The sequence below is a fragment of the Triturus cristatus genome, chromosome 5_2 (assembly GCF_964204655.1).
Source record: "Triturus cristatus chromosome 5_2, aTriCri1.1, whole genome shotgun sequence".
In the NCBI taxonomy this organism is placed as follows: Eukaryota; Metazoa; Chordata; class Amphibia; order Caudata; family Salamandridae; genus Triturus; species Triturus cristatus.
Genome location: NC_140588.1, coordinates 954,223,899 through 954,368,077, shown reverse-complemented (window position 1 = coordinate 954,368,077; position 144,179 = coordinate 954,223,899).

Genomic DNA, 144,179 nt, shown 5'->3' with positions numbered 1-144,179 from the left:
CTTACGGCATCTCCTGACCCACTTATTTACATGTTTCCATGTAGGGAACTCTGGCTATCCCAACATGCCATGGCTGAAGATGCCTCTCCGCAACCCAAGATCAGCTGCAGATCACCGGTACAACAATGCACACGGGCAGACCAGGCGAGTGATTGAGAGGACGTTTGGCCTCCTGAAGAGCCGATTCTGGTGCCTTCACAAGACAGGCGGGTCCCTCCCATATGGACCGGCGAAGGTCTGCAAAATCTTCCTCGTGTGCTGCATGATGCACAACATGGCAGTGGAGAAGGCAGTGCCACTCATCCTGGAGCAGGATGAGCAGGAACATCCACCCGTGGAGTATGAAGGGCTTGGTCACGAGGCAAGTGAGGAGGAGGAGGAGGATATCCGGAGTCAGCTCATACGTAACTTCTTCTCATAATGGTGAGTCACTGGGTCTGAATGTGCACGCTTGTAGTCTTGGGTGGCATGTGTTGCAATGTGTGTGTCCAGCTGACTGTATGCTAAGTGACTTAGATGTGTGTTCTGATGTGTCACTCGAGTGATGATGTCATTCCACACATTTTAGCTGAGACACTTTCTCTTAAATTAGCATGGGGACAACATTGTTCCTGTTTAGTAAATGACCATGTATGCGGAGAAAAATATTTTAGCTGACTTATTGTGTGTCTGTCATTCCCAGGTTCTTGCGCATGTTGTCTGCTCGTGTCATCGTTGTCCTCCTACTATTCCTCATGAGTTCATGTGCTGAATCAGCGTTCCATGCAGGGACATGGGGAAATGTCATTTTGGGTAAGGATTGCTGCAAGGCATTTTGGGGGTGGTATGTGTTTGGAATGTGTGGGGACTGTTTCTGTGCATGTTGTGTTACCATGCATACATGTCGACTCACCATGGGGCACATAACATGTAGCATGACTCCCATGAATTGATAGTCACCCTTAGTGACAGTCATCTGTAATGGTTTTTGGATTCTGATGAAGGCATCAGTGTGTGTGAAACTTCCCTCTGAAACATACAGGATGCTACGGGTGGACATAGTGTGGGACATCCCCATGACAGGCTCAATGGGGAATTGCAGCCTCTCCGTGTGCAGCAGGAGGTGTATGGCTCATCCCCTTAACTTGTGTGCCAGTTCATTTGGATTTACAACATCCGTGTTGTGAAGGGGGTGTCCAGCGTAGGTCCCACATGTTCAGTCAAATGATCTGTGAGTCTGTTCATATTGATGCATTTCCCTTAGTGTGAGCTTGAGTAATAAAGGTGTTCCTCACCCTCCAAAGTCCCTCATCTCTGTCAATGCAGGTCTCTTGCCACTTTGCATGTGTCGTCTCTGGCATAGTTGTCAAAGATTGTGCATAAGAGTGTTTGTGTAGTTCGGCAACATGCATGCAGTTGTTCATGGCTAATAATCTCTATTGTGCATGAAGTCCATGATTGTGTATGTATTTGGGCAGGTTGCTCCCCCCAACGGGCCGTCAACGCCTGCTGAGGGTGTGTCTCCTGTGCGCAGCTCAGCCTTCTGTTTCCTGATCCTGTGTCAGTCATCTTTGGTGATTGCTCATCCATTTTCTCTGGGTGAGCCATGAGTAACCTGACACTCCTTCCTTTACATACGCCTGTTGCAGTTGTCCTTTCTGACATCCTTGTCTTTGTGTGCTACTTATGGCCTAGTTTCCAGTACATGCCGCCTGCTGCTGCGGCCCCTGCAGCAAGGGCCCACCAAGTTCCAGGATGCTGCAACCCACACGCCTCCAAGATGCTCCTCCCTTCCTCCCTCCACCCATTCATTAGGCTGTCATCAGCTTCTCTGTGCCACTGTTGTGGCCACACAGTGCCAAAGGCAGGACCGTCAGCGCATGCAACGTGCACATTGCACGACCCTCATGTCCTTGCATGACCCACATCACACAACAGTCTCATGTTGCAGCCACCCTCCAAGCAATGTCCAACCGAAAATCAACCGCCTGCTCTCAGGCATACCCTAAGCGCACACACGACACCTTCGCATGCTGAGTGTGCAACTCCAACTGCCTACACAGCGCTGCCCCGCCTTCCAGGTCCTGTCACACCAACCAGGTCATGTCCCTCCTACTCCACACCGGCTCCGTCCACCAGCACGCCATTGGACTCTGTTACCTCCTCAACACAACAGGCCCACACATCACCTTCATGACAGTGACCTGGATGAAAGCATCCTCAGCACACAACTTCTTCATTGCCATCTCAGACGGATACAAGAGCACCCGCAGGGACGGCACTAACAATCCCAGAGGATGAATTGATATCTATTTCCAAGTACGCACTCAGGGACACATCGGTTTGGCTCAAACCCCCTGCAAACCCTCAGAGTAACACTGATCTACAGATCTCCAGGCCTACAACCACAATTGCGCAAAGCCATCAACACGTCCATCGTCACGCATGCCCTCACATCCACAGGATACATGTGGCTGTGGGTCAGGAACTTCTGGCTGGATAAGAACCACACCAGCATCCATCATTGGTCCATCCACATTAGCATCCATGTCTCCGACTGGTAACACACTGCCACACACCCCGCTACCAATCCCCCAAAGATTCTTGATGTAAGTCAACACAGACATGCTGTGTGGGACACTGGAACCAACACCACCGCCACACCCTGCAACCTCACACACTGGATCAGCAACTGATCCAACAATCTAGCCACGTTGACGGAATTTCCTGTGACGCACATCAACAATTAAGCCACCTGGGACAAGGCAGACCTACTGGACTCATACACATCTAGCAGTACTCTTGTGCACAGTTTGCAACACAAATAACCATCAGTGGCCTTACAACCCTGGAAAACGGCACACACAGCCATCACCATATCATCAGCAATAACAATTGGAGATCCTTCAGATGGGGCCGAGGCCAAAAAAACGCACGACATCAAGGAGCTCATCAGCATTGTGAGTGCACTGACATCAGCTCTCCATCCAAAAGACACCCCACCCTTGCAAGGCTGAGCCAATCCCTTGCAACTTTCTGCCACTGCAAGTTCATGGACATACACGCAAGCCTTGGCACACAGAGGCAGAATGCACTATTATACGCGGGACCAACCACCCTCAGGTTTTGGATTTCCATCATCAGCAGATACAACACCCGGCTCATGTGCAACATCCCCTGGGGATCTCCATCAGGATCTTTCTCACACAACATCTCAACCACATCATTCCCCATCCTTGTAGCCCACATCCAGCACGTCATGTATGTATCATTGGAGTTAGCCACATTCCATGGTAGATAGAGGCATGCAGTGACCCAGGCCCTTCTTAGACAATGGACAGCAGGAACGCTGGCTCTCAAGGAACCTCAACGTGCTTCCCTAGCCAGCAAATGTCATCAGGAAGACAGTCATCGAGCAACTGACAAACTTCCTCCACGCAAAGAGCTCCAGGCAACCTGCCCAAGACCGTCTTCCACAGTAATCACCCTACTGCAACCATCATCATTGCCACCAACACCGACAACTTTGCCCTGCTCAACAATGGTGAGGCCACCCCCCTTGACCTCTCCACAGCATTATGCACGATGTACTCACACACTGTCAGCTCACACATCTCCAACACTGGTATCCAGGGGATGGACCAGGATGAAATCACCAAGTAGCTCACCAGCAAGGCCATGGGAGTGGGACTCAAGCCTTCAGCATGTAGTACAGTGGCGTCATCTGGCACATGGCCCAGGGCTCATCTCTCAGCGTGTCAATCTTCAATGTGTCCATGACCCCCCTATCCACCATCACATACGCACACAACCTCATCATCATCTCATATGCCATTGACAGCCAGCTGCTCCTCACCCTCACCAAAGACACAGCCATTGCCAGTTCCAACCTTCAAGAAGGCATGAGGTCTGTTGATGAATGGCTGAACATCAGCCGCCTGAGGCTGGACTTGTACAGGACTGAGGTAATCATCTGAGGATTGTCCCCTTACAGCTGGGTCAACTCCTTGTGTCCCACCTGCCAGGGCACTGCACCAGCACCCAGTGGCCACGCACACAAGATGGTGTGCATCATGGACTCGTCGCTCACAATTGCCATGCAACTCACCAGCATCTGTACCTCATGCTGCAACACCCTCCGCATGATGCACATTATTCACAGATAGATCCACTCCAAGGCAAGACAGACCGTCTCCCAGGTCCACGACACCAGCCGTGTCAACTACAGCCCCGCCCTCTACAAAGCAAGTACAGCCAAACTCCAGGAAAACTTGTCCACATCCAGGGTGCATCTACACACCTCAACTTCCACATCCCGCGCCCCAGCCACATCACCGTCCACCTGAGATAGCTGCAATTGATCACTGTCTGCTGCAGGATGACCTTCAAACTCCTCACCCACACTCAGGAGGCAGTCCACAACCCCAGACCCCAAACCAACCTTGGACGTTTGTCACCCAAGACCCCGTTGGACCAACTTCGTGCATCCAACCTTGCCCCGGCGAACATTCTTCACATCCACCGAACTCCAGCATGCAGGACATAGTTCTCCCACCTGGCCAAAGATACCTGGGACTCCCTCCCCGGGAACCTCCACATGAGCCATGACCTCTACTCCTTAATGATACTCTTCCAAATTGGTCTGTCCGCACAGTATTGCAAGCCCCCCCTCAGCAGCTTGAGGCCATCACAGGTGAGTATTGTGCTCCATGTCTGTATTGGATGATACATTGTGACCCATGTGTGTCCTGTACCGGACTCAGATCCCAGGGTATGGATGGCTGGAGTTAGTTCAACACTCAGGCATAGTTTGACATTTCCCCACACGTATTTTGTGGACTCATGCAAAATGACTGCAACATCTAATTAAAGAAATTTAGTTTTATTCTTGGTGGGGGGCGTGTTTTGTGGGAAAAACATAGGTGCTATACAGTGTGCCTAGAATCCAAAGTTCACAGGGGGAGATGGGATCCTTGGCATTTGAAGTCATCAGAGTCCAGACCACAGTGTTTGTCATCATTGGTCAGACTGTGACCAGTAAGTCCATGTGGCAGAGAGTGTCAGTGTATGAGGTGATGCTGTTGCGCATGAAGGCCAGGTGCCAGGCCAGGTGACCTGGGAGATGTTGATGGTCCGCTGCCTCTCACGGTCTTTTCCGTGGACGACCCACCTTCCTCGCGGGACCCTCAGATGCAGGCCTTGACGATGTTTGGGACGCTCCGTCGGACGAATTCTCCTCCTCCTCCCTCTCTGTGGCTGGTGGTGGTCTTCGCCTGGTGGCACAGGGAGGGTTGGCCATGTTGTCGGCGATCCGACAGAGTGAACGGCTTATGTCCGTTTGCACCGCCAGGAGCTCAGCCAGTCTTGCCTCCAGCCGTCCTTGGTGTTGTTGTTGACTGGCGTGTTGCTCGGCCTGCTGGTTCTTAATCTCTGTGAGGGTCTCCACTACCTGGCTGATGGCCCAGGTGTCACGTCGGTATGCGTCCATGATGTTGCGTATGTGTGACATACCGGTCCCTTCAGCTGGCTGGTCAGGTTCTCGCCTCCGCCTGCCTCCACTCCCACCACCCCTGCCCACACGAGCCTGGCCTGCCGTTGTGGGCACATCAGGTCTACGGGACTCCTTAGGGATGGCAGTTGCGGGGTTGTCTGCCTCCTCCTGGGTGCCCGGCGAACCTTGTCCCTCCAGGTCAGACTGGCTCAGTTGTTCAGTGCGGGCAGGGCTCCTGGGTGTCTCCTGGGATGTGGCAGGAATGGGGGTGGTGCTTGGCACAGATGTACCTGAAGCAGGTGCTGCAGGGGCTTGGACACCAGAGGGTCCAGGTGGGTTGGGGTCATCCGCGGAGTGTTGAGAGGCGTCGCTGCTGGTGGGATCATGTTCCTCCCGAGCCTGGGACTGTGATTCTTACCCCCCATTGTTGGGGGGAGATCCATGACGTTGCCCTGTGTGTGAGAGAGAGACAATGTTAATGCTGTTTCATGCGACATCCATGTTTCATACATATTCAAGTTGGCACAGCTCCTCCAGGAAGTTGTATGTGCCTAGCATTCCCCTCAATGTTCACTTGTGGATGGGTATGTTGCGGGGGACAGATTGATATGTTCTCCTGAGTGTTTGACATGTAGATTTTTGGCTTGGATGCTTCTTTGGCTATGGATTGATCTTGTTGTGTCACATGTCCATTGTGAGAGTGGGTAAATCCATTGCCTGCCCCGGGGGTGTGTGCTTGTGTAAGGGGTGTGTGTGACAGGGCCTGCTGGTGGGTGTAGTGTGATTTGGCAGTGGGTCTCCCAGGTGATGTATCTGTCCCCTCATGGTGCATGCTGCCATGGCAGTGAGTGTGAGTTCCTGTCCTAGATATCTGAGCTTGTGGTGTTGGTGTTTGAGTTTACAATGGTCACAGGGGAGCCTTGTGCTGCCTACAGCAGGCCCAAGTGTCAGCTACCTTGTCAGTACTTTGCCAGTTCCTGTGCATTGAGCATGGTGCATGTGTATGTACCTGGGCCATATGGGCTGAGGGCAATGGTGTCTGATTCTGAGCTGAACAATGTGTTTTGTGAGCCCCACCCTCCCAGCATCCCGGACATCCAGTCTTGGGTTTGTGCTTCGTGTAGCCTGGGACATGGCATGGCCTTGCTTTGTGGATGGGGCATACACATGTTAGTGGCATGAGCGTTGTTTTTGAGTGTGGTTGTGTCCGGTGAGGGCTTGGGGGTAGTTGTGTGCATTTGGTGTAGTTGGGGTGTGGATGCCATTACCCCCATGTTACGTAAGTTGTTTGTGTACTCACCAGGCTCTGCAACTCCTTTGACTCCGTGTACTCCCACCGGCGGAAGCAGGGCCATCACCTTCTCCTCCCAGGGATGCTAATGTACCGGTCTGCGGGGCAGCCCACCTCCAGTGATGTTGCTCTGGGCGTAGTCCTCGTTCATTTTCCGCTTGACTGCCCTCCGCAGATCGTACCACCTGGCTTGGCATTCATTCCTGGTCCTTCTGATGGGCGCAACAACATTCACCCTATCGACGATCCTCTGCCACAGGCGTGATTTTTCGGCTATGCTGGTCTGTCTGACCAATGTTCCAAAGAGCTGTGGCTCGACTCTGATGACTTCGTTGACAAGGATGTCCAGCTCCTCCCTTGTGAACTTTGGATTCTTGTCTGTGGGCATGGTGTGGGGTGAGGGTGTGGATGGTTGTGGGTGTGAATGTGAAGGTGTGTGTGGGAATGTGAAGGGGGTATGTGTGAAGGAGTGTGTGTGAAGGTGTATATGTTAAGGTGTATGGGTGCAGTTGTTGGGGTGTGCTCTGTAGCTGCTGTGAGTCTGTTGCAAAGGCTCATGGTTTGTGTGTGTGGGCCCTTTTTATTGGTCCATTTGTGGGTGTGCATGAGTTTGACATTTTGGTGGGTGTGTTATAAGAGGTGGTTGTGAGTTTGGGCCTCTGTTTACCTGTTTGGATGTGCCAGGTCAGTCATTTTGATGTTTTTTCTACTGTAGACGTGTTTTGTGGTGTTGTGCGAGTTGAATTGACCCTCCTTGTGCTGTTTTACAGTGTCCTGGTTCAGTACGAGTTGTTTTTGTGTATGTAAGGTGCGTCCATACGCGATGTTGTTGTACCGTGCTCGCATACGCAATGTTGTTGTAAGGTCCGATGCTGGGGGACGGTGCTGGGGTACGGTGCGTCCAAGTACGGGGCTGGGGTACGGTGCTGGGGTACGGTGCGTACAAGTACGGGGCTGGGGTACGGTGCTGGGGTACGGTGCGTACAAGTACGGGGCTGGGGTACGGTGCGTACAAGTATGGGGCTGGGGTACGGTGTTGGGGTACGGTGTGTACAAGTACGGGGCTGGGATGCGGTGCTGGGGTACGGTGCGTACAAGTACGGTGGTGGGGTACGGTGCTGGGGTACGGTGCATCCAAGTACGGGGCTGGGGTACGGTGCGTCCAAGTACGGGGCTGGGGTACGGTGCTGGGGTACGGTGCATACAAGTACGGGGCTGGGGTATGGCACTGGGGTACGGTGCGTACAAGTACGGGGCTGGGGTACGGTGCGTCCAAGTACGGGGCTAGGGTACGGTGCTGGGGTACGGTGCGTACAAGTACGGGGCTGGGGTACGGTGCTGGGGTACGGTGGGTACAAGTACGGGGCTGGGGTACGGTGCTGGGGTACGGTGCGTACAAGTATGGGGCTGGGGTACAGTGCGGACATGGGGGGTATGGTGCTGACATACGGGGGTACGGTGCTGACATACGGGGGGACGTGCGAACATACGCAGGCGAGGGAGGGGCTGTACGACTCGTATCCCGGGCACAAGTTTACCCGGGATACGAGTGGTACAGAGTTCGCTCCGTACGGGACGTTTTACATACGCTTGCGTATTCGGAAGGGCGGTACGGATCGTACTTGTGCGCTCGGACTTCAGTTTTACAATTTGTACATAAAACTGTCCGGGTACGTCTCGTAGACCTTTTCCCGAAGCAATTCGTATGTATTTTTCACGTATGAATCGTACTTCACCGGTGGGACGGGACATGTACGATTCGTACGAAAAAATATACGGATACGAGTCGTACGGAATTTTTTTTTACCGGATCGGAATCGGCAACTTAATGCTTCCATCCTTCCAGACTCATCATCACAACTACAAACCCTATTAAAAACAACACCCAAAGTATCCGCAATATATGACTTTTTACGCAGCATTGAAAAGATCCGACAGAAATCTAAAACTGAAGAGGCTTGGGAACGAGATCTCGACACCACTTGGCCAGTATTTATATGGAATAAAATATGGTCCAAGATTCGTAAGACCTCTAGAGCTGCAAGCACAACGCAAACATTGTTTTTTGTTTATAACAGACTCTTGTTATCTCCCCTTGGTTTGAGTAGGAATTATACTGCTGTTGCTGATATTTGTTGGTCATGTTCTTCTCCAAAAGTGGATTTATTTCATATGTTATTTTCTTGTCCTATTGTGTCTAACTTTTGGAAACAAGTTTGGTCTCAAATCAATTTGATTTTTCACACTACATTCTCTTTCTCTTACACTCATATTTTTCTTGGAAGTCTCTCCTACTGCTGGGAGAATGTTATGATCAATGTTAAAATTGTTGATTTATTACTAGCAGTCGCATTTCAGCAACTCACAGCAAATTGGAAAGATTTCTCAAAAATTTCTTTTAAGGCATGGTGGTATGCAGTTTGCCATAATCATAGGTTAGATACCTACTTTGTATATCCTATTCACATGGCATCGAAAAGGTTGGATTTGTGATCTCCTGTCACAATTTACTTAGATGTTTGTGCTGCTCGTTCTTTTTCATTGCATCCAATTCAACAAGAAGTCTCTAAGCTCCCATGAAATGCCCTAACTGTTCCTATAATATTTTCCTTTCTTTAGAATTATACATGACTTAGGTGCCGATTCCGATCCGTTAAAACAAATTACCGTACGACTCGTATCCGTATTTTTTTACGTACGAATCGTACAAGTCCCGTACAAACGGCGAAGTACGATTCGTACGTGAAAAATACATACGAATCGCTTCGGGAAAAGTCTACGAGACGTCCCGGACAGCTTTACATACAAATCGTAAAACTGAAGTCCGAGCGCGCAAGTACGATCCGTACCGTCCGTCCGAAAACACAAGCGCATGGAAAAGGCCCCGTACGCTGCAAACTTTGTATGACCCGTACCCCGAGTACACTTGTGCCCGGGGTACGAGTCGTATGGCCCCCCCAGCCTCCCACCCCTCCCGCGTATGTCCGCACCGTACCCTCCCACCCCCTGTATATACGGACCGTACCCGCCACCCCCCCATATGTACGGACCGTACCCCCCACCCCCCGTATGTACAGACCGTACCCCCCACCCCCCGTTTGTACGGTCCGTACATATGCGAGGATTGGGGTATGCCTGGGGTACGGTGCGGACATACGCGGGTGGGGGGTATGGTCCCTACATATGGGGGTGGGGGGTACGGTCCGTACAAACAGGGGGAGTGGGGGGTACGGTCCATACAAACGGGGGAGTGGGGGTACGGTCTGTACATATGCAATGTTGGGGTACGCACCGTACATGATGACACGTATGATGTGGGTGATGGCGTGTACATCGCGTACCGGGCCCCCTTTTCGTCATGCATCGCAGCGTACTTAGCTTTTCCGGCACTTTTTGGCTCCCGTAAAAATATAGCCGTGCGGAGTGCTGTAAGTACGAATCGTACTTGCTGGTCCGTAAAACGCTGCCTGACTCTGTGCGGACGTCACATACGCGCTGTCCAGGATCAGAATTGTATGTATTTTTTAGCCGTACGGTGTTTTTTACGATTCGTACGGAAATGGTATTTCTGTACGAATCATACTTGCTGGTTTGTAAGGTGGAATTCCCGGGTACGAGTCGTACGGAGAAAACGCTCCGTACAACCATTCGTACCCGGGTTTTACAGGATCGGAATCAGCACCTATGTGTGCATTTTACAATTTTTAATTTTACCCTCAAGCCCGATCTGTTAACTATAATGTAATTCTCTTCTCTGTATGACATGTATTCAATATGTTGAACTATGTTGTGACACCTTATATTTTTTCTTTCAATAAAATCTTTTTGAACTTAGAATGTACTTGGTAATAACATGTGAAGGAAAAATTATAGAATTATTACGTGCCATGTAAAGAAATAAACATGGCAGTTGTGTTTTGAATAATGTAACCTATAACTTTAGTCTGCAATTGATTAACAAAGCTGCTCATTTATAATGTAATGCATAGCTCTAAACATGCACCATATTAAAGTTGCACATCGGTGTGTTTAGTTGACCTTTATAATGTAAGATTTCATAGGCTGATCATAATGATTTGTGTATTGATGTGTTTATGTAACATGATCATTTGGAAATGCTAATATATAAAATTTAATTTATGTGTAATTCGTAGGGCCTATGTACTTTATTCTTATGTTGGCCGATTTCTGTAGACCTGAAATGTATTCTCCCTGACTTCCCTCGTAATGAGGAAGGGCTAAATTTCATGCTCTCGTTGGATTTTTTTAAAGTCGTCTTTGTTACTCAGAATAACGCTGTTTGTTTGAGGAGTTAGGCTTGGGGAGGAGAGGATACTTTTATGTAAAGAATGCTGATAATTGGGAGTCGGCGTTCTTTCTCAGTGAAGGAGGCCTGAGAATCAAGGTCATCGAGACAGGAGCTGGGAGTATCGAAACTAAATGGAAAATCACCTATGAGAAGTTCCCAGCAGGATGAGGTGATCCAGATGCAAGCAGTGGGCGTGTTCTGTGTATTTGCGTTTTGAAATAGGGACAGTGACCCCGGGGTTGAGTCAGGAGAAGGGGTGAGGAGATCGATGGAGAGGGAAGGAGCATCTTAAAACAAGCTCTGTAGCTTTGGCTACTTGACCCATACAACATGAGTGCACTTCTTAGGAAGTCTTCACGCGCTGACACCTTTTGCTGATCTTGCCTGAGGAATGCCAAGTAGGGATGTCACGGTAGTAGTAGTAGTGTAGGGACAGACTAATACTTTTCACTTATCAACCCCAAATCAAGATGGATCTTGATGTGGGGGCAATCATTGTGTAATATCCTGATTGTATTTACGTATGCTTCCCAGCCTAGCTGTCTCCTAGTTGCTCAGTCAGAGTGAGCTGGTATTGGAATGTTGGTGTGACTTTGATGAATGGAATGCTGTGTGCCTGTGTGGATGAGTGGTGACAGTTGGAGATGGGCTGAGCAGCAGGCAGGGTGCTCCTGGTGGTGCTGGCGTAGGAGCTGAAGAGGCTGGTGTGACAGGATAACCAGGATAAAGACTGATGTACATATTTACCATCCTGTAACTAAGAAGTTAATAAAGTTATTCATAAAACTCAACTTGGCTACGTCTGGTAAGGCACAACATATTTTGGTGACGACCTGGACTCAAGCGTGCTGCAACATTTCAAGAAGCTGTCTATGGTTTGGACATGAAGACCCCAAAGGAACTTTAAGTAACTAAGAGGAAAGCATCATGAATGGAGATCCAGGCAAGCCAGCCACACCAGTGTCCTTGTAAACGGACGGCACCAGCCACCAGTGTCCCAGCCTGGACATGCTGCAATGGTCCTTTTTGAAATAACCTAGATCCATGTGGGTAGTTGGTGTGTGCCTAACTACTTCCATATATTGTTTGTGGTACTTTCTACTTTAATATTGTTGCGGTGCACATTAACATTCTCATTTAATTTGGAACTTTCTGACAAGCTGTACCATTCTACAGTAAACTTACAAACACTTTTTCAGTACTTTCTACATATGGATGTATCCACTGGTGTGGTGCTTTTCTAAATTTCCAAGGGATTTTTAAGAATGTACTAATGGTTGTGCTGGAGTATTTCCACAACATAGGACGCAGTGCACACAGCATTTTCTTGGACATTGGTTGTTAGTGGCAAGCTCCACCATTATGCAGTGCAGCTCTCAAGAACATGCTAGTGCCTGTTAACCGGTTGTTTCTACACACTGCAATACAGGATCAAGGTGGTACAATGCTTTAATATGAGGCACACAGCTTTTGGCCTGCACGTGGAGAAACACTTTGTTTTAAAGTCCTCCGGCTTACGGATTACTAGCCTGTTTTGTTTTGAGTGTAATTATGCTTTTTCCATGTTTGGAGCTGTTTTAGACGGTGAGCAGTCAAAATATCGAAAATTAAATATCGACCTACACTAATATCGAGTTGACAATAACGAAGGGACAGAATATCGATGTTAAGAATATCGATGGACAGAATATCGACCCTAAGATAAGTAATATCGAATTTTTTTATATCAATGTTAGTAATATCGAAGTTAGTAATATCGATATCAAATATATCTATGTTACTAATATCGATGTTACTAATATCGATATTTATATTATTGTTATGTATTTTATTATGTATTTAATATGTATGTGTTATATGTTTTTTGATAAGTGTTCTACTGGTTTTAAAATATATGTATACAATTTTTATATGTTAATAATGGTTTTGCAAGTCAATTTTGTGTTTTAGTACCGTAGCGGGTTGTGGGTTTATAGGGGAATAGGGTGGGAAGTAATTTAATTATACAACATTAATTATACATTTTTAGGAATTATAAATTAATTTTAATTCATTTTTGCGTTTAAGTTCTGTAGCGGGTTGTGGGTTTATAGGGGAATAGGGTGGGAAGTAATTTAATTGTAATTAAGTAATGATTTATTTTCATTTATTAGTATTGTATTGATAATTATATTATTGGTAATTAATAATTAATTGGTAATTAATTTTTATTAATTGGTAATTAGTTTTTATTAATTGATTGATTGATTAATTGATAATTATGTTAAGTGTATTATTTTATTATTGGAGTGTGTCGTGCGTTTATAGGGGAATAGTGTTGGAAGTAATTGAAATCTAATTAAGTAATTATTACATTTGTTGTTGGGTATTGATAATTAATTTATTGGATATTAATTATTAATTGGTAAATATTTTAAATTATAATATTTTGGTTATGAAAAATAATTTATTGTTGATTAACCATTAATTGGTAATTAAATATTATTAAATAATATTTATTGAAATTGTAATTGATATATTAATAAGTAATCATGTTTAATAATTATTATTTTTGGTATAAAAAATATTTAATTGTCCAATATTTTTCAATTGGTAATTAATGTTTAATAATAATTATTTTTGGGTATACAAAATATTTAATTCTTAAATATTTTTTAATTGGTAATTACTTTGTAATAATAAATATGTTTTTTGTTATGAAAAATATTTTATTGTTCAATATTTATTATTTGGTATTTCATATTTATTAATTATTATTTATTGGTATTTATTATTAATTTATTGTTAATTACTTATTCATTGGTAGTTATGTTTTTAATAATTATTTATTGGTATTTGTAAATAATTTAGAGTTATTTATTCATTAAATCACAAATTATTTTAAATAAATATTTTATTTACAAGTATGTTATTTTTAACTTCTACGCTATCCAACACTTTCCCTACTGTTGCACTCTCTGGAGTTGGAATAGTAATGTTTACCCCTACGCTATCCAACACTTTCCCTACTGTTGCACTCTCTGGAGTTGGAATAGTAATTTTTACCCCTACGCTATCCAACACTTTCCCTACTGTTGCACTGTCTGGAGTGGGAATAGTAATTTTTACCCCTACGCTATCCAACACTTTCTCTACTGTTGCACTCTCTGGAGTCGGAATAGTAATTTCTACCCCTACGCTCTCCAACACTTTCCTTACTGTTGCACTGTCTGGAGTGGGAATAGTAATTTTTACCCCTAGGCTATCCAACACTTTCCCTACTGTTGCACTCTCTGGAGTGGGAATAGTAATTTTTACCCCTACGCTATCCAACACTTTCCTTACTGTTGCACTCCCTGGAGTGGGAATAGTAATTTATACCTCTACGCTATCCAACAATTTCCCTACTTTTGCACTCCCTGGAGTGGGAATAGTAATTTATACCTCTACGCTATCCAACACTTTCCCTACTGTTGCACTCCCTGGAGTGGGAATAGTAATTTTTAGCCCTACGCTATCCAACATTTGGAATAGTAGTTTTATTCTCTCCGCTATTTAATATTTTTTGTATTATTTTAGCTAATGTAATATATGATTAATTTAAAAAATATTAAAAGTAAATGTATTTTTTTAAATTTGTTATACATAAATATTTAATTTGTATTCATGTTATTGTTTTATGTGTATAGATGTATTTGTAATTTATAATATTTTTTAATAATATATAAGCTATTAAAATAATTATTAAAACTGATTATTAATGAAGTATATATATTATACATTATGGTGCCGATTCCGATCCGTCAAAAAAAATTACCGTACGACTCGTATCCGTATTTTTTTACGTATGAATCGTACAAGTGCCCTCCCACCGGTGAAGTACGATTCGTATGTGAAAAACACATACGAATCGCTTCGGGAAAAGTCTACGAGACGTCCCTGGACAGTTTTACATCCAAATCGTAAAACTGAAGTCCGAGCGCGCAAGTACGATCCGTACCGCCCTTCCGAAAACACAAGCGCATGGAAAATGCCCCGTAAGGAGCGAACGCCGTACCACTCGTATCCTGGTAAACTAGTGCCCGGGATACGAGTCGTACAGCCCCTCCCTCTCCCACCCATATGTCAGCACCGTACCCCCCCATGTCCGCACTCTACCCCAGCCCCGTACGTGTACGCACCGTACCCCACCACCGTACCCCAGCCCCGTACATGTACGTACCATACCCCACCACCGTACCCCAGCCCCGTACTTGGACGCACCGTACCCCAGCACCGTACCCCATGCCCAGACTTGGACGCACTGTACCCCAGTGCCCTACCCCAGCCCCGTACCCCAGCGCCGTACCCCAGCCCCGTACATGTACGTACCGTACCCCACCACCGTACCCCAGCCCCGTACTTGGATGCACCGTACCCCAGCACCATACCCCATGCCCGGACTTGGAGGCACCGTACCCCACCACCGTACCCCAGCCCCATACTTGGACGCACCGTACCCCACCACCGTACCCCAGCATCGCGTATGTACGAACCGTACAACAACATTGCATATGTGAGCACTGTACAACAACATCGCGTATGTACGCACCTTACATACGCTAAAACGACTCGTACAGAACCAGGACACTGTGAAACAGCACAAGGAAGGTCAATTCGACTTGCACAACACCACGAAACACGTCTACAGTACAAAAAACATCTAAAAGACTGACCTGGCACATCCAAACAGGCAAACAGAGGCCCAAACTCACAACCACCTCTTACAACACACCCACCAAAATTTCAAACCCAGCCACACCCACAAATGGACCAATAAAAAGGTCCCACACTCACAAACCATGAGTCTTTGCAACTGACCACCTGCTGACAGACACCACACACAAACAACTGCACCCATACACCTTAACTTACACACCTTCACACAACCTCCTTCACACATACCCCTTCTACACATTCACACACACACCTACACATTCACACCCACACACCCACAAAAATCCACACCCACACCCCACACCATGCCCACAGACAAGAGTCCAAAGTTCACAAGGGAGGAGCTGGACATCCTTGTCAACGAAGTCATCATAGTCGAGCCACAGCTCTTTGGAACATTGGTCAGACAGACCAGCATAGCCGAAAAATCACACCTGTGGCAGAGGATCATCGATTGGGTGAATGCTGTTGTGCCCATCAGAAGGACCAGGAATGAATGCCAAGCCAGGTGGTACGATCTGCGGAGGGCAGTCAAGCGCAAAATGAACGAGGACTACGCCCAGAGTAACATCACTGGAGGTGGGCTGCCCCGCAGACCGATACATTGCCATCCCTGGGAGGAGAAGGTGATGGCCCTGCTTCCGCCGGTGGGAGTACACGGAGTGGAAGGAGTTGCCGAGCATGGTGAGTACACAAACAACTTACGTAACATGGGGGTAATGGCATCCACACCCCAACTACAACAAATGCACTCACCTACCCCAAGCCCTCACCGGACTCAACCACACTAAAAAACAACGCTCATGCCACTAACATGTGTATGCCCCATTCACAAAGCAAGGCCATGCCATGTCCCAGCCTACACAAACCACAAACCCAAGACTGGATGTCCGGGATGCTGGGAGGGTGGGGATCACTAAACATATTGTACAACTCAGAAACAGACACCATTGCCCTCAGCCCATATGGCCCAGGTACATACCCATGCACCATGCTCAGTGCACAGGGACTGGCAAAGTACTGACAATGTAGCTGACACTTGGCCCTGCTGGAGGCAGCACAAGGCCCTCCTGTGACCACTGCAAACTCTAACACAAACACAACAAGCTCAGATATCTAGGACAGGAACTCACACTCACTGACATGGCAGCATGCTCCATGGGGGGGACAGATACATCACCTGAGAGACCCACTGCCAAATCACACTACACCCACCAGCAGGCACCGTCAATCAATCAACAATCGATCAGGGTACTTGTAAGGCGTGCTACTTACCTGTGAGGGTCTCAAGGCGCTGAGGGGGGAATTCCACTACTGCTCGAAGGGCCAGGTCTTGAGGAGTCTCCTGAAGGCAAGTAGGTCTTGGATCAGTCGTAGGTGGGTTGGGAGGGTGTTTCAGGTCTTGGCGGCGAGGTAGGAGAAGGATCTGCCGCAGGCGGTCGTACGTTGGATGCGGGGGACAGCTGCGAGGGCGAGGCTGCCGGAGCGGAGCTGGCGGATGGGGGTGTAGAAGCTGAGTCAGATGTTCAGGTAGGCATGTCCGGTGTTGTGGAGTGCCTTGTGTGCATGGGTGAGGAGCTTGAAGGTGATCCTCTTGTCGATGTGGAGCCAGTGCAGGTCACTCAGGAGGGGGGTGATGTGGCTGTGGCGGGGGGCGTTGACGATCAGTCGTGCGGAGGCATTTTGGAAGCGTTGTAGCCGCCGTTGTTGTTTGGATGGGAGTCCTGCGTAGAGTGCGTTGCCATAGTCCAGTCTGCTGCTGACGAGGGCCTGTGTCACTGTTCTACTTGTTTCGGTCGGGATCCACCTGTAGATCCGGCGGAGCGTGCGTAGGGTGTCGTAGCAGGAGGAGACGGCGTTGACCTGCTTGGACATAGAGAGGGAGGATGCGAGGATCAATCCTAGGTTGCGTGCGTTGTCGGTGGGTGTCGGTGCTGTCCCCAGAGCGATCGGCCACCAGGAGTTGTCCCAGGCTGAGGGTGTGGGTCCGAGGATGAGAACCTCCATCTTGTCCGAGTTCAGTTTCAGATGGACACTCCTCATCCAGTCGGCGATGGCCCTCAGTCCCTCGTGGATGTTTGTTTTGGCGGTGTGAGGGTACTTGGTGAGGGAGAGGATGAGCTGGGTGTCGTCGGCGTAGGAGATGTTTTTGAGGTTGTGGTGGTGGGCCACTTGTGTGAGGGGGGCCATGTGGATGTTGAACAGCATCGGGCTGAGGGATGATCACTCACCCCTTACACAAGCACACACCCCCGGGGCAGCCAATGGAGTTACCCACTCTCACAATGGACATGTGACACAACAAGATCAAGCCATAGCCAAAGAAGCATCTAAGCCCAAATTTGATATGTCAAACACCCTGGAGAACATTTCAATCAGTCCACTGCAACATACCCATCCACAAGTGAACATTGATGTGAATGCTAGGCACATACAACTATCTGGAGGAACTGTGGCAACTAAAATATGTATGAAACATGGATGTCGACACCTCACAACACTCCGCGGATGACCCCAACCCACATGGCCCCTCTGGTGTCCAAGCCCCTGCAGCACCTGCTTCAGGTACATCTGTGCCAACCACCACCCCCATTACTGCCACATCCCAGGAGACACCCAGAAACCCTGCCCACACTGAACAACTGAGCCAGTCTGACCTGGAGGGACAAGGTTCGCCGGGCACCCAGGAGGAGGCAGCCAACACCGACACTGCCATCCCTCAGGGGTCCCATAGACCCGATGTGCCCACAATGGCAGGCCAGGCTTGTGTGGGCAGGGGTGGTGGGAGTGGAGGCAGGCGGAGGCGACAACCTGACCAGACAGCTGAAGGGACCGGTATGTCAAACGTACGCAACATCATGGAGGCATACCGGCGTGACACCAGGGCCATCAGTCAGGTAGTGGCGACCTTCACAGACATTAAGAATCAGCAGGCCGAGCAACACGCCAGTCAACAACAACACCAAGGACGGATGGAGGCAAGACTGGCTGAGCTCCTGGCGGTGCAAAGGGACATAAGCCATTCACTCCGTCGGATCTCAAACAACATGGGCAACCCTCCCTGTGACACCAGGCGCAGACCAGCACCAGCCACAGGAAGGGAGGAGGAGGAGGAGGAGGAGGAGGATTCGTCCGACGGAGCGTCCCAAGCATCGTCAAGGCCTGCATCTGAGGGTCCCCGGAGGAAGGTGGGTCATCCACGGAAAAGACCGTGAGAGGCAGCGGACCATCCACATCTCCCAGGTCACCTGGCCTGGCACCAGGCCTTCATGCGCAACAGCAGCACATCATTCACTGACATTCTCTGCCACATGGACTTGCTGGTCACAGTCTGACCAATGATGACCAACACTGTGGTCTGGACTCTGATGACTTCAAATGCCAAAGATCCCATCTACCCCTGTGAACTTTGGATTCTATGCACCCGGTAGAGCACCTTAATTTTTCTAGCAAAACACGCACCCCACCGAGAATAAAACTATTTATTTGTCATGAGATGTTGCAGTCATTTTGCATTAGTCCACAACATACGTGTGGGTAAATGTCAAACTATGCCTGAGTGTTGAACTAACTCCAGCCATCCATACCGTGGGATCTGAGTCCCGTACAGGACACACATGGGTCAAAATGTATCATCCGATACACCCTGGGAGCCCAATACTCACCCGTGATGGCCTCAAGCTTCAACATTCTGAAACACTCCTGAGGCGGAAAGCCGGGAGAACTCTGCTCGATAATTTTAAAACTGTAATTTTGTACTTTGTGTATTTTAAAAGCACTTTGCACTTACTTGAGCACCTTTCTGACCTGGTTGCAGCTGGGGAAGCACTAGCACAGCGGATTCTAACGCTGTTGCAGGTGGGGAACCGCGCTGCCGCCATCGCGCGCTCGACCCTCAAGCCACGCCCACTTTCGATGCCACGCCCACTTCGAGGCCACGCCCACTCCCCTGACCTATATAGTCGCGCTGACTCACTAGCGCGCCTAACATTCTGAAACACTCCTGAGGCGGAAAGCCGGGAGAACTCTGCTCGATAATTTTAAAACTGTAATTTTGTACTTTGTGTATTTTAAAAGCACTTTGCACTTACTTGAGCACCTTTCTGACCTGGTTGCAGCTGGGGAAGCACTAGCACAGCGGATTCTAGCGCTGTTGCAGGTGGGGAACCGCGCTGCCGCCATCGCGCGCTCGACCCTCAAGCCACGCCCACTTTCGAGGCCACGCCTTCCGCCCCTATATCAATGTGCCATTCCCGGACGCGCAGCCGAAGTCGCGCCTAAGTCAAGCCCGTCTGCGCCCGTCCGTGATCGTACGCGGTCCAGGGCCATACCCCATGCCCCTCGGGATGACCACATACGGTGGAGTAAGCAGGAATTACTTACCTTACGCCGCAATGTTGATGAGTCATGCAAGCATAATCTACGAGTAGAAGACAACATAGGCTGCGAACACTGTCACTTCTCCTATGACCTTGGTAGGAACACGAACAGTACGGACTACATTATGCACTGCGGACTGCTTAATGTACGATCATTAAGGAAACACAAGTTAGACCTATATGATCTACTCACTGAGAGAAAATGGGATCTTGTGTTTCTAACAGAAACGTGGTTAGATAATGATTCTACATCTGATGCCCTTGAGGCATTTCCAGTAGGATATACAATACACAGACAGGACAGACCCATAGGCAGAGGAGGGGGCATTGCAATTGTAATCCGGGAAAGCTTGCGATGCCAACTTGACAGCTCTCCTATCCTGGATAGTGAGGCAGGGAGCTTCACTATTAAAGTGAATAATAGCTACACGCTAAAGGGCATGCTAATCTACAGACCCCCAGGCCCTATAGCCAAGTTTGAGGAAAGTCTGGTTGAAGGCATTATGGAGACCACTTTATGCAAAGACAAATTTTTGGTACTTGGAGACCTTAATTTACATCTTAATAACCCCTTAGACAGCGTTAGTAAGAATTTCAGTCAGGCATTAGGAGCCCTCCAACTGAATCAAATTGTTAGCGGTCCAACTCATCAGTTGGGTCACCTGCTGGATCCCATATTTGTCAACTGGGGGGAAGTAGAAGCCACGACACCTATACCCATCCCCTGGTCGGATCACTATTTAGTCCCTTTCACTATTCGTATTCCTGGAAGTAGACCCCCGCAGCCAACAGTATTGTATCACCTCAGGCGGAAATGGGCTACTTTCTCCCAGCCTAAATTCTGCGAGGCACTGACTAAAGGGGGGAGCCCTGGGGGGGATGACGCTGACACGGCCAATACTAATCTTTGCAAACGCATCAATGAGGCACTGGATTGTACAGCTCCTCTTCTAAAAACCAAATCTGGGGGCAGTGTTCAAAAAACTGCTCCATGGTTCAACGATGAATTAAGAGCCTTGAAAACCGCACTGAAGAGAACCGAAAGAGAATGGCGCAGGACTTTCGCCAAAGAATCTAGAGTCACCTACTTGACCGAGAGGCGACTTTACCATGGCCTAATTAGAAAGTCCAAAACAGCATACTATGGTGCCGATTACGATCCGGTAGAAAAAATCCCCGTGCGACTCGTATCCGGTCTTTTTACCGTACGAATCGTACAAGTTCCGTACGAACTGGCAATCACGATTCGCATGGGAAAAAGTCCATACGAACCGCATTTGGAATCATTCCCCACACGTCCTCGGGTCGGAAAATGTGTCCGACACGTCCTCGGACGATTTACCGTACAAACGTGAAAAGTCAAGTCCGACCGAGGAATCACGATCCCACCCGTGCGTCCGAACTCACAACCGTATGGTAAAAACACCGTCCGCACCGAACTCCCATTGCAACCATGGAGATATGTGCCCGCATACGCGCCAAACACTCCCCCCAGCACCCATACGTTCGAGTCGTACTCCCCATTAATGTACACCCCCCCCCTGTATGTACACCCGTGTACGTGTCGAACCCCCACCCGTGTATGTACACCCCAGTACGTTCGAGTCGTACCCCCACCCCTGTACGTGTCATACCCCCGTGTACCTACACCCCAGTACGTTCGAGTCGTACCCCACCCCTGTACGTGTCATACCCCCATGTACCTACACCCCAGTACGTTCGAGTCGTACCCCCACCCCTGTACGTGTCGTACCACCGTGTACTCACACCCCAGTACGTTCGAGTCGTACCCCCACCCCTGTACGTGTCGTACCACCGTGTACCCACACCCCAGTACGTTCGAGTCGTACCCCCACCCCTGTACATGTCATACCCCCGTGTACCTATACCCCAGTATGTTAGAGTCGTACCCCCACCTCTGTACGTGTCGTACCACCGTCTAAGTACACCCCAGTACGTTCGAGTCGCACCCCCACCCCTGTACGTGTCGTACCACCGTGTACCCACACCCCAGTACGTTCGAGTCGTACCCCCACCCCTGTACGTGTCACACCCCCGTGTACCTACACCCCAGTACGTTCGAGTCGTACCCCCACCCCTGTACCTGTCGTACCACCGTCTAAGTACACCCCAGTACGTTCGATTCGTACCCCCACCCCTGTACGTGTCGTACCACCGTCTAAGTACACCCCAGTACGTTCGAGTCGTACCCCCACCCCTGTACGTGTTGTACCACCGTCTAAGTACACCCCAGTACGTTCGAGTCGTACCCCCACCCCTGTACGTGTCATACCCCCGTGTACCTACACCCCAGTACATTCGAGTCGTACCCCCACCCCTGTACGTGTCGTACCACCGTGTACCCACACCCCAGTACGTTCGAGTCGTACCTCCACCCCTGTACGTGTCGTACCACCGTGTACCCACACCCCAGTACGTTCGAGTCGTACCCCCACCCCTGTACGTGTCATACCCCCGTGTACCTACACCCCAGTACGTTCGAGTCGTACCCCCACCCCTGTACGTGTCATACCCCCGTGTACCTACACCCCAGTACGTTCGAGTCGTACCCCCACCCCTGTACGTGTCGTACCACCGTGTACCCACACCCCAGTACGTTCGAGTCGTACCCCCACCCCTGTACGTGTCGTACCACCGTGTACCCACACCCCAGTACGTTCGAGTCGCACCCCCACCCCTGTACGTGTCGTACCACCGTGTACCCACACCCCAGTACGTTCGAGTCGTACCCCCACCCCTGTACATGTCACACCCCCGTGTACCTACACCCCAGTACGTTCGAGTCGTACCCCCATCCCTGTACGTGTCGTACCACCGTCTAAGTACACCCCAGTACGTTCGAGTCACACCCCCACCCCTGTACGTGTCGTACCACCGTGTACCCACACCCCAGTACGTTCGAGTCGTACCTCCACCCCTGTACGTGTCGTACCCCCGTGTACCTACACCCCAGTACGTTCCAGTCGCACCCCCACCACAACCTCCTAAGTACGGAGCGCACCCCATGCCCCAACATCACAACCGCATGTACGAGTCGTGCCAAGCCACACACAAGGCCAGCACCGTACAACCAAATGGCCCATCTACACACCGTACACACGCTCAAAACGCACGTACACAACCAGGACAAAACAAAACCACACAAGAATACACTATTCGAATGGCACAAAGCCACTAAACATGGCCAACAAACACTCAAAAAACACACATTCACTGACCTGCAACTGCCAAAAACAAACAGAGGCCCTAAACACCACCACTCCTTATAACACACCCACCCAAAGTTCAAACACAGCCACACCCACCAATGGACCAATAAAAAGGGCCCACACACACAAACCATGAGCCTTTGCAACAGACTCACTGCTGCCAGACACCACAGACAACTTACAGCACCTTACTACAAGCTTCACCACACCTTACACTTGCACATCTCCACACAACCACCTTCACAAACACACCCTCATCACATTCACACACACACCTGCATAACCACACCCACACACCCACAACCATCCACACCCCCCCCACCATCCACACCCCCCCCATCCACACCCACACCCCTCACCATGCCCACTACCAAGAATCCAAAGTTCAGTAACCGAGAGTTGGAGGTTCTTGTCGATGAAATCCTCAGAGTCGAGCCACAGCTCTTTGGAACATTGGTCAGACAGACCAGCATTGCAGCAAAAACAGCCATGTGGCAGACCATCGTCGATGCTGTGAATGCTGTTGCGGACACCAGAAGGACCAGGCAGGAATGCCAGAACAGGTGGTACGATCTGCGGAGGAGGGTCCGAGCCAAGAGGCAGGAGGAACACAACCAGGCCAACGCCACAGGAGGAGGGCCCTCCCGCAGACCCGTACACTACCAGCCCTGGGAGGAGAGGGTGATGGCCATACTGCCGGTGGAGGCAGTCGAAGGATTAGAAGGACTCCGAGACCCGGGTGAGTACACAAACAACGCACCTCACATGGGGGGGAACGGCATCCACAACCAAAATCACTAACAGGCACACAACCACCCCAAGCCATCGCATGACTCAACCACACTCCATGAGCACGCACATGCCACTGCTGCCACCATGCCCCATGCACCCAGCTGGACAATGTCAAGTCACAGGCCACAGAAGACACCAACACATGACACGGTAACCCGGATGGCGGGAGGCTGGGCCCCAAAAATCACATAGTGTAACTCCGAAGCAGACAACAATGCCCTCTGCCCATATGGCCTAGGTCACAGCCAGACAAACAGTGTGTCCCAACACAGGAATGACTTGCCAGCAAATGGCGGACGCCTTGCATCAACACATGGGGGTGAAGGCACTGTTTTGCACATGACAGCAGCTAATGAACAGCCAACATTGTGAAAGAGTGGCAGCACACACCACCACAGCAGCAGCGCACAGACACACATCACACCCAATGGGTGCCTGGAGATCAGAAACAAACTCACATCAACAAGCCAAGGGCCACTCAAAGATCTGCTAACAGTGTGTGCCCAGGTAGCTGGGCTGAGGTGACAGAGGGTGACACACAGAGGGAGGGAGAGGGGGACCGAGAGGGAGGGAGACGGACAGAGGGAGGAGGCTGACACACGGAGGGAGGGAGAGGGGGACAGAGAGGGAGGGAGAGGGGGACAGAGAGGGAGGAAGACACAGGGACACGGACAGAGGGAGGAGGCTGACACACAGATGGAGGGAGAGGGGGACACAGAGGGAGGGAGACACAGGAAGACGGACAGAGGGAGGAGGCTGACACACGGAGGGAGGGAGAGGGGGACAGAGAGGGAGGGAGAGGGGGACAGAGAGGGAGGGAGAGGGGGACAGAGAGGGAGGGAGACGGACAGAGGGAGGAGGCTGACACACAGATGGAGGGAGAGGGGGACACAGAGGGAGGGAGACGGACAGAGGGAGGAGGCTGACACACGGAGGGGGGGAGAGGGGGACAGAGAGGGAGGGAGAGGGGGACAGAGAGGGAGGGAGACGGACAGAGGGAGGAGGCTGACACACAGATGGAGGGAGAGGGGGACAGAGAGGGAGGGAGACGGACAGAGGGAGGAGGCTGACACACAGATGGAGGGAGAGGGGGACACAGAGGGAGGGAGACACAGGGAGACGGACAGAGGGAGGAGGCTGACACACGGAGGGAGGGAGAGGGGGACACAGAGGGAGGGAGAGGGGGACATAGAGGGAGGGAGACACAGGGAGACGGACAGAGGCAGGAGGCTGACACACGGAGGGAGGGAGAGGGGGACAGAGAGGGAGCGAGACACAGGGAGAGCAAATCAGCCGTGTGGCATGTGCGAATGTCTGCTCGTCAGCAGGTAGACTGCGTGCATGTAGACAAGGGTGGCCAGTCCCAGAACCCCCCCTCTTCCCCATGGCAAAACACAGGGCCATGTCACAACCTGTTCCCGAGCACAACGACAGCTACCTGGATCATATAAGTGTGTGGATCCACTCTATGTGCACATGTACAGTGCTACACGGAAGGCGCCAATGCATGGCTCGCCACACCTGCCCACTCCACTGCTGACTGCAGTCACACTTGACGCAGCAAGTAAGACCGTGCCACACATAGTTAAAGGGGCCAAAGTGGTACCCAAGGGACACACCCATGCATAAGTGCACTGTGAGTGGAATGCAAGACAGATCCCAATTCCAAGAGGAAATGTCCCAACTTTGAAACTGATGAAACATGGATGTTGCATGGACCAAAATTAACATTGTCTCTCTCACACACAGGTCAACGTCGTAATTCACCCCCCAATACTGGGGGGGAAGACTCACAGGACCCGGATCTGCAGGAGCCCGATCCCACCGGCAGCGACCACTCTCACCACTCTGTGGACGACCCTGGACGACCCCGACCGACCTGGCCCCTCTGGTGTCCAACCACCTGCAGCACCTGTGTCAGGTACAACTGTGCCAACCACCACCCCCACTCCTGCCACATCCCAGGAGACACCCAGGATCCCTGCCCCAACACCACAATGCAGCCAGGCTGGCCAGGAGGGACACGGTGTCCCGGGCACCCAGGAGGAGGCAGGCGACAACGCCAATGCCACCCCTCAGGGGTCCCGGAGACCCGATGTGCCCACAAGGGCAGGCCAGGTGCAAGTGGGCAGGGGTGGTGGGAGTGGAGGACGGCGGAGGCGCGAGCCTGACCAGTTGGCTGGGGAACCGGTATTTTCCCATGTCCGTAACATCCTGGACACATACCGGCAGGACACCACGGGCCTGGCCCAGGTCGTGTCCGTCCTCGAGGGGATCAAGGCCCAGCAGGCCCAGCAACATGCGGAGCTACATGCCTGTCTACTGCAACACCAACGGAGGATGGAGGACAGACAGGCTGAGCAAGTGACGGCGTTCCAGGGGATTCACGATACACTCCGTCGGATGGCCGACAACATGGCCGACCCTCCCTGTGCCAGAAGGCGGAGAACATCACCACCCACAGGGAGGGATCAGGAGGAGGAGGAGGAAACATCCGATGGAGCATCCCAGACGTCGTCACGGCCTGCTTCTGAGGGTCCCCGCAGGAGGGCGGGTCGTCCACGGAAAAGACCGTGAGGGTCGGCGCAACATCACCATCTCCCAGGACACCTGGCCTGGCACCTGGCCCACTGGAGCAACAGCATCACAGCATCAAGAGACATTCTCTGCCACATGGCCCTGCTGGTCACTGTCTGACCAATGTTGACAAACACTGTGGCATGGACTATGAGGATTTCCAATGGCAAGGACACCAACTCCCCTACTGAACTTTGGATTCCAAACTCCCCGAAAGCCCCTCACTTTGTCCCCCCCCCCCAATAATAAATCACACTATGAAGAGAAGATGCCTGCTGGTTGCATTATTACCTAACATGTGTCTTGTAAAGTCTAAACATGCCTGAGTCATCTTTTGTCTTCAACCATCCACACCCTGGGGCCTGAGTCTGGCACAGGACACATGGGTCACAGTGTATTAGGCAAGACAGACATGGAGCACCATACACACCCGTGATGGGCCCAACCAGCTGAGGGGGTGGCCGCACAACCGTGCTGACAGACACATTGAGTACAGCAACAGACATGCGCAGAGGTCAGGGATCCTGTCCAGTGTCCTGGGGGGCACCCTGGTATGTGTAGACAGGTGGCAGAACCATGTCCTGCAAGCTTGAGTCCAGTGGATGCAGAGAATGGGGGCCTGGCCAACGTTGGATGCATGGGGATGGCACATGTCACAATACCCACACAGTCATGGACATCATGCCCACTACACAGTCTCAGCCCCCACACACAGCTTGCATCTTGCTACTCGACACATTGACACATAGCCACAATCAGGGAATACCATGCCAGACATGCTGGATGCACCGTGGCAACACACCAGCATTGAGTGAGAAGAGGCACCTTGGAGGCATAGGGACACCTTTATTAGTCATGTTTTCGGGAGTGCAGAGGCAACTTGAAGTACACATGAACACATCTTGTGGAGTAACATGTGGGTCCAACACTGGCACCCCCCTTCTGCAGCACAAATGCGTGTTAGCCATGGAACTGGCACACAAGCGTCGGCTAACAGCTAAACACCCACAGCTGCTCACGGAGAGCCTGCCATACACCATAGATCCGCTGATGTGGAAGTCCCACACCATGTCAAGCCAATGCTAACCGTATGTGTCCGAGGGCAGTGTCACACACATTGATGCCATCATCACAATCCACTATCCCATCACTGATGACTGTCAATCAGTCAGACCATCTATTCAGGTGTACCCAGCTGCATGTCGTGTCCCATGCTGATGCTGCATGGCTGCAGAGGAACCAAACATCGACAGGGGCAGTGTGCATACATCGTGAACAACTGCCACACCCAATACACCCCTGATGCATCCCTTACCCTATGGAGACTTCAAAACGTGTCCGTGCCTATAACGCTGAGTCAGCCCAGGATGACGTGTCCATGAGGAATAGCAGTGCCACAACAATGCAACCAGCAGACGGCATGCGCAAGTACCTGGGGAAGAGAGACACACAAGAAGTCAGCCACAAAAAGCACAGCCACTTGCATGTGCATGTACTCGACACATGTTAGGATGACAACATGCTAGGTCACAATTATGACTGGGGAAATACAACCATCACTGGCACCATCACTCCAGTGACACACCCACACACACCTCTGACTCACGTGCCATACATGCAGGTGGACACACACATCACAACACATGCCACACGGGGACAAATGCGTGCACACACAGACACTGGTACTCACCACTAAGCAAAGAAGTCGCGTATGAGCCGAGTCCGGATGTCCTCCTGTGGCTCCACATCCTCCACATCACTAGCCCCATTGCCAAGGCCTTCGTCCTCCACGGGTGGATGGTCCTCGTCATGTTGATCTAGGATGAGTGGCACAGCTTTCTCAACTGCCATGTTGTGCAGCATACAGCAGACCATGAAGATTTTTTTGCAGACCTTTGCAGGGGCATATGGGAGGGCGCCGCCGGTCTTGTGGAGGCACCGAAAGCGGCTCTTCAGCATGCCAAACGTCCTCTCTATTACTCGCCTTGTCCGGCCATGGGCGGTGTTGTAGCGGAGCTGGGCCGACGTGATGGGGTTGCGGAGAGGTGTGAGCAGCCATGGCATGTTGGGATAGCCAGCGTCCCCTACATGGGAAGCACATGGACATCGTTAGAACTGGTGAAGCGGTCGTGCTGGTAGGCTATGCAAAATACAGGACTGACAGACTGTACCCACCAACAACACATGCTCTTTCGTTGTGCAGCTGCATCATCATTTCAGGCATCCTGCTACACCTCATGATGTAGGCATCGTGAGCTGATCCTGGAAAACGAGCACAGACATGTGAAATCAACATGTTGGACTGACACACCACAAGGGCATTGATGGAGTGGTAGTGCTTCCGATTGCGGTACGCTACCTCCCGTGCGTGTGGTGGTACCAAAGCTACATGTGTCCCATCTATGGACCCAATGACATGGGGCATCCCTCCCAGGGCATAGAATCCACGCTTGACCGCAGTCAACTGTTCAGGGGTTGGGAACTTGATGAAGTCATCCAGGTGAATCAACATGGCCTCTAAGAAATCATGCAGCACACGGCAGAACATGCTCTGGGACATGCCACCAACCTGAGCTATGGTATATTGAAAGTTACCCGTGGCAAGAAAATGTAGGGCTGCCATTACCTTCAGCTGGGGTGTCAGTGCCGTAGGATACCTGTGCTGCGGTTGCAGGTGTGGTGCCAGTCTCGCCGTCAACTCCAGAATCAACCGTCGGGGGAAGCGGTAGCACCGGATCCGATCATTCTCCTGCATGTCAGCCAAGTCCAGCATTGCTCGGGGTAGAGGCGGCGCTCTGCAGTAATTTTGAAGTGACAAGGAAGAGTGAGTGCACCACAACAACAAATCATTTGTACTGAGCACATGTTAATCTGTCAATACACATATGCTACATAGGGAGTCAGGTATGTGCTACATGCCCAGGACACGTATGGCTGCCAGGTGACACTCCTACCAAGACCCAGCTACACACGGAGATTGAGAACCTCCCCATGCCATGCCATGGGAATAGCTGTGTCCCAGTGCAAGTGAACAGCCAGACGCAAGACAGGAGTGACATACGCCCACACATCAGCAGAAGTAGGATGCCGATTGCAGAGACTGGCAGCGGAACACTAGAGCCACAGGTCACATGACATTACACTAGGACAGCCCACACACCTTGCCATGAAGGTGCACATGTCATGACTCACCACACAATCATTGTGAGGATGCAGACATGTCCTTGTCACGCTACTCCGTGTCCCATGCATACATGTGCACCTCACATCCGATACCACATGTGGCATGGTGTGCGGAACAGTGTGCAATGTCAATCTACACACAGACACATGTTGGTTGCTGCAACAGCTGCTGCTTTTGAGGGTGCTCCAACATCAACCTGATGGGAAGCCCCCACACATACATGACATAGTCACATTGTGCACCGTGGGTAGTGACAAGGCAGGTGTGGTAACCCCTGTAACGGGCTTCAGGGGACACTTCCGTGTGTTGGTGTCCGTGCCATGCCATTGATGCTCACCCCAAGGGTGCAGTACGACATGCACACATGTCAAAGGAGTCAAGGGCATGCCTGGCACACATTGCACCGTCACACAGTACACCTGTACACATCTCATCATACATCTGGTGCATTCTCCACTCAGGAGTAATGTTCCACATCACAGCCTGTCACACCTGTGCCCCACACATGTAGTAATGCACAGACGATGGCTTGATGTCCATCCATGGACAGGTATGTCCGCCCAATTCGTACCTGTGTGCCGCCTATCACCACTGTGATGTGTAAAAACCGCCGTACTGCTGCTAAGAGGGCCTGTGTACGTTCCCAAATCACTATGGGAGTGCTGCCGTATGTGTACCCATCGTGATGGCGAGCGTACAGGCATTTGTACGGTCCGTACCACTACGAGTACGCATACGCGAGGACACCCATAGTGATAGTGAGCGTACATGCGTGCGTACGGCCCTATCACTATGGGTCTCCTCGCGTATGCGTACACATAGTGATAGTGAGCGCACATGCGTGTGTACGGCCCGTACCACAACGAGTACGCATATGCGAGGACACCCATAGTGATAGGGCCGTACGCACGCATGTACGCTCACTATCACTATGGATGTCCTCGCGTATGGGTACTCGTTGTGGTACGGGCCGTACACACGCATCTACGCTCACTATCACTATGGGTGTCCTCGCGTATGCGTACTCGTTGTGGTATGGGCCGTACACACGCATCTACGCTCACTATCACTATGGGTGTCCTCGCGTATGCGTACACATAGTGATAGTGAGCGCACATGCGTGTGTACCGCCCGTACCACAACGAGTACGCATATGCGAGGACACCCATAGTGATAGGGCCGTACGCACGCATGTACGCTCACTATCACTATGGATGTCCTCGCGTATGGGTACTCGTTGTGGTACGGGCCGTACACACGCATCTACGCTCACTATCACTATGGGTGTCCTCGCGTATGCGTACTCGTAGTGGTACGGGCCGTACACACGCATGTGCGCTCACTATCACTACGTGTACGCATACGCGAGGAGACCCATAGTGATAGTGAGCGTACATGCGTGTGTACGGCCCGTACCACTACGAGTACGCATACGCGAGGACACCCATAGTGATAGTGAGCGTAGATGCGTGTGTACGGGCCGTTGCAATGCATTTGGGGTGCCCTAGGGCCCCGAAACGCACCGTACCTGTGTGTGACGCTCCAAATTACATAGGAGACACATGAGGGACAAGTATTAAGGCCTACATGCATGCTGGTTGTCATGGAGACCAAGTTCAAATTTCGAAATTGTTCTGGAAGGTGCACAGCAGATGTCAGTTGGAATACTTCTACTTTGTTGCAATGTGTTTGTGGGGCTGACATCATGCAGGAGAATGAAACCGATAGAGAACCCACAGACTGCTAGGTTTGAAGGGATTGGAGGAAACATAGGATGCAAATGTGAGTGACCAATCACTCTGTACTCCTGTGCATGAGATGGGCCTGCAAGGCAGATATAAGGCAGCCAGGTCCCATGAGGGAGCACTTGCCTGCACATCTCTGTATTCCACGACCCAGCTGCTGCTACTGATTCCCTGGAACCATGTCAAGGGCTGTGGAGAGGTCACAGCCATTCACCCTGGAGGAGAACATGGCTTTGGTGGATGTGATCCTCCCACGGTACCCCATGCTGTATGGGCGACCAGGTTATCAGGTGAGTGCAGTGTCCACTGCCACAGACTGTGTCCCTTTTTTGTGACTGTGATTCCTGCCATTGTGTCCAGGTGTGACACACATGCCATGTACTGTAGGGGGGGTCCCAAGGGGGGGGAATGCCTGATGTCTCCCAGCAGTGCCCTGAGACAGGAGGGGTGGGGGCCTATCACTCCCAGCAGTGCCCTGAGACAGGAGGGGTGGGTGCAGAGTCCTCCCAGCAGTGCCCTGAGACAGGAGGGGTGGGTGCCTAGCACTCCCAGCAGTGCCCTGAGACAGGAGGGGTGGGGGCCTATCACTCCCAGCAGTGCCCTGAGACAGGAGGGGTGAGGGCCTATCACTCCCAGCAGTGCCCTGAGACAGGAGGGGTGGGTGCAGAGTCCTCCCAGCAGTGCCCTGAGACAGGAGGGGTGGGGGCCTAGCACTCCCAGCAGTGCCCTGAGACAGGAGGGGTGGGGGCCTATCACTCCCAGCAGTGCCCTGAGACAGGAGGGGTGGGTGCCTAGCACTCCCAGCAGTGCCCTGAGACAGGAGGGGTGGGTGCCTATCACTCCCAGCAGTGCCCTGAGACAGGAGGGGTGTGTGCAGAGTCCTCCCAGCAGTGCCCTGAGACAGGAGGGGTGGGTGCCTAGCACTCCCAGCAGTGCCCTGAGACAGGAGGGGTGGGTGCCTATCACTCCCAGCAGTGCCCTGAGACAGGAGGGGTGTGTGCAGAGTCCTCCCAGCAGTGCCCTGAGACAGGAGGGGTGGGTGTGATGCACAGTGTGAGCCTGGATCATTGATTGTGTAGTTGCCCTCATTCCACCTGTGTCCTTCCAATGGCACGTACTGCTTTTGGCCTTCCCCCACAGGATCATGTCCCTATGACAAAGTTGCAATGCGTTGGATGCATACTATGCCTTGTTGTAAACTGCAAATGTGTTCTAATCTGTGTCCCCGTGACATGTGCAAGGTGTATTGATGTAGTGTCACTTGTTCATCCTCACAGGTAGACGCCTCTGCCAAGGAGCAGATATGGCTGGACGCCGTCAGCACCGTGAGGAGTGCGGATGGTCGGAGGCGGCACCTGTCCCAGGTGAGGAAACGCTGGCAGAATATCCGGTGCTGGACGCGGAGGATCGCACGGCTCCTGCTGGGGGACTCACCTGAGAGCCACAAGAACCGCGGGCGCCGCCGTCTCTCCCACATCCAGAAATGTGTGCTGGCGGTGGTCTTTCCTGACTTGGACAGGCGTCTACAGGCCATGCAGCAGCCGGAAGGGGGTAGGTACATGTGTGTGTTTGTTGTGTTTCACCAGCATTTGTAAGTGCACTGTTCCATGGATACACTTCCAGGGTTTATGGTGCTGTGCAGATCCTGTTACCCACAGTGTTGCAGGCCTCACCTGCCTCCCTTCCCAACCTTGCAATGTGTTCCCTGGTCTCTGTGTAGTCACTCCATCACAAAGTAATGTAGCCTGACACCTTCTCCAAGTGTACAATGCCTGCAGCGTCATGTGTGGGGGTGGTGTGTAAGAGGTTTAGTGACCTTGCCTGTGCCCTGTCCAGTTCTGGACTTGTGGGTTCCATGTCAGTTGGCACTAATGCTGATTTCAGACATGGGAGTTGATCTCTTGAGTGCGAGGCCTTCCAGCAGGCATGTCCCATGTGGTGGCCTGTGACATGATGTGCATGAGTGTGCGTTACGCATAGTGCAGGGATGTTAGCGTGTGTTGCAGTCATTTCCATTCAGGAGCATGGAGTTGTGTGGCCACTACTGTCCCCAGGGGCATCTTTTCCTAGGTATCATGTGTGTAATCCGAGAATGTCGACAATCTCTGTGTCTACAGCATAGGTTGTGCTCTGTGCCATTGTCCCCTGGCACCATGTTTATTGACGTGAGATGTATTACAAGTGTCCACTGTCCAGCCTGACATGATTTTCCAAGTTCATACTCACGGTGGCCATTGCCTGTGTGTCTTGTAGCAATCATCTGATGATGGCCATTTGTACATGATTCTTTGGACAGCCGCACCTTGGGTATTTGGTGTGCAATCTTGAATTATTGCATCCCATGTGTATTTCACCCAGACTAAGAGATGTAAGTGCTTCCTGTGTCTCCACAGATGTGTCTCATGTAGGGGGTGGGTGGGGCGGCCATGGCCTACATGTCAAGACCTGTCATCTCCTTGCTCGGACTGGCCAGTGTGTGATGTTTGTCTTGACATACACTCAAGGTGCAGCGTGCCAGTCAGGGTGGGCATGTTCTCAGTATTACCTATGCTGCATGTGCCTCTAGTTCCTGGATTTGGTCCCTTCTCATCCCAATTTCCTGCCACGCTGTGTGGTGCAGATGCAGTGCTGTATTGTCCCCAGGGCCTTGCTCCTCAGTCAGAATGCCATGTCATCTCATTTGCTATTGTGTCATGCTCTCCATAGTGTTTCCATGCCATGGTGGGTCACACAACTGTGTCTTGCAGGGCCTACGTATGTACCTTGTTTTGTAGTTGTAACTCATCCTTTGTTTCAGGCTATGCACTGTAACCTACGTAGATTGTACTCATGTGACATATGTATACAGGTGTATGATTACTTTCTGTCTCTTCACCCTGCCCACAGCATCGTCGGGGGACACGGTGGGAGACATGGACACAGACGGCGCGGAGGGACCGAGCACCAGTGCCAGCGGTGACATCGGGGCTGGCACTTCGAGTGGGACAGAGGCGGTGGAGAGTGACCCCGGGGACCTGTCGACTGGCACAGCAGACTATGAAGCGGACGGGTCCGAGGATGATCACTCCGAGTGGGCGGTGGCTGCACCACCATCTGACAGCAGCCCTACATCTGGCACCGCCCCCTCCATTGGCATCAGCCGCCTCCCACATGCTTGTGTCCCTTCCCAACGTGCCCGGTCACCACATGTCTCCTTCCTGCCAGGCACCGCACCCCCTGCCCCTGTCTCCACTGCTGCCGCCAATGCTGAGTCTGTGGACATCCAGCGGCAGTTGCAGATTGGTCAGACTGCGATCCTTAATGTCCTCCATGCCCACAGCCAGGTCCTCAACAACATGGAGGCATACTTGGAGGGCATTCATTCATCGCAGGCTGACCAACGCAACTTGCTGAGGTCCATAGACTCCACACTGACTGCAGCAGTGGGTCTCCTGCAGCGCTACGTCCCACCCCCTAACCCTGCTCCTTCCACACTTCCCACTCCCATGCCTGTCCAACATACACCCAGACGTAAGCATGCAACCACCACAACAGACACAGGCACCACACCAGCAGGGAAGGTCCGCCGCACACCTCCTGACACGCACACACAGGGTGCAGTAGGCACACCCACTGGGTCGGGGGGCAAACGTGTGACACGCAGCCAGAGTGGGAGTCCGCATTCCACCCAATCCACTCCCTCCAAATCCCCTCCCCTCAGCTCTCCTGGCCACATCTCCCCCAAAGACTCCTTCATGGCCGCTCTGTCCCTGAGCCCCACAGTGACACCACCCCGCAAGCGGTCAAGGAGGTCCCCGGTCATGGTGCTTGATTCCCCCCCCCTGTCCACACCCTCCCTCAGTGGCGCTGCGACCCATCCCTCTGACCCCCCCCCCCTCCTTGGGGCCTGTGGTTCCTTCGGGTGCAGGGGAGTCCCTGGAGGACCTTGCTAAGGTGTGCAGCGAGATCCTGGCCTCCGCCTTTGGCCCTGCCCCACCCCCTGTGGTGGAGTCCTCCATCCCTGCACCCACGACACCTACCCTTCACCCTCCTGTCCCTGCGGTGCCTGTTTCTTCCCCCCCACATGATGCCCTGACCCCTGTGGAAGACGACGGATTGTAACTGTGCAGGCAAGCTAGGGGACACGCATCCCACTGTGTCCCCCATCCAGTTGGGACTCCTGGACTGCCCTATGGCCTTTGTTGAAATTGGACTCACGTCATACTAGTTTTTTTCTCATGCTGAATAAAGCTATTTATTTTTGCCCTTGGAACACTCATGCATTGCTGGCCTTGCTGTTGGTGGGGCTGCTACATGGTTGTGGGTGTTGGTCATGTGTTGGGTGTGTGGGAAATGTAGTAGTGTGCTGCTCATAGGGGGGACCCTGGGATCTGTGTGCCATCACACGGTGTTAGCTACCTTTCTCCATTCATGTATGCAGTTGCTGCATGTTGCAATTGTCCCAAGGTGTATTCCTTCCTCTGTGTACCCTGACTTCTTCCCTGCAGGGTGTCCCCTGACTTTGGCACAGAGCTGTGTGTCCATTAGCTGGGTGTGTGACGGAGTCCTTCACCTTTGAACATGCATGCTGAGCGATGTCTCCACCTGCGTCATTCGTGGCATCCTTGGTAGTCATTGTACTTGTGTATGTGGCCTATTGACATGACTTCATGTGTACATGTTTTCTTTTCTGCGCTATGCATGCGTATACTCCCAGCCTCGAACACATGTGGTACATGTACTGCAGGGTCTTTGTGCACCTGACTGACATTTGTGGGCATGGTATCTGTGACTACTCCACCCTTTGCGTTCCATGGGCACTGCTGGGAGTGATAGGCACCCACCCCTCCTGTCTCAGGGCACTGCTGGGAGGACTCTGCACCCACCCCTCCTGTCTCAGGGCACTGCTGGGAGTGATAGGAACCCACCCCTCCTGTCTCTGGGCACTGCTGGGAGGGCCCTGCACCCACCCCTCCTGTCTCAGGGCACTGCTGGGAGGACTCTGCACACACCCCTCCTGTCTCAGGGCACTGCTGGGAGTGATAGGCACCCACCCCTCCTGTCTCAGGGCACTGCTGGGAGGACTCTGCACACACCCCTCCTGTCTCAGGGCACTGCTGGGAGTGATAGGAACCTACCCCTCCTGTCTCTGGGCACTGCTGGGAGGGCCCTGCACCCACCCCTCCTGTGTCAGGGCACTGCTGGGAGGACTCTGCACACACCCCTCCTGTCTCAGGGCACTGCTGGGAGTGATAGGCACCCACCCCTCCTGTCTCAGGGCACTGCTGGGAGGACTCTGCACACACCCCTCCTGTCTCAGGGCACTGCTGGGAGTGATAGGCACCCACCCCTCCTGTCTCAGGGCACTGCTGGGAGGACTCTGCACCCACCCCTCCTGTGTCTGGGCACTGCTGGGAGGACTCTGCACACACCCCTCCTGTCTCAGGGCACTGCTGGGAGGACTTTGCACCCACCCCTCCTGTCTCAGGGCACAGCTGGGAGTGATAGGCACCCACCCCTCCTGTCTCAGGGCACTGCTGGGAGGACTCTGCACACACCCCTCCTGTCTCAGGGCACTGCTGGGAGGACTCTGCACACACCCCTCCTGTCTCAGAGCACTGCTGGGAGGACTCTGCACACACCCCTCCTGTCTCAGGGCACTGCTGGGAGGGCTCTGCACCCACCCCTCCTGTCTCAGGGCACTGCTGGGAGTGATAGGAACCCACCCCTCCTGTCTCAGGGCACTGCTGGGAGGACTCTGCACACACCCCTCCTGTCTCAGGGCACTGCTGGGAGGACTTTGCACACACCCCTCCTGTCTCAGGGCACTGCTGGGAGGACTCTGCACCCACCCCTCCTGTGTCTGGGCACTGCTGGGAGGACTCTGCACACACCCCTCCTGTCTCAGGGCACTGCTGGGAGGACTCTGCACACACCCCTCCTGTGTCTGGGCACTGCTGGGAGGACTCTGCACACACCCCTCCTGTCTCAGGGCACTGCTGGGAGGACTCTGCACACACCCCTCCTGTCTCAGGGCACTGCTGGGAGGACTCTGCACACACCCCTCCTGTCTCAGGGCACTGCTGGGAGGACTCTGCACACACCCCTCCTGTCTCAGGGCACTGCTGGGAGGACTCTGCACACACCCCTCCTGTCTCAGGGCACTGCTGGGAGGACTCTGCACACACCCCTCCTGTCTCAGGGCACTGCTGGGAGGGCTCTGCACCCACCCCTCCTGTCTCAGGGCACTGCTGGGAGGACTCTGCACCCACCTCTCCAATTTCACAATATGTACGCTCATGACATACATGGATGTGGGTAGGCTCCATGCATTCGAGGTGAGGGTACGTGTCTTACTTACACTGTTGGGGTGGGGCTACGCTCCATGCATTCGATGTGGGGGTACGTGTCGTACTTACACTGTTGGGGTGGGGGTACGCTCCATACGTACGCGGGTGTGGGTACGGGTCGTACTTACGCTGTTGGGGTGGGGGTACGCTCCATACGTACGCGGGTGGGTACGGGTTGTACTTACGCTGTTGGGGTGGGGGTACGCTCCATACGTACGCGGGTGTGGGTACGGGTCGTACTTACGCTGTTGGGGTGGGGGTACGCTCCATACGTACGCGGGTGTGGGTATGGGTCGTACTTACGCTGTTGGGGTGGGGGTACGCTCCATACGTACGCGGGTGTGGGTACGGGTCGTACTTACGCTGTTGGGGTGGGAGTACGCTCCATACGTACGCGGGTGGGTACGGGTCATACTTACACTGTTGGGGTGGGGGTACGCTCCATGCATACGGGTGGGGGTAGGGTCCGTACATATCCATCCCCACGCTATGTGATGCTTGTGCGGGCCGTACCCAGGCCTTTGCCACGTGGGTACGAGCCGTCCCGCCATTGTTGGAGTGACGTGGGTGTGGGCGTGGTTCGACTCGTACCCACGCTCTTCAGGCGTGGGTACGGGACGTACCTGTCTGGTTGTGTTGCCTGTTCGCGTCGTGACGGACTTCCGTTGTGGCGGTCGCTGGCTTATCTGGACACACCCCCACCCCCTCGTAGTGACCAGGGCATGGGAGTCAGGTATGTCCAGGGCATGTGTGCTGTGTGACTTTGGTGGGGGTTTGTGGCCTGCCCTGGTCCTGCCACCCCCACCCCACTTTCCCCCCTCCCTTAGTTGTTCTGACCTTCTGCGGCGTCTGCGTCGGAACCTGTAGAGGAGGTCGACTGCTATGAGGGCCGGGATGACTCGTAGGTTCGGGTCCATGTTTGTCCGTCGAGTACTGGTCCTCCTTGTTCGCGTCGTCCTGTCGCGTACTGGTCCTCCTTGTTCGCGTCGTCCTGTCTGTCCGTCGCGTGCTGGTACTCCTTGTTCGCGTCGTCCTGTCGCGTACTGGTCCTCCTTGTTCGCGTCGTCCTGTCTGTCCGTCGCGTACTGGTAGTCCTTGTTCGCGTCGTCCTGATTTCCCGGCAGTTTTTGGCTGCCGGAAAATATTCACCGTGCGGGATGACGTCGGTGCGAATCGTAATTCCTGGTTCGTGAATGGCAGGCTGCGTGCGTCCCGACGTCAGGTCGGCGCTTTCCCGGTTCGCATTTGTAGGTTTATTTTGTTCGGTCGGGGTTTTTTACGATTCGTACGGAAATGGTGTTCCCGTGCGAATCGTAATTCCATGTTTGTATTTTTGTACGACCGGGTACGCGTCGGACGGAGAATATGCTCCGTCCGACGGTTCGTACCCGGTTTTTACAGGATCGTAATCGGCACCTATACGTCTAGAATCAGTGAAGCTGGTAATTCAATGAAAGAGCTGTTTTCGCTCTACAAAACTCTTTCGAGCGGAAAATCAGCCACTGTCCCAGACGATTGTTCCCCCGAATCGTGCAATAAAATCGCAGACTTTTTTTCAGAGAAAATAGCCAAAATCTACTCGGCGTTCCCAACGCAGCCTATAACTGGGACAGAATTTGTCGAAAGCCCTAGGGAATGGGGAGATAGACACAGACTGACCCACTTTGTTATCCCGCCCCCAGAAGATCTCCTAAAAATTTGTAGATCCGTGAGGTCGGGTTCTCCAAGGGACCCTACCACACCTAAACGTCTGGCAGATAGTCTGGTGGTATTAGAACCTTACATCAGACATCTATTAGACGTGTCTTTTAGTACCATGACAGTACCTAAAGACTGGAAAAAGGCGGTGGTTCTACCTCTAAGGAAGAAACCAACCATCAGTTTTGAGAAACTAGAGAACCTGCGTCCAATCTCACTCCTACCATACCTGGCCAAAGTAGCCGAAAAAACGGTCAATCTGCAATTGATGGACTTCGTGGAAAAAGCTGCCTTATTACACGATACTCAATTCGGCTTCCGTCCCCGTCATTCTACAGAGTCTGCACTCCTAACAGCGGTGGAGACCCTACGTCAGGGGGCGGATGAGGGTAACACCATGGCCCTCATCCTATTGGACCTGAGTGCAGCATTCGACACTGTAGCTCACGCCAACTTGCTACAGTGTATGAATAACGGAGGAATATCTGAAGCTGCACTCCAATGGATCCAATCCTTCCTGACTGGGAGAAGCTTCCAAGTCCGCCAGGGTGATCACTACTCTAGAGACATAGGATTGGGACAGGGCGTTCCCCAGGGATCGTCCCTGAGCCCAACTTTGTTTAATCTTTATGTCTCTCCAGTGGCTTCGATTGCCGTGTGTCATGGATTGAACATCGTGTCATACGCCGATGACACGCAGTTGGTTATCTCCCTCTCACGTGCACCCGGACTTGCTACGGACAGTTTCAGGGCTTGCATGCAAGATCTTGCAACCTGGATGTCCACCAACTGCCTTAAATTAAACGGCAACAAGACCGAGGTGCTCGTGGTGGGGGGGAGTCCATCTGTTTGGTCGTCGGCATGGTGGCCTCCATGTCTAGGTGAGGAACCTATGCCCCGTCAGGAAGTCAAAAACCTTGGTGTATGGCTCGACGCTGACCTGTCTTTTGGACCCCAAATAGACCGAGTGGCGGGTGTCTGTTTCAGCGTTTTAAAAATCCTACGGAAGGTCCTTGCTCTCCTTCCTATGTCCGCCCGGAGAACGCTGGTACATGCCCTCGTGACATCGCGCCTAGACTATGGCAACCTATTGTACTTGGGAGCCACCTGCAAGGCAATAAACCGCCTCCAGGTATTGCAGAATGCGGCAGCCCGCCTCATCCTAAAAACCCCCAAAAAATCGGATTCTAAAGCTGCCCTTCAGACCTTCCACTGGTTGCCAGTGAGAAGCAGAGTGGAATTTAAAGCCCTCTGTACCTGTCACCATATTCTTGCTAGGAAAGCGCCTACACCACTTCAGAACCTAGTTACCAAGTATGCACCATCACGCGCTCTGCGCTCTTCACACGGTGGTCTACTTGTGGTCCCTAGGGTCAGAAGGGCCCGCATGGGTGGACGTTCTTTTCGCCATTTGGCAGCGAAGCGCTGGAACGCCCTGCCTCTTAATCTCCGCCTAGACCCATCGGAATCCAGCTTCCGGAAGAACTTAAAAACACACCTATTTTCAAGATAATCGGGCTCACTCCTCACTACTGCTCTGAGTTTTTCAGTTGTAGCGCGGGGACACGCTTCCTAGCGTAACCAAGCGCTTTATAAGCCTCCCTTAATAATAATAAAAAGCTGCTGAGGGGGGGCTTGAAATACTGTGCGGACACAACAATCAGGAAGAGGATGATGAAGGACTAGAGGTCATGGCTCATGTGGAGGTTCCCAGGGAGGGATTTCCAGGTATGTTTGTCCAGGCGTGAGAACCATCTCCTTCATGCTGGAGTGTTGTGGATGTGAAGAATGGTGGCCAGGCCAAGTTTGGATGCATAGAGTTGGGCCAACGGGGTCTTGGATGACAGACGTACAAGGTTGATTTTGGGGTCTGTGGTTGTTGACTGCCTCCTGAGTGTGTGTGAGAAGTGTGAAGGTCATCCTGCAGCACACAGTGATCCCTTGCAGCTATCTCAGGTGGACGGTGATGTGGATGGGGTGCGGGATGTTGAAGCTGAGTTGTGCAGATGCACCCTGGATGTGGACAAGTTTCCCGTGAGTTTGGATGTACTTGCTCCGTAGAGGGCGGGGCAGTAGTTGACACAGCTGGTGTCGTGGACCTGGGGGATGGTCTGTCTTTCCTTGGAATGGATCTATCTGAGGATCATGTGCATCATGCAGAGGGTGTTGCAGCATGAGGTACAGATGCTGGTGATTTGCATGGCAAATTTGAGTGACAAATCCATGATGCACACCATCTTGTGTGCGTGGCCACTGGGTGCTTGTGTAGGGCCCCTGCGGGTGGGACACAAGGAGTTGAGCCAGCTGTAAGGGGACAATCCTCAGATGCTTACCTCAGTCCTGTACAAGTCCAGCCTCAGGTGGCTGATGTTCAGCCATTCATCCACTGACCTCATGCCTTCTTGAATGTTGGAACTGGCAATGGCTGCGTCTTCGGTGAGGTTGAGGAGCACCTGGGTGTCAATGGCATACGACATGATGATGAGGTTGTGTGCGCATGTGATGGTGGAGAGGGGGGTACTGGACACATTGAAGATTGACACGCTGAGAGATGAACCCTGGGCCATGTGCCAGATGGCGCCACTATACCACATGCTGAAGGCTTGAGTCCCACTCCCATGGCCTTGCTGGTGGATGGAGCCGGTGTGGAGCAGGAGGGACATGATCTGGTTGGGGTGACAGAGCCTGGAAGGTGGGGCTGCGCTGTGTGGGCAGTTGGAGTTGCACACTCAGCATGCAAAGGTGTCGTGTGTGCGCTTAGGGAATGCCTGAGAGCAGGCGGTTGAATTTCGGATAGACATTGCTTGGAGGGTGGCTACAACATCAGACTGTTGTGTGATGTGGGTCATGCAAGGACATGAGGGTCGTGCAATGTGCACGTTGCATGTGCTGAAGGTCCTGCCTTTGGCACTGCGTGGCTGCAACAGTGGCACAGACAAGATGATGACAGCCAAATGAATGGGTGGAGGGAGGCAGGGAGGAGCATCTTTGAGGCGTGTGTGTTGCCGAATCCTGCTAGTTTGTGGGCCCTTGCTGCAGGGGCCGCAGCAGCAGGCGGCATGTCCTGGAAACTATGCCAAAAGTAGCACACAAAGACAAGGATGTCAGAAAGGACAACTGCAACAGGCGTATGTAAAGGAAGGAGTGTCGGTTTACCCATGGCACACCCAGAGAAAATGGATGCACAATCACCAAAGATGACTGACACAGGATCAGGAAACAGAAGGCCGAGCCGTGCACAGGACACACACCCTCAGCAGGCGTTGACGGCCCGTCGTGGGGACCAACATGCCCAAATACATACACAACCATAGACTTCATGCACAATCGAGATTCTAACCCATGAAGAACTGCATGCATGTAGCCAAATTACACATAGACTCATATGCACAATCTTTGACAACTATGCCAGAGATGCCGCATGCAAAGTGGCAAGAGACCTGCATTGACAGAGATGAGGCACCTTGGAGGGTGAGGAACCCCTTTATTACTCAGGCTCACACTAAGGGAAATGCATCAATATGAACAGACACACAGGTCATTTGGCTGAACATGTGGGACTTACACTGGACACCCCCTTCACAACACAGATGTAGTAAATCCAAATGGCCTGGCACACAAGTTAAGGGGGTGAGCCAAACACCCCCTGCTGCACACGGAGAGGCTGCAATTCCCCATTGAGCCTCTTATGGGGATATCCCACACCATGTCCACCCGTAGCATCCTGTATGTTTCTGAGGGAAGTTTTACACACATTGATGCCTTCATCAGAATCCACAAACCATTACAGATGACTGTCACGAAGGTTGACTGTCAATTCATGGGAGTCATGCTACATGTCATGTGCCCCATGGTGAGTCGATATGTAACCCAACATGCACAGGAGCAATCCCCACACATTCCAAACACGTAACACCCCCAAAATGCCTTGCTGCAATCCTCACCCAAAATGACTTTTCCCCATGTCCGTGCATGGAACGCTGATTCAGCACACGTTGCAATACTCATGAGGAATAGCAGGAGGCCAACGATGACACGACCAGACAACATTCGCAAGAACCTGTGGATGACAGACACACAAGAAGTCAGCTAAAAGATTGTTATCCACATACATGGTCATTTACTCTAAAGGAATAATGTTGTCACCATGCGATTTGAAAATTTAGTGTCTCAGCTAAAATGAGTGGAATGACATCATCACTCGAGTGACACATCAGAACACACATCTAAGTCACTTAGCATACAGTCAGCTGTACACACACATTGCAACACATGCCACACAAGGCTCCAAGCGTGCACACTCAGACCCAGTGACTCACCATTATGTGAAGAAGTTGCGTATGAGCTGACTCCGGATATCCTCCTCCTCCTCCTCCTCCTCCTCCTCCTCCTCCTCACTTGCCTCGTGACCAAGCCCTTCATCCTCCACGGGTGGATGTTCCTGGTCATGCTGCTCCAGGATGAGTGGCACTGCCTTCTCCACTGCCATGTTGTGCAGCATGCAGCACACGAGGAAGATTTTGCAGACCTTTGCCGGTTCATATGGGAGGGACTCGCCTGTCTTGTGAAGGCACCGGAATCGGCTCTTCAGGAGGCCAAACGTCCTCTCAATCACTCGCCTGGTCTGCCCGTGTGCATTGTTGTAACGGTGATCTGCAGCTGATCTTGGGTTGCGGAGAGGCGTCATCAGCCATGGCATGTTGGCATAGCCAGAGTCCCCTACATGGAAACATCATGTAAGTAAGTGGGTCAGGAGATGCTGTAAGATACAAAGATACCGCAAAACACAGGACAGAGTATACCCACCAACAAGACATGCTCGTTCGCTGTGCCGACGCAGCATCATTTGTGGCACCCTGCTACGCCTCATGATGTAGGCATCATGTGCTGACCCTGGAAAACGTGCACAGACATGGGAAATCAGCATGTTAGCAAGACACACCACAAGGGCATTTAAAGAATGGTAATGTTTACGGTTGCGATAGGTGACCTCCTGTGCCTGTGGTGGTACCAAAGCCACATGTGTCCCATCAATGGACCCAATGACATGGAGCATCCCTCCCAGGGCATAGAAATCACCCTTGACACCTGTCAACTCCTCAGGAGTCGGAAAATGGATGAATTCATCCAGGTGCTCCAACATGGCTGCCAAAAAATCATGCAGGACACGGCTGAACATCGTCTGTGACATGCCACCAACATCAGCTATGGTGAATTGAAACGTACCTGTGGCAAAAAAATGTAGGGCTGCCATCACCTTCATCTTGGGGGTCAGCTCAGTAGGATACCTGCGTCGTGGTTGGAGGTGTGGTGCCAGCTTGGCGGTCAAGTCCTCAATCAACTGTTGGGTGAATCTGTAACGGCGTATGCAGTCACGTTCCCTCATGTGGTGCCCTGCAGAAAATTGGAATGAATAACGAACAGTGAGAACATAACAACATCAATGTCAATGAATTGAGCACATGCTCAACTGCTAATACACATCAGCTAAATACAGAGTCTGGTCTGTGTAATACATCCAGGACACGTATGCCAGCCAGGTGATCCTCCTACGAAAAGCCAGCTACACACGTTGATTGTGAAGTCTACATGACATGCCCTGAAACGAGCTGTGGGCCAGTGTCAGTGAACAGCCAGAGACATCACGAGAGGGACATACATCCACATATCAGCATTTGAAGGATGTCATCTTGAGGAAAATAAAAATTATGAGGCCTATTGATGAATACAGGCCCCAGCTAGGCCCGCAGGACACAAGGGTTCGCTCTCCTGTAGTGGAATCTATAAGGAAGTTGGCACGGAAACTGCAAAGTACAAAGACAGCATTTATTAACCCTTAAGGGTGGTCCTACAATCCACACAACACTCTTCAGTATTGCATAGAGTAGCACAAAGAACATTCGTACATGGTCCCCTTTTATACACAGTAGAGGGGCTCATAAGTGGGTGGATACAACATGAAGACGAAGAACATTACCATTTATGGTCATTTTCGATACTGAATCAATATGTGGGCGGAGCTAACGCACTCCTTGAGCCCGCGAAGACATGGTCAAGCAAGGCTAACTGATAACAGATGTGGTCAAGTCTGGGCATGCGCCAGATGGACAAAGGAGCTATTTATAGACTGTTACTGGGCAGATTACAAGAGCAACTAACACAGAGGTTGGACTCTTCTCGTGGGGAACACGTGGAGGCAGGACAATACAAAATGGAGTCCAAGCTTCGGTCAACATAACAGAGAAAACACAATCTATAACAGAGGAACTAATGTCTTTAGTAAATGCTTAATCACATCGTTGTTTCAATTTACAACAGACGACCCTTTCAGCAAAAATGGCACCCTGCTACGCCTCATGATGTAGGCATCATGTGCTGACCCTGGAAAACGTGCACAGACATGGGAAATCAGCATGTTAGCAAGACACACCACAAGGGCATTTAAAGAATGGTAATGTTTACGGTTGCGATAGGTGACCTCCTGTGCCTGTGGTGGTACCAAAGCCACATGTGTCCCATCAATGGACCCAATGACATGGAGCATCCCTCCCAGGGCATAGAAATCACCCTTGACACCTGTCAACTCCTCAGGAGTCGGAAAATGGATGAATTCATCCAGGTGCTCCAACATGGCTGCCAAAAAATCATGCAGGACACGGCTGAACATCGTCTGTGACATGCCACCAACATCAGCTATGGTGAATTGAAACGTACCTGTGGCAAAAAAATGTAGGGCTGCCATCACCTTCATCTTGGGGGTCAGCTCAGTAGGATACCTGCGTCGTGGTTGGAGGTGTGGTGCCAGCTTGGCGGTCAAGTCCTCAATCAACTGTTGGGTGAATCTGTAACGGCGTATGCAGTCACGTTCCCTCATGTGGTGCCCTGCAGAAAATTGGAATGAATAACGAACAGTGAGAACATAACAACATCAATGTCAATGAATTGAGCACATGCTCAACTGCTAATACACATCAGCTAAATACAGAGTCTGGTCTGTGTAATACATCCAGGACACGTATGCCAGCCAGGTGATCCTCCTACGAAAAGCCAGCTACACACGTTGATTGTGAAGTCTACATGACATGCCCTGAAACGAGCTGTGGGCCAGTGTCAGTGAACAGCCAGAGACATCACGAGAGGGACATACATCCACATATCAGCATTTGAAGGATGTCATCTTGAGGAAAATAAAAATTATGAGGCCTATTGATGAATACAGGCCCCAGCTAGGCCCGCAGGACACAAGGGTTCGCTCTCCTGTAGTGGAATCTATAAGGAAGTTGGCACGGAAACTGCAAAGTACAAAGACAGCATTTATTAACCCTTAAGGGTGGTCCTACAATCCACACAACACTCTTCAGTATTGCATAGAGTAGCACAAAGAACATTCGTACATGGTCCCCTTTTATACACAGTAGAGGGGCTCATAAGTGGGTGGATACAACATGAAGACGAAGAACATTACCATTTATGGTCATTTTCGATACTGAATCAATATGTGGGCGGAGCTAACGCACTCCTTGAGCCCGCGAAGACATGGTCAAGCAAGGCTAACTGATAACAGATGTGGTCAAGTCTGGGCATGCGCCAGATGGACAAAGGAGCTATTTATAGACTGTTACTGGGCAGATTACAAGAGCAACTAACACAGAGGTTGGACTCTTCTCGTGGGGAACACGTGGAGGCAGGACAATACAAAATGGAGTCCAAGCTTCGGTCAACATAACAGAGAAAACACAATCTATAACAGAGGAACTAATGTCTTTAGTAAATGCTTAATCACATCGTTGTTTCAATTTACAACAGACGACCCTTTCAGCATTTACTGAAGACATCCGGCTTGTTAGGATAATCATCATATATATCAATTGTCATCATTTCTTCAACTTCTTTAGCTAAACGTTTTTGGTGGGCAACATCGGCAATAGCTTTCTTATCAGGGATACAGAATGATACACATAATGAGCAGAGTAAGGGACCACATTGAATACAAATACAGCATGAGAACAGAACCGCTACAATAATACAGAGACCAGTTAGAACCTTCCATCCCCAGGCAGTAATTAACGCCCAAAACCATCCAGAAAAAGACCAAGTGCCGTTTTCTGTATGGATCTCAGCTGCAATTTTATGCAGTTTATTGATGGCATTATAAACTGATGGCGTATGATCAGGGATAAACACACAACAGCTACTTCCAATAATTTTACATGCTCCTCCTCTGTCAGCTAGCATAACGTCTAATACCATACGATTCTGCAATGCAACAATTCTTGTGATCTGCAATTCCTCCGTAAGATTCCCAAGAGCAGCAGCAGTCTGATTTGTCACAGCTTCTACCACTCTTGTTAATCTTCGGATCTTCCTACTGTTCAGGGCAGCTCCAACAAAGAAAAACAGTCCTAAGTTAAAATCAATATACTGTTGCAGACTGGTGTCAGTCTGATCTACATCATCAATTGATAAAGTACGTTTATACCTATTTACAGTCACATTATTCAATAATTTCAAATCCTTATGATAAGATGCAGGAGCTAAGAATACAGGAGGTAATAGAAATGATACATAGCATACCCCAGACCACCCAGCCGGCAGACGGTAATAACCTTTATTTCCACACACAAAGTACGTATTATGGGAGGCTAAAAAGGTACTGTTGTTCAACCCATCAATATTCAAAACAGTAATGCAATCACTGACACCAACAGGGATGAAACACACACTCTGGACACACAGGTCCGCTTGAGCTTGTGCTACTTGAATTACAAATTTATCTTTTCCCACAGTGTCTCTTGTGTTCGTAAAGATGTAGGGAATGGATTCATTGTCTGGTCGGTACTCTTCCCACTCCCAAATTGTCCCATTCGCTTGTGGATACCCATTCTTGTCTTGATGGCATTCTTTATTGAGTCTAAAAAGCAATCGTCCCACTGTCGGTTTCCGAGTGGCAAAAAGCAAAGTATACCATGCTCTACAAGAGCCATTATGAGAGAAAGGAAGTGGTATAAATGGCGTTCCTCTTTTCTTCTGATGAGCTGGCATCATCCCACATATCCAACAGTTCGTAGCATTCGTAGCAACGTGGGTATGATGCAGCATCTGGATGAAAGTGTTATTCAAGTAGGATTGTCGATGCTTCAACTCTTGATACGGTAATGTATAAAAATAGTGCTCCTCAGGCACCGGAGTTGTCAACACAAGAATCTTCCGAGCGGGAGTTACATCCTCCACGAACCATGTGGTTATCCCAACAATGGCTACTGTTAACATGAACCCTAATGCACAAAGGATTTTCTTTTTCTCCATATCAAAGTAAAAAAAAAAAAAAAACCCAATATCTTCCTGAAACTAAAAGTCTGTCAGAACTCTTCCCCTTGGGCAGCGGTTGATTTCTTCACCAGCGGGCCAAGACGGGTGTCGCTACACTAATGCAGGGCTGATCCCCCCCCTTGCCTCATCGGCTCTCCGTTTCACTAACCCAAGGGCCGTTCTGACAGTATGTCCCGGTACTGGAAAACTCACTTCCGTGGTCGAAGATGATATCGCCTTCCTCCAGAAGTCGCGTGGTCCGGAAAGAGCTCCTCAGTGGCGTTTGGCTCCGCAGCACGACCTGTCTCTGCAGCCAAAATGTCTCGTTGATCGGTCAGCACGGCAGGTTCCACCAATCCGGGCGGCACCTTCCTACAGTGCAGAGAGTGGATCCAATTCTTTCGGTTGGAGACTCGCACAGCCGTCCTCGTTGCGAGGAGGACCTGCTCAGGGCCCACCCATCTCGGTTCCAAGCTGTTCGTTCTGTCGAAGACTTTCACCATGACATGGTCCCCAGGCCGGAGACCATGTCCTTCGCCGGTAGACCGATCAGGGAGCGCCTCTCGGACCTGTTGATGGATAGAAACCAAGTTATCCGTTAACTGTGCCAGATAATCGCTCATCATTACACAAGGTACATCATACACAGCCTTAGGTCTTGGTGGACCCCAAATATTCATTGGGCGTCCAAAGACAATCTCGTACGGCGTAAGGCCAGTTCGAGAGTGCGGTACTGATCTAATTGACAATAACGCCAGTGGCAGAGCGTCTGGCCAAGTCAAAGACGTCGAAGCTTGAATTTTGGCGATCTTAAGCTTCAGTGTACCATTATACTTCTCAACTAGGCCTGCAGACTGAGGGTGAAACACGGCGTGGAACTTCTGGGTGATGCCTAGACCCTTCAAGACATACTTTATAACATCCGCTACAAAGTGAGGGCCATTATCACTCCACAGAAGCCTACAAACGCCATATCGGGGGAAAAACTCCTTCAGCAGCAGCTTCGCAGTAGTCATCGCAGTATTGTCTTTCGTAGGGTACGCTTCAACCCATTTGCTGAAAGCGCAGACCACTACTAGAACATACTTCAGATTATTACAGCGCTCAAGCTGGATGTAATCCATCTGCAGAACCTCAAAGGGTGCAGTGGGTGTCACACACCCTCCTGCTGGAGTTCGAGTCCCCTTTCCTGGGTTGTACCTCAGGCAGATCATACAGGTCTGCACCACCCTCTTTGCCGTGCTAGCAATCTCTGGATGCTCCCAGACTTGGGTAAGCAATTTCACAATTGCGGAAGCTCCAACATGTGCTAGCCCATGTGCCATCTGAACCATAGGTTGTACAAAGGACGTGGGTAATTTCCATCTATCCATCTGCTTATTTCTCCAGCAACCCTCGTCATCCAGTTCTCCCTCGCTAGCCCATTGTTCCCGCTCTTTGTCAGAAGCGGTCCTTTGCATTTCTCGCACTTCCTCCTTCGCATCATGCCATCTCTCCACCTGTGACTTCACTACATACATGGCAGTAGTACCGGGCTGCATCGCAGTCTCCCGTGCTACTCGATCCGCTAACGCATTCCCTTCTCCAACTTTATCAACCACTTTCCTATGAGCGCTACACTTAACAATGGCAATTTTCTTTGGGTACGTCAATGCAGTTAAAAGATTATGAACTAACTCTCCATGCATTATCTGTACTCCATGTGACGTTAAAAACCCTCTCTCCTTCCAGAGTAGGCCAAAGTCATGCGCTACTCCGAAGGCATAGCGGCTATCTGTATAAACATTCACACATAATCCTGTACTGAGCTCACATGCTCGTGTTAATGCTATCAGTTCCGCTGCTTGAGCTGATTTCTGTGGTATGCGTGCTGTCTCCACTATCGTTTGTAATGTGGTAATTGCATATGCTGCTGAAGTCGTACCATCTGGTAGCTTCAGACAGGATCCATCCACCCACAGTTCTCCATCTACATCTGGAAAGGGCGTATCCTGGAGATCAATACGACCCTTTGTTTGTTCCTCAGTCACGAGAATACAATCATGCGCTTTCCGCGCCTCAGGCTGGGTTTCGGGGTATGGCAGCAATGTTGCCGGGTTTAGCGTTACGCACCTTTTCAACGTAATATGAGGAGCCAAAAGCGTCAACTCATATCCCGTTAAACGGGCACTGGTCAAATGCTGCGTCTTTGTTTGATTAAGCAGGGCATCAACAGCATGGGGGACTAATACCAACAGCTTATGAGATAACACAATTCCCTCGCTTTGGCGTATTGACACAGCTGTCGCCGCAACCGAGCGAAAACACCCTGGTAATGCTCGGGCGACAGGATCAAGTACAGCCGAAAAATATGCACATGGGCGCTGCTTATCGCCGTGCATCTGCACTAAAACTGACAATGCACATCCATCTTTCTCATGCACATACAACGAAAAGGGTTTTGCATAATCAGGGGTCCCTAACACTGGTGCTGAACAAAGGCCCTGTCGTAGTTGCTGAAAGGCAGTATCACACTCATCTGACCAAGGGATTGGTATAGGCGTGTCCTTTGTCAAGAGGGCTAACAATGGCTTCGCTATGTGCGAGAACCCCAATATCCACTGTCTACAAAAAGAAACAAGGCCCAAAAATGCACGCACATCCTTCTGTGTGGATGGTCTCGGTGTATCCAAAATTACTTGGATACGATCCGGTGTGAGTGCACGCCCCTCCTTAGACAAAAGGTGACCCAGATAAGTCACCTTTGGTCTACAGAATTGCAATTTCTTCCTAGATACCTTATGATTGCGGGACGCTAGAAAGGAAAGTAAGGATAACATACTTTTTTCACATAGCTCCAGGGTGTCAGCCGCCAGTAAGATGTCATCGACATATTGAATGAGGGCGACCCCCTCGAGCAGAACAAAAGAATCCAATTGTCGTTTTAAAGCCTGACTGTAAATGCTAGGGCTTTCTGTATAGCCCTGGGGAATCCTACAGAAACGATAAGATCTATTATTCAGTGTAAACCCAAAAAGATATCGGCTATCAGGGTGAATGGGAATGGAAAAGAAGGCATTTTTCAAATCAATCACTGAGAACATGGTCGCCGTAGGCGGGACCAAGGTAAGCAACGTCGTGATATCGGAAACCACTGGGTATTGAGGTATCACGATCTTGTTCACTTCTCTCAAATCAATTATAAACCGATAGACTCTGGCATCCGTATCCTTTTTCAGTATGGGAAGAATCGGACTGTTACAAATGTTGTAGGGGACTTCCTCGACTACCCCAACCGTTATCAAATCCTGCACTATCTGTATGAGAGCCTCCTCACCCTCCTGGGAAATACGGTACTGTGGGAGGCGCGGCAACACCGCCCCCTCCTGGACGCTAATGTGGACCGGCGGAATCACCATTTGTCCCACATCAGTATCCGAAGTTGCCCACAAAGCATGAGGGAGGGTAGCTAACAGCGCATCCTCCGACATCGTACACATCCGTTCAGATCGGGGGTAATTGTCATTCAATATTACTCGCACACCAGCAGGGGAGCAGCGGATAGTAGCCCTAAAATGCTTTAACATATCAAGACCCATAATATTGTCCGGTGTGTACGGGGCAAGCAGAAACGGACAGGGTGCAGAAAAAGAATCAACCTTAAACATGAGGGGCTGTGAAAGAGGGCTTCGGGAGAGTGTACCATCAAACCCTACCGATGTGACCATTAAGCCGGATGGGGGAGCCCCCGGAACCAATTGCTTAGATAGCGCACTACGTGTCGCTCCAGTATCCACTAGGAACTGATCAGTAGAGCCCAAAACCTCAGCCGATACATAAGGGCCCTTCTGATCGACCGGCACCTCAACTGATTCTAACCCCCATCCAACGCAATCCTATGCATGCTGAGAGTCATGGTACCCCGACCGGTCAATTCCTGATGCTTGATACTGATGCTGACGATCGAAAACATTTGATCTATCTCGGTGCTGCCCAGCAGACTCAGGACGAGCCTGTTCGTTAGAATTCCCTCGAAAGTTCGAGAAACCCCCTCTACCTGGCGGGCCACCGTGGGTATGCCCCTGGCGCGATGCATGCAACACCGGGCAGTCCCTAGCCCAATGACCCGACTGCTTACAATACGCACATTGATTCCTATTCAAATCAGACCGGCCCGTGGGAGGACCATAATATCCTCCCCTACCTCTATTACTACCCCGTCGAGGCGGGCCATAGACTTGCGCCAACATCACCTTCGTTTTCAAATCTTTCAATTTCTTTTCCTCCTGGCCCTTTGCTTCTTGCTCCTGACGCTCATAATACTGGGCGATAGTCAGGAGGGCCGTCGGCGTAGCGGAGGACCAAGAACTTTCACTCGCTTTTAGACGGGCCGCAACTGCCGGCAGCAGATTAGCCACATATTTATCCGCAAAAAGGTGGCGCCCCGTATCGTCGGTAAGCGACTGTCCACTAAAATCATGAAACGTCTCCTCAAAGCGCGTAAAGAAGTCCGCAACTGACTCATCAACTTTCTGTTTACATGCAGCTAACATATTCCAGTCAATCTTTTTAGGGGGGATAATTGTCTTCAACTTAGTCACAATAGCAGCAGGGAGATCTAAAATACTCTGGGGCGGTTTCTGCGCGGGCTTCCGCTCCCTATCCTCATCCTCAAGGTCAGACCACCGGGCCTTAAAGGCAACTATATCATCTACCTTTCGTACAGATCGCCACATATCCGGTGGTAGAATAAGGCCAAAGAACAGGTCTATATCTGCTAAAGTCATAACGCAAGAATTCAAGGCCCCCTCGACTTCTTCATAGAAGGCCGCTGGATTCTTGCGGGGGTCGGGCAGCGCATTCTTCAATGCCATAACATCAGCCCTATGCCACGGAGTGTAAACCCAATTATACACGAAATATCCCTTAGCATCGGCGGAGGTAATGTCCGAGCTAGTCCCTGTTCCTTTAGGAGGAACATACAAAGGCGCTGCCTCTCGCATTGGTTTAACATGCACTATGTCATCCGTATCTGACTGGGAGGTGGATGAGTGGCGCTCTGCCGTGCACGAATCCGACTGCTTTTCCTTCCCTGCTCGCTGGCGCGCTTTCTCTTTATAGACCAGCACCTCGTCCCGCAAGGCGAACAGCCGCCGAATCGTATCTGGAGCCTTAGAAAAAGAGAAAACACCATTACGCAATGCTTTAGCATCCGCTGATACTTCGTCGGGCTCAAAAACACCAGAACGTTTCCGGAAAGCATCAATCACCTCATCCGCGAAATGACCCAGAAAATACAATTTATCTCTCTCCTGCCACGACCCCCAAGTATGAAATAATTCCTCTATAGATATCTTGCCGTTAAGTGCACGGAAGGAAATTTGCCGAAGCTCAGCCATTTGGTCGGCTGATAGCATGGACCGCGTATCTACCTTACCCGGACCCGGGCCAGAATCTTGCGGCCTCGGAGCAGATGCGCCGACATAAGGGGGCGGAGGGCGATCTAGTAAAGAAAAATCATCATCAAGATTATTAAGGACAGGATAAAGTGGCTGCCGAACAACGTATTGACCCGAAACTTGTAGCCTACGCTCCTTCTCTTGCCTGTCCGTCTGCTCTCTGTCCTCCCGGCGCTTCGCTTCCTGTGCTCGCACATGATCATTCTTCCGTTGTTCTTTATCAAACAGCGCTTTCTCACGCTTCTCTCGCTCACGCACCTCCTTCACCCACAACCGCACACACTCAAACATATCCTGACGAGCACGCCGCTTACACATACACTGTTCCACATACTCAATCTTACGTATATCAAACGATCCATACAAAGGCCATCGCAACTCAGGATCTTTTTTTGTATATTTCCTCCATACTGTGCTGTACATTATGGAAGAAAGACCATGCTTCACGTACATATCCCTATTAGGAGTCCCCTCTGGGGGAGCTGGAGCAGATTCCTCGAGGTTCAACCGGTTTCCAAAACAGCAGCACCACTTACGGAGTGCGCTGAAAGCAGGCATGCTCAGAAATAATGCAAAATATGCAATATTATAAAAAATGGCACTTAATCGTTGCGCCGTTCAAAGTTACACAGCTCTGGAGAAATCTCTCCACATTACCTGCCTATATGTGTTGCAACGCATATATATTCACAAAGACAAATCCAAAATATGACTAGTCATCACAAATCAAACTCAAATAGCCAGATCAGGCTTCAAAAACTCGGAGCAAGTACCGTACACCGGTTCTTACCAATCAAGATTCCAGATTCCAACTGCCAAGCTCCACAATCGCCCAAACGGCTTTCACGGCAAGACCGACAGAAGAGGTCTCAGTCGAGGACCGGCGCCACCCAGACGGTCAGCTCGGAAGGGAAGGAAGAAAAACCTTGGGATGCCAGGGCTAAGACGCCGCTGGCAGTGATCACGTCCCCGGCCCAATTCCTCACCTTCGTCGCGACCAATCCTTCGAGCATCCGAGTCGCCGATGAGCCCCACGTTGGGCGCCAATTGATGAATACAGGCCCCAGCTAGGCCCGCAGGACACAAGGGTTCGCTCTCCTGTAGTGGAATCTATAAGGAAGTTGGCACGGAAACTGCAAAGTACAAAGACAGCATTTATTAACCCTTAAGGGTGGTCCTACAATCCACACAACACTCTTCAGTATTGCATAGAGTAGCACAAAGAACATTCGTACATGGTCCCCTTTTATACACAGTAGAGGGGCTCATAAGTGGGTGGATACAACATGAAGACGAAGAACATTACCATTTATGGTCATTTTCGATACTGAATCAATATGTGGGCGGAGCTAACGCACTCCTTGAGCCCGCGAAGACATGGTCAAGCAAGGCTAACTGATAACAGATGTGGTCAAGTCTGGGCATGCGCCAGATGGACCAAGGAGCTATTTATAGACTGTTACTGGGCAGATTACGAGAGCAACTAACACAGAGGTTGGACTCTTCTCGTGGGGAACACGTGGAGGCAGGACAATACAAAATGGAGTCCAAGCTTCGGTCAACATAACAGAGAAAACACAATCTATAACAGAGGAACTAATGTCTTTAGTAAATGCTTAATCACATCGTTGTTTCAATTTACAACATCCATGTGCCCCCCCAACGCTTATGTGCACATGCATGTAACCTATGCATTTCCCCTCCATGGCCTGTCTATCATGATGCTTATGCTATAACGTGGCCTGCCATCATCCAGTCTCCCATGAGAGAAACGACAAATCTGCTCTGAGGCCTACACGTTTTGCATCATGTTTTCCTGCATTTCCATTATTGTGGCCCAGCCAGAGCCGAGAAGAGGCTTCAGGCCTCAGAACGCTCTGAAAGCTGTAGCTGCGTATCCTTGGCCTTGCACACTTGGGCCTCAGCCAAAGGGGCCCTGTCCGAGACAGTATTGAGCACGGTTATCTGCTTACTCCTACAGAGCCGCATTCCTGCCTGGAGAAGGAGGGATCAACATAACCCATCAGCAAAGGAGAAAGCCTAGCCTTTCTGTCTCTGTTTGTGAGATTGCAAAGCTCACGTCAGTAAAAAGCCCATAGCCCCCATGTAAGGCCTCTGCAGTAAATGAAGTAAATGAAGAAATAGATGCCACATTGGCTCTTGGTGATGGGCAACCTATGTCACAAATCAGTCCCTGCCCCAGACATCGGATATCAGATAAAACAAGATGTGCTAGTCGTCCTCACTCACTGAAGGCCTCACTTCCAGACTTCCCGGTTGCATAGCAACCCTTCCCCACGTCAGTTACACGTCATGCTCGAGTTGAACACAAGTAAGGCAAAGTTCCAGTACAATTCCAGCAGATCACGCAACCCCCTCCAGGTATCCACCCACCTATGACAAATTACCCATTATCATCAAGTGGACGCCCACATGGACGCCCACCTTCACACCTACTTACACGCCCACATGCTCTTATCTCATTCTCTTTTGCTCTTTTGCTTACGTACAATTGAGAAATGTATATATACTGTACTCTGTGAATAATGTTTTGAGAATACTTTTGAGACCCTTCCAGATCCCTTGTGGTGATGGTAATATTCTCCCTATGACTCGAGTTATTGGAATAAAGCCCTTTTTGAACCTGATACCACAGACTCAGCCTCTTGCTTTATGTATGATCCTATTGATATTCTGAAATTCAGAGAGCGTAATATTTTATTTACGACAATGTCATACAGACAGCTGACGGCAAGCTAGACGCACAGATCACATGGAATGTCAAATGTACAGATCACACACATTGCGATGAAGGGGTACACGTGAAAACAGAAAACACAGACATTGAGACGACGCACATATGACCTCATGTCAAAATATCATGTTCGATGCATACAGACACACGTTTCGTGGAAATCCACATGTGGCATGGTGTGCGTAGATGTGTGCCATGCCCATCTACATACAGACACATGTGGGATGCAGCAACAGCAGATGCAGTTGACGGAACACCAACAGCAAGCTCATGGGAACACATGACACACACATGACATAGTCACATCGGTGCACGCTGGTCGTTAAATGTCAGTTGTTAGTGTCCCTGTCCCTGGCATCAGGGGACAGTTGCGGGTGGTGGTGACTGTGCCATACCAGTGATGCTGTGCTTGACATGTTTGTACTACATGCACACATGTGCAAAGTGTGAAGGGGAAGTGTGCCACATAGTGCCCCATCACACATGACATGTGTACACAGGTCATCACACATCAATTGTGCAAATACATGAGGCGACATGTGCAATATCACTGCCTGACACACCTAGGCCCTGCACATGTAGGACAGCAATGACAATGACTTGATGTACATCCTTGTGCGAGTGTGAGACCTCCATTCCTTTCGTGTGCGCATCCTATCGACAGTGTAAGCATGTGAAACGCACCATACACATGCCCTGAGGGCGTGTGTACGGTCCGTATCACTATAGTAGTGGTGCCGTAGGAGCACCCGTGGTATGGACCGTACACACGTACGTGTACTACCAGTGCCTACACGTACGTGTACTACCAGTGCGTACACGTACGTGTACTACCAGTGCCTACACGTATGTGTAGGCACTGGTAGTACACATACGTGTAGGCACTGGTAGTACATGTACCCGTACGTGTACTACCAGTGCCTACTGGTAGTACACATACGTGTAGGCAGTGGTAGTACACGTACGGGTACGTGTACTAGCAGTGCGTACACGTATGTGTACTACCAGTGCCTACACGTATGTGTAGGCCCTGGTTGTACACGTACGTGTACGCACTGGTAGTACACGTACCCGTATAGGCACTGGTAGTACACATACATGTACGCACTGGTAGTACACGTACCTGTACGTGTACTACCAGTGCCTACACGTACGTGTACTAACAGTGCCTACACGTATGTGTAGGCACTGTTAGTACACGTATGTGTAGGCACTGGTAGTACACGTACCCGTACATGTACTACCAGTGCCTACACGTACGTATACTACCAGTGCCTACACGTACGTGTACGAACTGGTAGTAGTGCGTACACGTACGTGTACTACCAGTGCCTACACGTATGTTCATGTTACAGTCAGATCATTCCAGGACCATGGAGCAGTGTGCCCACTACAGTCCCCTGAGGCACCCTTGCCTCGGAATCATGTGTGTCATCCAACGCGGTGCCCATTCTCTGTGTGTTCATCATAGGTTGGCCTCTGTGGCATTGTTCCCTGGCCTCATTTGTATTTATCTAAAGTGTGCTACATGTGTCCACTGGACAGGGTGACCCCATTTGGCTTGTGCATCCTCACACTGGGCAGTGCCTGTGTGTCTCTTTACAACTATCTGTTGATGGTTGTTTGTGACAAATATGTGTTGGCAGCCTTACAAGGTGATGTGGAGTACATTTTGGAATTCTTGATGCACATTTTTGTAAACCCTGATTAAGAGGTGTCACTTCTTGATCTGTCGCAATCACATTGTGTCAGGTATGGGGGGTTTGTGCGGGCGAGGCCTACATGTCCTAACCTTATGTCTCCTTGCCAGGTCTGACCTGTGTGTGATAATTGTCTGGACAGACACTCAACATGCAGTGACCCAGTGATGTTGTGCAGGCTTTCATGTTTGTGCTTTGCAGCATGTGTCAAAAGTTTAAATACATGATTCCTGCTCATCTGTTTTTGGCACCAGTGTGTGGTCCAGATGCTACGTAGTTTGGTCTTTGTGTGCTGACATCTGTGTGGACATTCTTGCTTGCCATGAGGGTGTCTCCTCAGTGCAGGTGTGCCTTATTCAGACACAATTGCAGGCCCATTAGCTTATGCATTGTCCTGTGTTTGGACATGAGTGCCACTCCACATGACAGGCAGTGGGTCAGATTTGTTGCCAACTGTGTCATCATGGTACGGATGGCCATGTGACAGGTGGCATGATTCAAGTTGTTAGTCAAGAAGTCTTGTACCTTGGCACTCACTACACTTGTCAACATGTCTTCATGTTTTCAATGCTTGACTTTGATGTTTTGTTGTGAGGGACAATAATGTGCCTGCATGACAGATGTCTCCCAAGGAAGTGCACAAGAAACCCCCTTTACACTTTCAGGGGACACGCTGGCACAATTTTAAGAAAGGCACAGTTCAAAGAAGACTGTTTTTCAGATTATACATATCCATGTTCCCAGAGTGTGGTGGCATTTGGGTAAGTCCTTGGTTGTTGCTGATACCAACTTACGAGTGTCAAGTCATCCAGACCGCCGTGGTGCCATGTATATGTACTTACTGAAACCCCATTTCTTTCTAACAGTGGCTTCTTTGAATAAGGCTGGCAGCTCATACAATGACTGTGTAAATGTAGTTTTGTGGGCACCTCCTTGTGTGACAGGCACATGTGTGTTCTGTTCACAAAGTGGCACATTCACACATTCTAAACATGTAGATTGTGTAAAGTGGTGTGATTCCCAAGGGATCACAATGTATTTCGTTTGGGTTTCCAAAGTACTTACAGGTCTCTAAGTGTGGGGACACCTTCAGCATTGAGGTCTGTTATTTAGGCTTGGGTGCACCAATACTGTTTCGTTCACAGTAAACAAGTGGCATGCCTTCATAGTATTGCTGTGCTCAACTGTTCCCAGACACTAACTTCTCAGTATATTTCTAAATCAAGTTTTTGGCTTTTGTGTCCTCTTTTTCCTTGTTTCCAAGTGGCATGGTGGGTCAACCAACTGGGGAGTACAGGGCTTACATATGTGCGGAGTAATCTAGATGTTAATCATGATGCATTGCCTGATATGCACTGTGACCTATTTTGTTTGGACTCATGTGTCAGATGTATACAGGTGACTGATTATTTTCTGTATCTTCACCTTGCCCACAGCATCATCGGAGGACACCGAGGGAGACACCTGCACGGACCTGGAGGAGTCTGCGGGAGCAAGTGGCACGGAGGGCGAGGGGAGTCAGGCGGAGGACCTGTCTGGTGGCGACACCGACTACGACGCTGATGGGTCCGAGGCTGAACTCCTCGAGGGGGCGGAGGCTGCTACAACACCTGGCAGCAGCACATCTGTCCCCGCCTCCTCCATTCCCATCACCGCCCTCCCAGTTGCTCCGGTCCCTTCTGTCCATGCAGGGCACCACCATGTCTCCTTCGGGCCAGGCACCGCACCCCCTGCCCCTGTCACCCCTGCTGCCCTCACTGCAGAGTCTGTGGACATTCAGCGGCAGTTGCAGGTTGGCCAGACATCGATGTTGAATGTCCTCCATGGCCACACCAGACTGCTGACACAGATGGTGTCATTCATGGAGGGCATATCAGCAGCGATGTCTGACCAACGGATGTTGCTGAGGTCCATGGACTCTTCACTGACGGCAGCAGTGAGTCTCCTGCAGTGCTTCATCCCCCCCTACCTTAGCCCCATCCACACTTCCCACTCCCATGCCTGTCCTATGCACACCCAGACATTCCCAAGCACGCACCCCACCAGACACAGGCAGCACACCAACACGTAAGGGCAAGCACACACCTCCTGGCACGCACACTCAGGGGGATAAAGGCACACCCACTGGGTCTGGAGCACACAGACATACACGCAGCCACAGTCTGAGTGCGCATGCCTCACTACCCATTCTCTCCAAAAGTACTCCCCTTGGCTCCCCTGCCACACAGTCAGACAAGGAGAGCTACATGTCTGTGGTGGGCCGCAGCCCCACTGGGTCACCAGCCCGCAAACAGGCAAGGCACTCCCCGGGTAGGGGAGTTGAGTCCCCCCCCATGTCCACCCCCTCCCCCAGTAGCGCTGCACCCCATCCCTCTGACCCCCCCCTCCTTTGTGCCTGTGGTTTCTTCTGGTGCAGGGGATACTCTGGATGCCCTGGCAGAAGTGTGCAGCACCGAGCTCACCTCCACCTTTGGCGCTGCCCCACCCCCTGTGATGGAGGCGTCTGTTCCTGCACCCACCACACCTACCCTTACACCTCCTGTCCCTGCAGTGCCTGGTCCTTCCCCACATGATGCCCCCCCCCAGTCGACGAACCTGAGGGTTCAAATGTGCAAGCAAGCTAGGGGAGACGCGTGCCCATGTGTCCCCCCAAGGACTTCTATTCTGGACTGGCCATTGGCCTTTGTATATAGTGTTCTCTGCAAAGGATCTTTGGTCGTGTGTGTTATTTGTTTTTTGAGACATTGTACCAAGGTGTGTTCCTTCCTCCGTGTCACCTGACATCTTCCCTGCAGAGAGTTGCACAATTGTTGTGCTGACCTGTGTATACATTCCCTTTGTTGGTGCCGGATCCCTTCAACTATGGCCATGCCTGCTCAGCAATGTCTCTGGCTGCATCGTCTGTGCCATCCTTGCTAGTCACTGTACTTGTGTATTGAGTATGTTGCCATGCCTTCATGGAGAAATTATCCCTTTTCCGCACTATGCATGTGTGTAATCCCAGCCTAGCACACATATGGTACTTGTTCTGCAGGGTATTTGGGCACCTGACTCACAATTGTGGGCATTGTACCTGTGGGAACTCCACCCTATTCCTTCCATGAGAGACAACATCTTGGTGGCTGTCCCAGCACCTGTACATTCCTATCAGTCCTGGGATGTGCGTGACAGTGTGTGTTCCCTTTAGCTCTCTTAGTTTAGTAGGCATTGACATGACTATACAGTCTTGTGGCATGATCTCTGTGTGTGTATTGTGCTGCATCCGCCAGGGGTGGGTATGCATGTGTCATTTGTCCTCACACCCACATGTGGTGTGTCATGCAGTGGGGGAAAGACATCCATCCTCATGGGAGTGAGACACTGCTCTCAGTGATGTGTTGTTATGGCACTATCAACATAGTCGAAAATTAGGGATGCGTACATACACCCATGGAGTTGTGGTCTTCTGATAATAATGTACACACCCCCATGTCTCTGTCCACTGCTGGGAGTGATAGGCACCCACCCCCATGTCTCTGTCCACTGATGGGAGTGATAGGCACCCACTCCCATGTCTCTGTCCACTGCTGGTGTTCCTCTGCACCCACCCCTCACATGTCTCTGTCCATTGCTGGGAGTGATAGGCACCCACCCATACATGTCTCTGTCCACTGCTGGGGGTGATAGGCACCCACCCCTGACATGTCTCTGTCCACTGCTGGGAGTGATAGGCACCCACCCCATGTCTCTGTCACTGCTGGGAGTGATAGGCACCCACCCCCATGTCTCTGTCCACTGCTGGTATTCCTCTGCACCCACCCCTCACATGTCTCTGTCCACTGCTGGGAGTGATAGGCACCCACCACCCACATGTTTCTATACACTGCTGGTATTCCTCTGCACCCGCCCCCATGTCTCTGTCCACTGCTGGGAGTGATAGGCACCCACCCCCATGTCTCTGTCCACTGCTGGTATTCCTCTGCACCCACCCCTCACATGTCTCTGTCCACTGCTGTGAGTGATAGGCACCCACCCCTCACATGTCTCTGTCCACTGCTGGGAGTGATAGGTACCCACCCCCATGTCTCTGTCCACTGCTGGGAGTGATAGGCACCCACCCCTCACATGTCTGTATCCACTGCTGGTATTCCTCTGCACCCACCCCTCACATGTCTCTGTCCACTGCTGGAAATGATAGGCACCCACCCCTCACATGTCTCTGTCCACTGCTGGGAGTGATAGGCACCCACCCCCATGTCTCTGTCCACTGCTGGGAGTGATAGACACCCACCCCCATGTCTCTGTCCACTGTTGGTATTCCTCTGCACCCACCCCTCAAATGTCTCTGTCCACTGCTGGGAGTGATAGGCACCCACCCCTTACATGTCTCTATCCACTGCTGGTATTCTTCTGCACCCACCCCTCACATGTCTCTGTCCACTGCTGGGAGTGATAGGCACCCACCCTCATGTCTCTGTCCACTGCTGGTATTTTTCTGCACCCACCCCTCACATGTCTCTGTCCACTGCTGGGAGTGATAGGCACCCACCCCTCACATGTCTCTGTCCACTGCTGGGAGTGATAGACACCCACCCCATGTCTCTGTCCACTGCTGGGGGTGATAGGCACCCACCCCTCACATGTCTCTATCCACTGTTGGTATTCCTATGCACCCACCCCTCACATGTCTCTGTCCACTGCTGGGAGTGATAGGCACCCACCCCTCACATGTCTCTGTCCACTGCTGGGAGTGATAGGCACCCACCCCCATGTCTCTGTCCACTGCTGGGAGTGATAGGCACCCACCCCCATGTCTCTGTCCACTGCTGGTATTCCTCTGCACCCACCCCTCACATGTCTCTGTCCACTGCTGGGAGTGATAGGCACCCACCCCTCACATGTCTCTATCCACTGCTGGTATTCCTCTACACCCACCCCTTACGTCTCTGTCCACTGCTGGGAGTGATAGGCACCCACCCCTCACATGTCTCTGTCCATTGCTGGGAGTGATAGGCACCCACCCCCATGTCTCTGTCCACTGCTGGGGGTGATAGGCACCCACCCCTCACATGTCTCTGTCCACTGCTGGAAATCCTAGGCAGCCACCCACCCACCCGCACCCTTGGTGCAGGACACTGCTGTCCTGGGCATGCACACACCCCAATATACTGGTTATATGCTGCACCAGGCCCTAAGCCAACATTCGTGGCGTGTGTACTCCTTGTATCACAAATGTACTGGTGCCCTAGGGGTACGGATGATGCGGTCCGTACCCCCGCATTCATAGGTTGGGTACGGTCCGTACCATGTGTACCCCTACCTCACCACTAGAATGGTGGTACGGACTGTACCCACGCTCTGAGGCCGTGGGTACGGTCCGTACCACCATTGTAGTGGTGATGTAGGGGTACGCGTGGTACGGACTGTACCCACGCTCTGAGGGCAGGGGTACGGTCCGTACCACGCGTACCCCTACTTCACCACTACAATGGTGGTACGGTCCGTACCACGCGTACCCCTACATTACCACTACAATGGTGGTACGGACCGTACCCACGCCCTCAGAGCGTGGGTACGGTCCGTACCACCATTGTAGTGGTGACGTAGGGGTACGTGTGATACGGACCGTATCCACGCTCTGAGGGCGTGGGTACGGTCCGTACCACACGCACCCCTACCTCACCACTACAATGGTGGTACGGACCGTACCCACGCTCTGAGGGCGTGGGTACGGTCCGTACCACGCGTACCCCTACATCACCACTACAATGGTGGTACGGACCGTACCCACGCTCTGAGGGTGTGGGTAACGTCCGTACCACCATTGTAGTGGTGATGTAGGGGTACGTGTGGTACGGACCGTACCCACGCTCTGAGGGCGTGGGTACGGTCTGTACCACGCGTACCCCTACATCACCACTACAATGGTGGAACGGACCGTACCCACGCCCTCAGTGCGTGGGTACGGTCCATCCCACCATTGTAGTGGTGACCGGTACGTGTACACGTCCAACTCCATTGTTGCGGTACGCAGGGATTGGTAGACATGCCCCCCGAAGTGACCAGACCCTGGAGGTAATGTATGTCCTCCATATTGTATGTTTTAATTTGTGTAGGGGGTATGTTTCATGCCCCTCACCCCTCCTTGACCCATGGGTGTTGTTCTCACCTTCTGCGGCGTGTGCGTCTGGTTCGGTGCACCAGGTCGTAGGATAGGAGGGCCGGGATGACATGTAGGATGGGGTCCATGGCTGTCCGTCGCGTACCGGTGCTCCTTAATCGGGTCGTCCTCAATTTAGCCGTGCAGAGTGACGTAGGCACGAATCGTACTTGCTGGTCCGTAAAACGCTGCCTGACTCCGTACGGATGTCACGTACGCGCTGTCCTGGATCAGAATTGTGGGTATTTTTTTGCCGCACATAGTTTTTTACGAATCGTACGGAAATGGTATTTCTGTACGTATCGTACTTGCTGGTTTGTAAGGAGGATTTCCCGGGTACGAGTCGTACGGAGAATACGCTCCGTACGACCATTCGTACCCGGGTTTTACAGGATCGGAATCGGCACCTAAATGTCTATGTTTAATTAATGTCTTATTAAATTATATATATATTAATTATTAATTTTAAACATTATAGAATTATTTGGTTTATTTTACATATTTTTTTAACTAAAAAAAAAAGATATTTTTAATAACGATATTTTTTACATCTATATATTTTTTCCGATATTTTTGTACTTACCATGTTGTAGATAGGATGTCGATATTATTGATATCGATATTTTTGCTCCGATATTTTTGTAGGTCGATTTTTGACCTTCGATATTTTGTCAGTGATCCGTTTTAGACAGTAGGTATCTCTAAAATGGTTGTTTTGCCTATCTAGCTAGCATAGCGAGAAATATAGCAGATACTCTGAGGCTGTTTAAACCTTTTGATTTAAAATACTCTGAGCGCATGCAGTATTTAAAAACATAACGAGTCTGGCACTGAGCGCGCATTTGGAGTTACATGGAATATCCACGGCATATTGGAATCACCTTGACGTTTTAGCCTTCACCACTTCATTGCTTCTACGCAGTATAGGGCTGTAGAGGGACGCTCTGTATCATGGACGCGCCGAGAGCCATCCGGCGCAACGTCTTCAGCGTGCTGCCATCTTGCGGTTTGATTCTTCCTGCTTTCACTGCTGTTGAGAATTGTGCACCTACGTCTAGCTGGCTCTGGTTCTGTTTTAGGCAGCCGCAAGCACTGGAAGCCAGCCACAATTTTTTGGGGGGGAATATGGGAGCATTATGAGGACTCGTCACGTCATGGGATTCTTTTGGAATCATACGCTGCTCTACAGACGGATCGGTGTAGTATTGCCCCAGTGTTTTTAACTTTGTGTTTTTGGAGGAATATGTCTATTTATGGTGCAAGGAATTTCTGTGGGGTCCACTGACAGACATTTGCTTTCAAGTCTGTTCTTGCAAGGTTTACAACTGTTTACTCTGCTCAAGTTTCTTTTTTTCCTTGTGTCACTATGGTTAGTCTGTACTAAATTATCCAGTCAAGTTATGCCACATTTCTCAAGTCAGCAGGCAACGTCGTGGCACATTTTATTTTGTAGTGTGCTTTGGTCATTTAACTAGTCTGTGCTCGTTAGTACCAATGATCAGTCTCATGTGGGTCTTGGACATGTCATTTCAAATCAACTAGCTAGATGCTTTATTACATGTGAGAGTGTCAAACAACAGAGGGGAGTACTGTACCAGTATGTGCCCAGAATTCTTCTGATTTCTTTTGGAAGTAAACATTCTGCTTTAGCACATATGTGAGACTTCACTCACAAGAGGAATTGCTTAACAACATATTGGTTACAGTGTGGTTAACATGATATTTCAAAGAAGATGTGTTTAAATACCCTTTCGCAAGAGAGCTTCTAGTTGTTCTTCTCGGGTGGTAATTCCACATTTTAGGTTCCCTTAGGCAAGGGTGGTCTTAGTTCTAGGTGGGTGGTTCCCCACCTCTCTGTTTTGTTGTTACACTATGTTACATATTGTGTTTTATGATGTGTGTAAGTCATCATGCGCTTACACGTCCTGTCAGTGTACAAGTCACCCTGCGCTTCACCTCTTTTGTGTTTAGTGTGCAAGTTGCCATGCGCTACACTTCCTGTTTATCTTGTGTGTAAGTCACCCTGCGCCTCACGTGTTGTTGTCTTGTGTGTAAGTCACCCTGCCACCCCCAGCCATAGGGGACCTGTTGCCCAGCACCCCTGCCACCCCCAGGCATAGGGCTTATGTTGCCCATCACCCCTGCCACCCCCACTCACAGAGGAACTGTTGCCCATCACCCCTGCCACCCCCAACCATAGGGGACCTGTTGCCCATCACCCCTGCCACCCCCAGCCATAGGGGACCTGTTGCCCATCACCCCGGCTACCCCCAGCCATAGGATGGGTGATGCGCAACACATCCAGCATGCTCCAACATCAGGTATGTCCGCAAAATACATCCCCCATAACATCATGACAACAGTGTGTAGTCTGTGACAAATGCCCACAACAGTGATTATGGCTATGAGCATACAATGTAAGTAACAGCACATGTGTGACCAACACATGAGTGTGACATACACAAGGCAAGCATCACCATAGCACTGTGGCAATGTAAAAAGAACACCCCCTCACTGTGTAGAACAGAAGTTAAGTGGGGGCTCACAAAATGCAGCAGATGTGGAGCATTGTGGTGATGGGGACCAAACCCCCTCATCACAGTGACCAAAAGGTAAGTGTTATCATGGTCAAAGCTGCAAATAACAAACAGCATATATGATCCCTGCTCCCAACACATCAAACACTTCTGGGGCAAACTAGTGGTTGTGTCCCATACACACAGAGATGTGGTGAGGCTAACAGTGCTGTGGAAACATAACACTCTCGGCCATGTGCAGACAAGCACCACACATGGGGGCTGACAATGTATACAGTGTACAATGACACAACAGCAGAAATGACCATCACCAAGCATGCACACATCTCGTAAATAGACACACCAATTAAAACAATATGTGTAGACAGTAGATGTCAGCTCACAAACTCACATTCCATGCCAGCAATGGCACCCAACAACCAGGATTAATGTGCACAATGATGTGAAATGACTCACAGGGAAATCATGCAAAATCACAGAAACAGCATCCAGACAAAGGCCCACAACAGCAATACCAATGCACTGGTGCAGATGCACAAACACAAACAGGCAAACTCACACTGCACATCGGACACAACATGTGTGTGTGTGTGTCACAGTATCCCCAGGCAACTACACAACACATGAGGGGAGCTGAACCACAGTGACAAAGATGTGGACACAGTGCCATACAAAAGTAAACCATCATTGGGACACCCTCAGTGGGCAATCAGGCGTTGGGAGATGGGAGTGAGCACAACAGACACATGTGACACAAGCTGGAATGAACACCAACTAACACAGCAAGAGACTGACACATAACACCACTACCCCCAGGGACCAGAGAGTGGGGTGACACAAGCATGCATGACACCTCCACTGTGATGACAAAGGCAGATGTCATACAAACTGGGAAACCCAGACATGTGTCCTGTGCCACAAACGTACATCACACATACACAAACACAAATCACTCAGCATGGCCCCTCATCCATGGACAAACGGGAGCTAGGGGACCATCCATGCAAACATTCACATCAGTCCACCCTCAACGCCACACACCCTGAACTGCAACAATGTGTATCTGTGAAGCCCACATGGACAGGTGATATTGCACATGCACCCATGACAAACACCAGAATGTTGGGATGAAATAAGGTGCACAGACACATCACACAAGGACTATTTACAACCCTGGGGAATGACAGACATACTGCACAGTATGCGGTACATGGCCATGACCTCAAAGCTCATGTAACCTTCAGAATCCCTGCCACAGTCCCAGGACAATGCAGATGCCAAGGAGAAACACAAGGCACCCATGCTGACACCTGCCAGCATCTCAGCCGTGAAACCGACAAGTGGGAGCAGTCACACACACATACAAATGTCTCAATCACTGAAAACTACCACCTAGGGACAAATACATGATATTGCGAACAAACAAGTGCCTTGAGGAACCCTGACTGTGTCCCATCTGTGTCTGACAACATCATCACCACTCAGAACTGACAAATCACAATGATGATACACCAATTAACAGTAGTGTGTCATGCACCCACACATCTGGTAGCCCATTGGAAAAGTAGTCAGATGAACCCAGTACCACTCAGCAAGCATCAACAACAGGAACATATCAAGGGAACACTGTCTCTCTATGAACAGGGATGTGGACACACACACATGCTCATACAACACACACCATGGGCCCAGGCCATGTCACTGGACAACACACTAACTTGAGGGGACACAACTCCTGTGGGAGCCCAGCTGTGCCAAACATATTCACCGCAAGTCCCACTCATGTCTGCAGAACACTTGGTCAGTCAGCCATCAGTTACCACACAATGAAGGCTCTGGTCACAGCAGCCTGGGTACGTGAGTCTCCCCTAAGTCATCTGCACATACCCAAACCATATGTCTAGCAAGTTGCACAGAGGCCACAGTTGCTCCTATTACAATGATGCCCACACCTGTAGGTCCAGTCTTGATGAGCACAAAGTATGTGGAAGTGTTAAATTGCACAATGGGAAGCACATCATATGTGCAGGGGTGCAAGCCACAGATGTGACCATGCCAATGAAATGCTCACAGAGAGATGTACACAAATAGTTGATCCTGACACACCCAGGTAGCTGCAAAGGATGACATGGATACCCACCAGAATAGGATACATATCTCATGGACCACAGGGAGTACCTCACATCAACACATTAGTATTCAACATTGTAAAACCAAGCATTACAGGTGCAAGGGCATGTAAAACAACATCAACATAATGTACAGCTAAATCAAGTTCACAGGGACAAAGAAAAAAGCTTTATTCAGCATATTAAAAGTGAAACATCTGTCTAACAAAAGGCCAATGGCCAGTCCATGTCCAAATGCCAAGGAGTAAACTAGAGTGACAAATTCAGTACATGAAAATCTAAACGTCTGTGCAAACAAAAGGCCAATGGCCAGTCCATGTCCAAATGCCAAGGAGTGAACTAGAGTGACAACTGTCACACCTTGCTTGCCTGCACTGCTAAGGACCGGGGTCATCCCCTCGGAGGGGCATACATGGGGGCAGGCCAGGCACCGCAGGGACAGGATCAGGGCTCAGCAGAAGGAGGCAGTGAAGAGGTGGTGGATGCAGGCGAGACACTTGCAATTGCAGTGGAGCTTACGGAAGAGGTGGGTGCTGTCACAACTGTGGGGCACAAGTCAGATGGGGTGGGTGCCGCACAACTCCACTGGGCAGGTCAGATGGAGTGGATTGGCTCACCACTGCAGTGCCCAAGTCAGACGGGGTGGTCGTGGACTCCAAAGCAGTGCCTACATCCATGGGAGTGGAATGGGGGACAGGTGAGGTTGGCAGGGCAGGAGGATGACACGGTGGCACCAACTGTCTGACCAGGTGTGGAGGAGCAAGTTCTGGGGGGGATGGCCTTAGCATTTTGGGGATGGTGTATCTGTGTGTGGGGGAACCCGGGGCAGGGAGTGCCTGGGGAACCTCTGGAGTGGTGGCCTGGGGGATGGAGGACGGAGACTTTGCCTTGGAGCTGCGTGGTGGCGGGGGTTCTTGCTCTTCTGGTGCTGGGGGGACTTGCGGGTGGGCGTCTCGGTCTGACTGCGCCTGGGGGTGGGTGTCCGGGTGTGAGGGGCACTCCCTTCTGTGTGTGGAGACTTCCTCTTCCCCTTGTAATCAGGATCTGCGGGGTCGGTGGGGAAGAGGCCGAGGTCACAGAGGAAGAGCTTCTGGGGGGATGGGGTTGCAGGTGAGGCAAGGGAAGGGGGCTGGGAGGGAGAGGTCTCGGAGGACTGTGAAGTGGTTGTGGATGACTGTGTGTGAGTCAGCAAACCAGCCCCTGTGAGTGTGGAATCAGTCCCCTGGGCTTGCTTGTGTGCACGTCTAGACCTTGGTTTAGGGGTTTCTGTGCTTGGGACAGGTAGGGTGCTAGGAATCATGGGTGGTGCAGGGGTAGGAGGGGTGCGGGACTGTTGGAGGAGGGACACATCATCAGAAAGGGAAATAAATTACACAGGTAGTGCAACCATGGGGAATGAAAACTCACATGCATGTCTGACATGTTGACAATGCCTGGATAGTTTAAGCTTGCAATAATGCACTTTAGCAGCAGGAACACTATTAATTACATGAAGCTACACACTTTGGGGGATGAAAGTAGTCAGTGAGAATGCTTGCCACTGGTGTACACACTGCTAGTACTGCTAGTCAGACAACATGCATAATTAGGAAGGCAGTGAACTGCACACTCACCTGCTCCCCTGGTGTCCCATAGAGCTTTCTGTACTCTGAAGGAGCCCGTCCAGCAGGGCCTGGTTCTCCTCCTCAGTGAAGGCTGGGGCCCTCTCCAGAGTACGTGCCATAGCAGGAGCCAGAGGATGCATAGACAGCAGTAGTGGTAGCAGGGATGTGGTCCAGTAGCATGTAGTGCAGGCAAGTGAGCTCCCTGGTGGCCAGCCAGCCTTATATCTGTGCTGCAGAGGCAGACTCTGTGCCCTGTGTCCCAAGTGATAGGTCCAACAAGGTTGCATTCTATGAATCTGGCCAATCCATTCAAAAGTACGACTCGTTCACGCCTTCCGCATCGTTCAAATCTTCACCTTCATGGAACACTTGAAATTGCAACATTGTTGTAGGCATCCAACTGAATTTCCAGTGCACAACTCGTACAAGTTTTGAATCCGCATCCGTCTCCATGACAGTCCTGAGCCAATGGGTGCACCCAGCTCGTTCAACTGACTGTACAACGTGTATTTTGAATATACACATGCACCCGTCTCTATACGATTCAATGGCCAAGGCGTACGCCTGTCTTGGACCATGCCTGTCCAACGCGTACGCATGATAGTCACCCGCGTCGGACCTCATTGCATTCAATGACAAAGCGTATGCACGGCTCGGACATGACCTGTGCAATGCGTACACATTGTCACCCGCATCGGACCTCATTGCATTCTATGACAAAGCGTACGCACGGCTCCGACATGACCCGTGCAATGCGTATGCATTCTCACCCGCGTCGGACCTCATTCCATTCAATGACAAAGCGTACGCACGGCTCGGACATTACCCGTGCAGTGCGTACGCATTGTCACCCGCATCGGACCGCATTAGTGTGACTATTATACGGATGCAACACACATATACTGTCCATGGACACCTGCGCACACCTGCCACACTATAGCATTGGCCACACAGTGTCCCGTGGCATGTAAGGCTGCATTCCCTGGGTGTTTGGGGGGGGCACACAGCGTTTTTTTTGGCTGGCACTTTGTGGAGCCACTCCCAGGCTGTACACGTGTACATGGGGGCAGAATCCTTTGTGTGTTGTGCATATTATCACTGTGATGTGCAATTGGACAGTAATGGGCATGAGTCAAGGCCACAGTGTCAGGTTGGATATGTTTAAGACATGTCACATACACCCTGAGTCCTGGGGGTGATGGCATGTACGTCACAGTGAGACCTGTAGCCCCAATACTGATGTGCACCCACAGTCTGTGTGCATGTTGTGTCTCAGATGTGTCTGATCACATGTTACCAATGGGTGACAGTCTCCACATCCATGTGGTATATGCATTAACCTTGATGGGGTGTGTGTCTAAGAGACGTACATGTAGTGCCGGCAGGAACAACAGTGGCCACTACCTGTGGGACTTACGCTTGCCTTGTGGTGTGTACGTGCTACGCCATGTCCATTGCTGTGTTGATGTGGCAATACAGGGAGCCTGGATTTCTGCTTAGCAAATATCTGTGATGCCTGGGAGACATGAGGCCTCAATTGTCACTGGGGTGTGTTTTTTTAACGTTGCAGCAGCACATGGGTTGGGTGACACAGCCAGATGATTGGCCCATTGCACTACATGGGACTCATGTGGACATGTGGAATTGAGATGTGAGGTGGTGGTCTTGTAGGTGACATATGTGTCCATGCCCAACAGAACACACCTCAGTACATTGTGTAATGTCATGAACTAGCATGTGATAGTGATCGTGGTCATGGCCACATGGGTGGATGTACTGACAATCTTCCTTTGTGCATCTCTGTACTGCAGGGCACCAGCTGTCCATCGTCCGTTCCCAGACCTTGCAACCATGCAGGAACGCGACTGCACCAGACGGTACCGCTTCCCCAGGGCACTGATTGCGGAGTTGGCAGAGCATTTGGCGCCACATCTGCTACCTGGCCGGATATACCCTACAGCACTGACCCCAGAGGTGAAGGTGATGGGAGCCCTGCACTTCTTTGCTACCGGTACCTTCCAGTACACTGTGGCTACTGCTGGTGGTATGTCGCAAACGATGTTTAGTCGGGTGCTGCGCGATGTCTTGGAGGAGATGTTGCAATTCCTCAACCTGTATATCAAGTTCCCGAGCCCAGATGAACTCCCTGAAATTAAGGATGCCTTTTATACACTGGGAAGGATGCCGAACGTCATTGAATCTATTGATGGGACACATGTTGCCCTGATACCATCACAGGCACATGAGCAGGCATACCGGAACAGGACGCACTACCATTCGATCAATTCTCTGGTGGTCTGTCTTGCTGACATGTCGATCACACATGTGTGTGCTCGGTTCCCTGGTTCGGCGCACGATGCCTACATTATGAGGAGTAGTCGCATTGCATCGCTGATGTCACAGATGCCAGCTCAGCGTGCCTGGCTTGTCGTGTGTACTGACTGTTTCTCATTGTGTGTGTTTGTCACTGTTGTATTCAGCAGTCCTACAAAACTCAGCTACTTGTTCATTTTTGTGTGTGTAGGTGAATCCGGATACCCCAACATGCCGTGGTTGCTGACACCCCTCAGGAACCCTGTGACACCAGCCGAGCTGCACTACAATGAGGCACATGGTCGGAGCAGGAGGGTGATTGAGCGGACATTCGGCCTCCTGAAAAGCCGCTTTCGCTGCCTGGACAAGACCGGAGGGGCCCTCCCATATGAGCCTGCAAAGGTGTGCAAAATAATACTGGTCTGCTGTATGCTACACAACATGGCGGTGCGGTAGGAGGTGCCTCTCATCCAGGATGACAATGACGACGACCAACCTCCGGCACCTGTGGAGGATCCCGGCCTGGGCCAAGATGCCAGTGATGGTGATGTCCGCTCCCAGCTCATCAACAACTTCTTCACCTGAATGTGAGTTTCCAGGGTTGTTATGTGAATGTATGAAGGTAGCCTGGAATGTGTTGAGCCAGCTCTGTTGCTGTCTGAGTGTGTCTGTGTGCCACTTGACTGGATGCGTGCTGTGATGTGTCCATTCAGCTGGTGTGTACTCCACAATAGGGTAGTGTTAGACCTGGCACCTTGGCGTGAGTCTCCCTTCCACTTTTTGTCGCTGTGCCTCATGTGTTTTTATGGTGTTGGCCGCTCAGAGCACTGTGCCACTGCCAACCAGTGCCACAGTGCAAGTGCTCCCTATTTAAAATGTATATGTTGGTTGGATTCCATGATTGGCTTATTTGGTTTACTGTCAGACCCCAGTAAAGTGCACCAGGAGTGCCAGGGCGTGTAAATACAAATACCGCTGGTGGGCTTGCAGCACTGGTTGTGCCACCCACAGAAGCGGCCTAGTAAAATATGTCTAAGGTCTGCCATTGCAGAACCTGCGTGCAGTCTGGTACTGTCATGCTGACTGCGCAAGTGCACACACTTCCCGGTCCCTAAACCTTCCCTTAACTTCATATTAGTCACCCCTATGGTAGGCCCAATGGCAGGGTGCATTGTAAGCATAAGGTAGGACAAGCCCTGATGTGTGTGGCATGTCCTAATAGTGAATTACAGCCATTTTCGTTTTTCACTATTTTAAGGCTACCTGTTCTCCATAGGCCAGAATGGGCTGTTAAAATTGTTACAACCTATGATCCTAACAGACCCAGGGAACATGGTAGAAAATCGAGTTTGGTATGCCTGAACTCAGAATAATAAAATACATCTTTTAGTAAAGTTTATTTTAATATTCTGTGTTTGCAAATACCACTTTTAGAAAGTTGGTATTTGCTTGCCTAACCATTTCAGCCCGCCTCTGCTATGATGTGTATCTGCCTGTCTGGGTTGTGTGAGTGACAGGGCTGGGGAAACCCAGAGGGGCAGGGCTAGGTAGCCTGGTGGTGAATAGAGAGATTGACATCCAGATGGGTGGGAGGAGTGCACCTGGACTCTGAATAGGGATGTGCTCTGCCACCACAATGCTGGCTCCACCTCCTGTGATGCGGCTGATGTCTCTGCCATGCACCCTGAATAGAAAGGCAGAGTCATGTCAACAAAGTGCTCAAGAACTGGTTTGGACTGGGCAAAGGCCCCTCTACCCCAGAGGAACAAAGGAATTAGGGGTATAAGTATTGGGACCCTGCTCCCAAGAAATGAGATCCTGCTTGACAAGAAGAACCTCTGCCCGAGGAGAAGGAACTGGGAAAGCTGTAAGGAGGAGTACTGTCCCTGACCTGGGGGATTGGCCTGCAGTGGTTGCCTTGCTGCTGGAAGGAGAGGAGAAAGACTACAAAGACTTTATTTCAACTTGTGCTTAAAAGATCTCCAAGGGCTTGTGCTGAGCTTGCCCCCTGAACGAAGTCCCAGGACCAGTGGACTTCACCCCCCAGTTCCCCAGAGTTCTTTGGAAGTGCCTGCTGCTGTTGTTGGGCCTTCTGAGGGACTGCGTGTCGCAAGGAGCTGGAAGCGCGACTCAAGAAGGAGAAGCGTGCCGCCGTCAGAGCTGTTGTCGTCGCATCTCGCAAAGGGTGTCGCCGCTGCAGCATCGCATCGAGCGGAAGCGTCTCGCATCATTCCGGAAGTGTCTCGCAACGCCGAAGAAGCGTGTCGCCATCGCAGCCATCGTAGCTGACGCATTGCACCGCATCAAGAGAAGAGTCTTGCATCGAGGAAGAAGCGTGTCACCATCGCAGCCATCGTAGTTGTCGCATCGCACCGCATCAAGAAAAGCGCCTCTCATACACGGAGAAGCATGCCGCCGTCGGAGCTGCTGTCGTAGCATCGCGTAAAGGGGTGTCGCCGCTGCAGCATCGCATCGAGCAGAAGCGTCTCGCAAACGTCGGAGAAGAGTGCGGCTGCCAAGGCCGCTGTCGTCGCATCACGTAAAGGGGTGACGCCGCCGTAGCTGACGCATCGAGTCGAGTCTTCTCGCAACATCGGAGAAGCGTAATGCATCTGGAAGATCTTCACGTCTTTATTTCTTTGCACCAAAAACTTCATCGCATCAGCATCGTTGCAACACTTTCGTTGCCCTCCGTGTCGCATCTAAGGTACATTGACTTAAAGTGTCGCATTTAAGAACCTAAGAGAACTAAGCAAACTTCTACCATCTAAAGTAACAGTAGTGTGTATTTTTGTCGTTTAATGGTCTTGCGGTAACTCTATATAAAGAATCCTTATTTTTAATATAAAAACCTGTGTGGTGTCCATCCGTTGTGTTGTCACTTGGTTGCTGTATGTGTTCACAAATGCTTAACCTATAACGCTCTGAGATAAGCCTTGTCTGCTCGCGCCAAGCTACCTAGAGGGTGAGCAGGTGTTATTTTAGGAGTGTAACCCCTTACCCTGACTAGAGGAAAGGTTCCCTGCTTGTCACAAGTACCTACCTGTGCCAACCTGAGAACCCGGATTCTAACATTGGTGGTCAGCGGTGAGGATTCTGCACTTGCATTTGTGACTCATGTACAGTAATTGGTGAACACTACTTAGTGAGTGCAGACCTTAAACGCAACCAATACTTGTTGGTAGATTTCTTTTGGGACTGTCTGTTTTTGAGCACTGCCAAGCTTAACCATGGTGGAGAAAGCAGCATCCATAGTCTCTGTTAATACTGAATTTGAATGGGAAGAAGAGAAATTGGATAGCTACACTACCAAGCAGCTGAAATTATTCTGCAAGAAATTTTATGTTTCTACAACTGGATATAAAAACAAGGCAGAGTTCTACAAGGCTCTGAGGGCCTGGGTAGAAGCAAGGAATGCCACTGATGATGATAATGCAGATGAGCAGCTGGATGGGCCAGTGGGTCCAAGAGGAAGGAGAACCCCTTCCCCTGCAGGTAGCAGTGTTTCTAGTAAAAGTTTATCTCCAGAGGAGTTGGCAGACAGGAAGGAAACCAGAGCTCATGAGACAGAGATGGCGAAACTAAATGGACAACTGGCAATGGAGCAAAAAAGGTTGGAAATGGAAGAGAGAAAAAGCCAAATGGAGCATGAGATGAAAATGAGGGAGCTGGAGTTGAAAGCCCAGGGCTTGGGAAGCACTCCTTCTGGTGGCAGCACACCCCCAGTGCAGGTAGAGTCCAGAGTGTACATACCCAAAGATGAAGTGAAGGAATTTTTCAAAAATGATGACATAGGGCAGTGGTTCAAAGCCTACGAAGTAGCCATGTCCTCCCACCGGGTCCCTGAGAAGGATTGGGGAGCGGGGTTGTGGGGGCGGTTCTTGATTGAAGGGCGGGACACACTGCTAGATTTGCCCTTAGATTCGCATAATTCTTACCCCCATATGAAGGATGCTTTAATGGCTAGGTATGGGTTAACCCCTGAAATGTATAGACAGAGGTTCAGGGGTTGCACTAAGATTCCCAATAGTACGTATGTGGAGTATGTGACTTTTTTTTGCAGAGCACTGGATGGTTGGGTGAAGGGTAGCAAGGTTGATAATTTTCAAGGGCTTCTTGATTTAATGGCATGGGAGCACTTGTCCAGTAATTGTTTTCCTGAGCTACGCCAGCACCTGATTGATAGTAGGCTGACTAACCCTAGGAAGCTTGCTGAGGAGGCGGACCGCTGGGTCAGTACCAGGGTCCACAAGGGTCCCGTGGGAGACTCCGCCAAAGGTGGGCAGGGTCCCCAGCAGAAGAGCGGGGGGGACAAGGGTAAACATAGGGAGTTCCAGAGGAGGCCCCAAAGTAATCCCCAAGGGAACCAAGGGAAAGGTTCTCAGCCTCCCCCACCCCAGAAACCGACTGGGGCCCCGACAGGTACCCCTGTTCAAAGAGGGCCCCCAACCTGTTACAGATGTGGTGAGCTGGGTCATTTTGCCAATGATCCCAAGTGTCGCCAGTTTGGTAAACCAGCACCCCCTGGTGCAACCCCCGGCAGACGGCTAGTGTAGCCCTGGGTGGAGAGATGGGTGTCCGAGGCGGGTGGGGTTCAGTAGAAATGTCCCTGGTCTCATTAGGAGACCGTGAAGTGGTCCCCAAAACCAAGCTGCCTGAGAACACTAAAAAATACAGGCAGTGGGTGACCATACATTGGCCATAGGATGGAAGCTCTCAGAGACACAGGTGCCAGTGTGACGGCTGTCAAGCGCCACCTGGTGTCTCAGGAGCAGGTTGTCCCAGGAGCATTCTATCCGGTTGTTGCCGCCGACAACACCAAGAGTCACTGCCCGGTGGCTCAGGTTCCCTTTGAGTGGGGGGGGGGGCTCTGGTACTCTTCAGGTAGCTGTGAGGCCCGCCCTGCCTGTAGACTGTCTGCTAGGGAACGATCTGGAGAGCTCACCTTGGGCTAAGGTGGAGCGGAGTGCTCACCTGGAGATGTTGGGTATGCCAGATTGGGCGTGTGTCACCACACGGTCCATGACAGCGAGTAGAGGTGCTCAAGAGGACCTGGAGCATGAGAGGGAGGCCCAGGAACCAGCCTTAGGGAGAAGAGGCAGGGGCGCGGGAAACCGGCCCCTGAAGTTCCCACGGTCCAGGAGGAAGCAGACCTTGAGGGGGATGCCCTGGAACCTACAGGGGAACAGATAGCTGAACTGGGGGACCTGCCTGAGCTGACCCATTGGCAGCAAGAAGGAGGACCCTCCAGGGAGGAATTCTGCAGGGAGCAGAAAGAGTGCCCTTCTCTCGTGGGTATGTGGCAGCAGGCTGCAAACCAGGCCAACGGTGATCAGTCTGGAACACATTTCATTTACTGGGAGAACGACCTCCTGTATTCTGAGCCTAAGGTTGCTGAGCCTGGGTCAGCCCGTGTGCTGGTGGTACCCCAGCGCTTCAGAGCCTTCCTACTGGGGCTGGCTCACGATGTGCCATTGGCAGGACATTTGGGGCAGGACAAGAACTTGGAAATGCTTGTCACCCACTTCTTTTGGCCCCAAATGCGCAGTAGTTCAGACACTCACTGCAGGACCTGTCAGACTTGCCAGGCAAGTGGGAAGAGTGGAAGGAAGCAGAAGACTCCACTCCAGCCATTCCCTGTGGTCGGTACCCCATTCCAGCGAGTGGGGATTGACATTGTTGGGCCACTGGATCCCAGGACAGCGATGGGCAATAGGTTCACCCTAGTCCTGGTGGACCATGCCACCTGGTACCCGGAAGCCATCCCTCTGAGGTCAGTGACGGCCCCTGTGGTGGGACGTGCGCTGATGGGAATTTTCTCCCGAGTGGGATTCTCTCTAGAGGTGGTGTCTGACCGGGGTACCAATTTCATATCTAAATATATGAAATCCCTTTGGCAAGAATGTGCTGTAACCTACAAGTTCACCACACCCTACCACCCCCAAGGAAACGGGTTGGTTGAGAGATTCAACCGAACCCTAAAAGGCATGATAATGGGTCTCGAGGAACCCATGAGGTGTAAGTGGGACGTCCTCTTACCATGCCTTCTCTTTGCTTACAGAGAGGTGCCACAGAAGTCTCTAGGGTTCAGTCCCTTTGAGCTTCTGTACGGACACCCAGTGAGAAGACCTCTAAGTCTGGTCAAGGAAGGCTGGGAGCAATCTCCCAAGAAACCTCCCCAGAATGTATATAGCTACATGCTGGCCTTCAGAAACCAGACTAGGCGTTTCAGGGAACTTGCCGAGGCAAACCTGGAAGCCAGCCAGGAGGAGATGAAGCGGTGGTACGACCAGAATGCCACTCTGGTAGAGCTTCAGCCTGGACAGAAGGTATGGGTCTTGGCCCCAGTGGAGCCCTGTGCGCTCCAGGATAAGTGGACCGGTCCCTTTGAGGTTGTGGAGCGCAAGAGCCCTGTCACCTATTTGGTGAACTTGCGGTTTCTAAGGAACCCCTTGAGGGTCCTCCATGTCAACCGCCTCAAGCCCCACTTGGAGAGGTCCCAAGTGGGCATGCTCTTAGCGACAGATGCTGGGATGGAGGCAGTGGCGTAGCTAGAGCATGTGGCGCCCGGGGCTATCCCTCAGATTGCCGCCACCCCCCCCCCCCGGGGGGAGGGCATGCACTTCAAAGAGGTCCGAGAGACACGTAGTATCGCCGCTAATAGTTACCTTGATCATGCAGCTTACATGCACATACATGACACGGTCCAAGGCTACACAGTTGAATACAGCGGTGACTGGCAGTACAAAAGAGAACACACAGACTGCATGATCCATCTGGGGACTCAGAAAAACCGCATGTGACATCCATCAGAGAGCTGCGTGAACAATTACCTGGTAATCCCCTCAACACAATGCAAACATGCACATACATGACACTGTTCATGTAACCTTCATCTACAGCTGACATTAAATGACCATACATCTCTTCTTAGTCTTATAAGGACCAGTAAAACTCACTCTTTTCCAAATCTCTTTCTAAATATTATCACTTTCCATGTAATGTTCCTTTGATGGGAAGAGGAGGTTTCTGAGGTGGGAGTATCAGGCAAGTGATCTGTTCGAGCCTTCATGGAGGATCCCTCTTTATTACTACCTCCACCTGACCCCGCACTTTGCCCTGCACTCCCTTACAGACTCCCTCCGTGCGTCCCTTCAGGGAGAATGCCTCTTCATTATTACCTCCACCTGACCCCGGACTCTGCAACGCACTCCCTTACAGGCTCCCTCTGTGCGAGCCTTCACGGAGAATCCCTCTTCATTACTACCTCCACCTGACCCCGGACTCTGCAACGCACTCCCTTACACGCTAACTCAGTGTGAGCCTTCAGGGAGAATCCCTCTTCATTTCTACCTCCACCTGACCCCGGACTCTGCAACACACTCCCTTACAGGCTCCTTCTGTGCAAGCCTTCAGGGAGAATCCCTCTTCATTACTACCTCCACCTGACTCCGGACTCTGCAACGCACTCCCTCACAGGCTCCCTCTGTGCGAGCCTTCATGGAGGATCCCTCTTCATTACTACCTCCACCTGACCCCGGACTCTGCAACGCACTCCCTCACAGGCTCCCTCTGTGCGAGCCTTCATGGAGGATCCCTCTTCATTACTACCTCCACCTGACCCCGGACTCTGCAACGCACTCCCTTACAGGCTCCTTCTGTGCGAGCCTTCAGGGAGAACCCCTCTTCATTACTACCTCTACCTGACTCCGGACTCTGCAACGCACTCCCTTACAGGCTCCCTCTGTGCAAGCCTTCAGGGAGAATCCCTCTTCATTACTACCTCCACCTGACCAAGGACTCAGCAACGCTCTCCCTTACAGGCTCCCTCTGTGCGAGCCTTCAGGGAGAATTCCTCTTCATTACTACCTCCACCTGACCCCTGACTCTGCAACGCACTCCCTTACAGGCTCCCTCTGTGCGTGTCTTCAGGGAGAATCTCTCTTCATTACTACCTCCGCGTGACCCCGGACTCGGCAACGCTCTCCCTTACAGGCTTGATTATCCACTACTCCTCTCTCCAGTGCACCTTATCTCACAGCTGACCTTGGGCCCCAGCCCCATATCAGGCACAATCGGACTCCAATTTGCTTTTTCCCGGTAAAAACATTAGTAAAATCACCTTCAAACTTAAAACATTGAATATAGCAGTAAATATAATGAGCATGCACTTTAAAGTATGTTCCACAGTAGCCCTTATGACCCGACTGCTAATTAAATAAACAAAAACAGAAAGGCCATGACAGGGCCGGCTTTAGCGCTGATGCGAATTTTTGGCGCCACACTAATAACCTCTTTCTCCGTAAATACCTTTACTACCACCTTCCAACAGTGCCCCTCATCCCTCCATGGCCCCCCTAGTGACCTCCTCCTCAGATTGCCTCACGCCACAAGTGCCCCTCATCTCCCCATAGCCCCTCCCCCTCATAACCTCCTTCTTGGACTCCCTCACTGCCACCATCCACCAGTGCCCCTTATCTCTCTGTAGCCTCTCCCCCTCATGACCTCCTCCTCAGACTCCCTCACTACCACCCTCCACCAGTGCTCCTCATCTCACCCTACCTCCCCCTCCACACCATGACCTCTTCCTCGGATTCCCTCACTGTCACCCAGGGCACAAGTCCTAAAAAAAGAAGTGGGGGGACGCTGACGTCACAACAGCAAGTGATGTCACGAAAGGTGGCTTGCACCATCAGACTCATTGCCTCCCCTCGCTCACCCCTTAGATGCCATTGCATCAGAGAAGCCAGTGCGTGAGCAGCATTCTGAATGAGCTCCGATCTCGCCCCAGAGAGGCCAAAGAGTAAATGTGTGGCTCTATTTGCTCCAGTAATCGAGCTCCCGTTAAAATAAGTGAGGGGACGCCATCCACCCGCCTGGTACCCCGACTCGAACCCTGCAGTCACCCTCCACCAGTGCCCCTCATCGCTCCACAGCCCCTCCAACTACCTCCTCCTCAGATTCCCTCACTGCCACCCTCCACCAGTGCCCCTCATCGCTCCGTAGCCCCTCTCTCATATGCATTTGTTGTTTAGCGCTACTCATATCAGTGTAGTGTGTCAGCACTTTACACCACGAACACATTATACAGAGACAATGAATCATACAAGTATGTAAATCAGTCTACATGGAATGTCACATAAGCCAATGAGGATTGCAAGGTGTAGGAATCACATGTCATCCATACTGGTGGGCACTATATTTTGAGAGGGTTTGGTCTGGGGAAACACAACCTTAGGATTTAAAAGAGTATTCCATGGGGGTCAGCTTTACTGATAAAAATGTATCTCTGCCCAAACATACTCATTTTAGCAACATTAGAATGATGAAAGACTGAGGAAGTTCTAACTATATCACAAAACAAATCTATACCATTCATGTTTGTATGCAGCTCTTTGGGCACGAACCCGGTGCCCTTGTAACCTGATCATACCGTAAAATAAATATCTAACCATGATATTAAAACTACAACTCCGACCATAGCAGGAACATTTATAATGTCAGCAGCTTTCATTTTTCACACTTACCAAGACTCTGAGTCACAGTGCTGCAGCTGGAGATATAAAGACTGTTGGCCATGGGCCTCTGTAGTTTCTTGGAGTTTCTCACCCTTCTTGCTGCTGGCAATCGGGATATATTTCAGGTATGACCGTGAGAAAAGCTGCTATGTGGCACCGCTGTCTTGGGAACAGTGCTTGTGCCTTTTAAAGACACAGCACCTGCTCAAAGACTTACGCTGTGACGAGACACAACCTTCAGCGATCCTCCAGGACAGGGGCTAAGCAGGCAGGAAGTGTCGAGGTCTGGAGGTGACAGGTCAAACACCGGCCTCCTCCTGTAATAATTAAACACGACACAGGGCGCAAATAACTTTTGGGGGTCGGGCGGACTAGAAATTGAGATTTAAGAAGTTTGTCAAAGGAGGTACATATATTGACACTAATTTACATCACAGAGCGAGGACCATTATGGGACAGAGCTGAGCCACCATGACAGCTCCCGCAGGGTCCGAGGTCCGGTAAGGTCGAATTCACGCAGCATTCTCATGAGGTAGCTACTGCAGGCACCATGATCTCGCACGGGCGGCGGCATGATCAAGGAAGTTATATGTTTTACTCATTTACTGGCAACACGGCGCACAACAAAAACGGAGCGAACGCAACAGCAAAAGGACTTACACTTGCTGCTACCAAACGGCACATAACTGGTGCCAACCTGGCCCGCCATGCTGCTCTGTGCTGACATTAGTGGGGAAATCTCACAGGCAGTACTCCACACAACATCTCTACAGCGTGCATGTTTCCACAAAAGTGAAACATACGCGCTGTATCTCTTTACAGCATGTGACCCGGCATCCGTGATGACGCCTATCACATGCACTGCCTACAAACTGAAACCCTTGCTGATTGACTCACAGTTTTGGGAAGCCCAGGTTCATCAAGAAAGAGGAGTGGACCTACGCTCCGGCAGGCCTCAGAATCAAGGGCTTAAATCAAACGAGCCGGGTTGACAGTTAATTGGTCACTGTCCTATGTTAGGATTGTAACTTCTGAACTGCAAGTAACACAAGTATCTCTGTGGCAAAGGCAGCAACCCACTGAGCTTCCACACAAAATACAGTTCATCTGCATTTAAAATCTACTAACAGACACATAATTGCTCGCCAGCGGATCATTAATCACCAGCGTTATTGGGGCATCTTTTATTGTCTTATTGTTGTCCTGCATCGGCCATAATGATACATTTTAAATGAAGCGCACACGAAGTACGTGTCCTGCTGGGCCTGCGCATATTTTTCAAAAGAAAAGAAACACATTCTCTTACCTACTAGTACTGCACTAAAACGAATTATCCACGGAGTACGGACGCAGCAGAGCAGACTACCCCAGGCCACAAGGTCCTCACGAGAGTGCGTAGTGGCGAAGCGCGTGACGCGTCACCGCTACGTTCTCATCGTGAGACGCGAGGGCCGGGCAAAAATGTAGCCCAGGGCCGTCATTGGTAGCGCTGGCGCGCGCTCTCCAAGATTGACGGCCCTGGAGCAGGCTGGGATGGGACAAGTATACGCGGGCGGCGCCGCGCGGGCAGATTAACGGTCAATGCATCAATCATCAATTGCAGCAGCAGGCGCTGACGCACTGGCGCACACTACAACCAAGTAGGTCAGTGCGTGCAGTGCGCAGCGCGCTGCTTGCCTTGCACTCAAAACTGGGCCAGCGCGCGCCGTTGCGGCGGACTTTATAATTTATTTAGTGACACTGTGCACTTGTGCAGTGTCCCTAAATAAATTATAAAGTCCGCCGCAGCCGCCCTAAATATAGTGCCGCCTGGGGCGGTCCGCCCCCACCGCCCCCCCCTAGCTACGCGCCTGGATGGAGGAGGAGACCGAGCCTCTTCCTGACCTCCTGTCAGCCAAGGAGCAAGATGGGTCAGTGGATGGTGTCATCCTCTCTTCCATCCTGACCCCTGAGCAACAGAACGATTGTCGCCAGTTACTGGGACAATTCTCTGACCTGTTTTCCCTGATTCCCGGTGTCACTGATTGGTGTGTCCATGATGTGGACACTGGGGATAGTACACCTGTGCGGCACAAGGCCTACAGGGTGACTGACAGGGTAAGGGCCTGCATCAAGGAGGAGGTCTCCAAGATGTTTGCCCTTGGGGTAATTGAGTCCTCAAGCAGTCCTTGGGCCAGCCCAGTGGTCTTGGTCCCAAAGGCTGCAGCGCCGGGAGCCACACCCGAACTCCGGTTCTGGGTGGACTACAGAGGACTCAATTCTGTCACCAGGACTGACGCACACCCCATCCCCAGAGCTGATGAGCTCATAGATCGGCTAGGGGCTGCCAACTAACTCAGCACGTTTGATTTGACGTCTGGGTATTGGCAGATCGCCTTGAGCGATGGGGCCAAAGAGAGGTCAGCATATTCCACCCCTGATGGGCATTACCAGTTCCGGGTTATGCCCTTTGGGATGAAGAATGCCCCTGCCACCTTCCAGAGGTTGGTCAACCAGGTGTTAGTTGGGCTGGATTCGTTCAGTGCAGCCTACCTGGATGACATCGCAGTGTTCAGCTCCACGTGGGAGGAACACCTGCGCCACCTCTGGGAAGTGTTGATGGCGCTGCGGTGGGCAGGCATCACGATCAAGGCGAGTAAGTGCCAGATCGGGCAGGGTTCAGTGGTGTACTTGGGGCACCAAGTTGGGAGTGGCCAGGTGGCACCCCTTCAGCCCAAGATAGAAACCATCCTGAATTGGGAGTTGCCCAAAACCCAGACAGACGTCAGAGCCTTCCTAGGTCTCACCGGGTACTACAGGAGGTTTGTCAAGGGGTATGGCAACATTGTTGCCCCCTTGACAGCGCTGACTTCAAGGAAGCAGCCCAGGAAGGTGATTTGGACTGACACCTGTCAGAAATCTTTTGAGGCCCTGAAAGCTGCTATGTGCACGGCGCCCGTGCTTTTGGCTCCCAACTTCTCCAAAGAGTTTATCGTTCAGACAGACGCTTCAGAGCATGGTGTGGGGGCTGTTCTTTCACAGATTAATGAAGAGGGCCTAAATCAACCTGTGCCTTTATTAGCAGGAGGTTACTACCACGGGAACAGAGATGGAGTGCTATTGAGCGTGAGGCCTTTGCTGTGGTCTGGGCGCTGAAGAAGCTAAGACCCTACCTGTTTGGGTCTCACTTCCGGGTTCAGACAGACCACAGGCCCCTCAGATGGTTGATGCATATGAGGGGTGCATATGAGGGGTGAGATTCCAAAGCTGTTGAGGTGGTCCATTTCCCTACAGGGTATGGATTTCATGGTGGAACATCGCCCTGGTACAGATCACGCCAATGCTGACGGTCTGTCCAGATTTTTCCGCCTTAGTGATGAGGAACTCCCTGGGGTAGGGTAGTTCTCCCCACTTTTCAGCTGGAGGGGACACGTGTTAGACCTGGCACCTTGGCGTGAGTCTCCCTTCCAGTTTTTGTCGCTGTACCTCATGTGTTTTTATGGTGTTGGCCGCTCAGAGCACTGTGCCACTGCCAACCAGTGCCACAGTGCAAGTGCTCCCTATTTAAAATGTATATGTTGGTTGGATTCCATGATTGGCTTATTTGGTTTACTGTCAGACCCCAGTAAAGTGCACCAGGAGTGCCAGGGCGTGTAAATACAAATGCCGCTGGTGGGCTTGCAGCACTGGTTGTGCCACCCACAGAAGCGGGCTAGTAAAATATGTCTAAGTTCTGCCATTGCAGAACCTGCGTGCAGTCTGGTACTGTCATGCTGACTGCGCAAGTGCACACACTTCCCAGTCCCTAAACCTTCCCTTAACTTCATATTAGTCACCCCTATGGTAGGCCCAAGGGCAGGGTGTATTGTAAGCATAAGGTAGGACAAGCCCTGATGTGTGTGACATGTCCTAATAGTGAATTACAGCCATTTTCGTTTTTCACTATTGTAAGGCTACCTGTTCTCCATAGGCCAGAATGGGCTGTTAGAATTGTTACATCCTATGATCCTAACAGACTCAGGGAACATGGTAGAAAATCGAGTTTGGTATGCCTGAACTAAGAATAATAAAATACATCTTTTAGTAAAGTTTATTTTAATATTCTGTGTTTGCAAATACCACTTTTAGAAAGTTGGTATTTGCTTGCCTAACCATTTCAGTCCGCCTCTGCTATGATGTGTATCTGCCTGTCTGGGTTGTGTGAGTGACAGGGCTGGGGAAACCCAGAGGGGCAGGGCTAGGTAGCCTGGTGGTGAATAGAGAGATTGACATCCAGATGGGTGGGAGGAGTGCACCTGGACTCTGAATCGGGCTGTGCTCTGCCACCACAATGCTGGCTCCATCTCCTGTGGAGCGGCTGATGTCTCTGCCCTGCACCCTGAATAGAAAGGCAGAGTCATGTCAACAAAGTGCTCAAGAACTGGTTTGGACTGGGCAAAGGCCCCTCTACCCCAGAGGAACAAAGGAATTAGGGGTATAAGTATTGGGACCCTGCTCCCAAGAAATTAGATCCTGCTTGACAAGAAGAACTTCTGCCTGAGGAGAAGGAACTGGGAAAGCTGTAAGGAGGAGTACTGTCCCTGAACTGGGGGATTGGCCTGCAGTGGTTGCCTTGCTGCTGGAAGGAGAGGAGAAAGACTACAAAGACTTTATTTCAACTTGTGCTTAAAAGATCTCCAAGGGCTTGTGCTGAGCTTGCCCCCTGAACTAAGTCCCAGGACCAGTGGACTTCACCCGCAGCTCCCCAGAGTTCTTTGGAAGTGCCTGCTGCTGTTGTTGGGCCTTCTGAGGGACTGCGTGTCGCAAGGAGCTGGAAGCGCGACTCAAAAAGGAGAAGCGTGCCGCCGTCGGAGCTGTTGTCGTCGCATCTCGCAAAGGGTGTCGCCGCTGCAGCATCGCATCGAGCGGAAGCATCTTGCATCATTCCGGAAGTGTCTCGCAACGCCGAAGAAGCATGTCGCCATCGCAGCCATCGTAGCTGACGCATTGCACCGCATCAAGAGAAGAGTCTCGCATAGAGGAAGAAGCGTGTCGCCATCGCAGCCATCGTAGTTGTCGCATCGCACCGCATCAAGAAAAGCACCTCGCATCCACGGAGAAGCGTGCCGCCGTCGGAGCTGCTGTCGTCGCATCGCGTAAAGGGGTGACGCCGCTGCAGCATCGCATCGAGCGGAAGCGTCTCACAAACGTCGGAGAAGAGTGCCGCTGCCAAGGCCGCTGTCGTCGCATCGCGTAAAGGGGTGACGCCGCTGTAGCTGACGCATCGAGTCGAGTCTTCTCGCAACATCGGAGAAGCGTAACGCATCTGGAAGATATTCACGTCTTTATTTCTTTGCACCAAAAACTTCATCGTATCAGCATCGTTGCAACACTTTCGTTGCCCTGCGTGTCGCATCTAAGGTACATTGACTTAAAGTGTCGCATTTAAGAACTTAAGAGAACTAAGCAAACTTCTACCATCTAAAGTAACAGTATTGTGTATTTTTGTCGTTTAATGGTCTTGTGGTAACTCTATATAAAGAATCCTTATTTTTAATATAAAAACCTGGCTGGTGTCCATCTGTAGTGTTGTCACTTGGTTGCTGTATGTGTTCACAAATGCTTAACCTATAACGCTCTGAGATAAGCCTTGTCTGCTCGCGCCAAGCTACCTAGAGGGTGAGCAGGGGTTATTTTAGGAGTGTAACCCCTTACCCTGACTAGAGGAAAGGTTCCCTGCTTGTCACAAGTACCTACCTGTGCCAACCAGAGAACCCGGATTCTAACAGGTAGTACTGCTAACTAGTGTTTGTGTAGGTGTTTTGCAACATGTTTTGTGCATGTGTATTGCATTTCTCTCCTGTTCTTCTATGCTTTTGACTGATCTTGTCTGTCCTTCCCAGGGTACTTTGCCTGTTGTGTGGTCAACACTGACCCCCAACACCCAGAAGCCAACACCAGTGTGGAAGTTGACAATTCCCATCAACTGATGTACCCCACATCCCTGGACTTCCATTCTCCAACACATTGTGAGCGTGTGTCCACTGTTACGTAGAATTACCGTGCAACTAGTATGGAATAAACATGTTGCTGATGTGTAATGAACCTGTGCTACGCTTTGTTATGTGCGTTGTCTGTCTTTCCACATCTGAGTGACATCTGCTTACCTCACCTGTGGACTTGTTACCACTGACTGGGCTTGGTGTTGTGTCTATGCATGCCAATGTGTTTCAGGTCAACATCATTGTGTGTGATGAGTAACATGGCCATGGTGAGTATGTTTTGTGTTGCCATAGTGGTGTGTCTCCCTCACATGTGTCACATTCCCATGACTCACCTTACGTTGGTCACATTGTTGCAGTATTTGGCATGCACTGTGTTGTGTAGCAGATCGGCATCTCCCTGAACATGACAAGTTGGAATCACAACAGAGGCAAGTATGGTGTACTGGTGAGTGTATTTACAAACATGTGTGAGGGAAGTGCACCGGATGGTGGGTGCTGTACAGTGGTTTGGGAATCCAAAGTTCACATTGGAGTTGGAAGTGCTGGTAGATGAAATGTCCAGAGTAAAGTCCATAGTCATCTGATACATTGGCCCAACATGAACCCTCCATGTCATGTGGGCGAGTTGTGGGCGATTGGACAAGGTGAATGGGTTGCGCACTAAGAACATTGTCCAGAACAGGTTTGGAAGCCCTGGGGGATGTGCTGGGACATCTGCCTCTCACATGTCCTTCTTTGGACGACCCCTCTTCTTCGGGGGGGGGGGGGATCCTCATGTGCAGGCTTCTGCGGTGCAGGAGACTCTCCGCCAGAGTTCTCCTCCCTCCCTGTGGTGCTGGCAGATGGTGTTGCGACAGATGTTGTGGGCACACAGGGGGGTGTAGAAAGGTTGGTGTTGATCTGGTGGAGGCATTGTAGTATGTCCCGATGCACCGCAGTGATGTCATCCCACTTGGCCTCTATGCGGGCATGGTGGGTGACCTGCTCATGTTGCATGTCCTTGAGGATCCTCAATACCTGGCCAAATCCTCCGGTGCTATCCTGGTACGCATCTAAGATGTGTGCCAGTTGGGGGTCATCATGCAGTCCAGACCCCTCTGCAAGGCGTGCCCTGTGCCTCCCACCCCTCCCACCACCCCTCTCCACACGGGCAGGACCAATGGAGGTACGCAGGGGTGACACTGGGACCCCTTGGGTGGTGTTGCTGGTGGAGTTGGCTGTAGCTTCTGGGGGGTCCTGTGTCCGTGTGCTGTGGGTGTTGATTGTCCTTGGTCTGTCCGTGTTGGCGGGGGTGCCCTGTCGGTGTCCAGATGCTGGAGGCGTGGGTACAGGGGGGACAGATGTTGATGCTGCTGGTGCTGCATGATGGCTCACACCGGAGGGGCCTGGTTGGTCGTCGTCATCCGAAGAGGACAGTGAGAGAGTCAGACCAGAGAGCTCAGTGTCCACCAGAGTCTGGGACTGGGTATCCTCGTCATTTGGTGCTGGGTGCCCAGAACCACCTGTGTTTGGAAGAGACACACAATGTGATTTATGTTTCTACATGCATCGTTGGTTCACAAACATGACATTTTCTACTTTTCAAACAGATGCCTGCCTGTACACTGCTTTTTTCCAGCTTGTCACAGACAGAGTTTGATATTGCGGTTGGCCATTTCCCAGCATGGCCTTGTGCTCCTCACAACAGAGCCCAGTGTCAGACATCTTTTCAGTCCCTTCCCACTCCCTGTGAGGAAAGTATGTTTCAGTTTGATCTTGCTGGCGCATGTGGGTGGGTGTAGGTTGTCTGTGATTGCGACTCTCATCATACTCTTGGCTACACCCCCCTTCCAAGCATGCCCATGCTTCCTCCCTCTTGAGTCTGCTTCCCTGTGAGGGGGTGTGACAGCAATGGCAAGATGGCTGACTGTGTAGTCCTGATGTATGATGTTGGCAATTTCCCAACATGGCCTTGTGCTCCTCACAACAGAGCCCAGTGTCAGACATCTTGTCAGTCCCTTCCCACTCCCTGTGAGGCGAGTATGTTTCAGTTTGATCTTGCTAGGCCATGTGGGTGGGTGTAGGTTGTCTGTGACTGTGACTCCCATCATACTCTTGGCTACACCCCCCTTCCCAGCATGCCCATACTTCCTCCCTCTTGACTCTGCTTCCCTGGGAGGGGGTGTTACAGCAATGGCAAGATGGCTAACTGTGAAATCCTGGTATTTGTTTGGCACAAGCCCCAAGTGAGCCCCTGTGCTTCACACAGCAGCACCCAGGGCGGGGCATCTTTTGCTGATATTTCAATGAGGTGTGTGTCAATGCATTGTACCCGGTGAGTTGTGTGGAGTTTGTGTTGAGGGGGTGTCTCTCCATGCTGAGTAGTGTGGTCAGGGCTGTCAGTTCTCCTTCCCATCATGAAAGGTGCTTCCATTGTAGGGCGTGCAAGTTGTCTTTCAGGATGTCAGTCAGTGCTGTCCTGCTTCTGATTTGCACACAAGCCCTAGCAGGGCCTTGTGCTCCCCACAGCAGGACCCAGTGTCAGCCATCTTGTCAGTCATTTTCCACTCCCTGTGATGTGGGCATGTTTCAGGAGGGTGTGCATTATCTGAGACTACAGGCCCCATCATGCTTTTGGCTACACTCACTTCACCTGCATCCCCACTATTCCTTCCTGACAGTCATCTGCACTGTGAGGTGGTGTGTTTGTGGTGGAAAACTGTCTGGCAGGGTCTATTTGGCTTAGTGCCACTGGCTTGCTCTATTTGTTTGTAGGTTGGTGCATGTCATGACACAGTCCCCAGTCACTATGAGATGGCAGGTATTGTGTGTGTCTGACTGGCATACACATCTTGGGCTGATTATCTATTGGTTAGTGTAGCTTTGCTTGGGGTGAATGGTTTCACTGGCCCCTTGCCACACAATCTTGGGTATGTTGTTTGTGTACTCACCAGGCCCTGGGATGTCTGTTAGGCCATGGACGCTCTCTGGTGGTAGGATGTCCCGCACCTTCTCCTCCCAGGTCCTGAAGTAGACTGATTTGGCAGGACGGCCATCGCCGGTGCACTGACTCAGGGTGTATCTTTTTCGATGATACCATCTGTTCTGGATGTCGTCCTTTGTGCACCTTGCTGGTGCTTGTGCGTTCACATTGTCCACAAGCCTCGCCCTAATCTTGGTTTTCTGTGAGATGGGGGTTCTTTGAACCAATGTACCAAACAAATGTGGCTCTACTCGGATGATCTTGTCTACCAGCACTTCTAACTCACTATCTGTGAACTTTGGATTCTTCTTTGGAGGCATGGTGATGGGTGGTGGTGGTGAGGGATGTGTGTGTGAGGGTGCAAGTGATTGTGGGTTGGTGTTGGTTTAGCTGTGTGTATGTGTGTGTGCTTTTGTATGAGGTGCTGATGGTGTGTTAGTTGGGTGATGGGTGAGTTGTGAGTGTGTCTGTGGTTGCTGTGTACTGGTGTTTGCTGCTGGCTGTGTCTCCTGTTTGCAAGGGATGTTGGTAGTGATTGTAGTCCTTTATATATTTGGAGTTGTGGGTGTGTATTTGTCCCATGTTTTTTTTTTGGTATTTATTGGCTTTGTCATTGCTTTTTTGGTCCTTTTTTTGTCTTTTTTCCTTTGTCTTTTGTAGGCATGAAGGAGACGTTCATGTGACGGAAACGGTCGCTGCTGTTGTCCCGTGCGGGCTTCTCTGCCTCGTTCAAGCTGCCTGTCTTCTGTGTTCGGTACGTGTCGTTTGCGGCGGTCTCTATTGCTTGTGTGCCCGGTTGTCTGTGCGTGTCGGTTGTGCGGCTTGTTCTCCGTGCGAGTCGGTCTGGTTTAGCGCATTGCATCGTATTGCGCTAATCGTACATCATGGGTATGGGTCGGTCGAGTTCATTCCGGGTTCGTGTTGGTCGGTGAAAATCGCATCGGTTTTCCGGCAGGAGCACTATTTTCCCTACGGCTCGGTCGTACGGCTTGTATTCCGTACGTGTCAGTTGTAATTCACATGCGTTGCATCGTACTGCACGGGTTGTACAGCGCTGGTCCGTGTCGGTCGGTATTTGGTCCGGGTCCGTGTCGGTCGGTTCGTTTTGCGGCCGGAATCGGCCCCTTTCTGTTTAAGTCCCTTTGTGTCCCACGTGCACTACTGTTTCACACCATTACACAGGGTTGGTCTTTTGGGTTTTGTCCCTTGCGTTTGTTTTCACCTGACAGTTTTGGTCCTGGGTGTTTATCTAAGGGTGGGTTTACCCCTTCTCTTACATTTCTCTGAAATGTTTTGTTGGGGAGGATGGGTTCATTATTGCTTGTCATTATGTTTACCTTTCCTTTCTGATTCATTTGTGTAGTTGTACTTTAGTTTGCTTACCTGAGTCTGGATTTTTTTCTCTGCTTGTATATATTCTTGTTTATAGTTACTCTCATGTTTTATCGCTCTTTTATTTTTCATTTAAAAGAAGGGGGATACTGTTATATTCTGATTGTATTTACGTATTCTTCCCAGCCTAGTTGTCTCCTAGCTGCTCAGCCAGAGTGGATGAGAGGTGACAGTTGGAGATGGGCTAAGCAGCAGGCAGGCTGCTCCTGGTGGGGCTGGTGTAAGAGCTGAAGAAGCTGGTGTAACAGGATTACCAGGATAAAGACTGTTGTACATATTTGCCATCCTGCAACTAAGAAGTTAATAAAGTTATTCATAAAACTCAACTCGGCTATGTCTGGTAAGGCACAACTCATTGCTTGCGTTCTGGTTCTGGAATTTGTCGTTCTTTTAATGCTCCAGCGTTTCAATCCTGCTCGCAGGTTTGGATTTGTATTAGTTCTCATGTATTTCTACAACCTCGTCTTGAGGTGTCTGTATGTCCAGTTATTTTTGGCTTTGTAATAAGCCCACTAACTTGGAATTCGGAGTCTGTGATACTTTAGTGCCATGTTCCTTTAAAGTTGTTAGTTTGCTTTCAATGAGTTATTTCTCCCCTCTACACTTCTCAGCAGGTAATCCCAGCCCATTGACCAAGGGTTCCAGAGTAAATTGGTAGAGAGGAACCCGGCCTTATCACCCTCCTTCGGTTAAAATAAAGCCCCAGGTAGGTGGAGGTCCCCGAGGCTCTTGGTCCTCAATGGAGGGGGGTCCACGTGGCCCCCATCCTCAATATCAGTAAAGCCCTAGGGACATGGTGGTCCCCGGGACTCATATGAGGAAAAATATAGGGCAGAAAAACTAGCGGAAAAGGCAAAACAGAGGGCATATAAACTACCAGAAAAGGCAAAACAGAGGGCAGAAAATGAGCAGGAAAGGCAAAACCGAATAGAAGGCAAAACAGAGGGGAGAAAAATGGCCAGGAAAGGCAAAACAAAGGACAGAAAAACCAGCAGAAAGGGCAAAACAGAGCAGAAGAGGGCAAAACAGAGAGGACTTATACCCTAACACACACCCTCACAGACCTACTCGGAGACTCATGCACCCACTCACATACCCAATGAGACACTCACGCACACACTCACAGACTCATGCACTTAGTCACAGACCCACTCAGAGACTCATGCACCCACTCACAGACCTACGCAGAGGCTCACACACTTACTCACGGACCCACTCAGAGACTCATGCACCGAGACACAGACCCAGGGAGACACTCCTGTACCCACTCAGACCCTCACGTAGCCACTCACAGACCCACTCAGATACTCACGCACACACACACAACCTTCGAGACACTGACACACTCACTCACACACCCACTGAGACAGTCATACACTCACTCACACACTCACTCTCAAAAGTTACAGGTTACAGTTAGGAAATAAAATTTAAAAAAGCTTAGAAATTCACTGAAGAAACCAAAGGTTACAGGAACGGTTTAGTTATGCTCAGATTTAACCCATACAAAATCAAGGAAATTCAGCAGACCTGAGCTAACTATAACTTACGCCCCCGCAATGCACTGCTTATGACCTCACATATTACATCAATCATGACATGGTCAGTGACATCACTGATGACATCTCAAATGACATCACTAAACTACAAATATGTACAATATTATAATTGTTTAAACAAAATCTAGATTTGCATTTTGTGTAATGCAAGAATTCTGCATAATTTTCTCCAACTTTTGAGTAGCTATATGAATTTTGTACAGTTCTAAATTTTATTGCATTATGTTTTAGTATGTTATGTTTTTGGTATTCCGCTTTTAGGTCGAGCCTAGCGGCAGCGCGCATACGCTAATCGCTCTGCAAGACTTCTGTATTAGAGTATGGGAGAGAAGCCACGCCCACTCTCCTCCCATAGTTTTCATTTGCTTGTGTCACTGTCTTTCGTAAATACTGCCTTCAGATTCGTTAATAGGCTTGTTAGTCCCTCCTTAGTACGGCCTTGTCTTCATTTGTACCCTCCCATGGTGACTGGCCCTTTTACTTCGGTTGTTACACGGGACCTGTTATTTAGTCTGTAAGTACCATTTACTTTATTGAGTTTCTCTTAATGAAGGCCAGACATGCGCTGCTTTAGCTGACACTGCTTGTGTTTTTTAAGCAGTACGGCCACCCCCGTAATATGGGCGCTTGCTTTCAATTATCTTGTGTGTGTTTCAACTCCCCCCAAGTAAAATGGATTTAGAAATTATCAGCGAAAGTCATTGGAATTCCAAGTAGCACATAATCCTGTGCTAATGGTCTGAAGCTGACAACAGAACATCTGTGTTACATGTCATCTGTACCAAAGCCACCTGATGGGCTTTTTCAAAAGCCTGTTTTACTAACACCACCACCACCACCACTACCAACACCACCACCATCAATACCACCACCTCCACCACCAATACCACCACCAGCAGTAACAATGCCGATACCACCACCACAACCAATACCAATAACACCACCAATACCACCACCACCAATACCACCACCACCACCAATACCACCACCACCACCACCACCAATACCAGTACCACCACCACCAATACCAATACCATCACCACCAATACCACCACCATCAATACCAGTACCACCACCAATGCCAGTACCACCACCACCACCACCACCACCAATACCACCACAATCAATACCAATAACGCCACCACCAATACAACCACCACCAATACCACCAATGCCACCACCACCAATACCACCACCACCAATACCAAAAATGCCAAAACCACCACCACCAATACTACCACCACCAATACCACCACCTCAGTGCCTCTTGCTCACTAGTAATAGCATGGGCACTGTACAAGGCCAGAGCTGCAGCCGAGACCATCCCTCCCTCCCTCCATGCCTGCCATAAAAATGAAAATGAAATCCAGTATTTGTAAAGCACACAATTACCTGAGGGTGTCTAGGCGCTGGGGGCCGTCAGGAAGATTAAGCGAGCTATTGCCCAGAGTCACATGATGCTAGACTAACCTGCCGCCAGCACCGGGCCAAAGGTAGCAATAACATTACACAATGCCACACTGCACACTCAAATTACAGAGAGGGCAGGAACTAGCCCCCCCTACCGCTCTTCTTCCTGAACCACGACAGTGTATTCATAGAGCGAAAGGTGTTGGTGCGCTTTGTTAGGGTTTATAGCTCAGATCATATGTAACTCTCACTTCACACTTGTGTAATTTACAACACTTACACATCTTCTTCACTGGACTATTTATCACTGCTTTGAAGACGTCGCAGGTCGGTCTCTTCCTCTGATATTTACAATCTAACAAGCGGTCGAGAAGGCCCATTATTGCAATGTAATAGGTCTCGCATTTGCGAGATTTTAAGCTATTATTATTTTAAATGACAATGCCTTTTATTTGTTTTAAAACCTAAAACATAAATTAAAGGCATTGTCATTTACAATGCCAATAGCTCAAACTCGCGTGAATGCGAGACCTATTGCATTGCAAATGCTTGTTTGGTTTTCTAGGGAGTTTGGTGCAGAATGTATTAAACAAATATTCCCAATCCAAAACATGGTAAAATATGTGCTGAGTCATATTTCATGCTTGGAGGAGAGGTAGAGGCAGTCTGGCTACGGGATACACTGTGTTACACTGCTTAGGCTCCCTTCAGCTGAATGCTATATTTTCACTCACTCATTTTGTTAAACACGCAAACTCTTTTTTACTAATCACTTAGCTTCTCATTCTGTCACTTGCTCACTGACACACTCATTTTCTCAGTCACCACTTCAAACTATTGGTTGTCATTTGTTCACTGACATACTTCATGCCTCGCTTAGTCACCTGCGTATTCAATAGCTTATAAACTCACACTCACCAAGCCACTATAATGTGCTCAATCACTCACTTATTTACTCACTCATTCACTCACCTCAATCACTAGCATAATCATTCAGTCACTTACTGACATCAGCACTCTTTCACTTGCTTTCCCACTCACTCACTTGCTGCGCACCCTTCCATTGATTTTTCACTTGCTTATTCACTCACTAATTTACACAATTACCATCCAATCACTCACTGCTTCATTTACATGCTCACTCATTCAAACAATTAACTGCTCACCCACTCACTTGCTCAATCACTTGGACATTCACTCCTCACTCTTTAACCCACTCAACCACTGTTTCACTCAATACTCACTTGTTCATAACCTTACTCGCTTGGACAGTCACATGCTCATTCAAAAACTCACAAATGCGTCACTTGCTCATTTACTCATTCATTCATTTAATTTCTCTTACTTTCCCTCACTCATTGCTTAACCTGCATCACAATTTCATTGAAATCAAATTACTGCATACAAATTATGATTATTTGAGTGATTTTGAAAAGTTTCTAATGGAAAGGATGAATATAGTATGTCTTTATCTTTAGTACTCAATTTCCATCATAGACTAGCCTGGTAATATTGTAAAGATGTGGGGGTAGGGGTCAGCTTTCTTTCTCATGTTACAAGGTAATTGCAGTCTAGTTTTTTTTAATAATCAGATAAGTTATATTGTGCAATAACTCCCTAAATGCCTGATGATATTTCAAATAATTCCTCACTGGGCATGTATTTTCCATCGCCACTTAAAGTGCACTCTATCACTATCACAAGAAGCACCTGCCGCAGGAGAGTCAAATCATCAACCTCAAAATAACATGATGCACGAGCAGCACAGACACTGCATTTCCTCGTCAAATGACAAACTCTGAAAATTCCTGTGTCTCAGTTTATCGTGACACAAGTGAAAAGTCATATACAGGCAGGGTCGAATTGGGATTCAAATTAGGCCTGGGCACCCAAAGAAAAAGTGGCCCTCATTTATAGATAATGACCGTTCATGGAACCTTTCTTAGTAACAGGGGAGTCATTTTGAGAGAAATCTGTGATAAGGTTACTGAGAACCATGTTCACCTGAAAGGCTCTGATTCCAATGTTTATTCTCAGGCCATATCATCAGGTGTTCTGCTCACCTTAGGGACCTGAGGCAACTGTTCTCTCCCAGTTCCCACAAAGGACAATGAGAAAAGCAGGAGCTTCAGGGGTATTGCTCAGATTACATATCTGAGGCACCAGTTTAACTCCATTTCCCTGAAACAATTGCTCAATCTCATGTCCCTTATGTTCTTGATTGTCCCCAGGCCTCTTCTCATCCTCAGTTCCCTCGGGCTAATGGTCACTTAGAAGTACAAAAGCTTACTACTCATCCACATTAGGCGCAGTAGACTCATTACAACCCTAGGGCAGGGGTCTCCAACCTTTTCAGTAGTAAGAGCTACTTATGTTCAATGAAAATCATTCTGAGCTACTAATATTATTGGTGCCATACACATCAGAAAATATTACATTAGTGTCCACTCTATGCAAGATTACCAGCCATGATCACCCAGTGCAGGATTGCCAGCAGTAATGTTAAAAAGGCTTTGTCAATTTTGAATGCCTCTACAAGGGTAATACATAACAACCGCAGCTGCAATGCCCCTGACACTACGGTAATAATACCAAGGCAATAATATTAGTAATGAATCTCCCAATTCTGTATGATAATTATATATCAGTTTTAAATATATTTTGGAAATTATGGGCTTTAAAAATACACACATTTTCATCTCAAATACTTGCATTTCAGTTTAGGTATATGTATATTTAATAAACCAAGAAAAAGCCTGTAATTTAGTAGGCCGGGTTGCACACAGGAGGGCTGCTCATGGGTAGCTGGAGCGCTACCAGTAGCTCACGAGCTACTCGTTGGAGAAGCCTGCCCTCGGGTCACTGAAGTTCCTCCTCACTTCACTTTCATGGCCCTGAAGTACCTGCTCACTCTTGAACCAGTGGCTTTCTTTGTCACCTTTAGATCCTTTGTAGCTGCCACCTACTCTTAGGTGACTGCTAAATTCCCTGGGAAGTTGCAGCAATGCATCCACGGTCGTACGCATCAGAGTTGTGCAAGGTTTCCTCTTTTAGCTGTCACCCAGAAGCACTCTGCAAGTGATGTGTCTGGACATTTCATACAGCTGGGTACTTTTTATATTGGAGGGAGAGACTTGATTTGGATCTGGAAAAGCTACAGGAATTCACTCCACATGCAATCTTTCAATTAATTTCCTAGGAATACTCTGCCCAATAGCTCTCTCTCACAGAAACATATATTCACCCCTTCTCTGTTCTCACCCCTTTCTCAAGTCCATCATTTCACCTCTATTATCACCAAGTGCAACTATCTCTCTGATTTTCTTACTCTTTATATTTCTGTCTTTCCATCTATAACACCAACTTTTCTTTTTCTCACTCCTATCCTTCCTTTCTTTCCTCTGCCTCCATGCCTCTTTTTTTACTTGCTGTGTACACATTTGTTATTCTCCGTATCACTTGTTTTGCTCCTCTCTCGTTCTTCTTCTTTCGATCTCTCATTCGCTACTTCTTTACCTCTTTGTGGTGTCTCTCATTCTACCTATATTCTTCATTTTGTCTCTCTCATTTTCCCTTCTTGTTTCCTATTTTTGTCTCTCAGTCTACAATTCCCTCCCCCCTCTCTCACTCCTGTGTCTCCTCTGTAATCTTTACTTCAGTTCTTGTTATATCTCGCATACCCTTATTCCTACTCTTATTTAGCAGCTCTCCTTGGAGTTTTATTTAATTTCTGTCTCTTGCAAACCTTCCCTTTTTTCTCCAGTCATGCTCTCTCCTGTTAGTCCCACTCACTTCACTTCCCTTTGCCCCTTCAACTCCTTTGCATCCTGTACTACACCTAATGTTATATTCTGTTGTGTCTCATTTATTGCCTTGCTGCAGAGAGTAATGGAAAGTGCTCCTGTGTTAGAGGTAGTGCTGAAACCAAAGGAGAATCCTCTGGTGGAATTTTCTTTATCATTCTTAATCTTTCACATAGAAAAATCCACATGTGGATTGTACTCTATGTTTCGCACTATCTCGTAGAATGCCAACAGCCTCTAAACTAAGCCATAAACTGAGGGAGAGAACTAGAATAGTGCATGTGAGGTGGTAGACATTCTTTGTATTCATAAAACAGGAAACCTTAGACACCCTCTTCTGCCTTGATCTCCTCTCCATCATTTCTTTTGTCATTCACCTTCCTGTCTCTATCCTCTCCAACTTCGCTTTCCAGCTTTTGCTCTCTCTCTAACTGCCCCTCTCCACTTTCTTTCATCACTTCATCTCTCTAATCTCTTCCCCCTCCCTCTCTCTGTCTGCCTTTATGACATTATCATCCTCCCTGTCCACCTGTACTTTGTTTTCTCCCTTCATTTCCTTTTACTCTTCCCCTCTTTTTGCCATTCTCCACTCTGTCTCACTTCTCCTTTTGTCTTTCAACAGTGCTTTCTTCACTCAATACATTTTGTTACTTTCCCGTCCATTTGTAGTCTCCCTTCCCTTTGCCATTGTGTATCCGGATCAATGTTTTTCACAGTAACATTTTCAAAAACTAAGTGAGATATAAAAAAAAGTTTTCTATTTGCTCCTATTATTTGTTATGCATCATTTTTTATTTTTGTTCAATGGAGAATGGGAACCATCTCGCAATTATTAAGTTGATGAGGTGCTAGTAGGTACCCGGGCTCCTCTGGCTGTTGCTGACGACAAAGGCAGAGCCTCTAAAAAGGCCACCACTCGTAATCTTTCCCCTTGCCCCCGTGACGTTAGTGCTGGCTATGTAACATTAGTGCTGGCTGTGTAATGTTAGTGCTGGCTGTGTAACATTAATGCGGCTGTGATGCTCAAAAACAGCACTGCCGCTCCTTAAGGCCTCACTGTCACGCTCAGATGCTCAGGCTGGGAGGAGTCTCCTCAGTTTGTCTGATTGTCCTACAGCACATGACAATGAGCCAGCTAGGCTTTGCACTTGGCCTTACAGACCTCTGCTCTAAGGCTGCAGCAGCCGTGTGGGTTGAGTGCCAGTGGCCAAGCCAATCTAGGCAACTGTGAGGTTATTTACAGCCGAAAACATGGCCCATCTGCTGGCCTTACAGGTAGGTTGATTGCTACACTGTATCCCAAACTTGGTGCACACTAAACTCACACCCTACACGGCCTCCAGTCCTTCACTCCCAAGAGAAAACATCTAGCCGGGCCACAAATAAACACAGGCAGGCACTATAAAACAAGCATTTGCAATGCAATAGGTCTTGCATTCACGCGAGTTTGAGCTATTGGCATTGTAAATGACAATGCCTTTTATTTATGTTTTGGGTTTTAAAACATAAATAAAAGGCATTTCCATTTACAATACTAATAGCTTAAACTCTCACAAATGCGAGACCTATTGCATTGCAATAAAGGGGCTTCTCGACCGCAGGTTAGATTGTAAATATCAGAGGAAGAGACCAGCCTGCGACGTCTTCAAAGTAGTGATAAATAGTGTAGTGAAGAAGATGCGTAAGTGTTGTAACTTACACAGACACAAAGTGTGAAGTGAGAGTTACATATTATCTAAGCTGTAAACACTATCAAAGCGCTCCAACATCTTTCGCTCTGTGATTACACTGTCCTGGCTCAGGAGGAAGAGCGGGAGGGAGGGAGCTATTTCCTGCCCTCTCCATGATTTGAGTGTGCAGTGTGGCATTGCGTAATGTCATTGCTATCTTTGGCCTAATAAAAAACACTCCAGCTGTAGTAGGACCCTGGCTTTATCTCCTGGTGCAGGGTGGGCTATGCTTTATGGCAGGCATGGAGGGAGGGAGGGATAGTCTCGGCTGCAGCTCTGGCCTTGTACAGTGCCCCTGCTATTACTAGTGAGCGAGAGGCACTGAGGTGGTGGTATTGGTGGTGGTGGTGGTGTTTGTGGTATTGGTGGTGGTGGTGTTGGTGGTGGCAATATTGGTATTGTTGGTATTGGTATTGGTTTTGGTGGTGGTGGTATTGGTATTGATGGTGGTATTGGTGGTGGTGGTACTGGTATTGGTGGTGGTATTGGGGGTGTTGTGGTATTGGTGATGGTAGTATTGGTATTGGTGGTATTGGTGGTGGTGGCAATGGTGTTGCTGGTATTGGTGGTATTGGTGTTGGTGGTATTGGTGGTGATGGTGGCATTGGTGGTGGCAGTATTAGTATTGGTTGTGGTGGTATTGGTATTGCTGGTGGTGGTATTGGTATTGGTGGTGGTACTGGTATTGGTGGTGGTACTGGTATTGGTGGTGGTGGTGGTATTGGTTGTGGCAGTATTTGTATTGGTGGTGGTGGTATTGGTGGTGGTGGTATTGGTGGTGGTGTATTGGTGGTGGTGGTATTGGAGTTGGTGGTGGTGGTATAGGTATTGGTGGTGGTGGTACTGGTGGTCGTGTTATTGGTGGAGGTTTTGGTATTGGCGGTGGTAGTATTGGATTGGTGGTAGTGGTATTGGTGGTGGTGGTATTGGTGGTGGTACTGGTATTGGTGGTGGTACTGGTATTGGTGGTGGTGGTGGTATTGGTTGTGGCAGTATTTGTATTGGTGGTGGTGGTATTGGTATTGGTGGTGGTGGTATTGGTGGTGGTGTTATTGGTGGAGGTTTTGGTATTGGCGGTGGTAGTATTGGATTGGTGGTAGTGGTATTGGTGGTGGTGGTATTGGTATTGGTGGTGGTACTGGTATTGGTGGTGGTACTGGTATTGGTGGAGGTGGTGGTATTGGTTGGTATTGCTATTGGTGGTGTTGGTATTGGTGGTGTTGGTATTGGTGGTGGTGGTATTGATAGTAGTGGTATTGGTGGTGGTGGTAATGGTGGTGGTGGTATTGGTGTTGGTGGTATTGGTGGTGTTGTGGTAGTGTTGGTGGTGGTTGTTGGAGCCGGCCTCGTGGCGTGGTCCTGTTCCCCCTCGCTAAGCCGCACGAGGTCCCATGCACCTCGGGGCTCCTCCATTTTGGATTATACGTCACTCCACGTGACCACCTACGTGACCCCGCTCCACCCGGCCTCTGTCCCAGCGAGGCCCGACATCGAGGCGCCAACCCCTGGCCCGGGGGATACCACGTGAACCCTTCCCACTCCCGGCGGAGGGCAGTATCGATGGGACCCCCAACCGTCCTTCCACACCTAGGTGCGATCGCCTCACAGCTCTCTGGGGCCTGGCGCCTCTCCAGCTGGGCGTCTGGCCGCTCCCTACCCGGCCTCTCCGCCCGCTCCGGGCGCAAGGGTCCGGACATCAAAGGGCCCCAGTCCTATATCTGGGGCGACCCGACAACAGGACAACAGTTGTATCCTGGAGTCAAGAGCCCTGCTGATCGGATCGCGGCCCGACCTTGTTGAACCTTACCATCAGAGCCCAGCTGACCTCGTCGCGGCTCGACCGAAGCGGACCTACCACCGGAGCCCTGCTGACTGTGTCGCGGCTCGACCCAAGAGGAACTACCACCCGAGCCCTGCAGATGCCGTCGTGGCTCCCCACGTCCGAGCCGCTCTGAGACCAGCACTCAAGGTCTGGCGCAGAGCCCTCCCGTACCTGGTTGGTACTAGGACTGTCCCGCTACCCTATCCCTCTAACAGACATTGAGACTCTTACTGGATCCCTCGATCCCACTGTAAATATTGAACGTACCACTGCTGATAAAGAACCAAGTCAAGCAACTGATATTGAGTCCTGTGTGGTGGTATTACTGGGCCTAGTACGATCATAGGAGAAAGACCTCCCCGAGGGGGCTTCTCAGCGGCGCTCGGCTATAACTTTGCGGTAGGAAGGTGCCCCGGAATAGTCTCCCCGACACCCCGATGGTCCTCCCTCCAACAGTGGTATTGGTGGTGGTGGTGGTATTGGTGGTGGTGGTGGTATTGGTGTTGGTGGTGGTTGTGATGTTGGTTTTGGTGGTGGTGGTGGTAGTGTTATTGGTAGTGGTGGTATTGGTGGGGGTATTGGTGGTATTGGTGGTGGTGGTGGCATTGGTGGTAGTGGTATTGGTGGTGGTGGTATTGGTGCAGGTGGTATTGGTGGTGGTATTGGTGATGGTAGAAGTATTGGTGGTGGTGTTGGTGGTGATGTTGGTGGTAGTATTGGTGGTATGCGCGGTGTTGGTATTGGCGGTGGTGGTGGTATTGGTGGTATTGCTGGTGGTGATATTGGTGGAGGTGGTGGTATTGATGGTAGTGGTATTGGTGGTGGTATTGGTGGTGGTGGTGGTGGTGTTGTTGTTAATAGAACAAGCTTTTGAAAACAACCGGTCAGGTGGCTTTAGTACAGATGACATGTAACATACATGTGCTGTTGTCAGCTTCCACAGATACTGGGTTACATAATCCCTCAACTTTCACTCCCAACTCTGGCATGGTCCCCCCAGAAGTACTAACATTTGAGAAAGCAATACTAAAGGATCTAGCCATGACACGAGATAGGTCTAACACCTTCTACAATCTCTCTAAGGAGGAAATGAATGCTGCCAGGGCCCTGGCAGATGACCCCACAATAACCATCAAACAAGCAGACAAGGGTGGGGCTACAGTAATCCAGTCAACCCTTGACTACGAGAGAGAATGTCAGAGGCAATTAGGTGATCAGAAATACTATACTCCGATCACTATAGACCCTACTCCCAGACTGAAGGACACCATCAACAGCCTAACTCTCGAGGCTGAGACCAATGGGTGGATTTCTAAAAAAGAGGCTGACTTCCTCAATACACCTAATCCCGTAACACCATATTTCTACACCTTGCCTAAAGTCCATAAGGGAACCTTTCCCACCCCAGGTAGGCCCATCGTGTCGGGAATTGGCTCAATCCTGGAGCCTCTATCCAGGTTTGTGGACCACTACTTGCAACCCCTGGTCCTAAAAATACCATCTTATATCAAAGACACTAGCGATATCTTAAGAACAATTGAAGGGTTGGCACCTACTGGGGACATTAGCCTCCTCGTCACTCTTGACGTGGAGGCACTTTACACCAATATTCCACAACAAGCCACCCTAACTGTGATCGAGGAGGCACTACGTAAGGAAGAATGGACATCACCCACCCCGGTGTCTTTTATCATGGATTTAGCATCCCTGGCATTAACCGAGAACTTCTTCAGATTTAAGAATGAACTGTACCATCAATGCCAGGGTACTTCTATGGGCAGCACATTCGCCCCTAGTCTAGCCTGCCTTTATATGGCAGCCTTCGAGGAGGAAATCATTCAGAGTCCCAACAACCCCTTTAATGAGAATCTGATATTGTGGAGGCGATTCATTGACGACATCCTCATCCTTTGGAAGGGTCCAATGAGCAGATGTGATGAGTTCTGCCAATGGATCAATATCCAAAATCCTTACCTGAGATTTACCAATCACACCTCCCCCTCACACATTCCCTTCCTGGACCTAGACATCAGATTGGAGTCAGGAGTCTTAACCACGAGTCTTTATAAAAAACCAACGGACAGAAACAGACTGTTGTTGTATAGCAGTCACCACCCCAAATCGTTGAGGGACAATCTGCCGTTCGGCCAGTTCCTCCGGTTAAGGAGAAATTGTAGTTCTGTGCTGGACTATAAAAAAGAGGCAAATAGCCTTGCCAGTAATCTACAAGAGAGAGGGTATCCTCCTGCCACTATCAATAACGCCATGAAACGGGCAAGGAATAACCCTAGAGAAGTTTTACTAGAGACAAAGACCCGTGAACAAACCGATATCCTGACCTGTGTGACTTCTTTTACTCCATCTTCTAACAACATTAAAAAGGTCATTAAGAAACACTGGGGGATACTGGCGGCTGGAGATCTGACTTTACCACAACCAAGGTTTGCCTTTAAGAGAACGCAAAACCTTAAAGATATCCTGATTCACACCAGACCCAAAAAAGCAGTACAGAACACCCAGGCGACCCTGTGGGGACTCCCGCCAGTCACAGGACACTTCCCGTGTGGCAGTTGCACATCTTGCCAACAAACAATGACCGTTAAGGAATTGGCCTTATCTGACAATCTAACCTGGAAATTGAAACGTCACACGAATTGCAATTCCAAGAATTGCATTTATCTACTACAATGCCCTTGCGCTTTGTATTACATAGGGATGACGACAAGATCAATTAAGACACGCATCACAGAGCACAAAAGTAATATCAGATGCTCCAAGGAAACCACAAAATTATACTGTCATTTCAAAGATCTACATCACACAGCAGACTCCTTGAGATGGGTTGTCCTTGAATCACATCCAGGCATGCCACCACAATCTCTTCTTAGATTGGAACAAAGATGGGTCCATAAACTGTCTTCGGATACACGTGGTCTTAACGATGACATACCATGGGGTTCCTTAACTCATTGAAACTCACACGACACCTATATTTCAATCCCTATAAGTTATCTTTACCTAAGGGTGGAACACCATCCCACTGCATTGTGAGCGAGAGGATATATCCCTTGACTCCCATGATTACAGGGAGAAACCTCACCCCACAACACTGAGCTTGAGAGGGCTTATCCTCGTTTCCCATGACACCTCTATTCCACTGCAATCCCACCTTCGAGTAATACCTCACTGAGGAAGGGATTTCATCTACCAACTAGTGACAGCAACTGGGAACTTTATGACTATCTTGCAACACTTCCACGATATACACCTCCAGGTTGGAATAAACTCACATACAATTTTTCTACCTAGCACGTCTCTCCTATGACATCAGAACACTAATTGCGTGATTCGCATTCGAGAATGATGCTCTGTAGCGCCCTGCTATTTGACAATTATATTTGGTCTCTAGAATAATCACATTATATACCTCTCCATTCCAATATGGCGCCCAAATTTGTCCCCGATGACGAGACCACCGCCGGCAGTACCTTGTCAGTCCCCCACTTATCTAAACCTTCTGCAAGCCTGCCGTTTGCTAGCCCTAGACAAATAACATCAACTTGCCACACATTTTTCGTCACTCGTATATCAGATACAATACCATATTTAATGATATCCACGAGCTTTACTATCCAACAATGTCTGATATGGATTAAGTATATGGCCATATATTCTTAAGCAAAGAGTTACTGATATTTGTGAGGACTACTTGACTCTCTTACGCCACATACACCATTCACATTCTAGTGGGATACCCTTCTCCAAGATGGCACCCGTGTTTACCCTTGTAACTAGACCTCTTGTCTGATTTCCCCCGCCGGTGTCCGGTAACCAATCAGCATCCATCTAGCAGGACGAGTTTTTCTCTTTAACCGAACAGCGGGAAACAGACTCCACTTCCCGGTTTCGGCGGAGCAGGGTAGGTCTTTACACCACCTTTGGGCGACTAAACTGTGAGTAGTTACTTGGAGTGCCTTAATATCCCACCGGTTACGCTGAGACTCCCCCGGTCTCTGTGATCGGCGCCCCTCGGCTGTTGTGACGACCCGTCCCCGGTCGCCTCTCTGTCTCCTGAGACGCCTGGGACTGGTTGACGGATCGTTGCGCGGTCATGGTCCTTCCGATCACGGGCCGCGACGGGGTATTTTGCCAGCTTTTATGTCCTTGATGATATAGCGAATTGGCGGAATACATTAAATCAAAGTATTAGCCTTTCGCGTGTCACGGGACTTGGGCGGTAGCTTGTCATCTCTCCCTTTTTGATCTTTACGAATAGGGAGCATGCATCTACCCTAGCATGAGCCCCTTGCCTCTTCACTCTTTACCCTTATTTACAGTAGGCAAGTTCGCATCCCCAAGAGGCTCGCCAAGTACCGACTGGAGTGGCACTTTCTAATACGTTAGGTGAGCATTGTTGCACTTTACGTAAGATTCAGAGTGGTTCTAATGAATTATATTATATTTTTATTCCAGATCAGCTCACCTGGCACGTTTTTGCACCATGCATCCACTTATGCATGACCACCAATATGTAATGCAAATTGTGTTTACCGAAAATGCATATGAGGAGTCTTTAGCTCCTGTTTCTTCTCTTCTATGAATTAATTGGACTAAGTGTGCGTCTTAATGTACGCTGGTGCTTGTTTTGTTCCCTTTTTCCTTTTCTATAGGCCGGACCAGAAAGTAAGAGTCTAGTTATTCCGACACTTACTGAGGGCAGTTTTTATCACTGTAAATAATTAGTATCACACCCTCACATAGTTGTAGATAGTTGTAATCACTGGTCCTGATGAATTGCCGCTGGATCCTCCTGACCTTGTAGGCATGAAACATGTCGACCACCAGAGCAGAGTAGAGTAGTCCCTGACCCATTTTAGTCAAAACTACCACCTCTCTTTTCATTTTTAGCAGGGTGGTTTACTGACCTAATAAAATCATTTATTCAGACTAACCGACCCTTTTTAACCACACTCACTTAACGTCTACACCTCCCCGGCCCTCACTTGCACTCACCCTCGGCAAGGAACAAAAGATCTCCGCCAAAGAGCCCCATCTCTGGGTGCCCGTCGGGAATTGCAGCGCCGACCCGACGAGGAGCAAAACCCAGATGATGAAGCATGACACCTAGCTTGCTGGGTGTGTGAGGGTTTTAGTTCCACCAATGTGGGTTTCCCCACCCCACACAGTCCGATACCCTTTAGGCTTATTGAACACCACTCCCCACTTAGTCTAATTCTGAGGATAGTATCCTTCACTCTCTCCTTTATGAACAGAGGAACTGTATACCCTTTCCGTTTGACCGTTGTCAGCTTCAGCCCATTAGCACAGGATTATGTGCTACCTGGAATTCACATGACTTAATTTGCTAATCATTTCTAAATCCATTTTACTTGAGGGGGGTTTTGAAACAGGAGATAATGCCGGGTTAAAGTGATTGAAAGCAGGCGCCCGGGTTACAGGGGTGGCCGTAATGCTTAATAAACACACAAGCGGTTACAGCTGAAGCAGCGCATGTCCGGCCTGTAAGAGAAACTCAATAAAGTAAATAGAGCTCACAGACTAAATAACAGGTCCTGTGTCACAACCATAGTAAAAGGGCCAGTAGCCATGGGAGGGTACAAATGAAGACAAGGCCGTACTAAGGAGGGAGTAACAAGCCTATTAACGAATCCAAAGGCAGCATTTACGAAAAAGACAATGACACAAGCCAATGAAAAATAAAAATCTGAGTGGGTGATGAAATCACTGCATTGCATCATGTTGTTCTCTGGGTCTGACCAGAGGGACGTGGCAGACTGGCTTCAAGCTGCAGGAAAAACGTTGCTGATTCTTTTCTGCTGCTTCAGGATTACCCTCTATTAGCATTTCTAAAGACAAACACAGGTCATTAAAAATGCATTTAGCAGTGCAGCGTCAATACCATCCGCGGCATGGGAATGTATGATGTTACAACGCATACATTTACAACGCATACGTTTACAAAGCAGTTTTTACATCGCAACATCCTTTACAACGCATACATTTACATCGCATGTCACTACAACAATTTTTTAAAAACTGCATTTACAACGCATTCCATTACATCGCATTATACCTTTACAACGCATACCATTACAACGCATACCATTACATTGCATTTAAAGTAAGTGTTGGATAGTGTAGGGGTAAAAATTACTATTCTAACTCCAGGGGGTGCAACAGTAGGGTAAGTGTTGGATAGTGTAGGGGTAAAAATTACTATTTTAACTCCAGGGGGTGCAACAGTAGGGTAAGTGTTGGATAGTGTAGGGGTAAAAATTATATTCTAACTCCAGGGTGTGCAACAGTAGGGTAAGTGTTGGATAGTGTAGGGGTACTATGCGTTGTAATGGTATGCATTGTAGTGACATGTAATGTAATGCCTGCGTTGTAGTGACATGCGTTGTAGTGACATGCAATGTAATGGCTGCGTTGTAGTGACATGCGTTGTAAAGGATGTTGCGATGTAATGACTGCGTTGTAAATGTAGTGCGATGTAATGACTGCGTTGTAAAGGTTGTTTCCCGTGGCATGGATGTTTCTAAACATATAAGAAGTGACCGTAATCAATTTTCTATTTTGAGCCAACGTTAAGTTAGTATTTTGGCACACTGTCAACTAGAATGTGAATACAATAAAGCAGCAGAGAGTTATGGAAAAGCACTACAAACTTACACTATAATCAAAAAGGAATTAGGATATTTCTTTTATGGAACCCCAATTAAATTATTAGACCTGCACAGGCTATAACCATTTTACTGGTAAGCAGATACCGGACTAAGCCAGACAAAAGTCCTACATTCTCAGCCTGCATGTATGGATGTGTGAACATATGTTCACATGTAGGCAGCGCAAAACCTCCTACCATAACTGCATAACAGAGGGCCTTATTTTAAAAGACAGCACTGGAGTTAGCTCTGCAAACTATTACGTTCTTCTCTCAAAGATCACCAAACGAGAAAGAGGTATTTTAAGGTAGGTTTATTCCATTTATTAAAGTATGTCTATTCACGATGAAATGTAAAAAGAATAATTGATGGACAGAATGCAGAACAATGTCATACATTCACCCCAGTTCAGAGATCTGGGCCTATATCCATCGTTATTTTGCAAACCATGCCATTCCAGTTTGAATCCAGCCATATGCAAATCAGTCTTGACCCTGCGCCCAATGGTACCAGTCCAGCCCAAACTGCCAGGCCAGGTCCTCCCTGGACTGGAAACAAGCATCCTAGGACCGGTTTCGGGCTTTCAGCCCTCATCATTCAGGATAGCTTGACTCCAGTGGCATGGAAAGCACGGGACCCACGTCTGGGCATACCCGTCCCACTAGGGGTGACAAATGCAAAAACGATGAAAGCCTGGGCCAACTGTCGCCGTTTGGAATCTGGAACACAAGCCGACCACAAGATTCCATCCAGCCTCACTGGCTAGGATACTACACATTCCCCTCCGTAAAAATAAAAAAAACAATTTAATACAGCACTAATACACAAACATACATATATACCAAAGAATGAAATAATTTTACAATAACTTAGTGTAACTTACAATGTTATGTTGTACAACACGAAAACACACTAGCATAACATGACGTACTCTTTACTCCACACTGGTTTGGTTTTCAATCTTCTGTCCCGATGTCCAACATACTCATGGCAAGGCACTTTGCATTTACTGCTATCATTGGTATCATTGGTATCTTTAGGCCACATCCACATTGGTACCCTGACAACCTTACCCATGCTCCACACATTTCCATCAGATAGTTCCACCACCTGATGCCCCACTCTAATAATCTTCACTGGAGTAGAAAACTTAGACTCTCCAGATCTAACCATCCTTTCCTTCCTCACACGAACCCAATCACCAACACTGGACAAAATTGTACAACTGGGAAGACCACCTTTCAGTGGATGACCACCTTTCACAGCCATGTCATCACCTAATCTCCAGCTGTGACCAGTCGTTTTTTTAAAATCTTGATCCACTTCAGCTTTCATTTCCATCATCCGCATTTGATTTAAATTGCAAATAGCCTTTCTACCTCTCATTTTCTCAAATGGAGACACTCACTCAACAATCTGGGAGTAACCCTGTAACACCACAATAAGTCTTTCAAAGATTGATGACAATTTTTCCCATTGGATATTACCAACTGTAAACCCCCTTTCAATACTCTTATCCACCTTTTGACAATGCCATTACTCTGAGGATAGTAAACTGAAGTACGTATGTGACTGATGCCATATTCATCCAAAAAGTCTTTCATTTCCACAGATCTTAGTTGCACCCCATTGTCTGTAACTAAAATCTTGGGAAACCCTTCTTTCTCAAATACTTCTTTAAGAAATTGTAACACAGTGCGAGTGTCAATCTGATGTACTAATTTGAACTCCGGCCACTGGGATAATTGATCAATCAAAACATTGGCAAAAACTTGAGCATTTGACAAACCCATGGTACCAGCTATGTCCAAAGATACTCTTTCCCATACTCTTTTAGGCCTAGACAAGGGAGCTTTTTCATAAATGACTTCTTTATGAGATTTATCACTAACTGCACATTCAATACATGCCCTCACTCTTGCCTCAATGCATTTGTCAATTGCAGGCCACCAAAATTTGCTACAAATTATTCTTTTCATGCTGCTCATGCCTGGATTACCTACTTAAGCCATATCTAAAATGATTTGTCTCAAATTCTGGGGTACAACCAATTGCTCACCACAAATCAGAAAATTATTTAATTGAGACAATTCACTTGCAACATAAAAGTAAGGTAACAAATCTTTGTTTAAAATGCTTTTTTTCCGGCCAACCAGACTTAATATATGCAATAACGTCTTGAATTTCCTTATCCAAATGACATGCTTCTTCCCACTGATCTTGTTTGATACACCCATTGGACACTTCACAAATAGATATCACTTTTTCCAAACCATTGTCAACAATACTCAAATTTCCATCCTCTTTTATGGGCAATCTGGATAAACAATCCGCTAAAACATTTCTGGCACCAGGAATATATTAAATTTTTAAAGTGGAAATCTTGTAGTTTGTACTGCCATCTAGCAATTCTAGGTGTGGCCTTATTACAACCTTTAGTGGTAAACAATTCCACCAATGGACGATGATCCGATATTAGTTTGAACTGGGTACCATACACATATTTGCGGAAATATTCAATTCCCACCAACAAGCTAATGTTTCTTTTTCTAAGGTGGAATATTTAAATTCTGCATCTTTTAGTGGTCTTGAGGCAAAAGCTATTGTGGCTAATTTACCATCTTGATCTTGCATTAATACAGCACCAATGCCAACATTGCTAGCATCAGTACTGCTGACAGAATTGTAGCGTGTATCAAAGGTCCCTAAAGCAGGAGCAGAAGCAATTTGCTTTTTTAAAGATTCAAATTCAAGAGCACATTCTTTGTTCCAAATAAATTGCATATTTTTTTTCATTAAAGCTCTCCTATTGCTCATTTTATCTGCAAATAAAGGAATACATTTAGAGTAATACTCTGCCAGCCCAAGAAAAGACCTGAGTTGGTCCTTGTTTTGCGGATCTGGAGCATCTTCAATTGACTTGACCAAGTTTTGTTGGTGAAACACCATGTTTGCCTATATTGTAACCCAAATAATCCACAGAATCAAGCTCAAATTTGCACTTTTCCTAAGTTAGGGTCATTCCATGGCTTTGCTAAATGTTCAAAACTGTATACAAGGTTTCAGCATGTTCTTGTTTTGATTTGCCAAATCTCACCTTGAAAATAAAGAGCATTTTTCACATCTTTAAACAGTTTGTTCATGACTCTTTGAAATACAGCTCAAGCTGAGACCAGTCCAAAAGGCATTATTTTGTATCTGAATGCTCCTTCAGGAGTAATGAAAGATGTGTCATGTCTACTGTCATTATGCAAAGCAATCTGATGATAGGCATTGGACAAGTCCAACGTTGAAAACACAGTAGCCAATTTCAATGCTGAAAACATTTCGCCAATATTTGGTAAAGAATGGCGATCCACCCACAAACAAGCATTAAGAGCTCTTAAATCAACACAAAGCCTTAACTTTCCATTGGGTTTGTGTACAACTCACCACTGGTGACAACCATTCAGAAAATTCAATTTCTTAAATTATATCCTGAGAACATAGTCTCTCGAGTTCTTCTTTTAAAGCTTCCCTCATGGATAAAGGAATGTTTCTAACTTTTATGCACCTTTGGCACTGCATCCTGTTTCAATATTATCTTGTGTACATAGTCTTTAGTAACCCTAAGTTTGGTGAAAACACTTTTGGAAATAATTTTTCCCAATCAACAGCCTTATCATCAATTACCTTTGTTATAAGATCACTATAACCTAAAACTTGTTATGGATGATTGGGATTAAGAGTGATCATTACATCTCTCTGTTGTGGCCATCCCAATAAACAGCACCCCTCCTTGGCACCATGTACCTTTGCTGTGATGGATTTGCCCTTATAACTGATAGTGGCTGAAAAATATCCTAATACTTCAATTTGTTTATTTCCATACTCAACTATTCTGATGTCAGATGGTAATAAGCATACATCTGGAAATTGTTTTAACCATTGGTCACCAATTAATGTGTCACGAGCTCCCGAATCGGCCATAACTCTAATGTCATTCCCATCAATGTTAATGACACAAAATGGGGCATCACTTTTTGTTCCATTAACCTCAAGAATATTAAGTATGAATTCTTCTGGAATGTCATCATATTCTTGGTTAACTTCTCTAACTTGGCTGGGCCGATATCTATTTTTGTATTTGTTCCTATTCCTGCACATGCGAGCATAGTGCCCTTTGGTTTTACAATATCTGCAAATATTTCCTATGGCTGGACATGATCTGTCATTCGCCAAGTGTCCAGATAAACCACATTTAAAACAGGCATATTCTTTTTTTTTTCCTCCATATTTTGTACTATTGGTTTAGTTTTTACTTTATCTCTTTCAGCGGGCGTTTTATTTTCCTCATATTTTTTTAACAATGTGTACAACAGAAGTATGTTTCGCAGCTAATTCTTTCATACCAGCTTTCATGTCTTCAAATCTATGGCAGATATCTATCGCTTTTTCTAATGTTAAATCTTCTGCTGCTAACAACTTTTCCTGTAACTTTATATCAGCTATTTTGTGAACTAATTGGTCTCTTAACATTTGATCATGAAAATCATAATATTTACATTTTGCCGCCAATATTCTTAAATCATTCACAAAAGGTTCAACTGATTCATTGGGTAACTGCCCTCTACTTAAAAATGTATGTCTGGCAACTACTTTGTTGACTTTCTTAGTGTACAAAGTATCTGATTGTAACATGGCGACTTTGTATACATCAATATCATCATCATCATCATCATCAGTGGCAATGGGTGGAAGGTGACTCAAAATACGTCTTCCTTCAGCACCTAAACAATGTTTTAAAATTGCTAGTTTATGTTTGTCTGTATGTTATGTTACGGGTTTTATATAGCGCATAGCTGCCCCAGCAAAGGGGCATCGCAGCACTCACCGGCAGAGAAGATGGGAGGCTGCAGAAGAGGGCAGATCCTAAGTAAGAGGGAAAAGATGCATTTTAATGGCCTTGCGAAAAGCCAGGTAGGTATCCATACTACAGATGTGCACTAGGAGAGAGTTCCAAAGTTTCGCCGCCATGATGCGGAAGGACCGTCCTCCTGCGAGCACCTTCCTCACCCGAGGGACAACCGCCAAATGCTGGCCCACTGATCAAAGGTGGCGATTAGGAATATAGGGTGAGAGCAGGTTTGCCAGAATGCTAGGTGAAGAAAGATTCATAATTTTGAAGGCAATGCAGAGGGACTTAAACTCGATGCGCCTTTCCATCGGCCGCTATAGCTTCAAGATAGGCTTCAAATCCATCACTCCATTGTTTCCACTCCAAAACAGATTCACCTGGATTGAGTAGAAAAGATAAAGGTGCCACAACACCATCCATTTTAGAAAATGTAATATATGTATGTAATTAACCCGTTCCCTGCTCATGACGGAACCACTCCATCATGAGCCACGGGCGCCGTGTACTCATGACGGAGTAGTTCCGTCATGCTGCGGCCGTTGGTGGCCGCTCCGCCCACGCGGCACTGATTCCCCGCCTGTGCGGGCGATCAATGCAAGTGGGCGGAGTCATGATGGAACCACGCCGTCATGAGCACAGCTCGCCAGTGACTCATGACGGCGTGGTTCCGTCATGAGCATGGCGGCGCCGCGCTCACCCGCACCCCCCTAGCGCCGCGGCGGAATTCGTGCCGCGGCGAAAGGGTTAAATTGAATTGTTGTACACTTTAATTCAACTGTTGTTACTTATTTATACAATTAGATTAATATATATATTAAACTTGATAAAGATGTTACAAGATGACTTTGCACTTGGTGTGCGAATCACCCTTTGTGCACTCCTTGTATACATGGTGTGCGCGCTGGTGTGCGAGTCATCGTGTTTAAATTTGAGAAAAATTGATATCAACATGTATCCGCATCAGTGTGCGAATCACCGTAAACAAGGAAAAAGAGAAGAAATTAATTTAAAAATGTATCCACGTCTATCTGCATCGGTGTGCAAATCACTGTGAAACAAGGAAACTGCTGAAAATTATAGATCCTGAAACAATGGGGCTGGTTTCCTGAGGCAGTGAACCTTGTTACCCTGCCTGGACAAATGCGAGACACTCCAGGCAAATGTTAGTAACTTAAAATGGCCACCATGAAGCAATACGCCATTTTCTGGGGCTGGTGCACCTTGTTTCTTGCTTGAAGGTAAAGTGGTTGCCGTGAAACAATGCAGCAGTTTTCAAAGGTCGGTAAATCTTGTTATCTTGCCTGGAGTCTGTGGGACACGACAGGCAAAAGACAATGACCAGCGAGCATGCGCACTGAATATGTGTGCGAAGGGTGGCACGAGAGTGCGCAGACAGCGATGCCCAATGTACTAATTGAACAAAATAACCGGAACGACTCACGGTTAGATGATCAGGACTCAAGATTTCTTGTGTCCCATACCACAAACCGCTTGTGGAAATAATCATAGCCTGCTCTTCACGCACTGGCTGGCCGTGATTCTGATCTGCCAGGATTTCAATCACTTCCTGCATGCTCCAAGTTTTCTGGAATGAAATCCCATCTGTTGCCAGTATTACGTTCTTCTCTCAAAGATCACCATACGAGAGAGAGGTATTTTAAGGTAGGTTTTTTCCATTTAATAAAGTATGTCTATTCTTGATGAAAGCCTGGGCCAACTGTCGCCATGTGAAATCTGGAACACAAGCCGACCACCAGATTTCACACAGCCTCATTGGCCAGGATACTACACAAACCTTTTTACAGAAGGGTATAGTGGGTGAGACTCAACTAATGGGACTTACAGCAGAGCTCCAAAAACCAATTGGTCCAAAATTAAAACATCCACTGGGGGTTGAAGCAACTCAGAAACCACATCCTCACAGTCGCTTCATACGATTTTCCTATGGGGTGTCAGAATCGCTTGATGTAGAATTTGGAGTCAGTGGAGTGGGTGAAACAGTTTAGTGGTTGCATGCTATAGCATTACTTTTGGAAAACATTGGGAAGTTCAGAGCCAGAGGTTTGTTTAGCTGGACATCAGACCACACCCATAGGTTCAGGCAGGACTAATAAAGAACATCCAAGTTGACCGACCTGCACTACCACAACTTGTCCCACGGGGGCTTTGTTTACTCTGGCTTAGCCCACCCTCATTGAAGCTCTTTAGTTTGATTGAATCACTAGCACAAACATTCCACATACACCATTCTCACCATAACCCTAAGACATCACCGTGCAGGACACAGACAAAGGGCTATGGGAGACCAGGTCCAACACGCACCTCCCGAATTAACATTCAAGGGATGAAAAATGGGGAGATACTTGGAAGAAAGATGCGCTAGCTCTGGCAGGCTTTCCTTTTGGGCAGTGGGCACAGCCAATAAACATTATCTTCAGGAATCTGCCTACAACCCAGCCTTTCAGAATCTCTATGGCTGAGAACCATGAGCCACAGGCACACCAATGAGTAACACCACATCAAAAGGCCAGATCCCTGGTGCCACGAGCTTATCACATTATTTGAACTTTTTACCCAAAGTTTGAAGACCATCAAATAAACAATCTTCGCCTTTCGTCCCCCTCACTATTACATCTCAAGACCATCCAGCTTAAACCGGGACACAACTCTCATCAAACGAGTCCTTTATAGCCAACCAACTATTCCTGGAACCACTGTACTCGAGAGCATGCCTGCCTGTATGGGGACGCTGGCTCGTGCGCGCAACACAAACCTGGTAAAAGATAATGAATACCTCAATGTCGAACAGTGGGAAGAAAATGCCCTTGCGCCGATATTTCAGCCAGAGGAGCATTATACACATAATCTAAACAAAAAAAACTCTCGGCAGCCATTAAGTGGCATTTCTAAAGATGTCAACGAACATCAAGGACAGTTTGGAATAAAAATGCGCAGACCTTTTAGTCAGCTCGTGACTTCAGTCAGCTCGTGAATTCACGCTGGATCGAAGCAAGTCACACACTGAGTACACTTCCGCCTTCCTGCTGCAGATAATACACAAGCCACTATAAACACAGGTCACAACCGGAGGACCGCGCACTGCGGCTTTAATTACTCCCGGAGAGATGCGAAAAATCCTCGGGGGCAGGGGTCTCCCTCTCATGTTTAAAGCCTTTCACCACGTGGAAGCGGAATAATGAAGGTAGAAGGGTCACGAGGGGCGAAGAGCGAGCGGCTTTCATTAGAACCATAGCTTTCAGTCAACAAATTAATTTTCCATGTATGCAAACTACGGTTGATTGGAATCCGAAGAGAATGGGTCTGCAATAAATGCGTTTTTTTCTGCCCTTGGGTATTTGCCAACAAATATCGGAGTTTCAGGCGAAAACCTGACAGTAGCTTTTTAATGATCTGTATTTACATAATAATATGTTTGCTGCCCTGACGTAAATGCCTGTTATATATAGCAGTGTTTTGTTGAGAATGAATAGCAAAATGCACAGTATAATTTATAAACAATCAATTAGAAAGTCAATATGTGAAAAAACAAAAACTGAAAATGTTCAGATAAAAGCTTTGCTGTAAAGGAAGGTTGTTTTGTTAATCAAATACAATTTCACATCTGTTACATATGCAAAATTAATGAAAACGTTCTTAGTACATAGGATTATAACACAGTGTGTATTTACAAAGTTCAAGCATGTATATCATGAAAGCTGGTGTCAGTTTATAATACATCACCAAAAACTGCAGAATGAAATCCTCAATCTGATGTGTGAAGCTATAAAATTGTTGCTATGATTGCCAGTATTGTTGATGGTGTTTCGACCTAGTTATGCTTTTGGGGTCGTTATCGGGACACGTAAAACGAGGATTATGCTCAGCAATCTGAATGAATCATAATAAACGAGGAGAAAAGAATACCACAAAAATTATTGAGTAAGTGATAGTGAATAGGCAAACCGGTTAGCCACAAGAAGCATACAGGAAGTGGACAGTGGACACTAGAACTCCTGAGGCACAGCCGGGAGCACGCTTGTATTTTGTATTTTGCACATACTCGCATATTTTAACTTTTTAAACAATCTTTGTTGTAATATTACTGGATCTGTAATTCCCTCTCTGCGCCCCCTTACCTTCTTGACCAGGGCTTCCCCGCGCAGCTGAATTGAGCGCTGCTGAGGGTTCGAACTTGGCGCCATCTCGGCAGACCAGGCGACGCCCACTGCATCTGGCCACGCCCCCCGCTGACGCTACGAAAGAGCGCTAACTGCCAGCGCGAATTAGACAGTGGACACTAGAACTCCTGAGGCACAGCCGGGAGCACGCTTGTATTTTGTATTTTGCACATACTCGCATATTTTAACTTTTTAAACAATCTTTGTTGTAATATTACTGGATCTGTAATTCCCTCTCTGCGCCCCCTTACCTTCTTGACCAGGGCTTCCCCGCGCAGCTGAATTGAGCGCTGCTGAGGGTTCGAACTTGGCGCCATCTCGGCAGACCAGGCGACGCCCACTGCATCTGGCCACGCCCCCCGCCGACGCTACGAAAGAGCGCTAACTGCCAGCGCGAATTAGACAGTGGACACTAGAACTCCTGAGGCACAGCCGGGAGCACGCTTGTATTTTGTATTTTGCACATACTCGCATATTTTAACTTTTTAAACAATCTTTGTTGTAATATTACTGGATCTGTAATTCCCTCTCTGCGCCCCCTTACCTTCTTGACCAGGGCTTCCCCGCGCAGCTGAATTGAGCGCTGCTGAGGGTTCGAACTTGGCGCCATCTCGGCAGACCAGGCGACGCCCACTGCATCTGGCCACGCCCCCCGCCGACGCTACGAAAGAGCGCTAACTGCCAGCGCGAATTAGACAGTGGACACTAGAACTCCTGAGGCACAGCCGGGAGCACGCTTGTATTTTGTATTTTGCACATACTCGCATATTTTAACTTTTTAAACAATCTTTGTTGTAATATTACTGGATCTGTAATTCCCTCTCTGCGCCCCCTTACCTTCTTGACCAGGGCTTCCCCGCGCAGCTGAATTGAGCGCTGCTGAGGGTTCGAACTTGGCGCCATCTCGGCAGACCAGGCGACGCCCACTGCATCTGGCCACACCCCCTCGCCTCCTTCTCTGACATAATATGTGCACTCACCGGACGCGCAGCGGACGAGAGCAGCGGGCGCGCCGCCAGCGCGCCAAAGGCGTGCCAAAGGCAAGCCCGTCTGCGCCCGTCCGCGACCGGCCGGGGCAAGGGGCCACATCTCTTTCAGGACATAACCAAATCCCTTCCCCACCTATCCATTATTCTCGCCATGACCTACTGGCATATGCAGGCAAGGTGGGTAACACCGGACGGCCTTGTTTTAGAGCGGAACCAGGCCTATCCAATGGACCCTTCTCTTGCCATGCCTGCCATTGGTCTAGTATGGGTATTTCTTCACTGGGCACTCATTCAACTCATGCTACCAGTAACATGGCTCTTAGCTGTTTATATCTCAACGCCAGATCTCTACCCAAACACGCTTTAGATGTTTGGGACCTACTTACTTCTAAAACGCCGGACCTACTTTTCATCACTGAAACTTGGTTGTCCGACCATAATGCCCCAGATCTAGCTAATGCCCTCCCTGTTAACTACAAAATTATCACACAAGATAGATCTGGTAAGAGAGGAGGAGGGGTGGCAGTGATATTTAAAGAGCATTTAACCTGCCTAGTGGAACCAACAGCCTCCTATAGTGAATATCAGACTCTATCTTTCAGAGTCCTTCACGAGGGCCTTACCATACTGGCTGGAGCTGTAATATACAACCCCCCAGGACAACAAACCAATCTGGGAGCCAAACTGCTCAATCAACTACTGCCACTCTGCCTAAAATTCAAGAACTACCTCATTGTTGGCGATTTTAACATTCATTACGAAAACGCGGAGGCATTGGGAACCTCCCAATTAAAACAAGATATGGAGACACTAACCCTGAAGCAATGGGTGGTGGGCCCCACTCACACGGCTGGCCACACATTGGACCTATTATTTACCAATATTGCATCAACTCATGTATCCGAGGTTCAGCCTCTGTCTTGGTCAGACCACTTCCTTATATCCTTTCTACTTGATGTCTCTTGTAAACCCCAGAAACCCAATAAAGCTCAAAGAATCTCCAAACGAGCCTGGAGACTAGTCTAGGAATCGAATTTCGGCACACATTTTCAGGAGGTCAAACTTGAATTCCCTATCGACTCTCCCGTATGTACGGATGTCGCTTCCCTCGATGCCGGTATACTACAAACCCTAAATAAAATAGCCCCTACTCGGGTAACTAGGAAAAAGGCCCCAACAGAAAAATGGTATACCCCTCATCGTAAAAGTCTTAAAAGGGAATGCCAAAAGCTTGAACATCTCTGGAGGCAATCCAAGGACAAGAGAGCTGAACTTAAACTTAACTATATCCACAATCGGAAAAAATATACTCTAGCCATCAAGCACGCCAAGAAAGATCATTTTACTCAGCGTATAGAGGAGAACAGTAACTCCGCGAAGGAACTATATAAGATAGCGAAAGAACTGAGTAAACCTGCCAGCACCTCTCAAACACTTACCCCTACGGTTGAGGCCTGTAACCGCATTAGTACCTTCTTCTCAGAGAAAATCAAGAAAATTTACTCCAATTTCTCCCCCCGATCTGTTAATATTAATACCATACCAGACTCAGATACCCCAGATATGGGAACTATCCCCTGTCTAGCAGATTTTGAACCACTCTCAGTGGAAGATGTCTCAACAGCTATGCAATCAGTTAAATCGGGCTCTCCTTTGGATCCCTGCCCTCATTTTGTGTTCTCCAAAATTGCACTCACACTCTGTCCCTTGGTCACTCAACTTTTCAACAAATCTCTCAAAACTGCCATATTTCCTACTGTCTGGAAGCATGCAGCCGTGATCCCTCTCCTGAAGAAAGCGGGCTCCGATATTGCTAACCCGGAGAACTACAGACCCATTTCTCAGCTCCCATATCTTTCTAAAGTCCTGGAAAAATTGGTCAATGTCCAATTGACCAAATACTTAGAAACTAATTCTCTCCTGGATCCCACCCAGACAGGCTTTAGAACTAATAACAGCACTGAGGCCACGTTGCTGGCAGTTTCGGACAGTATTAGGTCCTCCATAGATCAAGGAGGATCAGTGGCACTAATACTGCTCGACCTGTCAGCGGCATTTGATACGGTCTCCCATCAATGTCTGTTGAACATACTCCGCCACAAAGGAGTGAAATCGAATGCTCTGAATTGGCTGCATTCCTTCTTGAGTAACCGCACCCAGACTGTACATTTGGGCCAATCTCAGTCCAGCCCTACCTCCATTGACTGCGGGGTCCCTCAGGGCGCATCGCTGAGCCCCACCCTCTTCAATGTTTATATGTCATCTTTGGCTGACATTGGAAGAAAGTGGGGCATCGGCATGTGCTCATACGCAGACGATACGCAGTTAGTGGTGGCCCTAAACGAAAAACCTGAAATTATTAAAACTAAATTACAAGGCTGTCTTGCAGAAATGGCTCAATGGATGCACTCCCACTGCTTGAAGCTAAACGCTGGAAAATCGGAGATTCTCTTATTCGGGGGAGCCAAGCGAATCTGGGACGCCACGTGGTGGCCTCCCACGTTGGGCATGGCTCCTACCCCCAAACAACACGCTAGGAATCTGGGAATTATCATGGATGATGAGCTATCCATGAAAGATCATGTGCGATCCCTCTGTGGCAAGGGTTTCGCCATCTTGAAACTTCTAATGAGGCTATTTCCATGGATACCGTTGAACTGCAGACGCTCAGTCACCCAAGCCCTACTGGTCAGTCGTCTTGATTACGGGAATGCGCTAGTTGTAGGGATGAATGAACACCTTTTTTCTCGCCTACAGGTACTGCAAAATGCGGCCGCCAAACTGATTTGCGATAAAGGCAAGTTAGACTCGGCATCAGAATGCCTGAAAACCCTTCATTGGCTCCCTGTGCGCCAGAGGGCCACATTCAAACTTCTCTGTCATGCCCACAGAGCCCTGCACAAGACCGGTCCTATCATGCTCCAGGACAAAATGGAATTCTACGTACCTACCAGGAACCTACGCTCCACTCTATCAGCACTAGCAAGGACGAAACGCATATATAAAGCCAGAACGGGCGGCCGCTCCTTTTCTTACTTAGCGGCCAAGAGATGGAACGAGCTTCCAGATGACCTCAGACATACCACCAATTACCTCCTGTTCCGTAAAAAGCTGAAAACGCACCTTTTTCCCTCTTCCTACTAATATCCTTCTGTTATAACGATCAGCTGTGTCCATCTGGCTTAAGCGCCGTGATATCCCTCGGGATGAGTGTTGCGCTCTACAAATACCATAAATAAAATAAAATAAAATAAATAACTGAAGGCCAGCTAATGATTGCGCTCTTACTACAAGTTAGCTCTTCCGAGTGCTCCACATTCCGGGAACATGGCTTGGTCTCTCCTCCTGGTAGTCTCTACTGCCATAAGGCCGGTTAACCTCCTGCTCTCTCTAATGATGCAGAGAATGAGGATACCTACTCCTCTTTTAGGGACCAGATCAATTCATGTGATTTCCAAATGTAATTACACTCCCATCTGCTTATAAATGCAAACTTTGAACTATTTTCTTTTTCCATCACCTCTCTAAGTGAACAATTAGGAGTTTGCCCCTTTTCGTTTACAGCTGTGAAGTGGCTCTTGGTGTCCTGAAAATGAATTATAAAAATACATAAGGGTGCAGGGTGAGCATCATTGTAAATCCGTAACCAAAGTCACTCGGTAAAGCACTCGTATAATTCCGAGCTGTGGTCCGCACCATATAAAACTGTGAATAACATAATTGAAAAAAAAATGAAAAGTCATAGTTTTTTCCCTTGGCATGGATGGGGTTTTAGCAAATGGTACACATGCCAGAGTCTTAACGGGTCGCATGTTTATAATTGTGGCTTTCTAGATTGCGGCTGTGTTTTGTGTTAATTAGCCCCGTTTACCTTATCTTTAACAAATAACTAGCTCTATAATTTGTTCATTAATAAAAAAGAAAAATAACGTTACTTAGGTGGTACAGGACTTTCATTTTTATCACTGGAGCGATAAGTATGCAGGACAGAACGGCTCTAATTTAGAGTGTAGTGCAAATGTTAACCTTTTGGGCGATTTACCATATATACTCCACCTACGTGAAGAGGTTTTCCAGCATGCCTGAGTAGTATATCCATCAACCATTACAGCTGGTAGGAGTTGCACTGAAAAAATCAACAAGACTAGGTGGTAACTCTGTTACCAACCACCCCTCAGATTCCAGCACAATAGAGAACTGAACCCTTCTACAATTGATAATACCATTAAAGTGTTTCCTCCCTGATTTAGCATCAAATACTAAAGTAGGTAGCCCTAAGTGAAGACTCCCACTGCGCAAAACATATATTCTTCCTTTGCTATTGGCACAGGATTCACACCCCTGGCTATACATTCCACAATACATATTGATAATATATTGCATGGCCAACTGCCAAATACACCTAGTCATGTGACCCAGGAAACAGGTTGCAAGCACCAAATGGTTAATACAAGAAAATGGCAACTTTCTAAAAGTAGCATTTTCAGAATTGCAACTTAAAATCCGACAACACCATTAAAGAGGATTTTAAATTACAATTTCTCATACACCAAACATGACATTTCGATCTGCTTCCAAACAAGGGGTCGATTCCGATCCTGGATTTTTTTTCCCGTACATACGTGAGGATTGGGTACGCCTGGGGTACGGTGCGGACATATGCGGGTGGGGGTACGCCTGGGGTACGGTGCGGACATACGTGGGTGGGGGGTACGGTCCGTACATACGGGGGGTGGGGGTACAGTCCGTACATACGGGAGAGTGGGGGGTACGGTCCGTACATACGGGGGTGGGGGGTACGGTCCGTACATACGGGGGGTGGGGGTACGGTCCGTACATATGCAATGTTGGGGTACGCACCGTACATGATGACATGTACGATGTGAGTGATAGCGTGTACGTCGCGTAGCGGGCCCCCTTTTCCTCGTGCATCGCAGCGTACTTAGCTTTTCCGGCACTTTTTGGCTCCCGTAAAAATATAGCCATGCGGAGTGCTGTGGGTACGAATCGTACTTGCTTGTCTGTAAAACGCTGCCTGACTCCGTGCGGACGTCGCGTACGCGCTGTCCAGGATCAGAATTGTATGTATTTTTTAGCCGTACGGTGTTTTTTACGATTCGTACGGAAATGGTATTTCTGTACGAATCGTACTGGCTGGTGTGTACGGTGGAATTCCCGGGTACGAGTCGTACGGAGAAAACGCTCCGTACGATCATTTGTACTCGGGTTTGACAGGATCGGAATCGGCACCCAAACGTTATCATTCATAAAATGAAATACGGTAACCCAATGTTATCCTATGGGAGAGGTAGGCCTCACAGTAGTGAAAATTATGTTGAGAGTTTTCCTCTACCAGGACAACTTAAAGTGCATGTCCAAAATTTTAAATACAATGTACCCTACCCTATGGGCTGTTTAGGGTCTACCTTAAGGGTGGCTAATATGTTTTAAAAAGGGAGTTTTAGGCCTGGCAAGGGGTTTATTTGGCCAGATTGAAATTGCAGTTTAAAACTGCACACAGGCTGCAGTGACTGGCCTGAGACATGTATTAAGGGGCTACTTAAGTGGGTGGCACAATAAGTGCTGCATGTAGTGAGCAGCATTTAATTTACCAGCCCATGGTTATATGGTATACCGTTCTACTAGGGACTTATAAGTAAATTATACATGCCAAGCAGATGTAAGCCAATTTTACCAGGTTTTAGGGAGTGAGCACAAGCACTTTAGCAATGGTTAGCAGTGGTAAAGTGCACAGAATCCTAAGGCCAACAAAAATGAATTCAGCAAAACAGGAGGGGAGAAAGCAAACACTTTGGAGGAAGACCACCATAATGCAGGGACAAGGGATTGGGGCAATTTTAGACAGGGCATTTTAGGGTGAGAGGAGGACTAATTTGTAACACCGTGAAAGGTACTTGTGGCACTGTTAGGTGGTCACATTGGGGAATGTTCTACACAGCAGTAATGTGTAAAAATAAAAGGCACATTGTTTTAGAAAAAAAGGTTATAATTTAGGAATATCCTTACACAGGTCATGCTTGCTTCACACACCGGTTTGGCTCAACTTGGGGACTTTGTATTAGGGCTTGCATTGGTAAGGGGGCTAAAGAAGCATTCCCTCTCTGTGTTGCCCTTACAGAGCTTACCCAACAGAGATACTGCCCATGGAGCTCCCCTAACTGTGATGCACATCCCAGCAGGTACTACAGCAGAATCAACATCTGCCATTATGGCATTGATCACTACAACCTCAACTGCTGTTACGACAGTAATGACGACAGCTGCTGCAACAGTAGCGCATATGGCAGGGACACGTTCAGCTGCCTGCACCATAGGGACAGCAGTGCAATCACTGCTGTACCAACACCAGAGAACAGCAGTGATCACTGCTGTCCCAATGGAAAGGACAACAGAAGCAACAATAGCTGCCAGCAAAGGCTGGGAAAACATTAGTTACTACAGTTGTTACCAAGGGAGGGGCAGCAGCAACAACTTCCACCTTGACATTGACAACAATGTAATCATCGTAAAGTAAAAAATAAAAAATAAAAGATGAAAAATAATAAAAGATGAAAAACCTGTTATCAAAAAAGCCTTCCCACTGGAGGTATTACAGCAGAAACAACTGCACCATAGCATAAATGACCACAGTAGCAACTGCCGCTATGATCATGTAGGGAGGGAACATGTCAGCAACTATACATGATTATCATTGCAAGGACAACCGTGGATACAACAAATGCCACAACAGCTGGATCTACACCTACCACAGCTTCAGTGACCACAGCTGTGACCTTGGTAGAGACAACAACAGCTGCCAGCAAGGGAGGGACAATAGTACTGACTCCTATCTGTAACAAAAGTAGCAAAATAACAACAGCTATAACAACGGCAGGAACCACCTGCAAATCAAAGCAGAGACAACAACCTCAACTGTCCACAAGTTATTATGTATATTTCGCACAATCTACTTCCCACTTTTGTTTTATCGATACCTCTGTCTTAGGTGTATCTTTCCTGACTACAGTGTATAATCTGGTAATCACTCATCTTCTCTTGTCTGATTACTACAAGACTTCTGTGATATTGTTGGAGCATTCATAATGGCTCCTCATGTTTTATGCACAGTATTGTGCAGTTTGTATTATTGGGGTGAAATTGTTCTCTCCTATTTGGTGTTTATTCAGATAGTTCTCTATACTGAAGGATGCATCTTCTACATTTAAATCTCCCATGTACATATAGGTGCCATATCTCCATCTGGACATATTCATGTACATTGCCCCACATATAGGGTTTGTCATGCATAAATTGTGTCAAGGTTACATTTAATTGATTACAGTTTCCATACACTCAGTGCCATTTTCAATAAAAGTTCATAATCGGTTTTAATCTCTCCTTTCTTAAAAAGTATTTTTGGTAAATCTGTAACATTTATTTTCTAAGTAGTAACTCTAATCCCAAATGTGAATCTGGCAATGTAGTGTAACTGAGCTGCTCTATGGGGGATATTCTAAAGAACGTGCGATAATCAGACCAAAATAGGTTAACGCAATTTTTCATATCGCCGTCTATCGTGGGAAAATAACTCCGTGTATTCACAACACAGTGGTAACATGCGATAGTTTCCTGATAACGTGTCAAATGTCCGTGATAAATTTACCGGGACGGCGATAAAAATCTAAACCCAAACGTGAAAAAAGTTGCGATGGGCCCAACTGGGATACAAAATTCAGCGATAAGCAGCGCCAGGCCAGCAAGCCCCACAAGTCAGGCAGGAAAAATCACCATAAAAGTGCAAAAAAAACCACACACAAAACACAAACAGCTGCGAAGCACCTTGGAGGTAGCCGGAGCAAGTACAGATGACAACAAGAACCCCACAAGCCCTACGGAGGACCAGCCTGGGACCATCAAGGGGAGACGGTGGCAGGAGTTGGGGGACCGGACACTGCACAACATGACCTGAGCCAACAGCAACAGAGTGAGTAACAACTAGGGACGGGGGGACGTGGGAGATGGGCACAATGGCACACATGCACAATTAAGTGTAGCACATCTGCGGACAAACCATGCCCAAGAGTCACAACTTCGACCAAGAGCCCAATTTACCCAAGTCTGCAACATCTCAGCACTGTACAAGCACAGAAGTGAAAGGCACACCGCCTGAAAGGGATAAGGTCCAGCCAAATCAGAGCTGAAGGGGTAACTCACCCACAATCCAGCACACACACATAAGAATCAGAGCACCTCAACATTGACAACAATGTGGTACAAACTGCAACACTTTCACAACAGAACAGAGGACACAACTGCTGCCGCTTGTGTGTAGAAAATGGCCATTCGCATTTGGCATAGCAGGAAACTGTGAGATGATAATGTACAAGTACAACCTCACATCCGTGATGGTGTAGAAATGTCAACTGTCCTGCATCAAATAGGCAACTCCTCACAAACAGTCACAATGTACATTGTCAGACCCAACAACTCCGCACTGATGATGAAGAGGACCTCCCCAACATTGACACCGAGGCCCTCCAACAGCCCATGGACAGCTTTGGCGCCCCACCTCCAGGAGCAGGGCAGCCCAGCTGCTTCGAGGAGACCCCACTCCCTGCACAGACCACACAGCAAGAAGCACCCACCACCACAGCTGTCTCCCAAGACCCACACGACCAACACATGGCATTCCAATGCTGTGTGTTAGGGTGCCAGGAGAAGATGGCTGATCAGCTGCGTGCGGGATTCGACTTCATGTCAGCCAAACTAGATGCCATACGTGGGTGTCTAAGTCCCATCATGGACGATTTACAGTCCCTAACGGACACCCACTGTCCGCTCCATGCTCTCCAACAATCCATGGCTGACATTGCTGGAGTCATGACTCTGAGCCAAGAACAACTGTCTAGTCAGAGTGGCTCCAGTGATGTCAGCTGGGAGTTGGGACACTTAAGGAGAATGATGGAGAGCTTGGAGCGGATGCAGGCGGAAAGAATGTTTGCCACGGCTGCACAGCAGCGAGATGTAGCTGTGATCTTCAGTGCCCTGCAGATCCTCGTCATGGCATTGCCACCACAAGGCTTGGCACGGATGAATGCTGCTGTACTACTCCATCCACACCTCCGCCCCCTGAAGTGTCAGTGCCACACAGTGCGGCAGACATTCCACCTCTGGCCCCTGATGTGTCACTGCCACACAGTGATGCAGACCAAACACCACCACCCACATGTGAGGCACCTGACACATCAGAGGACGAAGATGATGAAGAATCTGGCTTTGTGGTAAGAATGAAGTGGTAGCATTCATCTCCGCCATATGGCGTGTTTCAGCTTGTTTCTGCCTTCTGCATCATGCCCTGGAATGACACCTTCCACTGTCCCCTATACACTCAGCGACACTCACCTTGGACCTCGACATGGACAGCCATATTTTGTTTGGTTACCAATGAGACAGCAATCACACTGCGGACTGAAGTCTTCCACTTCCGATGAACTTGTCAATCCTTAAAGGACTCTGGCTGGCTCTCCACGGAGCAACAATGTAAACTGGGGTTTGCATGGCACTGTACTGGTCCAGGTTCAACACTCCACTGAATGTGAATAAAACATTCTAATTCGCACAGATGTGTCATGGCTATGATCAATCAAGTGGGACAGTATGGATGAATGTAGGGACAGTGATTCCACAAAAAGGTATTCTCTGGGTAATGCTATCAATGCGCATGTATGGCCACAACCCAGATAGGCAGTGAGACACACATTGTCATTCAAACCAACACTCATCACAGTTGAATGCAAGTGAAGGTGCGTAGACTTTATTAGCATATGCATGTCAGTACGGGCAAGATAAGTGGCACAACATGCAGACAAATGCAGCACTATGTCAGAATAAGGAACGTTGCCAAGCAACGCTGTCCACTCCAGGGGAGTGCCTCACCTTTAACAGGTGTGTGTTAACCCGCGTTGTTGTCCACTCATGTATTCGGTGTCCAGGCAATTGTAGCCATGTTCACTGTTGTCGTGGGATATGTGACCAGATCACCAAGGTGCAACGAAGTGTTGGGACATGTGCAATGTGTTCCAATCTGTTGTGGCTGCAGGTACGTAGTTACTCGTCCATGTAAGCATTTGCAGCTTCGTAGGCTAGCATTTCCAACATTAGGTCGTTGTCGACTTAATCAGACAGGGCGGCGAGGTGATCAATTAGCAGGTCCGGACAGATGTGCTGCGTCCACCCCCTTACACCAATTAGCACTACAGCCCAATAGGGGAGCGGTTCAATGTGGTCACTGCAGATGAGGAGTTGTGCAAACTCCCAGATCCAGCTGCCAGCATGTATGCCAAGTATCAAGGCATCTCATAAACGGGTATCACTGTGACACTCCTGGTCGTGGGCCAACAGGGGGCGCACACACTTGTCAAAATCCAGTACAGCTACGGTCCTGTTGGATAGCAAGACATCCATGGACCACTCGATTATGCACGATTGACAATGCAACACAGGGTGAACGCAGGTGACATTGGCAAGGCGGAAGCTTAACCGGTAACTGATCCGCAGCACTGCCAATGACAGTGCCCCCAGTAAATGCAGCATACGTACACGGTACAGTTCCACATGACAGTGGTTGTGCATGTGTCTGGAATGTTCTGCCATTGCGTTAGTGGGTATGGTTGAAGCGGTATTGTTCTGACCTGCGCCAGTTCTGTGGATGAAATGCCACAGCTCAGATCAATGAGTTGTGTTAGTGTGCAACGGTTGTACGCCTGGGATGGTGTGGGAGTAAGTGCGAAGGCCATTCCATACAAGATAACTTCGAGCAATGACTTCTGTGTGTGGGGTGTGTATAAGTTGGTCTTTAGTCAGGCTGTGCGTAGTGTGGGAGTCGACATCAGCTGCTATAGTATCTGTCACGGGGTGCCGGGCACATGCAATTCCAAGATCGGAGGTGCAGATGTGCTTCCGCCTGATAGTTCAGACAAAGGAGCTTTTATCCCTAATGTTAGTTTGTCATCAGCTTGCATTCAGGAAATGTGATGTGGCTTGTTGGGGGTGGGGTGGGATGTGTGCGACTTTGGGACTCATGTTTGACATGTCTTGCATGTGGCAAATGAGCGGTATCACTGTGTGTTACGTTGTCTCACAGCTGCTCCTCCCTCCCCCAAGCCTATTTACTTGTGTGCGCTGCGCGGTTGCATCACTTGCACTCCTACGGCACACCATTGTCATGCCTGTCTGCGCATGTCCACAAGCCTGACAACGACACTGTGATGTTGGCCATTGAAGGTGGGCGGCCACGTGAGTAGGTCTATGGTAAGGATAGGGCAGACACAGATGTAGAGTTCATGTCTGGCTGAACTCACGCTGTGATTAAGGCTAGGCATTTGGCTTGTGCTGTGGCAATACAGATACACACAACACTTGGCATGTATGAGCCAAGACCCCGAGCGGTCTTGCGCTCCTTAATTTCTCAGTTTGTGCGAGCCTGTCCTCCGGCTGCATGCTACACTGCAACATTGTCGATGGTGTGCCGAGTGGTGCCGACACTACAACAGAGACACATGTATTAGTTACTTCCTTGTCCAGGCCAGAACTGAACCAAGCCCAGAGCCCTGGGCAAATCCTTCACACCCATACGTTGGACTGGTGTACGCTGGCCCAGCCCCCTCCGCTTATACTTACGGGGGGGACGACAAAGCTACATGTCCAAGGTCTTACCCACTGCCTGAGATGACATTGTTGCATCCCCTGTCCACAGCACAATGTAATGTGGTAGTGTCCAGGGCCCACATGTATACATAATGACCACACAGACCCACTTAGATAGATAGTGGAACTGGCTACAAGCACGTGCGGCCGGTCCCTTTTTATTACCAGGGTCACATGTCCAGTGACGCATGTGCTGAATGGGTTTGGGGTGAGTGTAAGCCAGACCTCAGGGAGTGGTTGGTGCTGGCAACAACTAGAACAGTGATCATCGGATCACACACACATATTCAATCATGAAGGGTCCATGACTTGTGGTGCACTGAGGTAGGGGCACCAGATCTGGAATCACATACAAAAGATTCAATAATAGAGTTTCCATGACTTGTGGTGCACTGAGTTAGTGGCACCGGATACACTGCGGCCGGCACGGGCCTACGGCCACGTGGCAATGAGTTGAGCTGCCCTGAGGTAAGGGCACCAGAGCTGAGCGTGCTCATGTGAAGAAATTGGTAATGATTGTGTCCCTTCTGGATATGCCTGCTGCAGCTGCAGTGGGGTGTGGTACACCTGCCTCATCATCATCGTCCTAGGTCTTCCACACTGCTTGAGGTGACATTGTTGCGTCAGCTGTCCACAGCACAAAACTCAATCAAAAAGGTTCCATGAGTTGTGGTGCACTGAGTTAGTGGCACCTGAAGAGCTGAACAGGGTATAAAGCTGATGATGGCATCCAAGACAGGTATGAGCAACTTTGATAGGCTGGCTGTAAGACTCCTCCGACTCTGGCAGTTGTTGGTTGGAGGTGGTCACGGCGGTGGTGACGTGTGCGCAGCCAGCGATGATGGCGTGTCCTTGCAGGTCATGATTGGATTTGATATGTGTGAGCCCTGCTGGCCGCAGTGTGGGCCAGAGGCAGCGGTCAGCAAGGGCCCACAGCCACATGGCGTTGACTTGAGCTGTACAGAGTTAGTGGCACCTGAAGCGCTCAGTGGGTGCACAGTCTGCGGTGATGCATCGTCCGGGCGTGCCGCACTGGAAGCAAGTCTTTTGCCTACTGGACTTTGCCATGAATAAATCAAGACTCGATTTGATATGTGTGAGCCCTGCTGACCGCGGTGTAGGCCGGTGTTCTGCTCGATTTTCCCGGCCTTCTTGTGTTAACAAGTGATTGAATGTGACTTCAGTCTCTTACCATTCAAGCCTAAGGGTTAGAGTAGTGAATGGAGCCTATTTACTAGGCACTTCGACATGATTCTGTGCTCTTCCCCATAGATCAGGGCTTGCACACATAGCCTAGGGGATAGATTCATTAGTATTAGGGATAACCTGTCCTGTAGTGAGGGTATTTCATGGAGCTGTGCCGAATTCAGGCCTGGTAGGCCTCAAACGGGAGAGACTCCATCTTTCTTTCTGCTTCGGCAGCTTGGGATGCTTCTAGGCCAAGAGTAATGTTTTAGTTATGAGGTGTTATTCGCTTGGAGAGAACCGGTTCAGGCCGGCCCTTATCGAAGGATTGTATTTTTCTTCATGCCGAAGACACTACATCAGGCCGGCCGGCTGGGAACGTGTCCTTGGTACGGGGAGGTACAAGAATTTGGTGGGCGGGGGGTTACGGGCCGGAATTTTCCATGAGGAAATGCACCTCTATATTAGTGAAAGTCTGAGGCAGTTACATGTTCAGTCCGTAGGCGGCATCTAGCCGTTAGCAGTAAAGCTACTACTTATTCCAGGGAAGACAGACGCCATCTTGAAGGCGGAGGAGAACCGAGAGACAGATGCTTTCCTAGCAGAATAGCCAGAGAGGAGAGAGTAGCCGATAAGGAAGAGGTCCCAGTGACTCGGAGAAGGGTGATTCCAGGCGAGCCGAGGCACAGACGAGAAGGGAACCTAGATGACCACTGAGTGCAGGCTACATACTACCAAGGTGATGTCGACCCTTTCTTATTAGAGTGTACAACTTAATCTTTCACTTTTCTTTGCAGGTTATGTGTCATATCGTAATGTTATGTGATTGTGTATGCAATGAGTAATAAAGTATCCAGTTTGTAGTGAACCAACATGTGCTGCGTGTTCTTGTATAAGAGGGTAGCCTATTCTTCTAGTCAGCTGCGGCTACATGAACAGATGTTAACCCTGATCAGGTAAGTGGTAACTGAATAAGGGAAAGAGGAGCCCCTCAAACCTGAGAACAGGCTATGCCCAAACTGGCAATCCTTGTGTGATCCGATGAATAGTGAGACTGATTCCCTTTTTGTATGTTATGGTGATCATAGGATGAATTGTCGTATGAGACTGCCGTCTAGGTAGAGAGGTCTGGATTCGTAGGGGATCGCGAGGCCGCCGATTGTGCTGATACTGTCGTATGGGCAGAGAGGTCTGGGTTCGTATGGGACCGCGAGGCCGCCACTTGTGATACTGTCGTATGGGCAGAGAGGTCTGGATTCGTAGGGGATCGCGAGGCCGCCGATTGTGCTGATACTGTCGTATGGGCAGAGAGGTCTGGGTTCGTATGGGACCGCGAGGCCGCCACTTGTGATACTGTCGTATGGGCAGAGAGGTCTGGGTTCGTATGGGACCGCGAGGCCGCCATTTGTGATACTGTCGTATGGGCAGAGAGGTCTGGATTCGTAGGGGATCGCGAGGCCGCCGATTGTGCTGATACTGTCATATGGGCAGAGAGGTCTGGGTTCGTATGGGACCGCGAGGCCGCCACTTGTGATACTGTTGTATGGGCAGAGAGGTCTGGGTTCGTATGGGACCGCGAGGCCGCCATTTCTGATACTGTCGTATGGGCAGAAAGGTCTGGATCCGTATGGGATCGCGAGGCCGCCGATTGTGAGGTCTTGGTATGCATAGTAGGAATCCCCTGTCCTTAGGTGATAGATATATGTGGTTGCAGGACTGTAAATAGGTTCTAGGGAGGGGGTAACGTTCTGGCTGGGTTAGTGAGGCTCTGATGAGCGGGTTCTAGCTGATCCGAAAACCCAAGCAGAACATTTGGCGTCACGAACCGTTTACGAAACCTGTGTGCGTTGTGGTTGTATCGTGTTTGCCTTCGGCGCGTGCGTGGTTTTGTTTCTATATTATTTGTATATACCTGCGTGTAGTTTTCTTTTCTCTTTCTTCTTTCTCTTTTTCTCTTTTTCTTTCTTTTCCGAGATGTTTTCTAGAAAGTCGAAGTCTACTTTTAAGTTGCCCGTTGATATTCCCGACTGGGATTCAACGCCTTATGAAGCCTTAGCCCGTGAGTGGGCTGATTCTACTGGTTTGAGTGAGAATTGGAATTCTTTTTTGGAGCTGGCAGAGCCGGCTAATGTGATTACTTGTTTACAGAAGGCGCCGGTATCTAAGGGTGATGAGCTTCCCGTTTTGGGGCGCAGAGGTTGGATTGTTCTGTCTGCGTACAGGATTCTCCATGAGAGGTTGTTGAAGTTGCAGAACTTGCATAAGGATTTGGAAGCGAACTTTGTTGAGATTCAGAATGCTCATACTTTGTTGCGGTGTCAAAATAAGTTGCTTGCTGATAAACTTGAGACGTACCAAACTATTGCCGAGAGGGCGGCTGTGCGAATTGCTCGTTATAAATACAAGAATCGCCGTGGTCGGGTCTCGACGCGGAAGGTGCGTCTGGTCGTGGCGAAAGCCGGACTGGATTGGAATCCTGATGAATGGGATGGTAATATCTGGAACTCGAGTGATTCTCCTTCCTCGGGTGAGGAGTCTGCCAAGCGCGAGTCCTCTCGCTCCGGCCGTGCTTGTAAATCTGCTTCTTGTGCCTCTGATGGTGCACCCCGTGATTGCGCTCGTCCTTCGAGCGGGGTCGATGCTTCTTCCACTGATTGTTCCTCTACGTGTACTGGTCGAGCTCCTTGTGATGCTCATCCCGCGGTCTCGGCGCATCCAGTTTTTCGACGGAAGGTGCAGCAGGCTCCCGATGCTCCGAATGGTATTGCTTTAGACTCTTTGGAGGATTTTACTCAACAAGAAATTAGTGATATTTTGCAGCGATTTCGGCAGCGAGTTGGTGAGCCCTTGCTCACATGGATGGTGCGCCTTTATGAACTGGGCGCTGCTGGCATTATGTTGGATGCTGGCGATTGTTTGAAGTTTTGTTCCTTGAGTTCGGATTCTACTGTACAGGATCATTTTCGTAACTTTAATGGTGGTGGTCAAATTTCTTTGCTTCAATCGGCGACTGAGGGTTGTAATCAAAAATATCCTACTGAGTCTGACTGGCCTCTGAATGACAAACCGTGGTATACTTTGCGCGATGCTGCGCAACGTCTCAAAGAGGAGGTGATGAAAACGGCAATTTTTCTGAATACTGCTGACCGGTTGCTTGATGGTTTCTTGACATCTTCTGTGCGGAATCGTCTTATTCGTTCTTCCCCTGTTGCTTATAAGCAGGTCATGATGACTTTATTGATTAATCAGACTGGTAACATGTTATCTGTGGTGCTGGAATCGGTACGCCAACTCGGTGAATTGGGTGAGTGGTTTAAACCTGAACGGCAGTCCCGGCCTGACACTCGTACTCCTGGTGACAATAAATTTACTAGACGTGACATGTTTTTTTCCTCTTATGGCTGATGGTGTGCGGAAGGAGGACATTGATGGTGAGACTACTTCTCGTTTGTGGGAAATGTTTCGCAAACGTGGCTTGGATCGAAAGGAGGGTGCCCGGCGTGTTCGGACAACTGAGTGTGATCGTGGTTTTTCTGACGGTAGCGGTGATGACGACCGCCGTGGGCGTTCTGATCGTCGTGATGATCGACGTTATGCGCGTGATTTGTCCCCCCGTCATGAGAGAGACAGGGAGAGAGAGGGGGAAAGAGAGAGGGGGAGAGATGATTATGTTAACAGCAGACGTAGAGATGATAGGGATCAATCCCCTGAGTTGAGAAGGAGAGAGGATCGACACATATTGGCCGATCGAAACCCGCAGTACAATGCAGGGAACAGTAATCCATTTCGTAATGGAGATGGATATGAACAGGAGGTATCGATACCTAGGAACCGCGAGAGTCTTTATCCTGATTTATCCTGGTACACAGAACACAATAAAAAGGACTAGGAAATAGGTCAAGCTCCAGTACACAGATGGGCTCACAGAGATAATAGACCCTATGTAGATATTGATATTTATTGGAGACATCGTAATATCCAAAGGGCCCGAGCATTGGTAGATACAGGAGCGGAGGCCACTCTTATTCATGGAAAATCAAAGAAGTTTAAAGGTCAGCCTTTTACAATTACCGGATTAGGTGGAAAGGAAACTCCCGCAGTTCAAACCCTACTTGAAATGAGAATAGGTAGAATTCCTAGAAAAGAATACTCTGTATTAGTGGTGCCACTCTTAGAATTCATAATTGGAATTGATATTTTGAAAGGAATGACTTTGCACTTAGATGATGGATGTTACCAATTTGGAACTAAACATTATATATCGTCCAGGCCTGTACGGGTTGGTCGTTTAAGAATGCCCCCCATAAAAGTTCCCCAGGCGACAAAAGTGGTTCGTCAGAAGCAGTATCGTATTCCAGGTGGTCATGAAGAGATTAGTACCACTATTCAGGAGTTGGTGGATGCAGGGGTTATAACCCCAGTTACTTCTGCTTGGAATAATCCTGTTTGGCCTGTACGTAAGAATGATAATTCTTGGCGCATGACTGTTGATTATCGAGAATTGAATAGACACACACCCTCTTTGACTGTTGCAGTACCGGATGTTATTACCCTAATTGAAAGAATCCAGAAACATCCAGGTACATGGTATGCGTCCATTGATATTGCTAATGCTTTCTTTTCGATTCCGATTGCCCCTGAGTGTCAGGAACAATTCAGTTTTACGTGGAACGGGCGTCAGATGACGTTTAGAAGTCTTCCTCAGGGCTATGTGCATAGTCCTACGATATGTCACCGGCTGGTGGCAGAGCATCTGGCTGAGGTACCAGTTCATCCACAAATTCAGATATGTCACTATATTGATGATATTTTGATCCAAGGTGAATCACAAGAGGAAGTTCAGACCCAATTGGATAGAGTCATTGAGTGCTTGCGTGAGAAAGGTTGGGAAATCAACCCGGATAAATTACAAGGTCCGTCCCAGGCTGTGAAACTTTTGGGTATTAATTGGCATGAGGGGCACCGAGAAGTGATCCCTCAGGTTAAACAGAAAATTCTTGATTTTGCAGTTCCGAGAAATAGGAAAGAAGCCCAAAGCTTCATTGGTTTGTTTGGATTTTGGCGCCAGCATATTCCTCATTTGAGTCAAATATTGGCCCCTTTGTACCAGGTCACTCGTAAAAAGAATGCATTTGAATGGGGTAAACCACAGCAAGATGCGTTCAGTCTGGCAAAAGAAGCAATTCAGCATGCTCTGGATTTATGGCCTGTATGTGATGGTGATGTGGATTTGAATGTGTCTGTACAAGGCCTTTATGCGAATTGGAGTTTGTGGCAGAAACAAGGCAAGAGTAGAGTACCGTTAGGTTTCTGGACCAAAAAGTTACCTGATGCTGGTGAGCGTTATACACCTTTTGAGAAACAGCTACTTGCATGTTATTGGGCTCTGGTGGATACCGAGCAATTGACTTTGGGACATGATATAGTTTTGCGACCTGAAATTCCTATCATGCAGTGGGTTATGAGTTCGCCGAAAACTCACCGAATTGGACACGCCCAAGAGGCGAGTGTGATTAAATGGAAATGGTATATACAAGACAGGGCACGTGTGGGACAAAAAGGAGTTGCATCTTTGCATGAGCAGGTGGCACGGGCGCCATCAACTGAAACTGAGAGTGAATGTTCCGTACCTTTAGTACAGGAATCTCCTGTTAAGTGGGGTAAACCTTTTGATGATTTGTCCGCAGAGGACAGAAACCATGTCTGGTTTACGGATGGTTCAGCAAGGTTCATAGGGACGAAACGGCATTGGAAGGCAGTGTCCTATAATCCGATCACACAAAAATTGCTGAGTACAACTGGTGAGGGTAAGAGCAGTCAATTTGCTGAACTCTATGCTGTTTATCAAGTTCTGAAACAAGAGTTACCTGGCACATGTCATATTTTTACCGATTCTTGGTCTATTGCCAATGGACTGGCAGTTTGGTTACCGACTTGGCATTCCCATAGTTGGAAAATCCATTCCAAAGAATTGTGGGGAAAAGAATTATGGCAGGAGATTTGGGAAATGCTCCCACAGAGTACTGTTACAATCTTCCATGTGGATGCTCATACCCCGATAGACTCTCTTGACAAATTCTTTCATAACATTGCAGATGAGAAATCTAAAATTGCTGAGGCAGTGGTGGACACGCAAGATTCTGATATTGCGGGATTGGCGAAATGGGCCCACCAGAAAGCAGGACACATTGGAGAGAAAGCCACTAGCAGGTGGGCTGCTGATCGAGGAATTTATATTCCTCTAGATTTAATTAAAAATGAAATTCTACATTGTCCCATTTGTCAGCATATCAGGCAGCGCAAAGTGCCCCAAATTGTTAAAGGTTATTTACATCGCGGGAAATTGCCCGCTCAAATTTGGCAGATTGATTACATTGGTCCACTTCCTATGAGTAGGAATTGTCAATATGTTTGCACCATTGTTGATACATACAGTGGCCTGTTGGTGGCCCTTCCCTGTAAGCAAGCTACCCAATTGAATACTATTAAAACATTGGAATTGATTATGATGTATTATGGTGTGCCATTCCAAATTCAATCTGATAATGCATCCCATTTTCGTTGAAGATTGGTACAGGAATTCTGTGTGGAAAACAGTATTGAATGGGTGTTTCATATACCATATTATCCACAGGCCTCGGGTCTTGTGGAGAGGTTGAATGGCCTGCTAAAGGACCAATTGCGCAAATTAACAGATGACAAGTATAAGAATTGGCGAGATTTTTTGCCTCAAGCGCTATTGATTTTGAATAACCGTCCTTTTCTAAATGCTGAATCCCCACTTATGCGTTTGTTTCCTCCGAATGTTAATGCTAAACCCAATGAGATCAGAGAGACTGTGATGTACTGGGAGATTACTCCCGGAGCTTTGGCTCCATGCAGAGCGACCCCAGGGTCGGCAGGTTTAGACTTGCATGCCATGGATGACACCATTATAAAAAGTAAAGATCGAGTCATCATTGAAACAGGTGTTGGTGTTCAGATACCACCTGGAAATTTCGGATTAATTGCCCCTAGATCGGGGCTGGCTGTAAAGGGCATTCAGGTGCTTGGAGGAATAATTGATAGTGATTATCAGGGAGAGATTAAGGTGCTCCTGCTGAATAGCAGTGAGATTGACTTACTGATACATAAAACTGACCGAGTGGCTCAATTGCTGATAATGCCTGTTTTCAGTGGTGAGATTACAAAAGGCACTGCCCCAACGTTGCTAACTGTACGAGGCCAGAAAGGTTTTGGCTCCACAGATAATCCTGGGGCCAGAGGTTGGGTGCAGTCGCCTAAGAATCCCCCTGAACAAGCAGAAGTGATTGCAACCGGTCAAGACAACACCATTTTAGTTATGAGACCAGGGAAAGATAGCTGGGAAGCAGTCCCGGCTGACAAATGTTACTTACGAGAATGAATAATGCCTGTATTTGATTCTTTTTCAGATCATTCTTTGGACTGTTGCTGCAGGATGTGTCGGCGTTGGACTCCTTTTGGGATGGTACGACGAGAGAGGAGGGATCCCATCAACCCGGGCTGAGTTGAAAACCCGAGTGTCGCGTTCCTTCGCTGCGTGGGATTCGTCGCCAAACTTTTGGGTTACATTGGCCAAGCAAGTGACGAAGACCCCTCATTTCTGCTTGACACCGATGAGATCGGTAACTGATATATTGGCAACTTGTTTGGTTGCTGTCCCTGCTTCATTGGAGACTCTGACTCATATTTTTAATATAACAAATGCTCGCCCCAATGTTCTTCTGGGCGATTTCGCTGCCCATGAGTATTGCCCCTTGTGTACTGTACTGTCAGACCCGATACCGCCTGTCCAGTCCCAAATAGTTACCCATAATATCACACAAGGTGATTTATGTTTTTTCCTTACTTGTGATCCTAGTGCGATTTCTGAATGTATGCGTTTAAAATTGAAAGGTGCCACTCTATTCACCGCTCATGAACGAACTTTGTGCTTTCAAAGGACACCGAAAACATGTACTTCTGTTCAGAATAACATGACTTGCAAGAGTATGGTAGTTACCCCCAGTCACTATCGCACGATGTTATTACCTGCCGGATGGCTTTTCTCATGTGGTAATACTTCCTGGCCATATATCCCCGCAAATATTTCTGGAGGCCCTTGTGCCATTACTAGACTGAGCTTACTCATGTTCTCGTCACATCCAAATGCCAACTCTCGTGTGATCCGAGATACAGTGAGGTTACCGGAGGATTGTGACTCATCTTTGCATTTATATTCCAAGTCTGAATACCTTAGCCTGGCTGTTTCAATTGTTGGTGTTCCTGCTTTGGCAGTTTATAATGCCAAATCTATTGGGAAAATGGCCTGCTGGATGGTAAAATCCATCAATCATACTTCTACAATCCTGTCTGACATGCTATTAGACGCCCAGGGTGAACGAAGGGCTATCTTACAAAATCGAGCGGCCATTGATTATCTTTTGCTTAAACATGGACACGATTGTTCTGATTTTGAGGGTCTTTGTTGTTTTAACTTGTCGGATCATACAAAATCCATTCAGGTTCACATTGAGAAGTTAGAAAACACATTGACCAGGGCTGGTTTGACTGGCTCTTTAATTGGTTACCTGATTTGCATTTGTTACGTCAAATATTAGGAGGTATTCTGATTGCTATCGGCATTTTGATTTCTATCTGTTGCTTTATTCAGTGTATTCCTTCACTACTTCAATTCTGCACACCTGGTACTAGACATAGATCAGTTAGTCTTGTTTCATATTATTCTTCCACAGATGTTAGTTCTGTTTAATGAATGTATAATAGACTGAAGTCAAGGGTGAAATGTTCTGCTCGATTTTCCCGGCCTTCTTGTGTTAACAAGTGATTGAATGTGACTTCAGTCTCTTACCATTCAAGCCTAAGGGTTAGAGTAGTGAATGGAGCCTATTTACTAGGCACTTCGACATGATTCTGTGCTCTTCCCCATAGATCAGGGCTTGCACACATAGCCTAGGCGATAGATTCGTTAGTATTAGGGATAATCTGTCCTGTAGTGAGGGTATTTCATGGAGCTGTGCCGAATTCAGGCCTGGTAGGCCTCAAACGGGAGAGACTCCATCTTTCTTTCTGCTTCGGCAGCTTGGGATGCTTCTAGGCCAAGAGTAATGTTTTAGTTATGAGGTGTTATTCGCTTGGAGAGAACCGGTTCAGGCCGGCCCTTATCGAAGGATTGTATTTTTCTTCATGCCGAAGACACTACATCAGGCCGGCCGGCTGGGAACGTGTCCTTGGTACGGGGAGGTACAAGAATTTGGTGGGCGGCAGGTTACGGGCCGGAATTTTCCATGAGAAAATGACCCTCTATATTAGTGAAAGTCTGAGGCAGTTACATGTTCAGTCCGTAGGCGGCATCTAGCCGTTAGCAGTAAAGCTACTACTTATTCCAGGGAAGACAGACGCCATCTTGAAGGCGGAGGAGAACCGAGAGACAGATGCTTTCCTAGCAGAATAGCCAGAGAGGAGAGAGTAGCTGATAAGGAAGAGGTCCCAGTGACTCGGAGAAGGGTGATTCCAGGCGAGCCGAGGCACAGACGAGAAGGGAACCTAGATGACCACTGAGTGCAGGCTACATACTACCAAGGTGATGTCGACCCTTTCTTATTAGAGTGTACAACTTAATCTTTCACTTTTCTTTGCAGGTTATGTGTCATATCGTAATGTTATGTGATTGTGTATGCAATGAGTAATAAAGTATCCAGTTTGTAGTGAACCAACATGTGCTGCGTGTTCTTGTATAAGAGGGTAGCCTATTCTTCTAGTCAGCTGCGGCTACATGAACAGATGTTAACCCTGATCAGGTAAGTGGTAACTGAATAAGGGAAAGAGGAGCCCCTCAAACCTGAGAACAGGCTATGCCCAAACTGGCAATCCTTGTGTGATCCGATGAATAGTGAGACTGATTCCCTTTTTGTATGTTATGGTGATCATAGGATGAATTGTCGTATGAGACTGCCGTCTAGGTAGAGAGGTCTGGATTCGTAGGGGATCGCGAGGCCACCGATTGTGCTGATACTGTCGTATGGGCAGAGAGGTCTGGGTTTGTATTGGACCGCGAGGCCGCCACTTGTGATACTGTCGTATGGGCAGAGAGGTCTGGATTCGTAGGGGATCGCGAGGCCGCCGATTGTGCTGATACTGTCGTATGGGCAGAGAGGTCTGGGTTCGTATGGGACCGCGAGGCCGCCACTTGTGATACTGTTGTATGGGCAGAGAGGTCTGGGTTCGTATGGGACCGCGAGGCCGCCATTTGTGATACTGTCGTATGGGCAGAGAGGTCTGGATTCGTAGGGGATCGCGAGGCCGCCGATTGTGCTGATACTGTCATATGGGCAGAGAGGTCTGGGTTCGTATGGGACCGCGAGGCCGCCACTTGTGATACTGTTGTATGGGCAGAGAGGTCTGGGTTCGTATGGGACCGCGAGGCCGCCATTTGTGATACTGTCGTATGGGCAGAAAGGTCTGGATCCGTATGGGATCGCGAGGCCGCCGATTGTGAGGTCTTGGTATGCATAGTAGGAATCCCCTGTCCTTAGGTGATAGATATATGTGGTTGCAGGACTGTAAATAGGTTCTAGGGAGGGGGTAACGTTCTGGCTGGGTTAGTGAGGCTCTGATGAGCGGGTTCTATCTGATCCGAAAACCCAAGCAGAACAGCCGGACAAAGCAAAACCAAAGGGGATGATGGACGGAGTGTTGAACACTGCAAGCACTCACCCCCAGTAAACTGATCTGG